At 39.5% G+C, this 144,179-nt stretch overlaps 1 protein-coding gene across 1 annotated transcript; it reads left to right on the forward strand.

Moving 5' to 3' along the window:
• The first annotated feature begins 40,131 nt into the window (after window positions 1-40,131).
• Window positions 40,132-98,472, forward strand: SLC7A11 (solute carrier family 7 member 11). The gene is made up of 12 exons (XM_057432237.1): window positions 40,132-41,311; window positions 42,719-42,845; window positions 46,880-46,995; window positions 54,731-54,856; window positions 57,073-57,172; window positions 60,299-60,343; window positions 85,670-85,793; window positions 86,972-87,075; window positions 87,571-87,667; window positions 90,620-90,769; window positions 92,461-92,638; window positions 97,713-98,472. Exons 1-12 carry the CDS (start codon window positions 41,035-41,037, stop codon window positions 97,778-97,780), a joined length of 1,512 nt encoding a protein of 503 aa, XP_057288220.1. The 5' UTR covers window positions 40,132-41,034; the 3' UTR covers window positions 97,781-98,472.
• Window positions 98,473-144,179: the final 45,707 nt, after the last annotated feature.

Consider the following 144,179-nt stretch of genomic DNA (forward strand, 5'->3'; position numbering starts at 1 on the left):
TGTGTGTGACAGCTAACAATTTAATCTCCTCTGTTTGTTTTGCAGGTTGGATGTACTTCCAGGTTAGTGGATTACAGCAGGAGAGAAAAGTGCCTGTGCTTGCAAAACAATTACACTGATCCTCCAATTGTTTATGTGTTATAAAGAAAGGTAATCTCTCAGATATTATATAGATGCATTTAGAGTTTGAATTACTTGATGCTTAGCAGTGTGCTGGGTGTTCTGATCTCTCAGTTTTAGACCAACATATCATTTAGAGGTCGCCTTAACAGAAGGAGGTGTCATATGACCAATAACTTGTTGTGCCTCTTTTATCAGTTGCTTGTGTAAAGTTACTTTAATTCCCTTTCAAATAAAGTTCTTGATGAAGTACAAGGTATGAGGTTTGCAGGAGTCTTGGCTAATTCAGGGTTGGCTATTGTGTAAAATAATTTTGGCCATGACTACAGTCTCTTCTGACCCTCTTACCTCCTATACCAGTTTGTATAACTTGAGCAGAAATGTGTGAACAGGGAGGAGTTGACTGGAAAGGATCGGAGCTGGATTTTCTTCAGTGCCTGTTTGTCCTAAATGCGACTGCAAAATGAGCAATATCTTCTCCCCTTTGACAAATGGGGAGAAGATAACTCTGTAACAGACATTTGTTTCCTTTGAACTCATCTTGTCAATTTAATTGTCCCCTTCTCATCATGTCCATCATTTTACAACAGTTTTGATTCAGTTTGGTTGTTGGTGGACAGAGAAGAGGAAATGATCTGTCATGCTGGGGAGGGAGGACTGGGCTGGCAGAATTGCAGCACTGCTGGCTGTGCAGGTTGCCCAGGCACCGTCGGCTGATGCTGGCACTGCCAGAAGTTTTAGAGAAGTTGATGCTGATAGCTTTTTACTTTAGTCCACGTGGAGACTTAATTCTCATATAGATGCATGTCACAATGGCAGCTGAAGCTGTTCCTGGCCTGCTCTCCTCCTTCTTGAAGAGCCCTAGTGGCTACTGCCCTCTGAACCAAATCCTTCCCCAATTACTCCCACAACTCCCTAATAAGCCAGTACAGAACAGGTATCACATTGGCTTGCACAGGTGTGTGCTTGTGATGGAGTGCAGGCCTTCTTCATACCCTATCCACTCTCTGTTTGGGTCAGGTTCTTTAAAGGTAGGTGCTTCAGTATTCATTCACTGGCTTGTTCTCTCTGCATCTCCTTTTCTTGCTTTTTGAAGGGTATCAGCTTATATGAGAAGATGAAATAGACATCTGGCCCCATTAGAATTGCCACACAAATTGGCACTGTATCATTTCCTTGTTTATGCCCAGATAAACTTTCTGTCAGACAGGGTGAATAAAATCTGACAGTGTAACAAAACACTTGAGACACGAATAGTACGCTTTAACACTAGGTTGAATTCACTGGTTCATTAAATAAAGGATGAAAAGTGTGTGCCAGTCCAAAATCAGATTGTCATGTTTGCAGTGACTTGGATGCTCTGATGCCTCTGTGTCTCTATGCTTTTCAGGGAGTGTTTAAGTTGCAGGTAAACCACTTTTACTTGAGCACACCTTGGCTTCCGCATTGCTTTGGATGTTTAACCCCGAGTAGCTGGAGCTCATATACTCAAAGTCTAGCAAAACTCTTTGTCTTTGTAGCTTCATTTGTTCTCATTAGTATGTCTCTGATATAGAGATTAGATATCCACATGATTAGAAAAAAGGCTCAGCTCTGTGCAAAACTATTCCTTCCCCTTGAAGGGTGGTGGATTAGTGTTGTCTAGTTCCTTGGCTGGCACTCTCTTTTTCTTCATCTTTTCTCCTTGATATTTCACTGTCAAAAGAGGGAGTTCAGGGGGAAACATCACTGGCTGAGGACACTTAGTCCAGATAATTTTGATTTTGTGGCTTAACATAGTTTTTTAGGGCATGTTTAAAACCAGTGAGGCATATAGATGGTTGGAGGTCCCAAAGGTCTCAGGATATGGTTTAATTTTTCTGAAAATGAATCAGTTGGGATAGGAGTGTGAATATTTCTTCTCATCAATATCTGTAGTCCTTGTGCTTCTGAGGAGAATATTTGACGTTTCAGAGAAGTAACTAGAAATGCAAGAAAGTTTGTTCTTTATGTCAACTGGGACAAGCCAGCAACACAATTAACTGATTTGTGCATGTTGTCAGATTCATGTGAATTTGTTATAATTTTTAGGTGGTGTTATCCTTAAAATAAGTATAGTTGTTTCTAATCAGTTTATTTTTTAAAAGCTGTGATCAGTTCCTCTCTAGCTTTTATACTGACACCACAGACATGCTGCAATGAAAAAACTTGGTTTGTTCTTCCAAATACGATCAGTTATAGACAGGATAGGCTTCTGACCTGTCCGATATATATATATGTACAACATATGTTCTTGATGAAATAGGTAACTCTTAGCTGTTTTTAGTAAGCCTCACTCATAGTCCCATTAAGTCTTTATTTCAACAGCCTGCAATAACGACTGGCTGAAATCACAAGACTGGGATCAGAATTAGAAAGAGTATTAGGAAACTGAAACTTTTGTTACTTCCCTCGCTTGTGCAGAGCTCAGAAGGGAAAGCTACCTTGCTGAGGCTTGTTTTCCTACTACCTCACCAAAAGCAGCTCTGAAATCATTTTTATTGTGTTGTACCTGAAGACAGTGATTAAAAGCCTCTTTGCAAGTACATTGTGTTAAGCAGGCGAAAGACAATGCAAAGACTCTGAAAATAAAGATTACTAAATGTGCAACTCACGCACTGTCTTCGTCTTCTCACTACAATTACATACTCTTACACACATGCCATCTTGTACAGAAGACCAGTTTTCATACTAATAAACTTCAAAACCCCTTCCGAAGCTCCTGTATACAAGGAAAACTGTTAGTGATTTATCTGTAATTCCTTCATATCAATCACTCGCTTGTATCTCACGTTTATTATTCATATGAGGGGTTGTAAGGTGGGCCCACTTTTTTATGCAGGACAGATTCATTTACTGGTCATGGAGTATAAATACGAAGGGCTTTTGCTTATAAACCCATTATGTAGACTCTTCTGCCTGCTTATAGTTTATGGAGCATAGACAGCATGATTCTCTTCCCACTTCGACTGCTGTAACTCACAGGAATTCACTTAAGTTATTCCAGGTTTACAGTACTGTAAGATAAGAGATAGAGAATACTTAACTTTAAGAAAATGGAACAGGTTTGCTGTTCCCTAATACCCAGCATTATGCATTCCTAAAACCTTAAAATTACATGTGTGTTATAAGAAGGTGTTTTTTCCTGTCAGAATGCTGCTAGTGGAATTTTTTTTTTAAATCAAGAATCCACACCATTCAAATAGTAAGCTTCCAAGTCTCCCACCTTTGATTTGAAGTGCAATGATGTCTGAAGAAGAGTATTTATTTTCTCAGCCTGTACTGCTTATGGTTGGAGCTTTTGGATTTCCACTAACAAGGTTTGCATCCTGATGTCCATAGAAAGGAAAAAGATGTGCAGACTTTATCCAAATTAAATGCAAATGTGTTATGTGCTGATATTGCTTTTATGAATGCTGCTATGAAATTGCCTGTGTTTTGTACAGTACTCAGTTCTTCACAGGTCTGGGAATGGTGGGATATGGAGTCTTTTCTCAGCTGCTACTAAGCTGACTTGGTTAATGGACATTAGATTCCTTGAGAAATCCCTCATGAATCTTTTTGGTATTATCAATATCTGTTGGACCAAAGATTGAATTAGTGTGTAGACTGTTAGGGGTGACTGTGTGAGTTTAGTGGCATCATCTGGCTGACCTGCCACCATTTGTGCAGTCGTTGCCATGAGCAAGGAATCTTCTACTCCAGATCTGGCAGAACAGCATCATTCACATTCTCTCCTTCTTTTTCTCTCTTTCTTTTTCTTGAGTTGCCTGTTTTGACTGCACAGATCAGGGGTCCTTCAGGAAAGCCTCCTAGAAAGATCATCAAAACACTGACTTGTGTTAATAATAAAGTGAGAATGTTAGTAGGTCTGTATTTTCTGCAGGAAATGCATAGGGAGCATAAGTTTCTGACCACCTGGAAGGATGTTTAGCTAATAACATTGCATCATTTTCAGACAATCACTTCTCTGACTAGTGTGTAGTCATTTCATGCTTGACCCCTGTATCCTACTGGTCTTCTTGGTATGTTTTTCCACCATTACTTGTGCACACAGTGCTTTTCTGTTGCATTATTAATGGTAACCTTTTCCCTACAGGCTGTCTTGTTAGTCAGCTATTGTTTTGACCTCCTGGCCTGAGTTATCCAGGAGGAAAATGTCAGTGGACAAACTTGTAGCTTTTTTGGTGTCCCTTCAAGAATGCTTTTGTTGTTTTTTGAGGTTTTTTTCCTAGCTGTGGTAATATATAGCAACTGCCATCCTCAAAAGTGCAGAGCACAAAGGTGAGGTAATTATGGCTAAAGGCAGACCTCTGAAATGGTGAGTTTTGCCTGAGTGCTGTGGTTTGCATCACAATTTAAAACAAGGCAAGTCTGTCATGTAGGAGAAACAAAACAGCAGCAGGAGCCCATAACCAACAAAACAACTGACCAATAAAAACCCTCACTTGACCCAACTCGTTTTCAGAGACATGCAAATGCAAAAGCTTTCTTTGGAGAAATGTTTGTGGATGGTAGCTAGCATTTGTCTTGTATCATCGTATATAAGCATAACTGGTTGATTGAGGTTTGCTTTTTTTGTCCACAGGAAGTGTGTGATTGCCTGATGGTCACCTGTGTTTCTTGCAAGGTAGCTGTTCACCTGCTGGGAATTCCAGTTCAGAATAATACTTGCAGGATTATCCCAGCTCTCCTGGACTGCGTTACTTTCCTACACTTCCCTGAGATTTGTTTGAAGTCTTTTGTGAATCTTTTCCCTAGAAATCAAAAAGAAATACTTGTTTTGCTCTTTCAGGAATCCCTTGATAGGAGAAGGGTTACGAACATCAAGTTTTCTACCTGGACATATTTTCAATCATTTACTGTTGCCATTTTCCAATAAACACTTCATTGTAATATTATAAAAGATTTAGGCATATGATCACAAGAAGTGGCAATAAATATCTGGAGCTTAATGTTGAGCTGATCCAGAAAACACTGTTTCATCTTGACTCCAGTAGCTCTGGATCATGACCTAAGTGCTCTCTCAGGCTTTCAACGTCTGCTCATCTTTCCAGTAAAATCTGATGACCTTAGAGTAGCAGAGAGGCTGAGAGTATTTGAAGAGTAAGAATAAAAGGAGGAACTGAATTATTTGACAGTAGATCTGATAGAGAAGGAAAAGAATAATGTTGTAGGAAAGAAGATGTAATCTTAAATATTTACTGCTCTGTTGTCAATGTCTCTGGACTGATTTAATATAGCATTATAAAAAAAAGTAAATTGTGCCAGACACACTTTCATTTTATATGAAAAAATAAACTTAGCTGCAATTTAGGAAAGTAACAGATATTGTCTTGTATAAAGAACCTAAGATCAATATCACTAACTTTTTAAAAGGACCTAAAGTTGCACTTTTATTACATGTTATAAATAATCTTGTCCTTAGTATTGTGTCCCCAAGCAAACAGATCAGGAACTCTTTAAGTAGGAGATTGGAGTTCAATGTGCTCAGGTTTTCAGTACCTCTAAGTTCTGCAAACTTCCATATCCTTATTGTGTTTGGGTTTTTTTCCCTAAAAAAATTAACTTTCTTTTTTCTGGGATGGCTGTTTTTTCCAGGGTTACTACTTTGCCCTTAGTTCAGGTAGGTATAGCTAAAAACAAAACAACGCCTTCAGGATATTCCTTTTAGGGCTAAGCACGGATACAGTGCCTGGGATATTATATGGAAGTCAGGCCTTTTCCTGCTAAGCATGCAGCTGTTGAAATAAATGGGTAGGTTGTGATTTCTGTACTGCTCAGATGGTTTTTGGGCTTCAATTGATATGTAGATACAGATATTAATATATTATTTATATATAATAATATATAATATTATTATATAATTATATAATAATATAATAATAAAATATTAAGTTTATTATTTCTCCTTGTTCTTCTTAAAAACTCACCATAACACTGAATTATAGCATAAAAGGACATGTGTTTTGAGTCAAGTGTGTGCTTAAAGCAAGGGCTCAGCATCACTGTAGAGTTTAAATCTCCCTGCCCCTGTGAATTCTTTCTCAAATCACTGTCCTTTTCGGAGCCTGGAGAGATTTACTGATTAGGCACAAATTGGTTCTTAGGCAGAGAAAGCCAAAATGCCCTCCTCTGCTGAGCTTGCTTCCAGAGGGGACCACTGCCATTCTGGTTCTCTTGCACAGCTGGCCACTCAGTAGGGCCAGCAGCTTTGTTAAGAGCATGGCTGTGAATTAGCATCAGACAGCTAAAGCTGTTACTGCCCATAGCTGTCTGCTCCACCCCGCTGGTGGTAAACCCACTTTGATGTCAGGTTAACTCAGAATGCCGAGCTGAAAAGCGGTGTGAGTTAGGAGTTGATTCATGAGTGGATCAGACATCCCTGCCTTGGGGGCAGCAACATCTGTTAGGCAGGTGGGGAGGAAGGCAGGGAGTGGTATTGGCTTCAGCTGTCCAATTTTCATCTGCTGCTGCATGTCCATCAGAGCCCTGCGGTCACAAGTTGCCCTTGATTAAAATGTCCTTCCCAGCCTGAGCTATGCTGCTCCTTGTTCTCAATGGGATTGAGATTTACAGGATCAAAAGTTCTGGCTTTTCTTGACATATGGCCACAAGCCTATTGCAAAAGCAAACTCTTCTGACCATATGAGCCAGGGCTGTGTGATGCTTTCTCCAGCCCTCAGCATGAGGATAGGGAAGACTGTAGTTTGAAACTCCAGCAGCTGCCTTTTCCTTCTGCTTCTTCAGTTTTTCCGACATCTTCTCTAGCTTACTAGATTTGTCAAAACCTGCACTTAATTTTGCAAATCTCAGTAATTTTCTCTGTTTACGTTGCACTACATTTTGCTAACATGTTTTAGTAAATCTTTTTCTCTATTCAGACCTTAAAGTCAGCTGCAGTGAACAGTTAGCCATGCAAATACCATAGGGTTAGCATGGGCAACCGAGTGCTTTCTTTTAGGATACCCCAGTTGTTCTCAATCTAAGGACTACCTGTTATGGACAAAAAAACATGGTCAGTCCTGGACATTGTAGGCAAAATAGTTAACTTTAAAAATTTGGGTGTAATTTGTTGTTTGTCTTTGTTTGTTTGTTTGTTTTCTGATTTGCTTGGTGGCTTGCTTTTATCTGCAGGAACCTCTATATGGTTTTATTAAAAATGATAATCCCATTTATGAATGATTTCCTGATCTCTTGCAGGCTGAGCTCTGCTGACCATCTGAAAAGTCTTGACAGCCTCTGAGAAATTTCAGTCATAGACAAAGTCTTTATTAGTAAAGCAGAAACTGCTGAAAGTTGTCAATTAGTCTTGTATTTTTTTGACCAGCCTCCCAAATTCAAGTAAGATGGAAGAAGCTGATTTGTTTGATTAAATTAATCTTGTGGTATATTAAAGGACTTTACATGAACTACACCTAGACTGGGGTCAATTATGGGGTATACAGGTGCCCTTAGTAAAGAAGCTATATTTCAGGAGTGGCTTGGGACGCACGGAGATGCAGAACTCATGCTTTGGAGTGCATGCCAAGCTTGGTAGTATAGATGTAGCTCAAATCTCTTCTGTTTCTGCTTATGATGACAAAAATAGTGTTGCTAAATAGTCCTGCTTTTCTTTCTGGCATGAAATCCATGAAAAAGAAATGAAAGACACTTGTTCTTATCTTTTATGCAGAAGAAACTAGTTGCAGTTTCTGGAAGCACTGGAAGCAGTGCTGAAAGAAATAACCTCACTGTAGGATCTTCTGGCAGTACTTAGCAGAGATGAATAAGGAGGGAGAACATCAGAAAGCAGAGGATGTATGGGTGAGTGGGACAAGCCATGTCATGAAAGCTTTCATTAGAAACTGGATTTATTCTCCTGGGTTCTTTTAATATTTTTTGTTTATTGTTTTCTAATAAACAAAGAAATGCCTCTTATATATGTGTATTAGTGGGAAACACAGGAGTAGTACTGCTGGTACTCAGCCTGTGCAAAAGTGCAAAACCTGCAGTGGAGCTGCTTTCAACTCCCATTCACTCTCAGAGCTGGAGAAATAAAAATACAGATGCCCAGAACAGGTAGAAAAAAAATTAAAAAAATTAAAAATCTGTAGTTCTGTAGTCCCAGTAAAACTCACCGTATACTCGCAAAAACTTTGTTCTATCAAAATTCCCATGCTTTTCCTATAGCCAGTTCATAGCCCATTATTTTACAGTTATGAGATTGTTATTCTTCTAAGGTACCAAATCAGATATATACCTTAGAACAGGAAAATATTAGGAATGATGTGTCCCTTCACTCCTTTTTTAGTTTGATGATAATGAGCCAAAATTGACTTGGCTTTGTAGAAGTACAGGTCTGGATTCAGATTAGTTATACGCTACATACGCTTTCGCTGTAGGAAAAAGTCTGTGCAAAACTCCTGAAAGAAGTTGCTAGCTCTCTGAAATAAAATGTTCCTCATCCATATTTTCATTTGTTCTCTTTCTTTTTTTTTTTTCTCCTTTTTCAGACCCCCTAAATGAATGTGGGATTGTTTGTTTTCTGTTAATTAAAACTATTAACTAAATTATTTCATTATCCCAAGTTTATTGACTCACTCTGGTCGGGAGTGAGTAAGAAAGATTTGATCAGGTAAATATATATAGCTGAGGAAAGTATGTGTTTAATGTGGGAGTTGGCATGGGTTTGTGCCAAATACTATTTTAGATTTATTTTCTTTTAATACAAAAGATGGTGAATAAAGATAGTTATTTAGTCTGTTTTCTGTTTCTCTGAAGTGAGTGCTAGTGTTGCATTGATCAGGTACAGGGTTGGGTGTGTTCTTGCCCCTTCTATTGCTTTCCTTACTCCTTTCCTTCCAATCAGTGTGTCTCTCTTGTTCTGCCTCAGATTAGTGGACGAAGAAAACCAAAGCAGATGCTGTCTCCTGTGGGCTTGCGTACAGTTTAGGGTGGAAAGCGGATTACAGCCACAGAAAGACTTGCATTAGATCTTTAGCAGACTCCCTCAGACCTCTTTGCTTTGCTACACAGTATGTCCCAAAGTGTCTACTTGCAGTATAACATGGGATTAAAAACCACAACTATGACCTGCCCCAGAAACAGACTAGGGAAGAGGGAAAGTGTTGCCAGTCCCAAAGTACCCTGTGTTTCTGAATCATATCCTCCTAGGCAGTGTTCTCCAACTCCTGTTTTCTTGCGTTCAGCTCTGTGTATTTTCAGCTTCCACTGTGAAAACTGATATGGAGGGGATGTAAATGAAGTTGTCAACCGTTTTCATTATCATCTTTGAAGTTTTGCTGTTTCTTACCCTCTATAATTTTTCTTTCAAATCTCTTAATCTAAGCACATGCCTCAGGAAACATTAAAATAACATATTGACTTCTGCAGCTCCTGCCTCTCTTCTTTCTCTAACAAACATTTATGCAGGTTTGAGACCAACACAGGGTGCATGGAGCCATCACAGTGATGGTTGTTGAGCTGGGTTCAACTCCTAGACTTTTGTCTGCTAGAGCCTGCTCTCAGACTCTGCCTTGCTCTGACTCTTGCACTCAGAAATGCCCAGGGTGCAGGCAGAGCCTCATGGCTACCTACACACCTCTGCCTTACCTCTGGTCTTGGTAGTCTGTTTCCATCACGCTTTCAGTTCCTTCCTAATAATTCCTGGTTTCAAACATATTCTGTTTGAAACAGAAAATGTTTCACTTTGCTGTCTTCTCTGTTCTCAGATTTCTGATTTATGCAGATTCTTGGGATGCAGAATAGAGTGTAATACAGACCCTGCTGGTAGTCTCCCTCTGCTGCAAAAAATGGCCCTTTCTTTTAAGTGGTTATTAATCTAGGAAGGGGTCTTTGCTCTCTCCCAGGTATTTTTGTATTTTTTTGTTTTGTTTGGAGTTAACTGGAAGTTCAGGTGTAATTGAAGGTAAACCTTCGGGTCCAGAGGAGGAACTTAAAGAGAACTGAGGGCTGAGAGAGTTGGGATTGCTCACTTTGGAAAAGACAACGCTCCGGGGGGACCTTATTGTGACCTTTTAAGGCTTATAGGAAAGATGAGGACAGACTTTTTAGTAGGGCCAATAATGATAGGACAAAGGGCAAGGGTTTAAACCAAAAGAGGGGAGATTTAGACTAGATATTAGGAAGAAGTTTTTTACTGTGAGGGTGGCGAAACACTGGAACAGGTTGCCCAGAGGTGGTGGAAACCCCATCCCTGTGAACCTTCAAGGTCAGGCAGGACAGAGTTCTAAGCAGCCTGATCTAGTTGAAGATGTCCCTGGTCATTGCAGGGGAGTTGGAACTAGATGATCTTTAAAGCTCCCTTCCAACTCTAAAACTATTCTATGATTCTAAATCAGTTATGAAAAAGGAATCTGGATTGTGTTTGTCTTGTCTTCTTCAGGAAAGAAGTTGTGAATGGGGTAGAGCTTTCAAAAATCATGAAGGAACAAGATGATAGCCTGTACAGGCAGAAGAGCATACCTCTTTCAGACGATTCAGTCTTTGTTGTGGTGTCTTGGAAATAGCATGCGTAATTCTGCTAAGTGCACTGAATCATTAAATACTGTAAGCTCTTTCCATTATTAATTGTTCTCACATTCTATAAAGCAGGAAAACAGCCAAAGGTGCATAATCTTAATTCCCAGTCTCCTTATATAATTTAACTAGTGTTCAGTGACCTTTATCTGGAGAATGATTTTTTAAAAGCCTTTTCAAAATCTATTTTTTTACATGACATCCATACTTTCAGCTATGCCTGAGGTTTTTTGCCAAGCTTAGGGGAAGGTCAGGATATTATATGAAACGGATCATCTTGCTTATAGCCACGCTCCAATAAAGAAATAAAAGAGATCAGTAAAGCATGTTGAAGCCATGATAATCCAGATTTTGGAAATTCCTGTTAGCAGAACACTTGCGGGTATTAAGAGAAAATATGTTTTCTTTAAGGATGAGTACCTGCAATAGCTGCTGTCACTCAGCGACTGAGAGCTTTCTGTGCATGCGGATATCACGCCCAGCTCAAAAAAGTGTTGTTCACGTGGCAGTCTTGATATGTGCCTTATTATGGTCAGATCAGTTAAAGGAGAAATATGTCAAAACTGATCACCCTTCAAACTACATTAACCTTTTTTTTTGGAAACTGGGAGATTTGTTTCACTGAGAAGGTTGTAGCTGCTTAGTCCTGATTGGGCAACCACCTTTCCCCCCCGTCTGTTAAGATAAAATGTGAACTTCTTTAAACTTTCTTTGCTTGAAGATACTGGTGGACAAATAACAGATAGCTAAACAAAATCATCAAATTCAGTAATATGTCACCAGTGATCCAAACAGCAGAATTCATTGTTCATTTTAAATAAAAGCAAACCAAAATACTTTGTTATTCCAGGGCAAGGTATTCCCCAGGGAAAAAGAAAATCTAGGGAGTGCTTAATGCTTGATGTGCTGTGGTATATATCCTATTATAATAATGAAAAATTCCACTTGTCACCTGCTGTATTTTCTGACTGTTCACCTTTTAGATACAGAAGTCTTCAAGGGCAAGTTCAGGAAATTAAGATAGAAGAAACAAAACGAGATCAATTTTTGCTATCTTTTTTTAAAAAAAGTAGTTTTACTTGGATTGAAGAGATCATACATAAGGTATGTATAAGGTATGTATAAGGTATGTCCGTATGTTGTACATTTTGAGCTACATCCTAGGCTGATCATACGTATATCAAAGCAATGAAGAAGTGTGTAGAAATATGGGCAAGAGAGATTGATTTATTAATTTTTAGGGGAACTATTCTATCATACATTGTTCGTATGAGAAAGAAAACCCCAACTGTGAACCAGTTGCAATGCAGTGAAATTTCCTACCCAAAAAAAAAAAAAAAAAAAGAAAAAAAAAAGAAAAGTTTAAGTCAGCTTAAGTTTTGCATAGAAAGTATTGTTCAAATTCCTGTCCTGGTGTTGCTCATAGAAATGGAGGCAAAATTGTATTGCTTGGTTGTGAGAAAGCCAGGACTGGGTAGTCATCAAAACAAATTACTGATTTCTGATTAATTCTAAAGTAACAGAGATAAAGCTGCTATAGAACTATGTGTTTATTTGTTTATAATGTTCCTGGCCAAAGTGTTTCACTGAGCACTGACATGTTGGGTAACTAACGTTGTAGGTCATGCGTTACTTTCTGTAGCTCTGGTAATTATAAGTTTAAGAGGTATATAAAGCATTAAAATTAACTCCTCCTGCCAGGTGAGGGTTGTTTTCCAGAGAGACGTTGTACTTTCTTATGGTATTTAATATCTTAAGGGTTCAAGCTTCTCAAGGCCATTCGAGTCTGTAACTGTGAAAGCAGGAGAAACCTGGCAAAACAAAGAAGTCAAGCAGCATCCCTTGAACACATGAGCTGTGGGCAGGAAATATAGTGTATTTTTCTGTTCTCTATTTTATCCTGTTATTCTCAGCCTTGTTTCACGTTACTTCTTGAAATTTAATCCTTACACATACAGGTAGTTAATCCTAGTGGACATCTGAAGGGTAAAGCATTATTTACTAAAATGTGGTGTCAGACCTTGAGGGTATAAAGTGGGAGTATCATTCTGTTCTTCCTCAGGAGAAAATGGGCACAGGCAGTCCTATCTTAGTGTTGTGCTGGGAACAAAGTACATGACTTTCATGTTTCTGTTCTAATGCCAAAGCCTAAATTTATAGGTAGGACTGACAGTTGCTATAGATGTAGTGTTGTTTGTGGAGTGATCAGATTTGCTCTGGAAACTGCTGACATGGATCTCTACCTCAACAGTTTCTGAAGTTAATTTTTTGTGTGAAGTCTCAACATAACTGCTGGAGATTTTAACTTGCAATGGATTTGTCACAGGTTGGAGACATTCCTAAGAGAAATGCCCTCTAGATTTTACATGATGTCACATCCAAAACATATTCCCCAAAAATGGACACACTAACTTAGAGGAAACAAATATAGAGAAGAGACATTTTTTACTATTTATTAATAATTTTAACTTCATTTGAAAGAGAAAAACACATGCTGCTCCAATAAAGATCCTCAAGTAAGTCCGTCTTAATAACTATTGTTCATACTCTCATTAGCACTGAAAGCAGATAGAAATGAATCTTCTAAGTGACAGAGAAAGAAGATTAGGAAAACCTTTACTGTTGAAGTCACCAGTTACAAAACGTTTCCTTTTTAAAGTCCATCCAAGCGTAACAGCAGTTTCTTTCTCAGTAGATTAAGTAATCTTTTTATTTGAAAGACTTTATTTAATTGTATACTGTTGGAGGGTGATTTACTGTTATCCAGTGTTTATAGGGATTTTCATTGCAGGAAAGTTTTTAGTTGTTGGTTTTTTTTGGTAGGATTTTTTTTTTAATTCACTTCCAGAAAACTTTAAATGTGGGGTCTTGTAAACTAACCTGTGTTTTCATGAAGAGATACGTAGACAGATACGTAAACAGACCTGTGTCGTAGAAGTGAGGTATAATGATCTATAACTGTGAAGTTAACACTCTGTCAAGCATTAGGCATTTTAAAAAAAATAAGTTGTTGTTTGCCCTTGAATATCCAGAGGTATTGAAATACAGGTTTTGCACCAGTTTAAAAGTCCAATTCTGCAGTACCAGTGGTGTTTATTTACTTTTCCTTGTCACATATTTTTTAGTATTATGAATAATACCTTTTTTCCAGACATGTAAAATATAAATGAACCTTGAATATATGTCTGAAAGCATTCTGAGAGCAAGCGGTCATTGTAAATAGTGCATTAGTGGGCCTCACTTGAAGCTGAATAGTATCCAACTGTTTATACTCAGCAAATAAAATTAAGATACTATTTCCTGATATAGAGGAGCATTCTTTGTGAATGTGGCATTGCAAGCAGAGCTGTCTGGAAAGCAAACTTAGTGCTCTGAGTGCAGCATCTGCTGCTCCCGGATTCCCGACTAATTTTGCTATGTGGCTCTCTGCTGCTGTCTGTCCATATGCCAGCTCTATACGTCACCACTAGCTCAGGGATCTTCACTCAGCCCACCTCTGCAAAGTGGGAACTTGCCCTTTGCCTCTTTGAGGGGGATTCATTTGCTCAAATGTAGACCTTTATGGTGTGTCTCCATCTGAGGAAACTGCTAAACTCAATTTGCAGGGAATAGAACAAGGATGAATGATCCTGGGGCCCTAAAAATGCCTTTCTTTGTTATTAACAGAGCCTATGGTGCAATCTATAGTTGAATGTTATGAAGCACACCTTACGTGACCCATTAAAGTTTAGTCATCTGAACCTAAATGTTGGCAGTTAAATATATGTTTTGGGGAAATTCAGACTAATCATAAACCCAGGAGTAGTAGTAGCCTGAAGGAGCATAAATCTGTAAATTTTCACCTACTGGAGGTCAAGGCTTGCTTGAAAATGTTGGCCTTTCTCAGTTACCATCTTATAAAGTATAATAATACTGATTTTTAATTACAAATGATTTTATGCTCTCCATAAAGTAAACCATGCCTAAAGCCACTGTCATATAAGAAGTACACCATCAAGGTATGACAAGTCTTACTCTCTTTGCACTGGCCTTTAAAGATAACTTGATACAATACCTGAGGTATTAATCCTGTTTTTGATGTGTGTTACTGTCTATACATCCAAGAAAATAGGATACTAATTACTTCAATAGCTATTTCTGAATGCAGAGTAAGTAAATATAGTACTTGGTACTTCTTTCCCTTCCCTTTCTTTGAAAATGTATGTATGGAATTTGTCCTAAATAGCTCCCCCTAAAGAAAAAGCCTGAGGGGTATTCTGTTTCAGGATGTGTCTATAGAATAAAATTTGCATCTGTGTATTATTCGCATTATAATGCAGCTCTCTTGAATTGACCTTTTGGGTCTGGGCAATGTTAAAAGTGCTGAATTGCCTCTTAGATGCAAAACAGCAGCAGTGTCTCAAAAACAAGCTAAAAACATATCACTAATAAACAATCAACTGTTCTCTGTTAACAGAAGCAGTCTGAAGCCCTTCATCCAATTCAAGTGATACCTGTAATAGAAGTTCTCAGTTTGACCATTGGAATCTAAATCACACAGGATGAAAGCACATTAAAATGGAGAACTAATATAGCTGCTTGAGAGTGCGAGAAGGAAAAATTAATAAGAGACCATGGGATCAAGGTTGGCTAGCTGTGATTGAAAATTAGAAGTGTTGAGCACTGTGTGATTTCTTTGGTGTAAATGGAATGAAAGCAATTTTGAAAGCTTAACAAGTCTGTCTCCCTGTTGCTCTTTGTAATTCAAAGCAAGTGCCTTTGCTGGTAATTTCTGCCAGAGTCCCCTGAAACCCCAATAGTTAAGGAGAATAATTATGTTTGTTTTCTAAATGCTAATCTTTCTTATTCCTTCTGAATATGGGATTCAGGGTTAATTTTAGAGAGGAAATGGACGTTGAATGTTGCAAACAGTGACATCTACATAATTGCAGAGGAGCTCTACAGCATTCCCTGGAGTCATGGATCCCCTTGCAAGATGGCTGGGAGAACTTGCCAAAGCTTCTGTCTAGTCTGGGTGCCTAGATTTCCTTTTTGGTGGAGTTGGGATGCAGTTGGACCATGAACATGGAAGCTGCAATTTGATTCTTAAAAGTATGCCTTGTTCTGAAGCATCTTGCAATGCAATCTGTCCCAGTCTGATACATAAATTTGATAACTAAATATACTTGATCTCAAGGGCAGTCTAACTTCTACCTGTTTAAATCCTGCATGCCTTTTCGGTATCTCGTATTATACCAATGCAAGAAGAAGAAGGAATATGACCTTTTTATAAAATGAAATGTTGAATATCCCAGTGTCAATGGATTGTGTTGGACAATGCTGTATCAGGAGTACTACAAGGAGTAGTACTGCTACAAGGAGTGTTTTTTACAAGCTTACAGTTTGCAGGCAGTGAAAGATAAAAGTGATTCAGGTGCTTAACTGTGATAGACACCTATAACTGCTGATACAACCTCTGTATGGTTGGCTATTGTGATACAGGATCTATGGGATACCCATGCCCAGGTGGAATGTCAGCTGAGGCAGAAAGATACCTGAAGGCATTTCAAATGAATAAGACAGTGTCTATGCATGTGAATTCCTCTTAAAGCTGTGAGAATTCAACAGTGACCTCCTGGTCCTTCTGCTTTATTAAGCTCCTTAGTATGACAGGTTCTGTTCTACTCTTCCCTTACTGGCAGAGTAATATTTTATGTCTTCTAGCACTTGTTTTAGAAAGTCAGCTAGGCCAAATTTGAGGATAACATTTTGGCTATAATCATTATAAGGGAATGATAGTTGGGTTGACACATTTTAACTGTAGCACGATTAATACTTGGAACTCATGATTTCTGTAATAAATAGATTTTCATGTTGCATTGGTTTTCAGTTCACAAAGAGGGGCTATATGATCTTTAAAATTATCCTATTTTTTTTCATAAGATGAATGGAAATAAATAAATAAGAAAACATTTAGATGTTTGAGAAATTTTGATGTTTGAGGGCCTCATGAAAATACAAGCAGAAACTTGCTTCCACACCTAGTGAGGAAAGGCGGAACTCAGGTAGGAGACTACTACTTGGAATACTACCTTGATAATTCCTTTTGCTGATTATGTGTGCATTTATCGGCAATTGTTGTTATGATGCTCCCCCCCACCTTGCCCTGAACCTTCTTTGTCCTTCCCAGTTTTTCTTTTTAATTAGTCCTCTTCTTTGGTCCTAACATGTAGGAGAATTAAACAAGGCTCTCCAGGCTGCTAGTAAGATCAAAATCTGTAAAATGAAATGGAAGATAGAAACAAAACTTTGTTTGAACATTAAACAAAGAAAAATAATTATGATGAAGATCATAATAATGAGTCTTCAATTACCACAGCAGTCTGGCCACGAAACTATAAAAACGAGAAAGAAAAAAATCTATCCTAGCATCTCTCATTTTAATTAAACTGTGTCATTTTTAAGTGCTGCCATAAATTTTACTGCCAGGTTTATAAATCCTGACTTTAGGCCGAATTCTGATTGCAGATCAGGAGGTGCTATGTCCACACAGGTTTCCGTGGATTTATTTCAAAATAACTTTGATGTAGGGAAGGACTTTTGCTTCTTGTGTAGACCAAAACAAATATAATACAAATAAAGCAGTAGTTGAAAGAAAGTCTCTGCAGAACAGCAAAATAACAGTGAGCCTGGATTTTAGGTGCTACAATTAAAGTTTTTCATTTTATGTACCTCTCTTTAGCATGTCCATGGTGACATTTAGTTGCTAGATAGGAGGGGGGTGTATAGACATGGATAATCTGTGAAGCCCACTGGAATTTAAGCTCTTCTGCCTGGAGCCCAAAAAAGGCTATTTGTAAAATAAGATAGGCAATGTTACGGAAAATATACAGTAAAATTTGCTGCAAGTTATCCTATTGGGGATTTTTCTATTTTTATTGAAAAGTTTTGAGTTAAGAAAGAGAAAAGTTGTCCCCAGGGCTGTGTAAAGGTAACAAAGTCATTCCTCCAAGTGTTTATGGTGTCTTCTGAGAGAAAAACTTCATATTGGTGTGCTTATTTTATCTTACTGAGTTTCCACATCACATGTGAAGACTGAGCTATACAAATTTAACTTTGACTACCCCTGAAACGCAGATAGTCTCTTAAGAGTGTGCGATTGTATTGACAAGTTTCACAAGGAAATGGAGAAGGTGGGAAGGGATGGGATCAGGGGCACCACAGGAGCTGCTGGTCATTGACCCAAGCAGAAATTTAATTAGGATGCTCTCACTGACACAATTGATTTTATAAAGTTCCTACCTGACCTTTCTTGACCCTCACTGGGCTCTGAATTTACCATTGCTTTGAAAGACCAGCTATTTTGTGTAATGACTATCATGTGTGTTTTGGAATAATCCTAGGTGGCGGCTTTGGGATGGGGAAATGCTCCTAAAACATATGATCATTCTGGGTCGTTTGTACCGACAATAGATGGCTTCAGTTTTCTCTCTTAATAAGATATCATCCTTTCTTTTATTTTCATGCTAGAAAACTGCCTCTGTGATAGTGCAGAGATGTTGCTGGTAACTCTACAACAGGTTAGAGGAACACTGGAAGGTTATCTTTTGGCTCATCACATCTTTCAGGTATGCAGGTAGTTGTTTTTCAAAAATTGCTCCTGTGTTGCAATCAGCATGTTTGCAACCTTGCAAAATGAAAGAAGGCATATGCACTTGTTCATCTTCAACAGGCTTTCATCTTTGTGGTAAGAACAACAGCCTTGCTGGATCCAAATTACCATCTATGGGCACCATAAAAACTCTAAGGGATTCACTTGTTAAATCAAGCCTTCAATATATGGAGGTCGCTTCTTTTTTTTCTGCAGCTAAGAGACTAGCACATCCATGTAGGGCCAGTGAGATATCTTTGTTTTAGGAAAATTTTTATTCTCCACAGGGCTTTTGTTGTATTTATGCAGGGGTTTTTACTCGCATAAATTCAATTTTATGCTTTTTTACATTTTTGTCATCTCATAAGCCTTCTAATGGAAACTTCAGGCCTGTACAGCCTTCTCTATTTTTGAGCATTTGGGATTAATTGGAATTTTTCCATCTTCCTCTGTTGGAATTTCAAAGTGACATCATGTTTCCCTTTCATCAGTGCTGAAAAAGCATGTTTCAACTGCAGACTTGAGTAATGACTCAGTACCCACCCTCATCTCCTGTTGTATTACCCGAAGAATAATGTAATTGAACAGTAGCATCATTCTGGAAACTTATCAGTGGGATTTAAGAGAGATCAGGCATATTTTGCCTAGCGTGTGACTTTCAGAGATACTTCATACATTGCAGAAAGTTATTAGCAGGTTATAGCAGCTATGGAATGTATTTTAAAGGAAAGCTAACTGTATAACTACTTGGCTTTCATGAAGCTCCTACTGGTGTCAACTAGCACTGATCTCAGTGCTACATTGAAGAAGAACGTAGACGGCTTTGCAGTCTTCTGTAGCCCCGCAGCTAGAAGTGCTGATGCCATTGTAGCCTGATACCACTGTTAACACACAAAAAAATCACTGTATGTCATAGTAAAAATAACAATAATTAAAAAACAAACAAAAAAAGTGCAGCCAAGTGTATTAGAGACTTCATTGCCAAAAGCTGTCCACAGGATACAAGATCAGAAGTACTTACTGCCATGTCCTCATCACAAAGACTGAGTTTTAGCAGTTTCCTCTTCAGCAAAAACTCTAGCATTAACATCCCTTGCCACAGAAGCAAAGCAATTGCACAGCTTAGCTTTTTGCTCTGGTTCATATGTGACTAAATATTCCCTTGCATGATGTTTTTTTCCATCTCTTTTTATGATTTTAGAGTTGCAAAACCTTTTTAGCTCAGTTACAGCCTAAGCTAATCCTCTTTCTTTGCATTCTAGTCTGATTTTAAGTACCAAAAGATAAAGAGCTGGGAACATGACTACGACAATTAAATGTTCTTAAGATCTCCTCCTGCTATGCTATAGATTAGTGAGGACATGTATATGGAAAACTAACGTTAACATGAAGTGGAGGTAAAACAAACAAACAAAAAAGTACAGTATTATTTAACTACCTATAAGGATGATGTAGAATTCTGTAACATCTTCATCTGGATTTGAAATATGCTGAGAGTTTGATGGACAAAGAAGTGCGAACAGCAAAGTTGGAACAGGTAGAAATGCTTCCTCATGGACCTCAAATATTTTTGACTTGACATACAGTGATATGCAATTTCCAGAAAGAAAACCAGAGTATGAGGCAGCTGTCAGGGGAAAGTGAGGAATGTAGACATGTATCGTGTTATGCTCTAACCTTATAAAATGTCCATCTCCCACACTTATTCACACAGAGTTTTCAGCAGAGGAGGAGTACAGAAGCTATGCATTGTAATGTAGGCTTTCAGTGGAAAGCATCTTCTGGCCTATTTTATGTGTTGTTGTTAAAGTAGACCTTAAACACAGAAAGAGACAAGCTTTAAGCAGAAGAGCTAGCCTGCAAAGAAATTCTGTAAAAACCTGAGTAATAAGGTGCTAGAGTTGTCTCAGCTTCTGTTAGGTATTTGGAGTCATATGTCCTTAGAGGAAAAAATCAGTCAGCATTTTTAACATAAAATCCTGCTAGCCCTGAATAAGTGACATGACTCTGGAAGATGTGCTATGTTGTATGGTCAAGTAGTCAACAAGTTTGTTTAACTAAGTGCTGCTGGCTGTCCACCTACCACTGTTGTCTCAGATGCTATGTGCATTCTCTTAAGTCCTCCAAAGTCAGTGATGACTTTGGGGCTCATCATTGACTTCTGATGTAATTGGTGGCTTTCTTTGAGGGCAATGGCTGGGGAGAACAGAACTGCTAAAAGAAACAAAGCCAAGAACTCTTTGCAAAACTGGGAGCTGGCATTGCTGGATTGCATAAACAAGATCAAAATATTAGATGTAAAGTAGAAATGGACCTCCAGTTCTTCCTAAAGCTGGAAATGATAATAAAGAGTGTATTCTGGAGATGTTCAGAAAGGGTATTCTAAAGTTTGTAATTGAGTATTCTTCCTCTGACTTTTTTCATGCATCGACAGTTCTTGACTATTGCTCTTCCTCAGTAACTGCGGTAATTCAGAAGACATCTCTGTTAACAGATGGTCTTTGCCTAGATTCAATTCTATGTTGTTCCATACTTAAATATTACTATGACTTCAGAATTTATTTCTCAGAATTCTTACTACTTCTGTGCCATCATTAATTTTTTCCCCCTTTTTGCTTCATTTCCCATTTCATCAGTAAACACAGCAAAGAGCATTAATGTTATTACAATTCCCTTAAGTATACTGTAACTCAATGATCTTTTGCCTTAAACCCCACTACCCTTAAGTTTTTTAATCTGTAACTGAACTTTATTTTTCTAAGTTACTTAACTTACTTTATTGCACTGAATGCAAAAAATCTGTAAAAGTCTTTTTGAAATGCTAAATCCACCTTCCAGCTTCTGTTTCTCTTTTGGGAATTCCTTGCAGTTGTCTACAGGAGGATGACATCTCGTGCTCAAAAATTTCTATCAAATGTTGTTGTATGTGCATCTTCACACTGTCTACAGGTCAAATGGTTGTCATCCTACTGATATGAAGCAGTGTAGAGTTGTGCGTTTATACTTATATATCCTATATAAAGTACCAAGAATCAAACATTTAGGAATTTTGTGCACATGTTGGGTTTATACTCTAAAACACAGAGAAGACTAACTGCAATGAATCTATTCTCTCAGGATCTACCCACAGTGGTAAAGACCCTACAGTTTTCTTATCCATTACAGTATTTCTCATTGTCACCTCTTGTGTTCTGAATACATTCATGCACTATTGTGAAACTAACTAGAAAGCTGGGCTGTTTTCTGAAGCTAGCTGTTTCCCTGCTTGACTATGGCAGTCAGGCAGCAATAGGTTGTTTCTTCTTGTAATTTTTTTGTGTTCCCAGGGTCTGCTAGTCCCAAGTATGAGAAAATTGTTCCTAGCCATGCTTATTTGGGTCCTGATATTTTAATTTTTATTTATTTTTTTTTTTTCCTTCTTGGGCAACTTCTTGCATTTTTATATCTTAACATTTTCTGCCAAATTTTGTCCATCACTGTGTCATAATAATATATAATGTTGGTTCTGTGTAGCTAGAGAGAAGTTTGCTGTAGATTTGGGTTTAGCATAATATTGTCTCGATGTATTCTAGAGTGCACACAATTACTTCAACTGATAGGTAACATCCATGAGAAAAGCTTCTCTTAGAGAGATGGAGCTTCAAAATAACCAGTGACCTCTGAATCTCTGTCTGGCTGCACCCGAATTATAGCTGGGCTGGGTAATGCTAGATAAGCAGAGGAAGTACACCACCTTTTGTTGTGAGGGCCTTTTGTAGCCCAGAAGGATTATATGGATGTGTCTGAAAAGCAGAGATGCTCAGGGACAGGTCAGAAGGACAAGCACAGTGGTGGGAAATGATGCAATATTTTCAGGTGGTTCTTTTCTTTATAGTAGATAGGTGTGCCCTCCAAACCCTCTTTTTCTCCTAGTGTTGTTTCCTCAGTTATCAACATTTTCTCTGTCCAAAAATATGGCTGTGCCAGTATATTTGGTAGACTACTGGCTTTAATGCTGGGTGTTATGTTGATGGGTGGTCTTACTTCTTGTTGTCGTTATGCTGCCATTATCTGACCCTGGAGAATTGTAAAGAAGAGGTACTCTGTGAGCTTACTTTGCCTAGACGACTCCTTTTACCGTTCTTGAGTGTTATGGGATAGTTCATCTGGTAAAAACCTCATTTTGTCACCTCCTCTTCTGAAGGAACTTGCAATTTATCCCTCTTGTTGATGCACATACACACACGTCTTAAATGGGTTCGTAGGTAGTCATTATCTTGAAGTGGCAAGCTGTAATTTCTGTATTAAAATTCTATGTAGCTTATTTGCCATGCAGGATTGCAGCAGTCGTATGTACCTTGCCAGCAAGTTGATTAGAGCTGCCTTAGGCATCAACTTTCCCAATTTTAAAAAATTAATCACGCATAGTTTTCATATGAACTTAGGGAAGGGAGGAAAATGAGATGGTTCTGGGATTCTTGCAGAAGTCTGCATTTTCTGTGTCTTTTTATGAGCCCAATCTAACCTCTGTCTGCCTCTGATGACCCAAAACTGAAAGAAGACAAGGAGAAGTCTTGCAATGAATCCACGTTCTCCAGGCAGGGTTTCTATTCCTCATAGAAAAGATAGAAAAAAAATGTTGGAGTTGCTGAGCATTTGTCCTGACCTTGCCAGCACTGGAAAGGCTTTAGTAACATGCCACAATGTTAACATGGTGAAGGTGGAGGCACTGTCTAGCAGAGCTGCAGAGTATTTGCATAGTACAAAAAATGACAAATGACATAACCTAAGCCTGCAATAGTACTCAGCAGTTAGTGAATCTGTTTCTACACCAGGGATTTTGCTATTTTTATTTGGGTTGACAAAGTGTTTTATTCTCCTTTCCCCTGCCAGTGGGTGTAGTTGTGATGGCAAACCTTGTATAGACAGTGTCCTCTTAGAAGAACAGGAATCGCTCTCAAAAGTATAGGAATTGCAGCAGACTGAAAGGCTGGTTTTGTACTTCTAAATTGGGGGACAGAGGTTTCTCATGTTATGAGGAAGTCTTTGCTTCATGTCCATCAGTAGAGGTGGGTAAGAAAACATGTTGTGCCATGTGGCTTTATTTTCCATAGCACTGGGTCCAGCTGGGTTTCAAGAACTGACTCGTCTTGATGTGTTTATATTACAGCTGCAAAAGATGCCTTCCATGTCAATGGACTGGTGTGGACAGAGAGTGGCACTGCAGTAAACCACAGCAGCATGAATACCTGGAATGAGAAGATACCTGCAAGTGCCCATGTACAGAGTGATCTGAGGAACTTCTCTTATGCAGTCATTCTGTTCTGTGTTACTTCCAGGTAACCGCCCCCAGTTTATATACTGGGCATGACGTGCTGTGGTATGGAATACCTCTTTGGTTAGTTTGGCTCAGGTGTCCTGTCTCTGCTTCCTCCCGGCTTCCCCTCCTCCCTGGCAGAGCATGAGACTCACAAAGTCCTTGGTCAGAGTAAACATTACTGAGCAGCAACTAAAAACATCGGTGTTATCAGTGCTGTTCTCAGGCTGAAAGTCAAAACCGCAGCACTGCACCAGCTACTAAGAAGGCGAAAAATGACTGCTACTGCTGAACTCAGGACAGTTGGTTCACATTTGTAAATTAAAACCTAATCCCTGCCTTAAAGGGTTTGCAGCCTAAATCCTACTGAAATGTATGGGAGTCACTGGCAGGCAGTGGGACTTGTGATGTTAGTTGTGAATACAAGAAAGTGGAGGTGGCAGGTGGGAAAAGCAGAAGTCACACTATTCTCCCATGGCCCACAGTCACTCGGAGGCTATATATTTTCCTCATTTTAAAAGCAGAGTGAAAAATTCCGTTTTGTTACTCGCATGGGGGAATTTTTGAGAAAATTACCAAAATTTTATGTTAGAAAAACTGATGTACTCTAAAATAAGCTGACTTTGCTGTTTATAATTCACTACTCTGTAAAGATTTTCACAGCAAACAGTGATACCATAAGCATAAGATTTTGATGAAAGTTATGAAAAAAGCAATAAAAGCAAATTACATATTAATAATGAATACTGAAACTAACAGAAAAAGGAGAGTGGACTGCTTTTTATTTAAAACAAAACAAATTGCCTGATAACCATGTAAAAATAAAGTGATCATTACCATCAGGATCTCTGTAGTTACGTGCTGAGATTAGTTGATGATTATTTCATTGGTCATGATTCTGGAATAAGTGTAATCAAATCACATAGATTCAGCCATGTATTTCTTTCTGCACTGCTGTGCTTCCCTTTTCTTTCATGCAGCTTGTGTAGTATGATAAATAAATTTACTGTGTTCTTGACTACTACTGCAGCTGGAAGAGTTACTTTTGCGGTGGAGGGGGTTTATTTTAAGGTTCAGCATTTTCTTGATGGTTCATGACAGGTTTTTGTGCAGCCAATGCACAATTCTTTGAACAACTGCATACAAGAAGTTGCACGTGGACTGTCACCTCCATCTCTTTCCAAGAGAACATGAAGCTAATTTTTTTCTTCCTTTTAATTTGGTTTCTTTGGTTTTCAAGGGTGACATAAGTACCAAGAGTAATAAAGTTACCAGTGTTAGTGTTGGACTGGTCCAACACCAGCTGGCGACTAAGGACTGTGCAGCCACTCGCTCACTCCCAACCCCATGCACCTGGTGGGATGGGGAGGAGAATGGAAAAAAGGTAAGACCTGTGGGTTGAGATAAGAACAATTTAATAATTGACATAAAGTAAAATAATAATAATTATTATAATAATGCTGATAATAATAAAGATGATGAAATAGAGAGAAATAACCCCCCAAACAAAGACAGGCGATGCACAGCACAGTTTTTCACTACCCACTGACCAATGCCCAGCCTGTCCCTGAGTAGTGATCAGTGGTTCCTGGCCAACTACTCCTACAACTTTCCCCAGTTTCTATGCTTATCATGATGTGCTGTGGTACTGAATACCCCTTTGGCTACTTTAGGTCAGGTGTCCTGTCTTGCCTCTCTCCTGGTTTCCTGTGCCCCTCCTCACTTGCAGAGCATGAGAGACTGAAAAGTCCTTGATCAGGGTAAACACTACTGAGCAACAACTAAAAACATCGGTGCGTTATCAGGACTGTTCTCAGACTAAAGCCAAAACACAGCACTGCTCCCAGGCAAAGCCAGGGCAATGTACAAATGTTATTTGCCTCAAAATGAGGATCTGCAAACTTTAAACCATGAAATCTGTCCAAATGCCTGTTTTTGTGGTTTTTTATTTTGTCCAAATGCCTTTTCTTTCTTTTTTTTTTTTTAAAAAATTGCTGTTGGATATACATTGCAAAATTTCATGCTAGAGTGGTGATTTTTATGCTTAGAAAACTATCTCAATAAGGGGTTTAAGATCTCTGTGAGAACTGAATAACATTTAAATAGTTAATGCCTTAAACACAGCAAACAGGTGTATCTTGAAGGGTATTATGTTCTCATTCAGGTCTGAAACATAGATTTACTCTCTGGTGACAGGTAATTGAACCAAGAATATATGAATTATAAGAAATGAAACAATTATGGTGGGAAGAAACCCCACTGATTTTATTTTGACATCTAAATTACCCCATCCTTTGCACCCATATCTGAGAACAGTGTTGGCTCAAATCAAGTTCATTTGCAAAAGGGCACGAGAAGAAGATATTACACTAAAGCAATACTCTGTTGGTTTGTAAGTACAGTGAAATCAGTCTCTCATTGTAGTAATGTGCCATTTCTTATGTGAAGCTCAGCCAACTTGGTACTTCAGGTTTTACTAAAAAAAGTGAAATACTACTTGTTTGAGGTTTTCTAGGGGAATTAGTTTGAAATATTGAGGCACTACAAAGGTTTCTGACCTAAATGAATAGTGTGAGAGACCCAGGGGTCTCTTTTACCTTTGGCTTTTTTTTTTCCACCAGGAGATAGCTTAATGTAATAGATACAATGTGCTATAGTCTATCTCTTGGAGATCCCATGCAGAAATCTACCTTCCTCATCTCTGGCATTTAAATCTGACCACTACTTCCCAAGGAATTTAAAAGAGAAATGTTGAGATGTTTATAGTTGAAGTTCCTACAGATGTCAAATTGCTTTGTGAATGATGTTCAACGATGTAAACTGGGAAAATAAAAAATCCTATGAGAGAAATTAGTGAAGATTAGGATTTGTTGGTTTGGGGATTTTTTTACATGTTTCCTGAAAGTTGCTGAAAAATACATCTTAGAAAACTGCCTTCTAAAGCAAAAAATTTAGAGCACAGTCTGTTGGGGGTTTTATTGGTGTGGTAATTTGTTTGTTTGGGTTTTTTTTATGTTATTTTTTTATTTGTATGAGTCGATGGTCTAAAAGAAAAGAAAAACTTTCAAACAAAATTAAAGAAAATGTTGGGTGTTTGTTTGCTTGCTTGTTTGTTTTTATTGCTTCTCCAGACTTGAATTGTCTGAAAAACTTGTGCAAATTCATGCTGGAGGTGTATCCTGACAATTAAAATAGTTGTAATTCAGGTGCAACTTTTGTGTCAAGAGGTATTGGAACTGCAGCTGCAGTCAACTCTTTGTGGCCTGCAGATGGACGGTGTTTGTTGGGAAACCTGGTTTACCAGGCCTTGAAGAACTGCTGTGGTGGTGGCATTGAGCCAGTATACAGCAGTTACTGAGGTAACCAGAAATTACTTCTTTGTTGTGAAAAGGAATGTTCCTAAAAGAGAAAGGTGAATAACATTGGCTCAGTATCAGCCACAGCCCTCTGGACTCACCTTTTTTCCACTAGAAAAAAAAAACAAAACCAACTAACCTTAGTATCTTTTCTTTCCCTTAAGATTTAGTTGAGAGCACATCAAGGGAACACATCCGTTCATCATGGCAACACTTCAACGTGAAGAAGTATACAGCTAATTGATTAAACTATTCAAACCTAGGAAAATGATGAGATCTGTTAGTTACAATGTTTGTTTCTCCAATTTTCTTTCCATACTCAACCAACCTACTGTGTGTGAATAGTAATTCTAGAACTGGGCCAAACTGTGATATCATGAATGTTTCGGAGGCTTAGATGAAGGTGAAAGCTGGCCAGATGATGGGGTGAGGCTGTGCAGCATCCAAAAGCCGTATTGGATGTGTTCTTAGTGGGATTCACCCAAAGCATTTTTATTTTATTTCTGTCTGCAATGGCTTTAGATGCTAACCCAAAGGTGTTTTTCTGATTGAACAGGTTTTGTTGATATATACACGGGGGACAGGAGAGAAGGCAGAGATAAGCATGCAGTAACTGAATTGTGTAAATGAGCAGTTGTGACCCTCAGTTGTTCCAGGGGTTCTCTGATTTAATACTCTCTGCTTTGAGTGAAATTTACTACACAGTCTGTATCATCAGTCTGTAGCACAGAATTTCATTCTGCTAGATGCATGTGTTAAATGACTTCCTGCTTCCTTTGTGGGTTATTCCAAAAAGGGGAAAATATATAGAATTGGAGGGGGGGAAGGGGGAAGAGAGGGTAGTTTATTGTAGGAGAGAAAGAAAGGCGGATTAAAAATTGGAAAGAAAGAAACTGGCATTTGCTAGTTGGCTGTTCATGTTAATCCTCTTTAACACACACGTGACTTCAGCTGGAAAACCTCTCTCATTTTTCAATCTGTTGTGGTGCAGCGAGCTTAGTGACAGTCATAAGAATCTTTAGAAATCTCTAAGCAGTTTGTAGCCCCTCTCAGTGTCACTCTGTAGGCTGGCAGACTGGCACTGCTTAGAGATGTAAGACCAAATGATAAACACTATTGCTGTTTCTATATATTTAAAATAGTTTGTACCATGAGTAGTGGTTCAAAATGACATGTCAGAAATTGATGTGTGGACTTTAATGCCATTTTTGAAAAAAGAGACTTAAACAGAACTTTTAGTTTCAAAGTGGAATTTAATAATTTGTAGTGTGTGTCATAAAATCATACTCTGGAATTCCCAGATTTCTGTAGTTGAGATAGTTCAGAGCACAAGTCCCAGAAGAACAAAGCATAGCATAAGTATGAAGATTTCCCTCTTGAATGACCATAGAGGCAATAAGAAAAAAAAAGATGTAGTGCAATAGATCATTTTCTCTCTTGTCAAAGTTGAAGTAGCTTTATATGTTTTCATTTGTGGTACTTATCCAGATTAATTTTGGAGGTCTCAAGGAGCTGGATTTTATTGCCATATATGCCCAGAGATGCAGACATGTGATTATTTCAGTTTTTTTTTTCCTTTACTGGGAGGTATCTTAAATAGATGATCAGGAAATATGGGCTAACTGAGAACACTTCCACAAATAATTATGGCTTCCACAAACAATGTATGACCTGACAGTATGGAGAAACTGTATGACAGTGGTTTTAGAGTTAAAAATGAAACTCTTACCTTTGACAATTTGGAAGAAAGGCCAAAAAGCTGGAAGGGATAGCGAGTTATCAGGCTTGATTGTTTGTTGGTTGTCTTTTTTTTCGACACCATATTTTTTTCTGTATTATCATAGAATCATAGAATAGTTAGGGTTGGAAAGGACCTTAAGATGATCTAGTTCCACCCCCCCTGCCATGGGCAGGGACACCTCACACTAAATAATATCACCCAAGGCCTCGTCCAACCTGGTCTTGAACACTGCCAGGGATGGAGCATTCACAACCTCCCTGGGCAACCCATTCCAGTGCCTCACCACCTTAACAGGAAAGAATTTCCTTCTTATATCCAACCTAAACTTCCCTTGTTTAAGTTTTAACCTGTTACCCCTTGTCCTGTCACTACAGTCCCTAATGAAGAGTCCCTCCCCAGCATCCCTATAGCCCCCTTCAGATACTGGAAGGCTGCTATGAGGTCTCCACACAGCCTTCTCTTCTCCAGGCTGAACAGCCCCAACTTCCTCAGCCTGTCTTCATACCGAAGCATAAGAACTGAAAAGAAGAGCTGACTGCCTGAAATGCTACTGTATGCTGAGCTCAAGTGGAGTTTCTCTCTTTGGTGGCATCATACTGTCTTTATTTTGCCTAAATTTTTAACACAGCGATACTGTTGAACTTACTGCTGATTCTTTTCATATTGTAAGAAATGAGATATGTAACTGCCTGGAAACACAAAACAAGTCATTATTTCACTCTTCACAGATTTAATCATTTACAAGAGCTTGGATTTTGCTGTAGGTGCTTCAGTTAGATTGGTTGCACATAAACACTGTAAACTATAGAAACTGAACGAATGGTGAAACATGGAGAATATTTCTGAAAGGTTCTGTTTTGCATTATGATCGTAGGATGAGATGTCATGAATATGTTCAAGGATGTAATTTATCATAGCAAGGCATTATCCTTAAATCAAATTTTGATTAATTGATGCTGACAGACTCTTCTCCTACCTGATTTCCAGGTCCTAGCTGGTATTAATGAGTGCAATGGCAATTTTAGTACTATGTTATATAAATGTAAGTGTGTCAGTTATGATTTCCTGCACAGCTTCTTCATTACCTCATAAAGCCATCTGTAAAAGTCACATGTGCATGTAAATTTAAAAGAAATTAATTTTTTCTTCATAAAATGATGCAGTGAGAGTGATTAAGAAGCATCCGGGAAAGTAAGACGTCATAAACAGAGGGAAAGCCTTCTGGGAATGTGATCCTGAGGAGTCTGGGACCCTGATTCACAAATCCTACTGCCACGAAAATTCCAGTGGCAGGTAGTAAAATTCAGTGTGACTATTGAATTGTATTTAAAATTTTTTTTTTTTTATGAAATAATAGTAAAACAATGTATGCCTGCGCCTAGATAAAATTTCTGCTAGGTGATATTTGAAAAATAAAACTAAAAAGTAACAATATATGAATGGAAACAGCCAGGCAGGCTGGGGGAGTGGCCATCAATTTATGCACACAACTGCATTTTCAACATAATTAACTGTCTAATTGAGCATTATAATTTAACTGACACATTTAAACATGTAATTAATTTGAATGCACACTGCTTATAATCTATTTACTATGTTTTGCTCTTCAAGATGGGTGTCAGATTCTAGAAGATAAAAATATCCTTCTGATGAACACAAAAAGAACCAAAAAGTATATATTGAGGAGCCCTGAATGCAAATAAATTTCTGTACTTTTAAGTCAGAAGAGGAGTATGGAAGCAGAACAGCCATGCAGATGAAGTTAAGTACTGAGCATACCTGTAAACAGAATCTTAAATACCAGAGATGTCGTACTGCACTTCATGCTACCAGGTTATCGTGCAAATCTAACTAGTTTAGCTAACAGCTAGGTAGGAAGGAGATTTTGGTAAAAACCAGAGGTTTAAATTTCACATCTGTTTTGTCTGGAGAAAGGAAGCATCCCTTTCTCGATGCTTATAGATGTTGTCAAAAGGTCAGTGTGTATGCAAGGGCAGATTCTGAACCTGAAGTTGACAAACTACATTACAAGATGACTACATTTCTGCACTGATTATGCTGGAGTGGTCCTGGTGCTCACCTGCCATTTTGGCTGCTGTTTGTTGTCTTGCAGTGTTTACAGCAATGCCTCAGATATGTTTGGCTCTTTTCATACCTAACAGTGACAAGGTCATGTAATCCCTAGGCTCTGTTAAAATACATACAGAGAGTAGCCTGTCAACTGGTTGCAGAGAAAGGAGCCAGAAATCCCTTTGTTCATGCTTGCATACTCCCTGGTGTGCCAAAATGTTCACTTTCTGGGTGATAGCTTAACACCTGGGCATTTATTTGTTCAAGGAAAGAAACAAACTGATGCATGTTTGGGTTTGTTCCCAGAATTTATTTATTTATTTATTTATTTTTACTTTCAGGCTTTATTTGCTGTACAAAATAGTTGCAGGTTTCCTTTTAACCCAGTAAACTTTTGTACCGTTGCACCTCATTACATATTTGGTGGTTCTGAGTTTTGAATCTGCTGCTTCAATTACAGAAACTGCCAACTGATATATGAAAATCCAGAATACAGAGGCTGAAGCATTCCTGCGTTTTAGCTTTGGAATGACTTTTGCATGCTCTGACAGTTTCCCCTTGTAAACTAAGTCAGTGATAGCTACAATTATGGAATGCAAGAAAACTAATGCAAAATTTTACTGCCAAAATAGTGAAGAAAGCAACTTTTTCAAAACAGAGCTTGACACAACCCTTGGCTTTTCTGCCCACCTGTCTCTCTGCTCTCTGCTTTCCCAAGTCACTAATTATCAGAAGTGGAGAAGAAGTAAATGCAAGGCCATGCAAGAGGAAATAAAAATGCACGGGTATTTTACCCTAAGGAGTTGCAGATTGCTTTCCAACAAGACATACTGTGATTTCATGTCATTTGAGTTTATTATGCTCAGCATAGCATGAGAGGTGATGGAAGAAGTTCTGTCCCTGGTGTATGTGAAGTGAGGAGTTCTTGCTTCAGTTTTTTAGCTTAAGAGATCGAAAATTGCTTTTGTATTTTTTGTTTAAATCAAAAGAGAATGTATGAAGCAGATTGTACATTGGACTGTTTGGAGTGGGAAGATTACTTCATTTTCAAATTGAACAAGATGAATTCACTTACTAGTTGATCCTGAAGCTTACAGGGGTGGTTTTTGTGTCTCTGGATAGTTAAGGCTGGCATAGAATAAGCTCACAAGACAAAATTAAAACAGAGCACGTAAAAAGGTCTCCCAACCCTTGGAGAAAATTGCCTGTCACTGTGGCTTGGCTTTGCTGGTGCAAAGGTTCCCCAATACATGTTTGCATGTGCTTGCCATGCAGAAGACAAGAGGAAAGGGAACTCTTCCAGGAAAACTGGACTTCATACCCTTTATGGGATGATGACGGTAAAGTTAGGAAGATGAACTGTGGCTCAGAGCATTTTTTCCTCATTTCCAGTTCTCTGATGGAATAATTGTCAGGAGGTTGAATTTCTGTTTTGTCGCAGAGACAAAATAGCTTCTGTCAGGAGCTCAGAATAGCTTTTGTCAGGAGAAGCGATATTAGAAATATAATATGAAATACATTCTGTAACATAAAATTCTTTACTACTTTGACCTTTCAAGACTTTGCACTGTACTTCATGGTGATATCCTCCATTCTGAAGATTAGCAAGGCTGTCCATATGAAGAGGAGGGCCTATTAAAAAAAAAAATCTCTGCTCTGCCTACAGGATCTGTTGGTATTCTTTAGTATTCTGACTGTTAGCACCTATTCTGTTCTTCCTTGATGATAAAGGAGCAATGAAGCCTTTCCCATTTGGAAGGCGAGGACTAGTGGAATTATTCCCAAATGACCTATAATAGAGTAGTTCCTATTTTAATGATACTGCTTGTTCTTTCTGTGTTGTCTAGAGAAAACCAGACATTCCTGTCTTTGTATGCTGAGTAGAGTTGACTCTGCACTGAATGGAAGCGGATGTGGCAGACCCCAGACTAGCTTAAGAAATTGCAAATGCCAAAAGATAATCTGGTAACTGCTGTTTCCTCACTAAGGTTTCTGCTGGGTTGTGCCCTAGTGTGCACAAGGCTGGCTCAGCTGACTGGTTAAATCCTCCTCTAGTTTGTAAGGTTAGCACAGCCTGAGGGGCAGGCAGGATGGCAAAAACCTCTGGATTAAACTGCTTGGCTTGTTGGGGGCTTACCTGAGACATCTGGGATAATGGTAGGTACCTGGATCAAAGAGTAAATTCTATATTATTCCTGGAGATTCACTGAGACTGGTCACCCATTTCCTTCTGGAAAGGGGCATGGAAAATAAGAAGAAATTCTGAATATCTCCTACTTCGGTGTAGAATTTACAGAGTGTGCTTTAAATTGGAGAAAAAGTGAAAAATAAAGATGGAAAATTAAACCAATAACTAATAGCAACATGTCTCTCATGTACCATTTGAGGAGGTACCTTTAAATTGGCATTGTTTTCAGAGAAAGCCAGTTTGGGATATGTTCCTTAGTTTCTCTGAAAGGTTTTAATAAATTGAGTTAATTAATTGATAATAAAAAGTATACTGAAATGATAAGTATGATCTCTCTTCTTGGAGTATACTCCTGTCCAGATTCCAATTTTTTGTTTAAATTAAGAATAAATAAAAGCATGCATTGTATAACCTGACTAGAAATTGATACAGGCTAAGTTTTCCCTGATTTAAATTTCTGTGTTACTTTTGAGCTATTCTGCTGTAAGTGCTCACAAGTTTTACAGTGCAGCATCTTTCTGTACTCCCTCTTCGAGCCTGCTGCATGAAAAATGGGTACCTTTTACAGGGAGGTGTCGTGCTACTTGAAAATGACCATAGTTACTTTAGGTACTGTTTTCACTCAAGTTCATACTTTCAATAGAGCTGATGGGGTACTCATCAAGTAATGGAGATATCAATAGGGTCCGGGGAAGATTCCTCCTGTGTGGGACATGTTATGCAGTGGGTAGGATTTGCTTTTGCTGTAAAGGTGGCTGACTGTATACATTTTCCACTGTATGTATTGGCTCCAGATTTCAGCAGTGTGCAAGTGAGAGAGGAGTGTGGGAGTCTTTTGTCCTGCTGAACCCGTCTCTGCCACCCTCCCTACAGTGGCCTGGAATCTCTGAAAAAGTGTGAGCACTGACTATATCAATTTATTTTAAGGCTGGAGTCATGAAAGTGTGCTCTTATAGGGTTGTCTCAACTCTCCTCCTTGATGTGCCAGCAAGATACTAACAAAGAAGAATAAAACACTCCAGATGGTGTCCATTTTGTTGTAAAAGAGCCTATGATAAAAGTGGAGGTATTTGGTAAAAAAGCTTTCTCTCTTAACCTTTGGACTAGATGAAACATGGGAGGGATAGAAAAAGGCTAGAACTGGTGCATTATACACAGAAGGGGTTGAGCTGTTAGCTGTAAGCTTATATGTGAAACATGAATTTAAAATGTACTTAGAAATCCATGCCACTACTTTTTGTTGTCTCGGAGACTTGACATTTGATGATCTGGATAACCTCTACCCCCTTGCAAAGGTAGTAAGGGGGAAGAAGGCAGATTTCTGACATGATGGTTTTGTACAGTACAAATTCTAGGGTAGACAAGGCAGAAATGCATCATGCCCACACGCTGCACACGTCTGCTGTATGTTGGCTTCATAATCTTCTTACCAAAAGTCACAAAACCATTATAAAATTACTGTGCCTGAATAAGCAGCGTCTCTGAAGAATCTATTGTAAAAATGGAAAAGAGGGACTTTGCTTTCAAAGAAGAAAGAGAGGCTGACCTCAGCACTAAGATGCTTCTCTCTACTGAAATGTGGGAATAATATATGGAGTTGCATTAGTACAAACTGCTGAAGCACCTTGGCGATGCTCCAAATGAATGCCCTTTCTGATGGAGTTTTTAATACTTCAAGAAGACATACTTTCTGCTTTTAGATGCCAATAAAATGATTCCCTGCGGGACCCATAGGCTGCATTTCAATGCTAAATTACAATGACAGTGTGAAATGATTGACCACCAATCACTACTGAAGCATTTCTGCACACACGTGCTTTTGCTTTTCTGCAATTTAATTCCTTCTTGTGGTAAACTCTGTCACCACTTCAACCCCTAATTGAGATGCTTCTTTCCATCTGTCTCAATGCACATGTTGTGCCATCACCGCTGATGCTAAAGCATCCCTAACCACCGGCAGTTTATTGACTGGAGCCTGACCTAGTTGCATTCGTGACCTGCAAGAGGCCACAGCCAAGAAATGTTTGGTCTCCAGACAAAAAACTACATTAAATGAACCAAAAGAGAAATTCACAGATGAAACTTTTGCTGCATCTGGCAATTGAGAGAGGAATGAGAACTAAATGGGAACTAAAAATCCCATTACAATTATTCTTGGGTACAAGCGTAGTTTTCTGTTTCAGAAAAATCAAATAACTTTGAGTGTGTGCTCCATCTAGTCTGTTATATGCAAGAGGAGGGGAATGAGCTTGCTAAATCTGACAGGAAAGAAGGCTGACCTCTGTTAAGGGTGGCAATAAGGAACTGGAGTTCAGACTAAGACAAGAGATCTGAAAGGTTTCCCCATGAAGTGGCCAGTAAATTAATCCTTTAAGTTCTTGAAATTCTCTTTTCTAAGATTTTGGATAGATTATTTCAGTAAACTTTCAGTAAATGAAGTCAGTGGCTGAATCTGTCTGTCACACAGATTTGGGATAAGTATCAGTAAGCCTCTTTAAAAAAGAAATATTTGATTTCGCATAAAGTACAGTACCTGGACAAATAGAGAAGTAAGGCAAATGCTCCAGGATCCTGTTTCTTGTACACATGATATTGTGTAAATTTTATGAGAAATACAATAAAAGTGAGTAAGGAGTAACTAAATAACAGGACCTAAATTTGATAATCTAGGCTGCTGTTGAATGATTTCTTCACATTACCAGCTTTTTATCTAGTGTGAAGAATTCTCATCAGGAAAATTGAGAAGGGAGCTATGAAAGAAAATATTCTTGGTGCTAATTCTGTCTCTATCTTTTCTTTTTTTAAATTAGAAATCCTAATTTTTTTTCCAATGTGCTGATTAATTCTGTTCACATGCCTAGCCTAGCCTGAGAGAGCTCAAGTAAAATCCTGATTCCCTGAAGCCAACAGCAATCTTGCCATTGTGCCAGGTATCTGGCACATGCAGTTTTGATGGAAATTTACCCTGAGGACTTGATTTCTTGAAAGCTGTGGGGTACCTCAGTGTTTGCATCCAAAAGCTGAGGAAGAATAACATAGTGACTCTGGAATTTGTTGTCTCATTCTGCTGATGAGAAATGCAAACACAGAAAACTCAAGAATAATATTTATGTGCAGCATTGCTTAGATTATAGTTGCATATATTCTCAATAAGAAAAATGAGGTGGTATAAAGAACAGTCATGTTTTCACATACACAGGGCTTCAGTAAGTATTGGCTTCTTACATGTGGAACTTTCTTGCGTGGTACCGATGATTGTTGTCCACTTAAAAGTAATTAAAATGTCACAGCATTCAATAGAAATCCTAGTACCTTTTGGAATAAAGCTCTAATAATAAGAAAAAGAGGAGCTATTTCTGAATTTTTTTTTTTTTTTTCCCAGCTGAAAATTGACTGGCAGCTATCAGCAAATGGAGACAGGGAAACTGTCAGAAATATTTGCCTTCTAAACTGCTGTCATTGCCTGCAGTCTTCTTGGAACCAGATTTCTATTTGCTGACTGCATAGGCATTTTGTAGGAACCTTTTCACTGAAAATACAAAAAACTAATGTTTGAATTGCTTTTGGATTTTCTTATAGGATTTTGTTTTATTTTGAAAGCCTCTGAGCTGGATGTGTATTTCATTCCTTTTTCTTTCTTTTTTCTTTTTCTTTTTTTTTTTTGGTTGTTTTTCTTCTAAATATCTTCTTTGTATCCTGCACAAAGTAGAATGCAAAATAATTAAGCAAGTAAGTTGTGAATCTCTGACTACAAAATAATACTCCCCCCTCAACGTTCTCAGTGATTCCATTTTTAACTAAAGTTTTGGCCTGTCGTAGAGACAATAACAACTTGTTTTAATCTTCTTAAAGTTCTAGGTTTGCATTATAACTTCAAAACCTAGTCTCAATCTAGAGGTTTTTGTAAACTTCATGATGTTACTATTCACACTTAATTCTTGATGACACCTTAATTCTTAAATTGCTTACAGATTTATTTTCCCCCCCTCAATGCTATTTAAACTCTTTCTTAACACTACAAAAGGAGCAGAAAATTCCCAGTCAGAACTTTTCAGTGTTAGATTGTCTACATGAGTCAAATACTTTTAGGTATTTTTGCCCTTCTTTGACATTTGAAACCAGACTACTGGCTTCTTACAGGGCTGCTTTCTGAGTCTCACGAACAGCTCGGCATTATACAGAGAAGACTCAGCTCAGTTTCTCAAACAACATTTTCATGCCATGCTACCCACACAAGAGAGTTTGGGGCTTTCCTCGCCTCTTCAGTGTTGATACACTTCCTTTTTTATTCCCGAGTCTCCAGTCAGTGTGGCAATGTGTGGCCTGGAGGCTTGGCTTGTGACTCTTTGGATTTGCTCGATTCAATAAGCTGATACACAAATGCCTGGAAGGATTGTTAAGGTATGCTCACTACACCTAGAAATTATGGAGTTTTTGTGGGCTTGAGAAGTGGAAACTCAAGTCCAGGCTTGAATTTCAGGTGCTTCACTTTGCTCTGTGTGTGTTGTAGTGTTCCCATAAAGGGGAATGCTGTGTGTGTGTGTTTTGTAGCACTCCCCAGGGGAAATATCAAAACTGTATCTTCTTTGGAATCAGAGGTTCAGCTGTGTCCCAGGTATGTGGCACAATCTCTACTAATATGAAAAACAGGGGTGCCCCCATGTCAAGTATGTTCATCCTGTGAAACACTGTAGTATTGTTGTTTCCCTGTGATGCTTGAGTATTTCATTTGCTGGAGTAGTGCAGTGCAGGTTCCAAAAAATTATACGCACTGTGAAAGGTCCCAGCAATGCAGCCAGTCCTGGTTGACGGGGAGCTGACCCCTTCAGCTAGTGGTTTAGCTGTTTGCTAACAGTATGAGAGTAGGAGGACTTAGAAGCTAATGAGAATTTCAGTTTGAAACAGATAGTGGATGGTTCAGTGGATGGTGAGATTCAAAATGGAACCATTTCACAGTTATGATCTCAGTTATGTTTTAAAATGTTTGGGAGAAAATGTCTATGGATTTGGAAAAGAAAACCCCAGCAGCTAGAGAGAAACAATAAAAAGTTGTGCACAATGCTAGCTGCCATTAAAGGCTGGATGTTTCTCTTCATTGTTTCAAATAATTTCATCAATCTAGAGAAAATTGCTCCTTATATCTTTTTGGTGTGTTTTCAGAGTGGATTTTTATGGAAGAACAGGACTGTGCTGAGTCTTGGACAGGTTAAGCCCTTTGCTTTCAGAGGAGCTCTCTGAAAAGTCACAGAGCATTTTATGTTACTGTTGCATAGTGATAAACAGTCCTTGCTTTGTGATGAATAATTCAAATGAAAGCGGCTGTTGCACTGCAAAAAAACGGAACAGATTTTGTGAGTATTCTGTATAATGGGGGACAGCAAACAGTGGTGGCCCTTTTCCAGTTTTGTGCCCTCCTCAGGAATAGATTCAACTGATAGAGAATTCTATAAATTTCCAGAATAAAACAAATAATCCCCCAACACCAAGAAGTATTCCCTATCCTGGGTGGAAGTAAGGCTGGAACTCAAAGGAAAAAAAGTGCCTTTCTTTCTTTCTTTATTCTTAGGGGTTAGTGTTGAGAAGCAGTGTAACAGTACTCACCAGGAAGGCTGCAAATAGCGTGACCGCTGGCAAGCTGCCAGTATTTAGGAAAAAGAGCTTTCTGCATCCAGCTTTCCTTAGTTCCCAACTTAGAAATTTCACTGGGATTTTCACATGGTCCTAAGCTTTGCATGTGTGTTATCCCTATACCACAGAAGAAGCAAGCACCCTTTTCCTTTCATGGGAGAGCATTAATAGCTATGTCCAATGGCAAACATACATTCTTCTGGTGAGTGATCAAATGAAATTTGAAAACCATTATACTGTCCAGTGTTTGTACTGAATAGCTGAATTACTGGGAGCTGCCTCAGGATCATCTGGGAGGTTACTTAGCTTTTGGTTTGATCTTGGACCCATCTTCCTATGTAAATAGTGTAAGCATTAGATAAGAATGATTAAAGTATTAGATATTGTAAGATGTCATGTGTTTCTTCATTAAACAGCCTTTGAAAATTAAAACAGAAGTCGTCAGCCCAAACAGAGTTCTGTGGTTAATGTTTTTTTCCTGTTGTGATTTCATCTAGTTATTCCCTTCAGGCATTTATAATCTTATTGGGGGGCAGCCTATGAAATGTACTACCAGGGGAAAACAATTCTTCATAGCACACCACCTACTTGTGGGTTTTCATGTAACTGCTGCTGTGAAAACTGGCTTGGTTTGGACTCTGGGGTGACCAGAGGAGGTCCTGCCCATGGTTAGTCACCTGCAGCACCTGCTGGAGGGGCAATTGCTTCCCCAAAAGGTTGGGCACATGGGGCAGCGACAATGGGGGTGTGAGGTATGCAGAGAAGTGAGGGACCAGCAGATAGAGGGAGAAGTAGGATGTACTCAGAAAATAGACAAGCGCTACCTGTATGCAGTCAAAACCTGTAATCACTTTGGTTTCTACTTGTGTGCATTTAAACCAGATAAGCTTTTTTTTTTTTATGCCTTCTTTTATCTCAGTGCAAATTACTAAGGGTGAATTATGACTGCAAATAGGAGGCTTTAAAAACACTGAAGGTTTACAGCTGCAGAGTGTTGATATTCCAGGATCTCTTTCTCACATAAGTTTGAAAGCACTGTAGTGCTCTGAGCTTGGTGCCTGCTTTTGAAATGATAAAATGTTTTAACTGTGATTCCCCCCACCTTAATCCTAGGTCCCAATTAAGCAGTAACAGCAGTAACTGCAGTAATAATTTCTCTTTGCACTGATCTAATCTGAAGTCACGAGCAGCTGCAGTATTTATGCTACGAAGGATTTTTCCCCTTTGGCATATATTGCACAGGCTGTCCCTTGATTCAGTTACAAGTGCTTGAAGGCTATTGATTTTTACTCTGTTTTATGAGAACTCTCCTTTTTAATTTCTCAGGTTTGAATTTGATTGATCAAGTCATGTGATAAAAGTATTTATGCATCTGATTACCTGTTTATCTGGTCAGAGAAGAACTAGGTCTAACACAAAACCCACTTTCTGATTCCTGAGCTGCAGGAGATCCTGAGCTCTGGGGTATTCTCCTCCTCCTCCTGCCAGGTCACACTCAAGAGGTGGCTGTAAACATGAATATTTCTGAAGGGGAAGTGTCATAGAGGCATTGCTTACTGACATCCTAGAAACACACAGCATGCGTGGAAATTACTGTACCACGGAAATAACCCCGGGTGTTCATTAGGCTGATTTGGGTGTGTTGCTAGGCAACTCGGGGCAACAAGGGGGATTTTATGTATTCTTTTGGTAGGTACAGGTCTCTGTAGAGATTTCCAGGTAAGTAACAGAGCCGTGGGAGAAGCTGATCAGCTGCCACACCAGAAGTTAAGCCCTACAAACTTAACTTTCAAGAGGAGTTTTTCCAAGGAAGAAATTGGATTAGACCCAGAGATGACGTACCCTGTTTGATTTCTTTTCTCCTTGCACTCTGACCAGCTTTGTGTTTAGGCAGGCTTTTGTTTCTGGCTCCGAGTTGCTTTAAAAACATTTGGGAGTGTGTCTCGGGGTGTTAAGGGTGATGTGCTTAGCTTGATTGGCGCGGCTTGCTTGGGAGTGCTTTGTTCTTCCCACCACCCTCAGGTCAGTTGTGCAACATGCCCCTGCTGCTCAAAAAGAAAAAAGGAAAAAAAAAAAAAAGAGAAATGCTGAGTAATGCCAGAGGTTTCTCAAATGGCTGATGCAAACCTGGAGAATTTACATCATCATTCAGCTGGAGTAACTTGGTATGACAAGAGCTTAAATACAAGTCCATGCGGAAGCTGAGCTGGTTCCCAATGATAGGGCAGTACCAGCTCGCAGTGTGAAAGTGCAGGTGTTCCTGAGCAGTGCTCTGATTGCAGTAAAAGCTCAAATACACTTCAGGAGCTCTCTACCTGTGTGTAGGAGCAGCTGGAAAGATAAGAGAGGGCAGAGGAAGAGACCAAGTGGTTGGCTACACAGAGGGGAGGGGGGGGAAAAGTCTTGAGTTTCTGCTGAAAACTTTTTTCTCTGTGCTTGCTGTCCGTGTGCTGGTGGCACTGTAGCATGTATAGGAAGGCTGCTGTAACCACGGTCTCTAATGGACGCTACTTTCAGGGGCAAGCTAATGGCAGGTTGCCCTCTATGGACAGCGAACAGCCAGCCCAGGAGGGAAAAGTTGTGCTGAAGAAGAAAGTGACACTTTTGAGAGGGATATCCATCATAATTGGCACTATCATTGGAGCTGGCATCTTCATCTCTCCCAAAGGCATCCTGAAGAACACGGGCAGTGTGGGCATGTCCTTGACTGTCTGGACAGTGTGTGGTATCCTCTCGCTCTTCGGTAAGTTCCTTAAAAGTTTCTAATTAGTCCAGAGGGGAGCTGGTGGATTATTGCTATTATTTGTCTGATTTTGTCATTGGATGTCAAGGTACAGAGTGGAGCTTAAGAACCAATAGGGCTACAGAAGGCTTTTTGCTGTGTGATAGGTTGTGTGGAGGGCGCAGAGGTATGTAACTGCTGTCCCACCAGTGCCTGGTCAGTCAAGTTGGAAGCATAAATACTTGATTAGGGGTCCCTAAAGGAACAGGAAAAGTAAATGTCCAGTTTATGCCATGCATCATGATGTATGTATACTGAGTTTTTTTATGGATGGCCCCCAGCAGCTGGGGATGGGGGTCACTCCACTCCAACACCACGTGAATGTTTTAGCCATCTAAATTTAGCTCCCTGGAGGCTAGAGCAAGGTCTGAGGGGAATAATTCCCTCTGGAACTAAGCTGTATAGGCATACAAAGGAACAAAATAGTAATAACACTAATAACCCCTCTTGCCAGTCTTTACTTCAGTCCTTCCTCGTGATGTTGCTTTGACAATTTGAGCTGCAAAAAACAACATAATGGAAACAAATTTGTAATGCAAGTTTTTTTTGCTGGCCTGCGTACCGTGACAGGCCAGCAGTTATCGTATTTTTACTAATTTTGTGTACTTTTGAAGAGTGTTAAATTCTGAAGAATGCCAGTTTATTTGTTCTGTACACAAAGCCTCCATTCAGAGTGGTAAACCGCACCTTTGACTCAGTGGGACAGAGGGGTTCGCTGACCTACTTAATGAGCTAATCTTAAAGAGGCTGAAGAACTAGCAGGAATATTTGCTTTATTTAAAACGTAAATGACTTGTTTTCTGGCAGGAGGTAAAGAGGGCAAAGACTGGCTAACATGTGTCTGCTCAATAGCTAGAACATGCAAATGCCGCCCTGTGTAAATTGGCTCTGATCTTAAAAGAAACATGGGCTGTTTGCGAGCTAAGCCCACCTGACTGAGTTTAGAACCCGTAGGTCACATGTTAAATGTATTGTACAATGTGCAGTGTAACCTGTTGATCATTATTTGATAACAAGCAAATGTGTTAGAAGGCTTTCACTTAGCGGTGGCTGGGTGGGGAGCTGGGGTAGCTGGCATGACACAGCATTTTATTGTCCCTCTTCATGAGATGTGTGTGAGTAATGAAATGTCTTGATAGCAAACAGTTCCTCCAGTGGCTTTTCACCCAAGTGTAACTAGATACATGTACTGTTTGGTTAACTGCAAGCCTAGCTGAATGAATTAAAACTTACCTAATTGCCTGAAAACAGTTATTAAAATATATTTAAAGTAGTTGTGATACCACAGCAGCTCTGTTGTTTTGTTTATAAAAGTTTTGAAAGGCATTTCTGGATACCTCTTGTGATGCCAAAGTTTAATTCTCACAGGTGCCCTCTGCTATGCTGAATTAGGAACGTGCATTAAGAAATCTGGTGGTCACTATACTTATATCCTGGAGGCCTTTGGCCCCTTACCTGCTTTTGTGAGAGTCTGGGTTGAGTTACTCATCATTCGGTAAGTTTATTGTGTTTTTTCTGTGGTTTTTTTTTTTTTTTTTTTTTTTTTTCTGACAGCAACACACTTTTCAATCATAAAGAAAAAACTCCACTCTGTGGTGGGCAAAACAAGTCAAATATACCTTGATCAGTGAGCTGTGTTCTTTTAGTATGGTTACTTCAGATAACACAACAACACTATTTTGCTTGTCAGGATTGAAACAGTCAAGGAGACGTGCATGTATGGGGGAGAAAAAAATGCCTGCCACACAAATTCAGCTACTTGCATTAATTTTTCTAAGCTTACTGTATCCATTAATGTCAAAAGTAATGCCAATGTCTGTGTCTATATGTCTTATAGTGGAAGAGGGAAGTCACCTTTATGTTTTCTCAGTCTTGCCACTGGCTTTTGGAGCAGTTGCTTTTGTCTGTGGATACAGGAATAACTCCTGGTGAAGCTATTGCCCAGTAGTTTTCAGATTTGGGGCGCCACGTGTTCTTCATATGTCAGTTCAGGTCCCCATTTTTTTGGTTTTGTGGGATGTTGGAAAGCTTAAATCCTGATGACTATGAAAAGCACTAACTGGCCAGATAAAGCAGTGTTAATTCTTTACATATCTAGAATGTTCAAAGTATTGTTTTGGTATGAAGGCCTGTGACTCCTGCAGCTCTTGACACTGTATAGGTGAATTACAATATGAAGATGCCAAATCATGTCAAATATATTTTTGTAATTTAAATGGATCTTTGCAGCAAACTCAAATATGCCCCTTTTTTTTTTTTTTTTTTTATGGTATCACTGAAGCTGGAGGGCTTGTTACAGGTAGAACAGGGGCAACTCACTTATAAAACAACTTTGGGAATGCTCCAGTCCTGCCTCAGGCTAGTTAGCACTCCTTTCCCCTCTCTTCCGCAATCAGCAAATTAGTCACAGAAGTGCACGCCTCATTTCAAATCACGACTATGTTTACATAATATCAACAAGTTCTAGCATAGATTTGAGTTTAAAAGCACTGACAGTGCTGAGTCATTATGAATCCAAGGATCTTTATCTTGTTTCCGGAGGAAGTAATCTTGTATGTCAGATGGTCCCTTACATCCTCACCCCCAAAAGTAAACTTCGCATTAACTCTGTAACTTCCATCAAATGTGATGAAAGAGCAGATGTCTTAACCCTATTAACTTCTTGACAAAAGGAAAACCAGACAGGGAGCAGATCTGTTTTTAAACTGTGAGAATCACAGTGCTGTGATCGTATCTATATCATTACACATCCCAGGATCAAGAAAAGAGTCTGAAATATCCCCCTCTTAACCTGCACCTTGCTAGGCAGGCAGACCTTATGAACGTAGGCACAAACACCAACAAGAAACCAGGTTTCATAAATTCCTCTCCTTGCAAAATTATTGCTTTTTTACATATTACAGTGTCCCAGGAATGTCACAAAAACACTCTTAGTCACCATGATCTGCCCCACACCCAGTAAATAATCATCTTGCATTGGAAGGAATGTCACTGAATTCTTTAATCATCAAATGTGAGAGGTAGCAAGCGAGGTGGACTTGTTAAAACTTGTGATGATCAGAGCAGCGCTGCTGATGCTCTGTGTAGGGTTTAATATCTGACTCCTGCATTGGTAAACTAATTGGCTGCTACTATCAAAGAAGTTAAGGACTAATACGTATCTAGGTTTTTTTTTTCAATAGATGAAGTTGCACAGACACTTCTCAGCTAAGCTGTTTTTTCCTCTGAAAGATCACAGGATTATCACACCCACAGGCTGGCAAAGAAGCCCCAACCAGACTCAGCATATCCTGCTCTCATATATCTTTTCAGCCACTATTTACAGTCTAGGACGCACTTAAACTCTGCTCACACACTGATTAAACTGTGCCAGAATTACCTGCAGTTTAGGTGTACCTTATACTGTGCTCCTCATCCAGTACAAGTAGGAAATTTTTTCTCCCCAAAAGTCAAGTTGCAGGTATATTACGTGCCTAAAAAAAAAACAAATAAAAAATAAAAAAATAAGAGGCTAGCTTTCAAACAAGTGAATAAGACTATGTGAATGCATTGGCTGTAGTGATTAACTATAGTAGTTGCTACATATAGGCTGGGTAGAGGAAGCTGCCAAGCGACTGACTCACCTGTGGTATGTGCTGGGGCACTATGCCTGCTCCTTAGCTGATGTTTTTTGTGCTCCTTGCCTTTCAAAGAAAGCTGCTGTTGTCCTTCCTGTCCACTCCTGAACTCACAGTAATGAGGGGGCTGCTAGTCTGTCCGTAGGATTGTGATCAAAAGGAAAATGTCCCATTCCTTCAACTTCCACCTCCACTGGCTGACTAAGCTGCCAGCAACATCTCCCCTCAAACATGTGAATGCGAGAGACACAGCTATGCGAAGTATAATTTAGGAACTATGTTTTTAAAAACATAGTGGTGTGGATAACAGCGACTGCCTCTTTAAAAAGGCCTGTCTTAAGATGAGAAGGAAAAATCCAATTTCTGGAAAGAAGAGCTGGGACTGAGGGGAAAAAAGCCTGGGAAAGCTCCAAAGATCTGATCTTTCATCTGATCTAGGACTCTTCAAACTACTTTTGGCAGCCTGAAGTGTTGAAAAGCTGGAAGTAAGCCTGGTGATCTTACGTAAATTAAAAATATTGCACCCAGGTAAAGTCATAAAATGTCTGTGTAAATCCAACACAGAGGACATTTGGTCCCTGAGCAAAGGCAAAAATTGCTAAGCCAGCTGCTGGCCAGTGAGAGGAGACGTCCTCATGCGTGGGGGATGCACAAGCCACAGCCCTGATTTGTCCATACAGAAACTTTCAGAGGAAGAAACTTCTGGTTTTTACTGCTCTGCAGTTTGGTTCAATGCAATGTGTGACATTTTGGTTGAGTCATAACACTAAGAAAGTCGGTTCTGTTTCAAGGGCAAAACTCTTCTGTGGAAAATTCCTTTATTGTCTGATGGAGAATAATAACTTCTCTGCAGAATTTTTACACTGTTTCATAGCATATTTAGCAATGGTATTTCTATTCTAATTCTTTAAGGTGAGGCATTACTTTATTAAATGCTCTGGATCTTTTTTTTCCACAATCGATTTGCATGGACTCTTGTTTAACACAAAAATCCTTTAAGGCAGAATCGTATTGCCTTTTGTCCTTATTGTGTGGGTGATGAAGCACAGAAGCCACCAGCTGTTGTGAGAAGGGTGAAAGTGTCCTCCCAAACCAAACGTGAATAGGTCACTGGAACTGTTATATGCAGACAATGCCTGATCTGAGACACAGGATAATTTGTTGTTAATTGTGCCAGTGCTAAGGCTTCTGGCAGACCTTTAGCGCATCTCAAAGAGAAAGGCTGTATGAACATTGTGTATTTCAAATTGGTAAAGGCAACAACTGCATGCCTTCACATTTCTCTCTTTCATGGTAGGTGCCTTCTGTGCTTCAAGGAATTTTGATTTCACTTGCAGTGCTAGGAAGTTGTCAGTCAATAAAAGAAACAAATTCTGTTTGCATTTTAGGAAATACCATTTTCATTCATTTGTTGCATGGTCTCAGATTTTAATAACAGCTTTGAGTAGGTTTGAGATACTTATTTCAATATAGCAGAATTCTCAGCTTGATTGAAATTAATTTGCTTGTGTCTGAGGGGTGGTGAGATATAACTGGCCACTAAAATTCACTCCTCAATGACTTTTACTTGGAGTTTTGCCCATGTAATCTAATTTTGGCCTTGTTCACTTTGAGCAAGTGAATGAAGATTTCTATTGATACCTTTCTTTTCTGTTTATGGCTGCTTTACAGCATGGAATTTGCAAGAATAATCCTGGTAAGAAGTGCTGCTGTCAAGATCAGAACAGCTGAGCAAAACTAAATTGCTTATGGTTCCCTGATACATTCAGAGATCACAGTACATGACAGCAGGTTACTAGCACCCACCAATATTAAGTATGATTCACAGCTCTGTGATAATAAAGCATGATCCCATAAGGATATTATCTATTGTGGATTAACTTTGTGATTTTTTTTGTTGTTGTTACACTAGCCCTGCTGCCACAGCAGTGATATCGTTGGCCTTTGGACGTTACATTTTAGAACCTTTCTTTATGCAGTGTGAAATCCCAGAACTTGCAATTAAACTTATTACAGCTGTTGGCATCAGTAAGTATCTAATTTTAGTTTAAGGGAAGGGTAAAGAAGATATAAACTGGGGGAGAGGGAAGTAATTGAACACTGAACAGTTACTTGTTTTGTATGAATCATTACAGAAGTGTTGTGCGTCCAATGTCAAGGGCATTGGTGTGACTTTTTGCCTGGGTATGTGTGTTTGTGAACATGCACAGTCGTAAAGAGAATAGCAGCCTTTATTAATGGCAGGCAAAATCTATCGCCAAGGCTGGTCCTGTTGCCACTTGAATTAATGGCAGAACTCTCATTACTTTTGTGTAAGCAATTTCAGTCCCTAAGAGATGGTGAGCCAGTGCCAGAGATGTGGAAGAATGACTGCCTGATTTTAAGTGCTTTGCTCTACCTCTGCTTTAGGAGGCAATTGAGTGCCAAGTATAATGCCAATGAAGAAATGTAGTTCTCTGGAGTGGAGCACAGGCAACAGGAGATCATCATCCCTAGTGCCACTCTGTCCTTCACAGCAATAAAACTTATTGGGGCACTTGCAGTTTGGAAAGCAGAAACCCAACTGATGACTTTGGGAGAAGGGTGTGAAGATTGGTGAAAATGCATATCTGTTACAAGCAGCTCATCTTACTCTTGCTGACTTTGAAATTAGTGTGAAAAGGACTCTGTAGGGCTAGAGACAATCAATAATTTCCAGTGGAAGGATGCAGGCTACCCTGAGACCAGGAACTTTACAGTGTACCTGGGCTGGTGTGGGTATGAAACAAGAAAGCACAAATCATGATGCAAATGGGACTCTGCAGCACTTTGTCTTTAGCACTAGAGGCTTTTTTCATGTTCTGTCTGGTCCCTGGTTATGATGCTCCTTGCACAAGTGTGCACACATTTGTATTCAACTGTGTTGGGAGAAGAGTGATGAGTAGACCTGAGTAACTAGTAAGGGATTGTTTCTTTCAATTTGGTCAGTGCACATCTCAGAAACGAAAGGACCGGAAAAAGGAATTAAGACATGCAAAATGATCAAAGGCACACAGGAGACCCCTTCAGTTTTCCACAATAATAGGTTCAGATGCCTTTTTCTTTCTTTGGGGTAGGGAGTTCAATTGACATTGAAATTTCCAGTCTCCAGGTTACGGTGTTTTTTTTTGTAGGCACTCTCTTGACAAGAGTTCCCTTCTGCCCAGAGTGTTAAAAAATCATTATGTGACCACATTTCTTTCTAACTTAATTATGCACACACTATAGGTTTCATAGGAATAATTGAATTAAGAGCTTAAATTTTGAGGTCAATGACTTTTTATAGCTACATCTGTCTAAAATATTTCAGTGCAAGATAAGGGTGAAACAGATGTTCAGTAACTTCAAGATCACTGAGACAGAAGGAATTTTAAGTGAGGACTCCGTCAAAGCATTTTGTTAAGTGCATGTGATTCAAGCACAATAAGTGAACAATTCAAAATAGGTTTTTATTGCTTTTAATTTAATTGAAAATCTGTGTGATGAGCCAGGGCATTGCAAAGTAATTAAACAAAGAAGTAGCACTGGGTGGGGAGGGGGTGGCTGGGCGGCAGTGCCGGGGAGGATGGAGTTATACTGAAATAATTAGAGCATAAAGGGAGAGAGGAGTTTACGGCAGAGTGCTTCTATGGTGAGCGCAGGTCTGCATAGCGCAGGTAGGATGAGGTGTCATGTCACTGAAAGAAGGGATTCTTTATACAAAGTTTGTAGCAATGAATGGGACAGCACTCAGGAAGAAAGTGGCATGTCAGAGGCTTGATCTTTATTTGCAGTATGCTCTACAGTGGACTTTCATTTGTAGTAGTTTTTGATTATATGCTACACTCAAGCTCAGGGATCCCAGAACACATGACTGTTACTCTCATAGGGTAAGAATTAGTTGCTGTGGTGGTAATCATAGAATCATAGAATAGTTAAGGTTGGAAAGGACCTTAAGATCATCTAGTTCCAGCCCCCCTGCCATGGGCAGGGACACCTCACACTAAACCATGGCACCCAAGGCTCTGTCCAACCTGGCCTTGAACACCTCCAGGGGTGGAGCATTCACAGCCTCCCTGGGCACCCCACTCCAGTGCCTCACCACCCTTACAGTAAAGAACTTTCTTTAATTAAGGTGGTGTTGAGCTGAGCAGACACATTGGAGCCCTGAATAATCCAGTTTAATGGTGCCAAAGGTAGTCTTTGCTTCCATTGAGAATTTTAAGTTAATCAGGAAGTGAACTGCCTTTTGTCTTCTTATCATCTCCTGGTCCCTTTTCCCTCTTGTACCTCATGACAGAATGTTCATTGCATATCTGTCTTTATTGCATGAGGGAAAGGTAGCGGGAAGCAACATTAAACTCTGTCCTTGTGTGAGACTTTGTTCTGTAGTTTTTACCTTGTCATTTCTGATCATACTAGAAAGGGCATGAAGAGATTCTGAAAAATCTCCAGGTGATCTCCTGCCCCCCCAACACAATCAGTGTATCTAAAAGATTTCTGAGAGATCTTTGTTTAACCTGGTCTTAAAACCTCCAGCACGGATGTTTCTAAAACCTCATCTAATATTGTGGCTTGATTTTTTTTTTTTTTTTTCTGTCCTTGTCACAAGACATCTTTCCCCCCGCCCCTTCCTTTTCTGCAATTTAATCCTATTACTAAAAGGTTACCCAAGATGGATGCAACCAGAATTGTGATGGAGAATGGCAAATGCTGTTGCTCCTCTGCAAGCTGCAAACAAGTACTTCTCATGGAGGGGCTACAGCCTGTTCTGATCCCCACCACTCCACCTCAGTGTCTCTGTGGTGCAAAAGGAACAATGGTGCTGCAGAGAAGACGTAGCTCAGATGAGACCTAAAATGGAACTTCTGGAGAGGGTAACCTTTAAAAACCCCCTCGTTCTTGGTTTTGTATTTATAGGAAAAAAAGTATGCACTGGGCACAAAGCTCTCCTCAAAATCATCTCTGTTCTGAGGAATTTCAAACAATCTTTGTTCCACAGTATGATGCTTGGGGTTTTGTTTTGTGGTGGTTTTTTTTTAAATATAATTATTAAACCAACCAAGCAAACAGTCCAGGCATTTCAGGGGCTTGGTAGAGAGAAGGATGCTTGTGTGGAGGTTCTCTGCAGATACCCCAGCTTTCTGAATCTCTGAAGCAAAGGCTGCCTGTTTTTTTCAAACTTAGAAATTGCTTTTATTCACTTGGTATTTCTCAAGTGTATCTCTGGAAGGAAAAAAGCCTAGGCAAATGCTGGGTATGAATATCTTGGTCAGTACTGGAGAGAAGAGCAGACAGCTCAGAGATATCTAATTACTACAATTTTTATGAAAATAAGTGGCCAGGTAGAAGAGAGAGAACCTGGATGTCCCCAGTTGTAAGGAAGGACAGCTGAAGAAAATACAAGCGGGAGGAGAGACCTTTTAAATGCCAGCTTTGCTTGAGTTGGACACAACAGCCCCAGAACACAAAGCAGAAGGGATAATGTCCACGTTTGTTCTGATGCTGAAGATGGTCTGTTTAGAAGAAAGAGTTAAAAATTCATTTTTCTGTTTATGTGAAAACTGCTAGATTGCATAGTTATTGTTTCTTACAATGAAGAAACATCCTATCATGATTGCAAAGCATGGTGGTAGACAGTGCAAAACCTCCCTATTCGTATATTGCTTTATCTATATCTTTCAATTCTTCTGCTAATGGCAAACTTAAATATATTGGTAACAGGAAGGGATAAATTATACTGTGCAAAGGTATTGAACTGTACTATCAATATGTAACCTGAATAGATAAGCAATCTTAACTATTCTAATCTTTTCTCTATATCAGAAAGCAGATAAACAGGTTTCAGCTCTTAAAATTTGAGACAACTTGCACGTGTTTTTAAGGTTTTAACATTCATGTGTATTCTGGGCATTTTACACTACAACAATATAAAATACACCCCCCCCCCCCTTTTTTTTTTTTTTTGAGGTCTGCCAAAACCCCTCAAATATAAGGCTGTTAAAAACTATGGCTGTTAGAGGCAGTGTTATGCTTGAAAACAAAGGTCAGCTGTATACATCTATCAGTGCTTGCTGGCAAATACTCCAGCCCAAAGCTTTATTGGCATAAATTTGGTGTGTACGTGAGTCTATAGTTAGTTGCTTTTTTTTGTCCCTGTCATGGCCAATGTTGTTCTCTACTGCTGACAGTTTTCAGACAAGCAGTTCAAATTAAGACATCTCTTGGCTTGCAGGGATAGCAAAACCTGCTCTGGTGGGTGCTCTTGTGCCTCCTGTGACTGTTTTAATTGACACATTAGGATCTGCAAATTGAGGGTATTTTTTTTTTTGCTATGTGTGAATGTCTAGATCCTAAAAGCCTGACAAGTGAGGGGAGGGCAGTTACCTTGGTTTCCTGCTGAGGCAGTGGTACGTATAGTCTTGAAAAGTAGGCCAGAATGTAATGCCTACTGTTAGTTCTCCCATTAGATTTTTTTTTTTATCCAGCTATAGCTGTGGCTGTGTGGAGAAAAGGGATTATGAAAAGCAATACGTTTCTTGTTACTATTGTGTTTGATTGTTCATGAACTCCATTTTATTTTCCCTTTATATTCTGATCGGTCAGGATTCATTTTGCTTTTAGTTAGGTGTTTAGTTTAAGGTAATTGTCTATGCTCCCCATAGTGGAGAAAGAGGGGAAGAGATGCTTCCTGAAGACAACTCGTCTTATCTGAGATGGGCATCTGGAAGAGTTGTTATTCATCCTCTGGAGGTAACTGTATCCTCATTGGGGGTGCAGTCATGCTAGATGCTTGACTTCTAGTTAGCAAAGTTAGACATGAGTCCTCCTTTCACTGTCCTTTTGTCTGGGGAGTTTCTGCTTCCTTCTGATCTTTGATGTGATTCTGTATCACAGTGTCTGCAATCAGTTTCTTGAAGTATCTCCATAAGGCCCTATTCATAGAAGTGATGTGCTCAATAATGACTACAGTCCCAAGATACAGTTTCCTTCTTGAATCCTGGCACAGCTGTCATATTCTTTTCCTGGTCTTTAGCAGCTTTCTTCATGACTCTTCTGTTTCCTTTTGCTATCCAGTTGCTAATACAACCAGTATGGCGCTGATACATGGTAACAATATAAGCCCTATATCCTTGTATGTCTGTTGTGCGCATACAGCTGCTAAGACTAAATAAGTAGGCTGTAAATTCCTGTAGTCTATTAAGTCCAATAAAATGAAATTCCCCAAAATACCAAATCAGTCTTAACTCTTATAAGAACTTGAGTCCCGGCCCTGCAACCTGAACCTGAACAAATATTTGTGTAGTTGTCCAAAGGACTTACTCTGACAGAGGACCATCAAAACTAATGGCATGTGCACTGGACTGTGCAGGTGTAGGGTCCCTTCAGCTTCCCAATTAAATGAAGGTCCTTGCGGTATCCATTTTGCTTTCACTATTTCATTAGAAAGCCTCAGATGAAATATTTGGCTGGCTTGAGCTCACAGTTGGGAATGGAGAAGTTTTAACACTGCTTGTGATCGGAACCAGCCTGCATTTGTTATTTTCAAGCTAGTGTAGCTCTCCAACAGATCTGGGGCTGTGATTGCCAGCAAGGAAGGTTCTGAGTTTCTGTGTGAGTTGACCTTAGTGTTTATACTAGTTTGCTATGCAGTGACATTCTTGTATGTGTATCAGAAAGGTGAAACGGATGCATTAGAAAACCTTGAGGGGGGCTCTCTGCAGGGAGGCTGCTCATGCTACCTATTCTGACCTGTGTAAAGTAACAGACAGCTGCAGTCAGCTTGAACTCTGAATAAGCTGGATGTCAATATCTTGATATTTTCTTACACATTAAACTCTTCCTTGATATTTTCTTGTGGCCTGGTCTCTGACTGGGCTTCGTCTTCTGGGAAAGAGGTATGATATCCTGAACTTTCTAAGAAATTTGAAATAAGCCAGTGCTTGTTTATGGCATTGGATTGTCGTTATAAGTCCTTCATAAAGAAACGCTGTTGGTCTAGTGAATATTTTGAATATGTTTTGCTTAAATGACAATTGTTAACCTACCTGGTAATCAAGCCCTGGGAAAAAAGGAGGAGCCTCAATCAGTGCTAATATTCAGCAGCAACCAAAAGAGATCTTTCAGCATTTAAAAGTGAAGGTACGTCAGGGACAACAGAGTAATGAATCAGGCCCCTGGGATTTTCTGTTTCCTGGCAAGTATAGGTATGCAGGGAAGTAATAAAGCAAAAAATAAGTGTTTCTATCTCAAGTGGAACTTTGCAGAAGTTTAACTGATTACTTCATGACTTAGGTAAGAATGCCTTGGTTCCAAAATATGGTGAAATATGGAACTGGAAAAACATTTTGACCTTTAAGATCTTCTTTTGGTGAAAAATTTGCATTAAGTGATGTTGCAAATATATATGGACTTTTGTAAATTGCACATTTGAGAGTGGGGGCATCTCCTCCCAGATAAAAATTCCAGGAAACACTTTCATATTTTTTTCCTGGAATTTTTATTTGATTAAAAGTATCTAAAAAATACATTGCAATACAGATTACTTGGAATTTTCTTCCTTTTCCATTAAACTTTTGTTTAAACTGAGAATTTTTTCTGATATGTATGTTTTGGCCTTGCTGGCGAACAGAATCTGTACAAAAGACTTGGGATAAATCAGTGTGGTTTGCTGCCAGAAAGTTTGTACCATGCCAGATTTACAATGCCAGCTCGTTCAAACTAGCTCCCAGACTCTGGCAGGAGATAGCAGCTTGAGTTTTTATGTGCCCCAGGATGTGTTGATATGGCTCATGATATAGATGAATCGGTGCTCTTGAAAGAGGTTGAAGTATGGGAGAACTCTGGTGAGGAGCTAATTCATTAGCTCCATATGATGGCAGGAAAGAGGAGATAAGTCACCAGACTTGTTTGACTATGTTCCCCTTTCCCAGCAGCAGAGAGGGAACAGGACTTTTTATCTAGTGAAGTGACTCACATTTTCCATTCTTTAGGTACTTTAAAAAAAACCCATAATGTAAACTCCTTTACTGATTATGTTTTTCCAGGCTAATAGTTTAAATAAGCTAGAATAACTGGCACTCAAATGATAAGACTTACAGTCCTCCTGTCAGTCAGTGCTGTAGTAAAGGCCAGAAGATGCCCTCCCTGACCCGGAAGGAGATGTCAGCCAAGCAGACAGGACGTAAAAGTCCTTCTCACTTATCTCTCTACATGTTGCAGACCTGGGCTTTGTTTTCAAAAGTTAAAACTCTCTATTTCTTCACCAATTCCCAGCAAGGATGGGCGTGCTACTTGCACTCTTGCCTTCCTGTATATCTGATGGTATAGCAGTAAGAGAGGGGAAAGCGTGGAAAAGAGGAGCAGAGGTAAATAAGGTAGTGAGTGAGTGACCGATTTATGTGGGGGCTAAATGTGGGTGTGAGAGTTTAATATGATCATTAATTGTTACTGTTTTCTGAAAATGCAGATCTCCACTCAAAGTGGCACTGGTACAGAAATCTGGAGTGACAAGGGTTGGGCAATTAGTTTCTTTTATTCAAGGCAGGCCCCTGCCAGCCAGCTGTTTGCCAGCAGGTAACAATTCTGGGTAAATGAAGCTGTAATTTTGTGTGGAGGGAGCCAGCTGAAGCTGAAGGTTATCAGGGTGTGTTGCCTTTAATGCATCAGGATCTAGGGGGTGTACGGCCTCGCTGCTGGTGAAGAATTTTGTGACGATTTCAGGAGCATGACTATTTCTTTCTGATTTTGCTTTTTCCCCTTGCAGCGCTGGTGATGGTCCTGAATAGCACAAGTGTCAGCTGGAGTGCCCGCATACAGATATTCCTTACCTTTTGCAAGCTTGTAGCAATTCTGATAATTATAGTCCCTGGAGTTATCCAGCTAATTAGAGGTATGAAATGAAAAGTAAACGCTTTTAAAGTGCTTTTATCTTTACCCTCCTCAGTCTTTCCCCACCTGCCTCCACCAAATAATGCTTATAGCAGCAAAATCTCTTAATTAGTCTGTGCTTGCTTAAACTGAAGCTTTGTACTGTCGTGTAATTGATTTGAAGTGGAACTACACTGGGATGAACTGGTATTTCCTTCAGCATGCCAATGAGTCTATTCAGATCGCAGTCATGTTTTAAATAAGCAACAGGATTGCTCTTCTCTGTAATTTGCCTTTGGTGTAAACTTTGTGGCAGGGGCAGGATGGGTTTTAATGACAGATGGGTATATCCCTCCCCAGAGCACACTCCTATTTGAGCAGAGTATGTCTCCTTTAACTGGTCTAGTGCCTAGTCTGCTTGGTACTTCAGGAGGCTCAGTACTGGGGAATATATGAAAGAAACAGTATCATGGATGAGGTTCTATCACTTTGGTGATGTAAATTGTGAAGTTAAAGGTGCTGTACCGGCAAGAGAAACTGTAGTCAGAGAGTGCTTTCATGGGCTTCCTGCTTACAAATACCGGATGCTCATGCTGCAGGCACACTTTACTTCTTCCAAGTGAAAAAAAAAAAAAAGCATACAGCTAAACGCAATAGTCTGGGGCTAACCCAAGCGTAGGAAAGGAGATCAGAAGTGTTTGGAAGGACAGAATGACTCTACAGACTTTATCAGTGTTGCTGTATAAGCAAGGAGTGTGAAAACACACCTTTGTTCTCCCCAGCAGCACCCAGCACGAACACAGCCGTGGAGGCCTTCCTTTGGCTCTCTGGAAGGTGTTTGGGTAAAGCCATGCCTGCAGAAAAACTCTTCTCAGTGTTTTACGCTCAGCTACCTGAAAAGGCTTTTCCATTAGATCCCTGTCAGCAGCAGCTGTGAAATGGTGAGAGGCCCTAGCTCGCTGTCGTTACAATAACGCTAGAAAGTAACTACAGGGAGCCCAAGAAGCTATTCAGCACAGAAGGCCAGAACGGGGAGCACTTTTTAATTAATTGGTGGCAGATTTCATCTAACAAAAAATTATCATGGCTGTTGGCTGTGTCCCTGGGATGCTCTTCTGTGATGCTGTGCAAACCCTCCTGCCTGAGTCAACAGGGCAGCGCTAGGTTCTGCGGTGAGCTCAGCTGCTCGGGGACAGGCGGCTCTCTGTGGTTAGCAATAGACTCTGAAATAAAACTTTTCCTGTGTAGCACTCTACTGAGTCACTGTTTCTGTTTTCGTGTTTTTCACTTCCTTTCTGGCAGCTGCAATGCCTCTTGCCTTACCTCCTTTCATGTGCAAAATGCCCCTCTGTTCCCATCTGCCCCATTTTTCCTAGACCTTTGAAGTAGGCCAGACCCAGGCTTGGATGAGGTTTGCTACCCTTAAGTAGCTTGGATAGTGTTCCTGACTCCCCACTGGGGTCCTACCTCTGGCTGCAGCTCTTCCCTTACCCAAAAAGCCCCTTCTTTGGTGGGAATTTAGACTGAGGGTTCAGTAAAAACTGAGTAAAGGTTAGAGGATTTGACCTATTGTTAATTTAAGTCTGAATGAATTCTGTTTCTTCCTGCTCCTTTTCACTGGAGGATCATTGCTTCTCATGAAATCTGGGATATTGTAGGGAGGTCTTAGAAACCATACCGGACCTTGTAAATGAGTAAAAGCACAATGTAACTCTTAAATGTTTGCATTTATAGGTCTGTAATTCTTAGCGTAATATTAACACAATACTAATTATAAAGGGAATTGCTAATCTTTCAGCGGTAGAGATACTGGGTTTATTTACCTTAAAAATGCTCTTTTTTGAGTGAAATATTAGCAGCGTTTCCTTCTGATTAAAATGTTAAACAAGCGAGATTTTCCACAGCATAAAAAGACAGAGCTCATTCTGCTCTTCCGTGTTGGTATAAGTCACTGCTGGAGATGACAGTGAAGTGAGTGTCATGAAGCTCAGAATGCTTTGAAAACAGACTAATAGGTCAAATTCTGCTATTGCATGACTTAGTGACACCACAAAACCTTTACAGTCAGTGTCAGCTTACAGCTGCAAGGGTTGGGTCAGAATTAGGGTCAAGGGCAGAGCTGGAAGTTAATGAACTGCTGGGTGATTGAATGTTGCATGGTGTGATATATTTATTTGTTATAAAGTAGGAGATGACAAAAGAGCTTATTTTTCAATATGGTTCTTGTTGATGTTACAGGAGAAACACAGCACTTTAAAAATGCCTTTGCGGGGAATGATGCCAGTGTTATGGGATTGCCACTTGCTTTCTACTCCGGAATGTATGCCTATTCAGGCTGGTAAGTTGTTGAAACTTGTGAGTATTTATCGTGAAAATAAACACTATATATGCTCTAATGAGGAGATTTATTTATATGAAGAAATGAGCAACATATTCGAACTGCATCATGTAGTAAGGGTGGATCTCACCACTGTTCCATATGCTCAGTAGTTATTCTGCAAGCAGCTCTGCGAGGGAAAGATTTTTCTTCTCCAGTGTGCAGTAAGTAAACATGCTCTGAACATTAAAAAAAATGAAAAACAAACCCTCAGACTTTTATTTCTGTTCTTAAGACCAGGAATAAAGGCAACAAGAAAGGGATGTTTCTAAATTTTCATCAAGTAACTGGATAAAAGGATAAAAGAGATAATGAAGCTTTAATTTTTGTTGAGCAAGAATGTAATTACATGAAAAATAATTCTAGGGACTGTTACAAAGTTGTGTGGACCTCAGCCTTTGCTTTGTAAAAGCAGTATTTGAAGAATGAGAACCATGATAACATCAGTATAGACCACAAAACAAGATAAAATGACAGATTCTTATGCCTTTTGCTCTGGGAGAATTGAACCTCACTTTATAAGAAAAGCAACTGGCTTCTGCGGAAGTCAAGTGCTATTGACTGTAAGCAAATATATGAGAATCTGTCTTCAAGTACCCTACTCAGAACTTTATTTCAAGTTCTTTCCCTCTCCCCACCAAAGTACACAGCAGCTGGTTTGAAAGATACTGCTGCTTTGAATCTGCCTTACGATTTATTCATGCTTAGTGAGGGCTCCACACTACACAGCGCCAGCATACTTTTGCAGCAGCAGTGTGTGGGGAAAAAAGACAACTACAGTGAACGGAGTGGGCTTATTCTGAGGCAGCTTTGTCTGCAGGTCTTCCCTTTCCTTTCCATAGCTTCACAGGCAGCCAAGTCCCTTCATCTTGCATAAAAAGGTGAGGGCAGAGAGATAAGGGATTTATATATTTAATTTGGAGGGACAAGGGACTGAGCATTTGAGTTCTCTGTCTGTCGGTAACTCCCAGATTGCAGGAGTATTATAAACATGCATGCTGAAATACTGAACAGAGCTTTTATGTTAAATGGTGATGGTGGGGGAATCCAAGAGAGTCTAAACCCTTTATCTGTGAGATATAAATATATTACCTATATATATATGAAAGCCTGGTATTTTGAAGCCTCAAGGAAATTGAACTCATTATGCAGACAGTCTCTACCTTCTTCCCTCTCTCTCATATAACTGCCTTTGTTTCTCACATCCATACATGTGATGGTTTCTCACTTTTAAAACTTTAACCTAACTGTACATTTTTGTATGAAGGGAATTCTAAAAGCACTTTTATATTGTTCATCGCTGAGTTATAGTTTATTTGCTGTAAGATGCTACATTAAAAATACTGTTATTCTGTTTCTTCTTTCCCATTTCTTTTCATTTTCCACCAAACGTTCCAAATCCGTACAATAAAAATAATCTCTGTTTTTCCTTTGCACCATCTGACTTTTATTTCAAGGTTCTTATTTGCTACTTATAAAAGAAATTAGCAGGAAAAGAGCTAATTTGGCTAGTGGTTCTTCCCAGCTGCCTATTTGTCTTTGTCACCAGCTCAAATTGATTGCCTGAGAGCATAGGAGAGCAGACCATTAAGTGGAGTGTCAATACCCTTGCACTAACAGTTTCATGGGGCTAAATCAATCCAATAAGCTGAATGTGAAGGAGTGTTACAAGTGTTGGGGTTATGTCTGAGGATGTAGGCAAAGTTTTATGCATAGCCTATGAGGCTATTAACTTTTAATGACACAGCTTTAAAGAACAAACCAAAGGTGTTATCTCTTATGTATGTGTGGGCTCATCCATGTGAAGAGTGAGTGTAGACTATCTGATATATAAAATGCTAGGTGAAAAAGGACAAGTAGAGAAAAGAATGCAAGGAAGCATGTCTCTGCATCACTGATGCCAGGCTGTCAGGTTACTTCTGTCTAGAACAGGACTAAGGCTAGAAAAAAAAGTAGCTGAATGTCTTACTCTTTGAAAACCATTTCTCCTTTGAACTACCCTAACCTCTTTTTTTTTTTTTGTGCTCTGTGCAATATCAAGTTTAGAAACAAGTACTGGGGGTGGTTCTATAAATGGCAAATCTAGTTTTTACAGCATTTGGTGCTCAGTCACAAAATCATATTTTATCAAAACCACAAGCCAGCATGAAATTGTTCCGCTAACCCAGATCTGCTCCAAGACCTGTGATGGAGAAAAGATCCACAGACTTTCTGCCAGCTCAGGTACCATCTGTTTATTCACTGTAGCACTCTTGGGTCAGATATCATTTGCCTTCCTGCATAAAAGCAGAAAGCCAGCATAAGCACTGTATTGACTGCTCTGTTTAATTAGCCAGGATGTGACTTTGTGCCCACATCTGAGCCAGGCACATCTGTATGATCCAGTGATGAGCAGACCTAGTGCTAATAAATGCAGAACAGAGGGTTCAGTGACCTCGAGGCTTACAGTTGCTTTGTATGCAAGGCTGTGCCCATTGAATAGCTCCTATGAATTCCCATACATAGCTATCTCTTGTATGCTGCTGGAATATGACCAGAGAGCAACTTGTACAGGAGGCTGTGTGAGAGCACACAGGATTAGCAGCCTGGGTTTGTGATCGCGTATGACACAGTAGTGTCAAAATACTGGTTTTAGGAGGGTTTTTTTGAGGCCTCATTTGTTTTTATTGTAAATAAGTCCTTGCTGAGTACCTTGCTGAGAATTTTTGCCAATACAACCTGAAACTGTACAAGGCTACAACCACAAATGGAATATGATGCTTTAGGGTATGTGTGTGCATTTGTGTATAAGATTAGGGTAAACCGTAATATGCCTAGTATGCCAGGGGAAAAAAATAATTCCACACTGACACTGGAGAGCTTTTGTCTTTTTTTCTACTTTGTTATCTTTTCTAAGAATTCCCTTCCTGGGCATGGGGCTGAGGGAACGTGAAATCTCACACTCCCCTTAACCCAAATCATGGGTCTGCAAAGTCGTCTATAATTGACAGTGGTGTTTAACTAGAGGCATCTTCTTGATTCTTTGGGAAAGAAATACAGAATCAAATCTACCAAGCCCTTCTAATAGCTTTTATAATTCTTTTCTAGGTTTTACCTCAATTTTGTTACTGAAGAAGTGGAAAACCCTGAGAAGTATGTACCTAATGTTTTTCTTGACTTTTGAGAAATGGTTGTAAATTTAAAATGCTTATGAAATCACTGATCTTCAGAAATTCTGCATTCTGGTCAAGTTGCTTGATTTCCAGCAGATCTGCTATCCATTTGAATTGCAACTGCTTGAAGATTTGCTATTTTCGGCCTGTCATGACCTTGTTATGTATTCTGCTTTTATGTGCACAGAAAGCAGAAAACTAAGTAGATCTCCAGGGCTCTGATTCACCCCCTCAGGATACAAGTAACTATCAGTGGCTCCTTTCAGTGGAAGTTACTGGTATCCTGTCAGGGAAATCTTGCTCAAGAAACTTATCTCCTGCAATATTTGGCAGTTTTGCTATGTTTAAATATTAATCAAATACTTAGCTCTACTTGTTTTAAGTGTCTCAGAGTTGCAGGATCTTGAATACATGTAGCACAGCATCTAATCCAATTAAGCGAAGAGGGAATATTGGTGGGAGTTTGTTTCAAAGCAGGGACAAATACACTCCCAGTGTCTGTCTGTAAAATATGGCAAGAAAAGCTGTCCTGTTAGGGAGAGTTAGATTTAGCAGATCTATTTTAGTAGATATGTTTTCATACAGAGAGCCAGTAATAATATTAACCTTCTCTAGAAATTATATAAAATACTCTTTGTCAAGTCAAATTATGTTCTTTGAGGAAATTAACAATGTACTTGATTAAAAATTAATGGGTAGACGACATTTTCTTAGGTGTTTAAAATAAGATGCCTGACTGGGTACCAAAGAACTTACTGTTTAAAAACACCCAAGCACTGTACATGCAGAGAATATGAAGCTACGTATCTGAGACATCTAAAGAAAAATAGGGAGCATGCAGAAGTTTTTTAGCTGGTTTCTTCAAAGTCTGAACCAAGCCCAGTGCTGTTCGGTGTTTTCTTCAGAGACCTGAAAATAATTATAAAGACATTGGTGATTAAACATGTGGATGGCAGAAAGACTGGCAGATTGCTATTGTTTCATTGCCTTTGAGAGGGCTTGGGTGTTAACATGCTCTTTAATGTGATCAGGATATGTATACAAAGGTATTTATGACTGGAAGCTGAAACCAGACAAATGGAGGTAGATACGACATTAATATTTAACACTGTGTTTGGTAATCATTAACACAGATACCTGTGTACAGTTGAGATTTTTGTTGGTAATCTTCAGAAAGAACACCTTTTTAGGAGCTGTGCTTTAGTAAAACACAAGTAATTTGCCTCAGTGGTGAGCAGCTGGCTAATGCTTCCTAGGCCTGGGACTTTTTATTTTATTTTATTTTATTTTATTTTATTTTATTTTATTTTATTTATTTTATTTTATTTTATTTTTTCTTTTAAGAAATCTTTGTATGGTAAATGGACTTAGAAGGAAATATGAAAATAAGTAAAGGAGTTAAGTGATTCTGGTCCAAGTCTTCTACTGCTTCAGGAAATTCTGCAGAGATGGGCTAGGAGCCAAAGACTTGGTGATGTGATCAAAAGTATTTGCTAGAAGCAATATAATTTGTAAATTATCATGTGGTTACCATTAATACTATGTAATATTATTAAATGTGCACATGCCTACCACCCCTTGGGACTTTTCATACACTGATGTGTCTCTGCAGTCCCCTTAACTGTATGACAATTAAGTGAAATTATTGGTAATATTTATTACAGCTATTGTGGTTTATGCTGACTTTTTGTCTTGCGGTTTAAGTTGTATTTTTGAATGTTTTGTGCCCTCTGCTGTGTAGGACAAAGAGGCATAGTTCCTCTTTTTGTATGTTTTTAACTAAGCACCCACTGAAGCATGTTGTATCACAGCTAAGAAAAGTGATATGGATTAGATTTTGGGGTTTTCTTCATTGCATCTGGGATGTGAAGTAGGAAGACACTGTCTTTTCTGCCTACCATCTAGGGAGAGCTTCTCTGCTCTCCCGGTTACCTTAGATTGCTGCTGAAGTTAATTATGTTGCTAGTGAGGATGCAGGACTACAAGCCACATAGCCTGTCGGGTTCAGGGTATTCCAGGATGGCTCTGGAAAAAAACCCTCAATGTTACTTGTGCAGTGTTGTGGCAAAGCTATTATAGCTTCACTTCATCACTCTTTGTCCCGGGGTTGCAATTTGAGATGATAAGGGAAGATGCCCAGGTTTTACAGCAGCGTGCCTGGGATCACAATCCAAGTAAAGGCATAAATATATAGTAGAAGAAGTTGAGATTTCAAACATTGCTAAATAAGTAGCCGCTGATAGCAGGGCAACTGGATTGCTACCAGCTGGGCTGGTGGAGACTTTTGCATCGCCTGTGAATAGGAATTGTGGACTCTATTAACCCAAACCAAGCAATTAAACTGAACAGTTAGAATATTGTTTTTATCCAGTTGCCAGCTGTGAATGGCTCTCTTGGAAAGACTTCCTGCTGAATAGAGACCTGTTCCACCATCATTCCTAAGCATCCAGGGCAAGGGAATATTGTAGACTAATCCCAGGGACAACTGCTTCAGTTCCTGCCAAACAGCGCAGACGTTAGCTGAGCCCCTATTGTTCTGCTATTGTAGGCATTCATTAGAACTCAACTGCTTTTTCATTTTTTAATTTATTTTTTATTCATATTTTTACCAAAGATCATAGAATTTTAGGATTGTTTATGCTGAAAAAGACCTTTAAGATCATTGGCTCTAAATATTAACCCAGCACTGCCAAGACCACCACTAAACCATGTCCCCAAGTGCCAGATCTACATGTCTTTTAAATACCTCTATGGTTGGTGACTCAGCTACTTCACTGGGCAGCCTGCAATACTTCATAACCCTTTTGGTGAAGAAATCTTTCCTAATGGCCAATCTCAACCTCCCCTGGTGCAGCTTGAGGCAATTTCCTGTCTTTCATTCCTGTTGTATGCTTTATGTTAAAGGTTGCATATAGTGCTGCAGAGCTATTATGTAGCTGTTTTTAAAAGGGAAGAAGGAAGTATAAGCTTGAACTACATAGAGTCTGTAACAGCTCCAGGTGTGCAATTTGTAATGTTTGTTAGTGGTTAGAGACACAAATTACAGTGACCGAGGTGAGCACGGTAATGCCTTCTGTACTGAGTGTGCCAATGTAAATGTTTTTCTGAGAATCAGTCACAGTTGTGTATTTCCAGATGTGTGGAAGCTTTTGGAGTAACTGACAGCTGGTACCGAGATGAATGATCAGCATCGTCCCCACATTAACCATCCTGCAGCAAACTGTCCTGGGTTCAGCAGTAGCAGTCATTTTTGTCCTTCTTAGTAGCTGGTGCAGTGCTGTGTTCACAGACTTTCAGCCTGTGAACAACGCTGATAACACCAATGTTTTTAATTGTTGCTCAGTAATGTTTACTCTGACCAAGGACTTTCCGAGTCTCATGCTCTGCCAGGGAGGAGGGGAAGCCGGGAGGAACCAGAGACAGGACACCTGATCCAAACTAGCCAAAGAGGTATTCCATACCACAGCACGTCATGCCCAGTACACAAACTGGGGCGGTTACCCGGAAGGGCTAGATCACTGCTCAGGTTGGGTTGGGTATCGGTTGGCGGGTGGTGAGCGGTTGCATTCTCTTCCCTTGTTATTTCCCTTATCATTATTATTATTGGTGGTAGCAGCAGTGATTTGTGTTATACCTTAGTTACTGGGCTGTTCTTATCTCAACCTGTGGGAGTTAGTTACATTCTTTCGATTCTCCTCCCTATCTCTCCAGGAACATGGGGAGGAAGAAGGGTGGGAGTGAGCAAAAGGCTGTGTGGTTCTGAGTTACCGGCTGGGCTTAAACCATGACACAAACACATAATGCAGTGTATTGCAAGAGTTGTGGGGAGGATAGATTCTTGGAACCATAAAATGGTTGGGTTGGAAGGGACCTGAAATATCATCTAATCTAGTTCTAACCCCTTCCACTAGCCCAGGTTGCTCAAAGCCCCATCCAGCCTGGCCTTGAATAACATGGTTGCAATAGGGGAATGGAGAAATGCTCTAGCAGAGAGAGGAGTTACAGCAGAGCTGCCAAGGACCTGCATTTGTGTAGACCTGGCTTTAAGCCCCTCTTTATGTGGTGAATCCTCGACTCCCTCTCCACTTTTGTGGTACTGTGGAGGGTGAGAGAGAGATGGGTCAGGGCCCTAGGATATATCCTTTAATGCACAGGAAGGTGAAAACATACACTTTTAGATATTAAAGTTTTTCAGATAGGGATTGCTTTGTTTGCTCTTGTGTGTTCAGCACCAAGAGAGCTTGCTAGAGTACGGTGAATGCCATTGGAAACGTAGGAGAGAAGCAGGGGAGGGGTGGAGAGATGCTCACGACCTTGCCCAGCTGAAAGCTGCCTTTGTGTTCCAGCAGAGCTGCTGTTTGTACTGGCAGAAATGGATCCTGAAAGCTGTGGGAGTCTGTGTAGGTGCAGCAGTCTGTCCAGGTGCAACAAATTGCAGATTTAGGTCTATAAATAAGATGAATACTATGGGCCTGAGGCACTGAGATAGCTAGGTGATATGAAATCCTGGAGAGACAGAGCTGAGAGTGAAAATGAGCCAAGTGAAGAGGAAGAGCCCTTTAAATTATAGAAGGGAGAATGGAAAAAGGGGTGGGGGGAGGGCGGAATCTGAAAGAGAATGCCATTATTTTTTTAACAGATTTTTGGGACTAGTGCTGAATTCTCACTTTGGAAACATCACAGTCCCTTCTTTTGTATAAAAAAAAAAAAAGGGACATTATTATGACCTCAATTATCATAAGACGTAAAAGCTGCTTCGGTCTCCTGCTAAACTCCCTTTTGATGTCTCATTTTTAAACCTGGACTCATTCTCTTTATTCCTCTTTGTGAAAGTGCTTCCTTCATACAGCATTATTAGGACCTGAAGCAACACAGTGTTGGTGTTTGTTTTACAAGGAGCTGTGGTTGCAGTGCTCAGGTGCTTTAAAGTACAATCTTTTTGAAAAAGAGTCTGAAATGATTTTAGTATTAAGAATATGTGGAACAAAGTTGAAGTGCAACAAATTTCTTTTACTTTTGAAAATTATGCTTTGTGCATGTATGCTGGGTCATTAGTGATTGCTGTTTGAAATATTTCTTGAGGTCCTTTCCAGACCTAACCATTCTATGATTCCATGAAAAATCCTTGAAGCAAAATTTCACCAAAATAACCTCATACAGCTACATCACATGCAGCTTTGATCTTTTTGATTTTTCTTACATTATAAGGATCAGCCCTACTTAAACTGAGGTTGTATTTTATTGTCTAAATAAGTGAATGAAGGAACTGATGGGTCTCTGAGAGAGAATTTGTCACCTGAAAATTGACAGGAGCTGTGTTGCCTGGAGCAGTAAATTTAGTGGACTGAAAATCAAGCATGTTGAACTTTCAAACTCATTTCTTATACATAGTATTTGAGCTCATCTGTATTCTCAAGCATCCACTCTGTACTCTCAAGACAATGTTTTTTCAATAAAGATGCTAAAAGCAGCTCATGCCCAAACAGTACTTCCCTCCTCCTTTCCCAGGAAAAGCAGAGCAGAGCCTAGGATCAGTGCTCAAGTTTGTCAGGAATTTCAGTGGACTCCATATGAGAAAATAACACAGGAATGTTTTTACATTACAGCAATGTCTTCAGAGCCTTGTCAAAATTAGGGCCAGACTGCCTTGGATGCTGGCCAAAAGGAATCCTACTTTAAAAAAACTATGTTCCTCATCCTCAGGATGAGCAGATGATGAACCCAAACATTTCACCTAAAGATTAGGCTCTTGTTGGAAGAGAAAGAAAATATTATTTCACTTTAAGGGAAAGGAGACTAAGACTTGAACTCAATAATGACATCACGGCAGTCTGTGATCAAGTGGGCAGCTAGGTGTATTGATTCACAGTCCTTTAACTCAGTCATATTATTTCTTTGGCAGTGCAAATTTTTGTTAGTGTTGCTGAACTTAGGAAATATTTTTCCTTTAGTGGTCTTCCATTTCAGTTCTACAAAATGATAGATAGGAGATAATTAAAGGGCATGTTTTCTGAATATATTTTACAGCAAAAAGTTAAGATTCCTTTACAGTTGCATAGCAGTATAACTGTTATTTGGCATAATCCTTTCCTCCTTTTTTTATTTTTCCTTCTTTTTCTTTCCCTTCCCTTATTGGTTCATTTCATTCATATATATTCTGTTTCTGTTTGTAAAATAACTTTGGTTCAGCCCAGGCAATCTATCATTGTTTAAAAAGTTACACAGTGCAAAGAACGTATTATTGAGATGTATAATGTTTATAAGCCTGGTCTCAGATTGATAAATCATGTCTTGTGCTGTTGAAAAGCCACGAAATGAATTGCTTTGCTATGACCTTGGGGTCTGAGATTAGTCAGTTTGTCTATTAAATTTTTCCAGTGTTCTTCTCACTTCATTTATTCCTTCTTTTGTATGGAACTGAGAAACAGTAGATGTATAGCATGTCACCAAAGCTTGATGTCATCGGACTTTTTGTAAAATCAGGATATCAAAATGTTTGACAGAAACTGATTTTATATTGGGCTTAAATAATGTGAGTGTCCTGTCTAATTAATCTAATGTGTACCACCCATTTGTATTAATTAAAGTTTAAAGTCACACTTGGCATCTATGAGGACTGAGAGAAATATGGTATTAGTGACTTTTTTTTTTTTAAGGTTTTTATGCATTATAGTGGTGCAGATAGATGGGAGGGGAATGGTGGCTAAGACACTAAAACTCTTCCAGCTCCCTAGCTGTTTAAGATTATACGATTTTGGCACTTCACATTAGGATGCATCCCTCCACTCCCTTCCAGTATCAATCAGAAAGTTGTATTGCACTGTTTCTCACTTACCAGTCTAGACCCTACTCATTCCCAGTAATCATAACAATGAAAAATATTTTTTATGCTAATTAGGAGAATGGAAGCCTTTGCCTTTTCTGCCTTTTCTGCCTCCTTGTTATTTTTTTGTTATTTTAGAATTTAATAGCAAACTATTCTAAAGAGGAACATTAATGTTGATATTTATTATCTTAGGCATCAGAAAAGGAATAAAGTCAGAAGTTTATCTCCCTGCAGTGATGCTGTCAATCATTTCAAACACACCTCATCACTGCTTTTTATTCAGGAAAGACAGATGATGTAGTTGAAGCAATGAACAGGGACTCGGGAAAACTGGCTCAGGCACAAACTTGCTGTGAAAATGGAGGGCAGATTACTTCATCTTTTCTCCTTGTGTTTCCCTTTCTCTGCTCCCCTTCTTTTGTCTGTTCACTTTATGGAGTGGGAGGTGTCACCTCCTGGCTTCCCTTTTGAGGTATTTATGTCCTTCTAAGGTCAGGGGCAAGCCATGGGCTATGGGGAACCAAAAAGGAGTTTATTTGGATTTAAAAATCTACACAACTATTACTTAAACTGTAGCCTTTAGCAGATTTATCAAACCCTAGGTGTAGGTTCTGTAGGTCCTGTAAAGTCTCGTATGGTATCAGTGGAACAAGGAAGCGTGTGTAGGTGCCTACACAAGTAACTAGCACCTGGGGGTGTTCCCCATGGGATTGTAGTCTAGTTTTTAAATAAACTTTGGACAAGCTTTTCTTACAAAAAAGGTGGGCATAAGTACAGTTTCTTCCTTTCAAGTGTAACACTGGATGCAGGTGTCCCACCTAGATGTAAGCAAAATATGTTTGGTACCTGGAGTTTGAAATCTTTCTTACATTATTCTGTTTCACGTACCTGTAAAAGATACATTTGACTCCATTTTCTTCATGTCAGGCTACGGTGCCAAATATTAAGTGCAGAAGCTACAGGATAATGTAGTGATATTTTATCTGAATACAATATAAAACGACAAATGCTAATCTGTCAAATATTTTGTAAAACCCATTTGCTCATGCAAATTCATCAGATTACCTTAAAGGGAAAGCCAGGACAGTTAGGTGAGCATCTGCTTTTTTTTTCTTCAGGATATTATTTGTGTCTTGGGTTATTATTCTATTTGAGTACTTATTCTCCATGATAGAATAAGGATGTTGTAATTAGCCTCCCTCCAACTATTTTTATGTGTCACTTCAGTCAATCTTATTCTCTCTAAATTTTATTCTATCTAACAGCATAACAGGCTACCTAAATTCCCCTCAGTTATCTGCTAAGCATCCCGGAAGGTAAGGTGTCCAGACACTGGTGAATCCAACATCACTTCCCACAATTTAATTGCACCCTGTGTAAGAGGTAAAGCAATAGATTCACAATCATGTCTTCAGAACTATAAAATCCTTTCATATGGAGATGAATCTGTTAAATAGAGAAAACTAATTAATTTACTAGGCCAAATATATTTAATAAAACCAAACATGGGTTTTGCTGTTTGTAAAGTGTATGAAAAAGCATTTAATTAAGAATGTAATTCAGTAGTATTTGTGTGTGTTTGAGAGGGAGAAACAATTAGTAGCTCATAGGGGAGATGGCTCACCAGAATGAAACTGTTCTTGATAAAATGAACTTGCCTTTACTTTTGCTTTCTCACTAACCTTGTTAACTACTTACTGCTTAAATGCCCCACATGGTCAACACATTCATTATAGTTTTCTATAAATGATAATTTCTGAAACGAAGCATTTCAGTCTTGAATGCATGCTTTTGGTGGGCTCAGATTTCTGAAATCTCAGTATAGAAACTGATATTTTGCTCTTCATGAATTATTTGTTTATTTTAATTAAAGGATGTTGCTTCTTCTCGTGTTGCAAGCTAAACACTCTCTTATGAGTGGGATAAAAATATTCTGAGTTGCTTTGCTCTTATATATATATATATATTTCACTAAAACTCCTAGTTTGGGAGACTTTAATCATCCTATAGTTCGGTATACAGGGGTCTCCCAGACTGTGTCACTTGAAGACCATGAGTACAAAATCAGGGTCAGAATTGCTTGATGGAGTATTATGTGGGAGGCAGCACAGGCATTAGCTGTGACATGATACGCTTCCTAGATATAACTTGTTGGTAGGAAATAATAATTATTACTTTATCTTGCACCTGACCTCAGCTAATTTTTGGTGATAGTTTGAGTCAACTTGGATTCAAAACCAATTACAAAGCTGGGGAGAAGTATTGAAAATAAAAGTATGATCTTATCTTGGACACAATAGTACTGCAGTCAGATTTTCTTGCAATGCCTCTTAATTCCTACTGGAGATGCTGGTCAATCCATAAGGGATAATATGCTTTTATATAAAGCCAACAGACTTCCTCCAGGGCATATTGCTTTTGCTGCTGCACTGTCCTGCATGTCAGTGACTGGACCTTTTAGAGACACAGGTAAAATGATCTTGAAGGAAAAGTCTGTGCTGGAGCAGCAGGCACTGAGGCAAGTCCAGTTCTCTTTCTTTCTCCCCTTTTCATTCCACCCCCCATGAGACATGCTGTAAATGCTATAAATGCTCTAACCTTGACAATCTGTTTAAGATGTGAGACATGCAAATGTTTCAGGGGCTGCAACTTACTTGTGAGCCATACTTGGGGCCTGTCTGTGGTAGGATTTGGTGAGAGTCACTGAATCGACAAAAGATTTGCAACCAGCTGGAGTGAAGAAAAGAAACTGCAATTTTAACAGGGTTAGCAGCTTGAGTTAAAACAGGGAAAATAATAGGGTTGAATTTGAATCAGTAACTTAAATTAAAATCCAGGTAGCTGGATTTGGACCTGCAATTTTTGAGAGTTCCAGCATACTAGCTACCATACATAGTATCTCACAATTACCTGAGGATGCAGATTCATTCCTTGAGTTCTTGTTTTTCCTGTTACAGGCTGTTTATCCTACCAAACCGGGAAGTCCCTTGCCCTGTGGGTGCAGTGTGCCCTCCTCAAAAGCAGTGCTGTGTCATAAGAGGGAGGAAACAGAGAGCACAGCTGTAAAACATGGTGTACCATGTAGTCTGAGTCTGGAATGATCCAGATGTATGCAGAAAGACACTCTGTAAACCTAAATCCCCTGCCTTGCCTTTGACACATGCATTTCATGTCTAAGCAGTGCTTTGAATTCACCAGAGCAATATATGCAGACAGCAGAGGGGCTGGGAAGATGACTTGCTGCATGAATTCACCTGTCATCTGGAATGGGGATCTCAGAGAGCAAAGGCTTCACTGCAGGGATAACTAAAAGGCTGCAGATTTCGTTGGGCACTCCTTGTCTTCCTTACCTCTGCAGTCAGTCAGAGATAGTGGCTGTATTGTTGTGTGTGCGTACTGCTTTCCAGAGCTTGCATGCTTTCCTTAAGCATGTAATTAGGGACTGACCTAACAGATACCTTTACAGTCTATATGTTCAGGAATGTGTACACGGCATGCATTCAACATATGCTATTATTACTTTTTCCTTTTCTCTTGCGCAGTTTCATGTTTAGTTTTTGCTTTATCTACACCCCATGTTTTTTTGGTGTTTATAACAGTGCCGAGTCCTGTGGAGCAATTCCACACCAGGAGAGACAGAGAGATGACCCTCTGGTGCAGCTTTCAGACAGCAGAACCTTGTCATTGGCAGCTGCTTTCTAAACATCAAGTTAGCATTTGAATTGGTTCAGCTGACCTCCAATCTTCCTGTCTCCTACTCCACTTTATAATCCTTCTATTTTAATGTAAAAAAAAAAAAAGAAAAAAGAAAAAACCAGTGATTGTTCTGTTTAGCAATTGATTGAAGTGAAGAGCTACATGTTTAAACTGATATGCCAGTCAATATGTATAAATTAGAAAAGAGGCTGGTGTAATCTATAGAGTCTGTAAAGGTTTCAAAGATGTACCTTGATCATTAATTAAGACAATAAGGATGCCTCATAAAATTACAGTTGAGGAGACTAATAATGAAGAAAGGCAAGGTCACTTGTTTAATTACCTTTTAGAACATTTATATTCATTTATAAAATGCTTCTACTGGCACAAAACTTGAGCTGATGGCCATGGAAACATTTAGGACTAGGAAATGCAGACTTCATACCTAAGCTTTAAGGTAAAAAAAAAAAACACCAAACCCATCAAAAGTGTAGTTGTATTTTTCTGTCTAATCTCTGTTTGATTTTGATATTGTAGTATGATTTACTATTTCATACAGTTAAAGTTAACTTATAGCACATGTGGTTTGGGTGTTCAGGAAGAGTTATCAGAAAAATGGAAGAACAGAAATGAATGCTGTAGATGCAGGGTTAAATCAGTATCACTGTGCTGGGTTTTAGCTATGGATATGTGTATTAAAATAAATACTGCTATTGTTATTCTTTTTCCCCTAATTGTCTGATATAGGATCTGATTTCAATTCCTTTTATTTCTCAAGAATGTAATAAAGATATTGCAGAAACGTTAGTACAGAAATCAGGAAAATACTCACCCACCTGAAAAATCAAAGGTATTCAGCATAGCTGGAGAATGGAAGGAGAAAGAAAGGGAAAAGATAAATTGTAAAGGCAAAGGCCATAATGCCACACTGATATGTCAGGACACAGGGTTAGTAGTGGTTCTGTTCCTGTGTAACAGTGTTCGTATGTGTGCTCTTAGGAGGGTGAGGCAGAATGTGAGATGGTCTCCCTGCTGAGGCAGCACCTACATTAAGGCAATACTTCAGAAGCCATTGCTTTGATATGTTTGTTTCTGTTTATGTAGACCCTGTGGTTTAAGATAAAAAGCCCAACCTGAAATGAAAATGAGTGCACTAAATCTGTCAATTCTGGAGACACTTGAAACTTTTTGAGGATTATTTATAGTTTCGAAAACATCATCTGGGTGGGCTCCCACCAAAGGAGAGGTGTCTGCTGGATGGGAGAGGTTCCTGTGTGCTGCCTGATGGGATGAGTGGACAAGCAAGTGCCTGGGCTGCCATGATGTGTAAGCTTATTTTTTCTGATCCAAGAGTACTGGAGAAAGGAGCCCAGGCTAATCGCTTCTTCAGGGGATGAGCATATTTTAATACTTTGATTTTTACAAGTGACTGCCTTTGTTAATTTGACACAGATGATGTAGGGTGTTGTGACTGGGTGGGGGTAAAGCTGTTGTGTGGAACATACACAGAAGAGGCAAATATCTACACGGAAGTGGACACTTGAGAGTCAAACCCTCAATCAGGTTTTTCATCCTCTGCCAACACTGTGGCACCTCTTTCGAGGAAGCAAAGTTCAGGGAACTCAACTGGAGCTTCCTGCCCTTCCTCCTCCACACTGGCGGAGGTGTCTCCCCAGAGTGCCTCAAGTGCTCCAGGTTTGCAGGAGCTGGCTGGCTGCCTTGCAGTACCTCTGGCTCAGAGTTTCATGGAGCTTTGGTGACTCTGAGGTGTAAGGATGTGATAAGCCACATGCTGGCTCTGGCTGTCGCTGTGGTGGATGTTTAATTTGTGTTGTGCCACCGTCGCTAGAGAGCAGGTCTCTCCTCTCCAGCCTTTGTGACCTGTGTGCTTGCTGATGTGATAACCTGCTGAGTGCAAGGTGTGTTTGCTTTGTTTGCTTCTTTTTCCTTTTCTTTTTTGTTTGTTTATATGAATCATTGTTACTCTGCATCAGCCCTGCTAAAGAAGTAGAACAAACGTTTATTCACAGTGTCCCTGGGGTAGCTGGCAAAATCCTAATCTGTTTTACCAGCAGGCTAATGTAATGTAACGACAAAACTATGTAACCTTCGGAGTTTCCACTGCCCTGTGTTTTCCTTCATCTTCACCTCCATAAATACATGCCAGACTATTTTAACATCCTTTTCTCTCACATAAAGTGACATAGCAGCACCTGTGCAGAAGGATGACAGTATCCTCTTTATAGAGTCACAGAACCACAGAATGGTTAAGGTTGGAAAGACCTTAAGATAATTCAGTTCCAACCCTGCTGCCATGGGCAGGGACACCTCACACTAAACCAGGTTGCTCAAAGCTCTGTCTAACCTGGACTTGAACACTGCCAAGGATGGGGCAGCCACAGCTTCTCTGGGCAACCTGTGCCAGTGCCTCAGCACTCTCACAGTAAAGAACTTCTTATATCTAACCTAAGTCTCCCCTGTTTAAGTTTGATCCCATTGCCTCTTGTCCTATCACTGCAGTCCCTGATGAAGAGTTCTTCTCCAGCATCCTTGTAGGCCCCCTTCAGATATTGGAAGGCTGCTATGAGGTCTGCATGCAGCCTTCTCAAGGCTGAACAGCCCAAATTTTCTTAGCCTTTAAGGGAACCCTGAGCTGCTCAACAGAACATCCACTGCAGGAATAAAAGTCTCTTGCAAGACTGATGTACAGCTAATGCTCCAGAGCTGCAAATCATGCTGCATTTTACTGGAGAGATCATGGGTCTCCCAGGGCTAAGCTAGCTCTTCTCTTGTCTGCAGTGAAGGTCCCAGGCTCTCAGATTTTTTCATTCTTTTTGGTGGTCCGTAAGCAGGTCACTTGACTGAATTTACTGGAAAGGCGGTGAGGCAGCAGAGCATTGGTGGCAGGTAGAAAAGTGACTGAACTTACTAAATCAATTAGAACTAGATGAGGAAAAAAAAAAAAAAATCGAATTGTCCAAATAGGGATCGGATAAAGCTGTATCTATGCACTTAACGTCAGCCACAGCGCTGAGTCCTTTGTGCCAAACATACCTGGCCAAGTCAGCAAACATTTTGTCTACATAAGAATTACTGGATCAAGAAGGGTTTTTTCGTTTAACTATGACATATTGCCTTTTTGTATGCTAACGAAATACCTAAAACCTCTGATTGTGCTGGCTGATAACCACTATCAGAGTGCTTTGGGTTAACAACTGGGTAATGTGGCAAAGTGTATGTCAAAGTGAGGTTGGTCAGAGCTTGGCTTTTGACACAGAGCACAGTCCCTGTGGCTCCTCCATGGCCTCCACATTTATCATCTTGGGCCTTGTGTGAAAGAAAGCAAGTGTGATTTATATGATTTTTGGTGTTGATCTTGGTCTGCAGTGGAGGCAAACCTCTCCTGGGTTTTCCCCTTCCCACTATAAAATGGAAGCCTGGTTTCCTCTGATGCTGTCGTTCTTATTTACCAATTGCGTTGGCCACTGGGGAGACAATCTGAGTACTCGCCTTAATGTTTTTGTCTGAGGTTTAAATCTGCGTTTCAAAGAACTGAAAAATCTCTGACCTGATAACACTGAAATCTCACTGTAAAACCCACCAGTTGCAAATTCCTCATGAAATTGCACAGGTGTAGAGCAGTCTGCTCATGGGTACTTTCAGTGTCAGTTACATCCTCTGCATAGAAAAAAGGGGAGTCTTTCAGCTGTTATTCCTGTTAATTGTAAAAGCAAGCCAACACACTCCCTATGGGTAGCTACCTATGGCAGGGACTGCTAGTTTAATTCACAGCACGATGTTCTGATCTGTACAGTGGTGCATCCTGGTGGCAGAAGAGGATGAGCTTCTTTGTGCCCCTTTTGTTTCATTTCCCATTTAATGATGAGTCTCAAAACTGTTAGGGTGCTAAGCCGGTATTAGGTGAGAGTGGTGTTATACTGGAAACTATAGCAACATCTTGCATGTCATTAGCAGTAACTCTTTTATTAGAGCATCATCTAAATGTACTATAGGCTGATGCTGGCAACTAACTGACAGAGAAAGTAAGATAGCTTCTTTTACTGGTATAAAAAACAGATGTGAGCATAAACCAAAGGAATGAAATACTAAAATTGCAAGGGTGGTATGTTCTTTGTTGTACTTACGTGCATCAGACTGGAGTTTTACAACTGCACAGTTATTGACATGTGCCATGTCATCAAGAGTACTTATCCTTTAGAACAGCATCATCAAAATATCAGTAGCAATGGTATTATCATATGCAATAAAAGGAATATAATCCACCTGGTTCAGGTAGCAGAATAACTTACTTAACTTTGATATGGTCTTGGTGGATGGGACATTCAATGGGGTTGTCATCTTTGATTGTTCCACTTCAATAAGTAGTGAAAAAGCTGGCTTGTATTTAAGATATGTAATAGTTGTATCAAAACAAGACAATTCAGCTTTGTGTATCTTTCCTGTGGATGACATACCCCTTTCTGTGTGATCACAGAATTGCCATCAGAGGAGGCTCTAGGTTGTTTGTAGTCAGTGAGTGCTCAGATTCCTATTCCCCTGCACACTCGTTCCTTACGTGTAGCTGTTTTATGTGTGTGCTTAATGGTGTACTGGTGTTCTGCAAGCAGGTCTCTTACAGTGCTACTTATACTTTGATATTTGGCTGTGAGTATGTTGGAATTTTAAATGCACAGTGACAGTGATACTTTATTTAAGAAAATAATATTTTTAACTAACAACCTATAAGGGTTTTCAATCATTTAAATTACAGTACAGCCTACATTCATAAACTGTAAACTAAGGGGATTTATATATGATTATAATGGCTCCAGAGGAGTTGTGAAGTGAATAATCTGCATTTTACAAGTTGCACTGCTGAGGTCTATTATGTCAATCCTCATTCACATGTAACAGTTGTTTGTGAGCAAGTACTGTTATTTGCATCTTCACCCTGTCATTATGTTTAGTTCATGGTAAAAAAATTGACTATATAATAACACTATTTAATTTTTTTGAAGTATGGTGGAATGAAATTTCCCTTAGAAGTCTAGTTTCGATATCATCATTTTAAGAGTTCTAACAGTGATGGAGAGACCTCCTCCATAGATCATGAGAATGAACAGAGAATAAGAGCAACCTAGTATGACAAGAAGTTTAGCTTCTGTGCGGGTTATTTTAGAGAAAAGAAAAATTAGATTCATCCTACAGTGAAGGAATGACAGGTGCTTCTGATTTTCATATCTTTTTATTACAGCAAAAAACCTGCTGCTAAGAAAAAAACAGAAGAAAATAAATATTCATCCAAAAAGAGCATAGAAGACCATGCAATTCCTTTTAATTGGGCAAAACACCATTAGATGATGAGCTTCTTATGGTTCTAAGGAAAAAATATTTCTATAGATATGAAAAATAAGCAGAATCCCTTTAGGAGTCTTGATTGGTGCTTGTGAAGGTCATGAGGAGAGTTTTTTTCTTAGTTGCAGATTATCCCAGACACAAGTGGGTCCCAGCTCTAGTCCACCTGGGCATGATGTTGACCGTTGTCATAGTCGGGATGCTGTCCTAGAGTAGCTACCCTGGAGTTCAATGAATTCCATATTTTTATTACTCTTAAGAAAGTAATTTTTCCCACAGTGGCCCAAATCCTGCCATCTGCTTTGTGCTTATTCTGGTTACTGAAACAAGCCCTTGCAAGCTTGCTTTTGCTAAACTAACACATAAACTTGTCCTGTTCTACAGAGCTTGTGTTTTCTCTAGGCTTGCTTTCAAATGCAGATGTCAGGGAGGGTGGTACTGGACTGTGTGCTATAGAGTGCCAGAATGTAGGGCTTTTCAATAGCACCAGTATATGGGTTTTAATGTGTTGATTTTGAGTCAGAATAAGAGATGATGCAGTAAATTTTGTGTAAACCATGATTATCACTTTCATTTTATGATTGCAGCATGGAAGAGTAGTGCAACGTGGACAGAGGGTACACTGAGCGGTGTGCCATTGCAAAGATAAGTCATCCTTAAAATCCCAAGTCTCATTGACCATCTTGTCCAAGATTCTTGAAAAAGATGAATAATTCTGGCTATTTCATGTCACTATCCAAACTAGCAGGAGCTTGACTTGCAGAAGGGTTTCAGTACTAGTTCTCTAAGGGTTATATTTAGGATTTTTCAGGTTGGACACAAAACCACCAGCCTTTAAAAAAAAAAAAAATTAAAATTTTGAAGACTTTGTATAGTTCTTTTCATGACTTTACTTCAACACTCCCTAAAAGAAACCAGAAACCAAAAGCACAACCCCCCCTGAAATTGGATATGGTCCTTTATGCATGTGATGGTAGTTCAAGCATTACGAAGTTTTAGCAAGCAGATTTCAGCTCACTGATATTTCCTTTCTCAAAGCACTGAAGGTAATAAAAGGGGAAAAGTTCCCATTTGAGCTCCATTCAAGTGCCTCTGGTTATGACATGCTACAAAGGCATATTTCAGCTCAAACTTGGAGTTTTCTAGATTTCTGTGTCAGAACCTAGTCATTTCTTCCAGAGTTATTTCTGTGTGCTATATGGGTTGTTCCACAGCTGTAGCCAGACTGCTAGGCTGTCCTTAGCAAAAGCCTTATTTCCAAGGTTTCTGCTGAGAACTCTTTTTCTGCCAGACAGCCCTCTTCATGGCAGTGCAGTATTGTTAAGACATCTCCTTTTAATTTCATTTAAAGCCTTTTATATATTTTAAAATACTAATGCTTCGAGGCAACCACCATTACCATTTTTCTCATTCTGAATTCCTTCAGAAGAAGAGTCTTTCTTAGTAAATGATATTTCAGTTTCCATGGAGCTCCTTATTATAAGTAGCTGCTCTTTTCATCACCGAATGGTGCAATTTTCATTCACGCTGAAATATCAGTGATAACATACAGCAACAAATTGTTCCTTTATGATCCTTTGCATTGTGGAAATTCTCTTGTTCAAAATTAAATGTCAAGGAATTTAACAAGTATAAGAAACCCGACTCCTTTCATGCACACACACAGAGACACAGGCTCCTGCCTTCATCCCTTTATGCACCTAAGAATATGTCTTCTCTTGATACCGTAAAGAATCATTAATATGCTACCAGCAGTGCTTCCTAAGAAGTTCAGCTGTGGGGCTGTACCCTCCTGTGCCCTCCACCAGAGCTGAGTGAGGTGTTCTGTATTCACGCTTCTTGTTCCCAGGCTCCAAAGTTGAGCAGCTCGTTTTTGGAATGATAGCAGCCTCTCCAGCCTGATCTCTTGCATTACTCAAAAGTGTCGCTTAGCCATATAGGCAAAAATAGCAAATAAATAAAGGGAGGATGTCAAAAGGCTGATGTTGGGTAAAAGCATGCAAGTTATTCTTCAGACCCAGGAGTGACAATAGATTTGCATTTGAATCCTCTGAATTTAGATTGTGCTGCATTTTAAAAGCAAGCTTTTGTTAAAGAATGTGGCAGACACTTTTTAAGTTACTGGTCCAGCCTAAACCACACCTTTATTGCAATGCCCTACACAAATGAGCATCTTTATCTGAACATCTTTACTGTCAATTCAGGTTCTGAAGTGCTAAACGCAGATCTTTTGCTACAGATCCTGCTCAGCTGCTGCCTATATTTCCAGGCACCTGGCTGTTCCCCAGTTAAACCTCTTAAACTGTCTGATAATAAGCATACTGGAGCTCCCCGGGGCAAGCTCAGCTGCAGGCAGGGGTGGCTAGGCTTGACTATTTCCATGGGAAAGGAAAGCCAGCTTAGGTCCTTGGGACCTTTAGGTCCTGGGGAGGAATGTGGCTTGGGGACAAATTACAGTGCAAAATTAAAGCCAGGTTTGATTATATGTCTTTGGGTAATGGTCATAAACTTTGTACAATTATTTTGAAGTGAGGTAATGTTGAATATTGGCACTTGATGGACATATGGAAGTGGTTTATCAAAGACTTGACTGAGAAGTCACAGGGGATAATTTATATCTTATGATTCAAGTCTGTGTTCTATTTCTTTTTTAAAGAGCTATTTTTAAAAATTAGGCCCCCATTTAATTTGCATTTCATATTTTTCCAGCAGCTATGTGTGTTGCCTCTTGTGCTCGCTCTCTGGTTCCTAACAGTGCTCACATGCTTGCTGTACAAGAAATATGCATGGTCAAGCAGAGACAGAGTGAGTAACACAGTGTTGTGACCTTGAAAATCCTTTGTGGATTTAGCTACCATCTTTAGTGTTTGTTCTGTTGGCTTAGTTTTCCTTGGGAAAGCCAGGAATGCTCTGCACTCCATGTGAAAAGATTCAGGATCCTGCTTGAACATAAGAGATCTCTCTAGCTGGTAGTCCAAGTTTCAGAGGAATCCATCCTGCTCTTTGAAGAAAGGTGTTTCAGAAAAAGCATTGGCTTCACAAGTTGGGGCTTGGGCTATGACGTAAATGATACGGCACTGGGGAGATCTGTCTTGCCAACTTGACTTGGTACACGATGTGAATGCAACCAGGTTTAAATCTCTATTAAATTAAAGAAAATTGCACCTTGTGAGCATAACAATTATTCTCAGTCTCTCAAAGCTGTTGACAGAACTACTTCTGCTTGAGACTTCAGCTGGGAGGATTTGCCTAGAAGGAGAAAGTTTTAGACTAGAGGTAATCAGAAAATGCAAGAAATTTACTCTAAGATTTTTATTCACTGAAGTTAAAACTTCTGATGAAAAGCTTGACCCATTTCAGTGTGGCATTTCTTAGGAAAAAAATTTTAGAATCAAGACGTAAATCTTGTCCAACTGGTAAAGCCTTCAGAATGGCCAATTGCTTAAAATCCATAGCATTATATGTGTTCCAATACATTTTTATTTTTATTTTTTTTGGTATCGGAGATTGCAATATTTTATTTACTTAAATAAGGCCCAGGACTTGAACTTCATTGAAGTGGCCACTGGTTACTGCAGGGCAGTTCTTTCCTTTTGCATTTCTTCTTGGAATGTAATCTCAACAGATTTCAAAATTGAGAAAACTCTTTTCAAATCAGTTGGTTTTGAGTAAATTTTGAGGTGCTGATATTAGACCCAATATTGTACAATGATTTGTGATTGTCTCATGCATTACTGCCAAGATGATATTCAAGCAGGCTGCTCCTTGTGTAGAAGGGGAAGCCACTTCTATGGATGCCTCTTGCAATATTCATCTTTCTCCCAGAACTTTGAAGAAAATCAGAATCAAAATGGAAAAAAAATAACTGAGGTAGCCTGAATCAGGAAAATAGCAATGCAATTTAAAAGTCTTAATAAAATCAGATGAGAGACAGCTAGGGTAGGTTATAAACCTCTGAATGTTGATCATAATTGAATCTCCATGCTTTTTAAGATTTAACTACAATTCGAAACCAAATATTCCCCTTCTGCCCTAATACAAAGCAATTGTAATGAAGAACTGCAACAGCTTACAGAAAGAGCACACCTACCTTCTGCTTCTCTGAAAGAATCACTGAGGTGTCTACCATCACAAAGAAACTCATCATTAGGAACACAGCTAGCACATCCCATGGCTATACAGGGATGAAATGCACTGCCAAGCTCTGCTGTATACAGCTTTAAAGCAAATTTCCTTCTTCTAGAGCCTGCCCCAGAGCTAGGGCACAGGGTTCAGTTAATCAGGATAATCCACTGGGTTTTGGATTTGACCTTTGGTGTTTCAGAATCATAGGTCTTCTGATAATCTGCTCTGAGACTGATCTACCTCCTACAGACATTTTTGAGAGAAAAAACAAAGCAGACCAAGGGATGGGGGAGGGCAGGAAGGAAGAAAGCAAGCAAGCCAGAGTGAGAACCTGGGAATAAGAACAACAATGCCAATAAATCAGCTGAGGAACGTTCCAGATGTCTACAGCTCATATCCCAGCTTAATGACAGCTTTTATAACAACAGTGATCTCTAAGAGCTGTGACCACTGTGGGCTGTTCTTTCTGTGAAACGACAAGCACACAGTCAAATATGCCCCACTGAGTTCACAAGGATGAAACATATTGTCACTGCATCCTTTGTTGTTTAGAGGCTGTGCCAAAATAATTTCCTTGCATCCACTTCAAAGACAGGTTTTACAAATATTTAGTCTGAGTTAACTGTCCTGGAAAAAGCTGTGTCAGTGGGACCCAGATGGGAAACGTAAGTAAGAAGGTCTAAACAAATCAATTAATTACTGGTAACATTAAGTGAGATAAGCCACATCTTTACTGTGATATGGAAATTGTGAAAGATACTTTGTTATAATTAAAATTAAAGAAAAAAAAAAAGGAGAGGGAGAAAAAGTCCTAATTACTTCACATGGTTTCCTGGCAGGGATTTGCTTGCTTTTTTGTGAGCATGGATCTGTATATGCTATATTTCTTTAGCTGAAAATTTACCACCAAAGGAATTTTAAGATTCTTTTCAAAAGTTCCCTTCTGTGATAATTTATTCACCATTTGCAATCTGTTAAACAGTTTTCAAAGGGAACTCCTTCCAGATTTGTCACTCTTAAAAAAATCCATTCATCCACTGCACTGCCCATAGGGCAAATGCTGGGCAGAAGAATTCACAAGTGCAAATTTATCCAAATAACCTGACACTGGAAAAAAAAAAAAACAACAAACAAATACAATACAGAAAGCAGCAAGAGAGACCTGGTAATTTAATATTACTAGGACCTCATTGCGAGGACAGAAGATGTATAGGCTTGGCTTAGTAAGTGCTGCATTCCAGAGCCTGACCTACATCTCTCACCCTTCCTAGCTAGTCACTCTGTGAGCTGTAACAATCCTGAAACCTGGAGAGCAAAGCAATATGTTTTGATATAAATTTACTTATATGGAATGCATGTTTTCCATGTAAAAAGCAGCATACGGCATAGCCCATTATACTGAAGGGATCAAATGGTTCTCACCATGTCAACAGGTGAAAAAATTACAATCTAGCCTATCTGCTAAAAGGAGGATTCAAAACTTGGCCACCTGCCATGACAGAATCAAAGTCAGAAATAGAGGCAAAAAGGGTAGAATTCATTACAGCACCTCTTGATTCCATGTATTTGTAAATGCTAATACAGGTCTCAGCAATGGCTGACTTCAAAAATGAGCAATTATTATTTGTTTATTGCAGCAAAAGTTCTCCTCATTAGATCACTGCTTCCCCCTTCCTCTGCCCCCCAGTATGTTCAAACCTCATGTTCTGGACAGAGCTGCCACTTGTGGGCTTGCAGCTCAGACACTATTAAATTACATGACTTTGCTTCATCTTCTTCTGATGGTGATTTTCCAGGGAAAAATGAAGAAAAAAAAAAAAAAAAAGGAAGGCTAGCTATTAAGCTGCACTGTCATTTATGCCACCACACACTCCATGAATGTTACTGCCGCAGTGAGCATTAAAAAGGGCTCCCTTCTCTGTTTCAATGCATTGGTTCTGTACCTCTGACATCTGCAGACACCCAGCAGCACGGCACTGGGATAATAGAGTGAAGAATCACGCACAGTCTGTATTTAGAAACCTTCTTGCTTTCTGTCACCTAGGAAGAGAAGAAAAGATTCCACAGTGCCTAATTACTTGGTTTCTTCCTGGTGTTTGACTTCACTGGTTTGGAATATAATTGCTTACAGTTCATAAAACGGGTCTTCTATGACCAGCTGACTTTAAAGGGTCAAACTGTGTTAAAAAGCATGTTAGGAAGGGCAGTAGCTTTTATTAACTTCTTGTCCTGGTTTCAGCTGGGATAGAGTTAATTTTCTTCCTAGTAGCTGGTGCAGTGCTGTGTTTTGGCTTTAGTCTGGGAACAGTGCTGGTAACACACCAATGGTTTAGTTGTTGCTCTGTAGCACTTAACCCTGATCAAGGACTTTTAGGTCTCATGCTCTGCCAGTGAGGAGGGGCACAGGAAGCCAGGAGGAAGCAGAGACAGGACACCTGACCCAAACTAGCCAAAAGGGTATTCCACACCACAGCACGTCATGCCCAGGATATAAACTGGGGGGAGTCACACAGAAGGGACTGATCATTGCTCAGGTGGGGCTGGATATGCATCAGTGGGTGTTGAGCAACTGTATTGTGCTTGGGTTTTATTCCTCTTTTCTTATTATTCATTATTATTATTATTAGCAGTAGTACTATTTGTATTATTATTATATTTTACTTTGGCTTATTTTGATTGTTAATCAATTTCAGTCCACAAATTTTACTTTTCTTTTTTTCCAGTTCTCCTACCCATCTCACCAGGAAGGAGTTAGCATGAGCAAGCAGCTACATGGTCCTTAGTTGCTGGCCAGGATTAAACCACACCACCTCTCAAATGCTTTCAATACCCTTTCCAGCAGGCTTTCCTAAAAACCAAATTAGCACAAATACATTCTAGGCTAAAACTTCAGACCTAGAAAGGTACCAGTTGCACAGAGTAATGCTGTTCTCCATAACATCTCCTGTCTAGCTGTGTGGCAGTTGTAAATTTACATTATATCAGAAACATGGCTTATGGGATGGCTTATAGGATACAGAAGTGAAAAGGTTAAATCTGCATCGATAGAGACAGTTTAATGGAGAATAGAAGTTAGGTATGATTTTTCCTGATTTGGAGAAAAGATTTGAAAGTTTAGGAGAATATCTAAAATACAAAAAAATTGGTACAGTGGTTCTCCAAGGAAAGGAGGTAATCTTTATTGGTAATAGCATTACAGGTTTTATTCCAGTACAAGCAGCTGTTAGGTAACAGTCAGAATAGAAAAATTTTGTTAAATTCAACAGTGTGGTTTCAGTCATTAAACAGTATTTGTGAAAATAGTACAAGTTTGATATCTTTGACTGGAAATATTTTTTTAAGGTTTTAGTAAGTGCTGATTTATCCAATAGCTTCATGGCTGAAGCTATGATGCACAAGATATAATTAAAATCTCTGTTCTGAGAGGCTTTAAAACCATGTATCCATACCTTGAATCACATGCCAAGTGGATTGAATTTAATTTACACCCAGGTCAAGTAATGAGCTTAACCAAACTAGTTGCAAAATATCTGGCAACTGACCTACAAAAACTTTTTCTGCAGATATATCAACATGCAGTTCTGCAATGTTGCTTGAGTCAGCAACTCTGTGGTTTTCCTAGAAATACAGCACTTGTGTTCTGGGCTGTTTGCTGTGGTCCTTGCTGTTGTCTTTTTCATCAACGAGCACATCCTACAAGCTGACTGGCTTCCCTCCTTCCAGCTTCTTCATCTAAGACTGTGTGAGGTAGCAATGGGTTAATGCAGAATCATTCTGTCTACCCAGATTTAGTGCTGCAATACGGTATGATCCTCTTACCTACCTGTGGGTCTGGGTTAGTGACAGTATTTGCCATCATGGTTTCATAGGCAAGGTGTGCGACAGCATTACTGTCCCGCTTTATTTATTTTAGTCTCCATTTAGCACTGCTTTTCAGCTCTGTACAGGCATAATTGGAATTTTGCTGAGAAATGACTGATAGCCAAGAGAATCCTTAAATTCAGACCTAGCTGTGTTTCTTTGAGAAAAATACCAGAAAATAACACATCTCTGGTTGGATTTCAAAACACTTTTTCCTTTGAGTTAATTGCAATAGTCCTTTAGGACTGTGCTTGCAGTCTCTTCTGGGACACCAGAATTCCTCATTCTGTCTCTCCTCCCACCTGATGGGGTGACCTTCACAATAAGGTTCTTTACATATGGCAACCTCTCCATCTCTTCAAAAGCTGTCTTAATGTAGATAGCCAGAGGGAACAAGCTGTGAAGCAGGAGCGATCAGCTCTCCTCAGAGGGAGTACACATGCAGTGTCTTTCCAACTGCATCTCTCAGCCTTGGAATTAAAGGACTGAACATTGGTTTCAGCTCTGAGTCTCTTCTTGGTACAATGCAGGTATCAATGATATCAAGCAATGATATCAAGGGAAAACAGACTAGTGTAAGCCTTGAAGCATCTGTTTTTTTTTTCCCCTAACTCAAACGTTTGCTGGCAGTGTGGCTTCGGACGAGTTCACTGTGTCTCTGTTCCTCTTTTTGAAAATAGAAATCTGCTTTTCTGCTTTGCTGACTGGGAGGATGTGCTCTATACAAGTTCAACATTCTTATTTATTATTGTTTTTTAGCTAAAATGTTAGGTTTGTGCTCTTCGGTAATGTTTCTGGTGTACTAACAGTACAAATTTATGCTTTTCCTATTTCTGTGTCATATTCTGCCCTCATGTATCCATAAAAAGTATAGAGATATCTGGGATTATGATAAGGTGTGCAAGGGTGGAATTGCACAGAAGAGGAAAGAGCAGAATTCCAAATGTTAGACGTTTTGGCATCCAGGGCAGGGTGTTGAACCACCTCCAGCTGGGCACTCAGTGGTAGTAGGTTTTTGTAGATGTTATTGTGATTGCTCTCCTGATAGAGAGCTGGATCACCTGTGTCTGTCATCTGCTTTATTGTTGGTTCAAGCACTGATGCCTGATGCCTTCCCATTGGGCTCAGCTTGAAAGTCTATATGGGTAGGCAGTTCAAATCGGCAATACTTCTTGCATGGGAAGTATGGGGACCACAACCTCTTGGTGTCCCCAAAGGACTCCTTCCTCAAATGGTTTCTCACCTCTTCATTATAAACCTATTTGCTCTATATAGATGGTTTTGTTTAGATGTTATGTTTTTACTGGTACTTTTCAATTATGGTATTTCAGGATCACCAAATGTGCATTCACCATCATTAGTGGCTTCTTCTCATGTTATTTGTTTCATGTTCAGGGAATAGCAACAAGATTGCAAAATAATGAGCTACCTTGTGTATTTCAGAAACATACCCCTCGCAATATGCATTTCAATGATTATCGTCACAGTTGGCTATGTGTTAACAAACGTGGCTTATTTCACTACAATCAGTGCTGGGGAATTGCTCCTTTCAAAAGCTGTAGCAGTGGTAAGTTACAGAAGAAAAATACAAAGCTATATCCCTGCTGCAGTTGTGTTTGTTGATGTATTCTTATTTCTTGGGGAAAAAAAAATCGGGGGGACACATACAATCAGGCTTTTCTGTGGCTCCTCTTTTACACCGTATAATAGCATCCTGGTGAAATTACTCTGATTTTTGGTTGAGTGGGATTGCACTTAAGGCCATAGTTAGCATTCATAGTAATGTTAGACCATATTTATTTACCTGATAAAACAAAGTCAATAGGACTTAAATTTTGTCGTCAAGTGAATGCTTGAATAATTCTGTGCTAAACTGTAGGCCAAACTAATGGGAAGCAGGAAACACAGATACCTGTGGAAGTGGGAGTTCTGAACTGTTTTTTGTAGCAAGAAGCTGTCTTGCTTCTTGTAAGTCTCTGCAACTGTGCATCTGGAGTACTTAGGAAGGGGGTTGCTGTGAACACTGAAGTTCATTTGGGAAGGAGTTGCAAAACAACCTGGCTTGGCACTATTGCTTTGATTGTTCTTGCTGAATTGTGGTGATGACACTGATTTTCATATTTACAGTATCTGACTCACAATGAGGAAATAAAAATTTCCATTTACTTTCCAGTAGTGGTACTGTCTGTGGCTATTTCAATCGACGTGGCATTTAAAATGACCAAATTCTGTAGCTCATGAGAGATTTAGAAAGAAAACATTTTGCAAACCTGAAGAAATTTGTGCATGTCTCCTGTGGTGCCTCAAACTCCAATTAAGGCTCTTCTGGTAATCTAGAACAAAAAAAAACCAACCATGAATGGATGGACAGTACCACTTGGTAGTATCACCTGAGTGAAGACTGTAGGACAAAATTATTAGGTAAGCAGATCAGGCCATGATCCATTCAGATTAGGTCTTCGTTTTTTTGAGTCATAATGGTCTAAACTGACAAAAAAAAGGACCACCACAGCATTGTCTCAACTGACTATTTTCTACACACAGTCAGGAGTAAGGGTGGGAGACCTCATCCACAGTAGTGTTCGCAACATAAAATAAGAGGTAACAAAGGCACAGTGCAACTTCCAGTGAGGGATATAGAAAAGGTGTATGACTAGAACTTATCATACTTATTAGTGATTAGCTAATAGATAAAAATTACTCTCATGTTTTAGGAAAAATCACTGTGTTTCTCTCCTCTAACAGACCTTTGCTGAACGACTGATGGGAAACTTTTCTTTAGCTGTACCAGTATTTGTTGCTCTCTCCTGCTTTGGATCTATGAATGGTGGCATTTTTGCAGTCTCCAGGTAAGCATTAGCTAATATTACTGGAGGTAAAGGGCACAGGATATACACTTGAAGCAAGGAAGTAAGAGGATAGGACAGTAGGATTCATTTCTTTAGTAGGAAGTGAAAAATGACTACAGTGGTTACCAGATGTGGGTCTATTTCTCATCTTTGTTCCTGCTGAGTTTGACTCTTATAGTTAAAACCCTTTGAAATGTTTGGAAGTAGATCCCTCTGAGCATAGCACTTAATGGCTGCTTTGTTTCGTGTGAAGGAGGGAAATCGGAGGAAAAATGTTAACTAATTCCAAACACTGATCATAGCGTAAAGTAAGGAGGGGACACCTTCAGAAATGACTTTGATTTCTGCTTATAGGCTTCTCCTGCTAGTCTTTTCATTCAGAATGCCTCAAACAAGCCTAAGAAGTGCTGCTGTGTTCTGTGACTTTCATGAGCTGCTTTGCCTAGTCGCAGTAATGAGCACATTTAAAGTCTGTCCACATTTGTTTCCCACCAGGATGTTCTTCGTTGCATCCCGTGAGGGTCACCTTCCGGAAATTCTCTCCATGATTCATGTCCGCAAGCACACTCCTCTGCCAGCTGTCATTGTTTTGGTAAATCATACAAACAAATGTTCCTGCACAAGAATTCATATTACAGCCTTGCTCTGGAGGATTCAAACAGAATTTGGGCACTGCTTGAGTCTCATTTATTAATGTGTACGTGGGCTTTGGGCAGGGCAGAGGACAGTAAAGAGAGGAATGAGGTTTGGGAGTTGTTCTTATTCTATCATCTCCTTCTTGCAATCTTGTTGGTAGCACTTGTCTGCTTATCTCCACAACCTCATTCATGTCTTATTGTGCTTTGTTTCTAAGGACCTGCTAGTGATGTGCTAGTCCCCTTTCAGAGGAACAAATTCCACTTAAACAAACAAACAAAAAAGGGATTCAATTTAACTGAAAATGCAGCTAAACACCAGCATCTGGGAGCACCCTAAAGGCTCATTACATTACCTTATAGTGAAAAGTGTAAACAATTATGCGCTAAGATAATGGAAGGGGAACCCTCAGCAGTGCAGTGTAGCAGTGATTAAAAAAATGAGAGGAGTGTGCCTGGGCAATAGTCTGTGAATTGTCTAAGGAAAAACACCAGCATTATAGTGGAAATCCTATTACTGAGTTCTAAAATAGCAGCAGAACTAAATGTTGGCCATGTGTTTGCATTGCAGACTAATTTGTATGGTAAAATGTTAGGACAAAATGTCAAAATACTGACCTCAAACCTCAGTTTGCAAAGTGCTTTGAAGATTTTCACTTAACTTGCAGTCTTTGTAACCATGGGTGTTTAGCCCTTCTTTTGGGACTAATGACTGTAATGTATCTGGACAGAAACTCTGCATCTGTGAGGAGATCTAGCCATGGCAGAAGACACATGTGCCCTTGTGAGTCTGTGGTAGTAAGATCAGATGCTTATACTGGAATTTAAATCAGTTTTTGAGCTACATGCTTATAAGCTTGCTTCCGAAGTGCCAGCTAAAGTGTTGAATTTTACATTTGCACGTACAACTGAAGGCTTCCACATTTTGAATATTAGGCAATGTGATTATGGTGAAAAGTTTTATGGAATTCATTTTACATAAGCATTTACTTTGCATCTTATTGCTTTGGGGGAGTAGCAATATCTTTCACGTAAAGGCATTGTTTTCTGGAGAATGAAATACTTAATTTTTTTTTTCTGAAATACATTTTCTGCTATTGCATCTGGTTCTGTTACACCTATGCATTGATTTCCTTTGAAAAAGTCATATTCCCATATTAAGATGTCTTTCCTTCAGAGATAATAATTTTTTTTTCTTGCCTTATTGCAAATAGAGTAGTAGCAGAACATATTCTGCATCAATAGTCTGCATTTTAACATTTTCCTGGTTTATTTCTTCTACCAAGGTCTCCACACTGTAAGAAAAGAAAACTCTTGAGGATAAACAGAAAATGAGCATGTTCAGTGTTTGAGGCTTGCTAAATAAAAAACCCATTCTTAGTAATTAAGAGATCCGTTCATGTATGTATGTTCTGGTATTTGATAGATGTGTGTGAAACAGCTCCAAGAAATCATGCAATCACAGTTATTTTTTATTTCTTGATATCTCTTCTTCATTGTCTGTGGCCTTTTCTAGCTTTATTGTGCCTATAACTGAGGTTTTAAACTTTTGGGGGTTGAGTCTATATAGAAGAAATCTTGCCCGATATAATGCAGTGGTAAAATTTCCTTTGACCTTTACAGAGGAGTTTGCTTAATATCAACATAAAGGACCAAGAACTTTGTAAGTCATTAGAGGCTGGAATCCAGAGACCCACATTTGAAATATTGATCCTTTTGGTCCAAAATCCTTGCTGTCTTCACTGCTTAAAAGGCAGAGAGAGAGAGACAAAGAGACTGTGAATCTAGATAATTAATAAAAGTTAGTTTTCCTTACATTAAGATTTAGCCCAGTGTTTTACTGCATCTGCAGTTGATTTCACCTGTTGCCTCATTACATACCTGGAGAGGCTGTGGCTGCCGGGATCATCCCTCTTGCTGAATAATAAGGGCTGTGTTGGATTTGATTCATTCCTTCATCCCCAAATCCGAGGACTGTGTTGTTGTGGGCATAGGCTGTCTCATGGGAAGTGCAGATTACCCTCCAGAGTTAATCCAAGATACAAAAATTACGCTTTTTTCAAGACATTACCCTAAAATAGATCCCTGTAGCCTATGCTAATAATCTAACCCAAGGCACAGCACTAGTTTATATGTGAGCTTTTACCTGCCTCACAGAGACCTTGTCTCTCAGAACAGCTCTATAATGAGGAAATGCATTTATTCTAGTGTCCCCTCTCTTTCTTGTTCTTCAGTAGTTGCCTGAGTGACAACTTAATGCTTTTCCCTGCTTAGAAATGTTTGCATTTCTGATGTGTAGTCAGTCCACCCTCCAGGCTTGAAAGGCACAGTGAAAGTACAAGCTGGTGGCAAACCAGTGTGCCCAGCTGTCATCCTGTAGTGTGTAGCTATCACTTACCGTGCCCTCTTTGCAGATTTCCCGTTACACCTTGCAGGACTTTAAGACTTTGTCCTTCCACAAGACACCTGGAAACCTCTGCTTTCATTTAATCAGATGTGACCAAGACTCATCTCCTCTTGTCATCTGTGTCAGTGGCGGGCAAGTAAAACAGTGGGCTAATATATTTGTCAGGTCCCACAAGAACAGTGCTTAGGATGCTCAAGCATTTTGGTGATGCAGTGGGCTGTGTGCCTGCATGTGTTTTTCTGGGACACAATGGACAGACATGTATTGGTCACAGATATGTGGCCACATGAGACAGATATATTTATCAGATGTGATCTCAGGGGACAGCTGGATTGATTACACACCTGATTGTATGACAAAGGAAGGCCCCACATCTGTGGCCCTCAGGTGTCTCTGCACAAGGCTGTGCTACTTGTCCCTGTGGAAAAAATTGACGTCGTGGCTGTAAAATAATAGAGAACAATACACTAACCCCCTCTTATGCTCTGAATTTCTTTTGCAGCATCCTCTCACAATGATAATGTTATTCACCGGTGATCTCTACAGCCTCCTGAATTTCCTCAGTTTTGCCAGGTGGCTTTTTATTGGACTGGTAGTTGCTGGGTTGATTTATCTCAGATATAAACGTCCTGATATGCCTCGTCCTTTCAAGGTAACCTCTACTCTCTACTGTTTTACATGAATCCTTCTCCCTCTTATCCATTGTGTGGCCAGACAGTAAAGGAGAATTTTATGATGTAGAAAGCTAAGCTCTTTTTTTGAGAAAAGTAGAGTCAATAGAAAATAGTCTTTTGCACTGAAAGGTCTCTGAGTGTTTTCCTGCAAGCTCCCCAGTGCTTCTTCAGCTATGTTCACTTCTGAAAGATAATTCTTGTCTATTGCGTGGTGCTTCGGTGGCAGCAACTGAAGCTGCTGTTCCAAAGGGAATTGCTTAGTTTTGCCTATCTCCTGCACTGAGTCAGTGTGATTCAGGCTGTTTGAAAATGCCTCTAGTCCTGTGTAGTCCATAGCATTCAAACTGCAAATCTTGGGGTTACATGTGCCACCTTGATTTTCAGCCAGTTCTCTAATCTCTTCTTTGATAAAGGCCTGAATAATTTTGCCACCAGAATTCATGTTAAGCATAAGCATTAATAGTAAACATTTATTTCATTGCCTATCCAATATGCCAATTTGATGCACAAATGAGTTGTTAATGCTATTAATATGATGTCTGGGACTTGCAATGGATTTGCAAACACAGTTATTGTGAACCCTGGAAGTGCTAATAGTCTGGCCCATTGAACAGTAGCTGTTTTAGCTTTGGTTCTGCCATTTTTCTTGCTTATTTGAAGTAACATCTTACAAAGTAAGTTGTCCTGTATGTATTTGGAAAGATAATGTCTATCATGAAAAAAATGGAGGAATCTATCCCTGTTTATGTATTGTCAAGATGCTTGTTTTGTGAAGAACTAGGAATCTGCAGTGTTGCATTCCTGTATGTATATCTGTAAATAAGGTCAAAAGCACTAGCTGTTTTACTTTGATTAAAAATAAAAAAAAAAGGTTTTGACAGTCCACAAAAGAGGAACAGTAATGCTTCAAGGCATGAAATGAGGAGAGTACTCTCCAAGGAATTCTCCAGCTCTCCATTATACCAAACATCTCAGCCATGCCTCCAGGTGTTTCCTTCAGAGAGGTGCTACCATAGTGATTGTAGTGATGTTCTTGAAAATTGAAAGAATTAATCTGATATTTTTATTTTTTTCTACTTTCAACACTGGCAATACTACCAGTCATACAGTCAGAAAGTGCTTTTTTCAGTAGCTACCACTTGCATAATGTTATCAAAAATCTTTATCACTGGTCAAATTAGTGTCTAATTTGCTCTCTTCTTTCTAGATTTTAATTTTTACCTTAGGAAGAAAATCAATATGTTCTTAATAGTTTTAAAAGGTGACTTGAGCTCCTGGTTGTGTTTTAAAGTGTTTTCTAATAGGTAATTATCAAAGAGGATATCTTTACTGAGGTTAGACCTGCTTACTTATCTACTGGGGGATTAGAGAAAGGACTTTTGCAAAGTAACTTATTTACAGCCCTTACATTTTCGAGGGTGTAAAACACTGCAGTGTTTTAGTGTGTAATTAAAAGACTTCTGTGGTACTTACTGCATAACACTCAGCATAGCTTGGTTTCTTCAGTCACTGACATTTTGTGTCCATGTTCTGGATGCCTGTATTTCTCCAGAACTATCCTGTACTGCTGGGTTTTATCCAATTTACATTTAATGGAACATTAAATGCCACAGTCATTCAGTAGCAAGGTCAATGTAAAGTAATGGTTCTTTGTGTGGTTATGTTTCAGGTACCTCTATTTATTCCAGCGTTGTTTTCCTTCACCTGCCTCTTCATGGTTGCACTGTCACTTTACTCTGATCCAGTGAATACAGGGATTGGATTTGCAATAACCCTGACTGGAGTTCCTGCCTACTACTTCTTTATTGTATGGGACAATAAGCCAAAGTGGTTCAAAAACCTCCTAGGTAAGCCCCGGTGGACTCCTCTTCTTCATACTGCCTCCAGGAATTTCTCAGGGCTCCCTGTGTTGTGAAATACTTCCCGATCAACCCTCTCAGCTGCTCTTAGCAGTGGTGAAAATGCAAGTTTCTTTTTGGCGCATGCTGTAGCATTGCACTGCTGGTTACAATCAGTGTTCACTAACTAATGAGATACATCTACAGCAAGACTATTCTTCACCTGGTGATTGACTTTAAAAGACTAGATGCCTCTCCCTCTGTCCTATTCTTCTCTCGCTCTCTTACAAACATCCAATTCTTTTTAAATCACTCATCTCCATCCCCTGGTTGTTGGCCTATGCTAGTAGAGACAGTATTACACTCTCAGGAGAATCAGTTTGGAAACTTAAAAATCACAGTTGGGAGTGACAGGATAGGCTTGGTGTGCGCTACTGAGACGAAGCACCTGTGGAGTATTTGGAATGGGACAGGTGCAGGCGGGCTTGCTATGAGGACACTGTCCTTAGCAGTGGGTCCTGACAAAATAATAACAAAAGATACTACTGGGTTTGATACACCTCTGTGGAAAATTGTTTCTGTGCTTAATGAAAAACAGCTTTTGTGTAGCTTGGCTGTAGTATTTCACATCTGAATCACCCTAAGAATAATCCTTGTACCATTTCTGAATGTTTTTGAAAGCATTTGTAGCAGTTCTGCTGTATTAGAGAAAAGTTATTTGGAGCATTTACATTAGAAAGAAGTCAATATCATTTATTACAGTTCCCTGTTATTCTGGTTTTTGTTGCTCAGTATGATAGGTTTTCAAAGTAGAGGTAATTTTCAAAACATGAAACAAGAATATAGACAAAATATTTCAGAAATGTTGGATAATTTATTAAACCAAACTGAAAGAAAATCTCTTTTGATGCAAAAGAAAAACTCAAGCCATGAAAGTTTTCAACTAAAAATTGTTTCTTGTATAGGTGCCAGATCAGAAATGCATATTGTCTTCTGTGCTTCTGTCTTAAAGGATGATTTAAAATGAGCTGCTCAGAATAAAAGAATGGGTTTTTTATATGTATGTTATCATACTATAACCTTTTGTATGTATTTTCTGTCTATAACTATAGGCTGCATAGTTATGTGCTATCTATCTATTGCAGGATCTATGAATTTTCCTCTGAAGTCATGCTGGGAACTCCATAGACAATAGGGCAGAAAGTATTTACAGAAAAAGATGTTATCTTAAGGCTAGCACAATCTGGTCATCTTAATTTTTTTATCCATAGGGTTATAAAATTCTTCCAATGTCCTGGGAATGGGTGGAAAGCTCCAGTGCAAAGGAAAACAGTTATATGCAAAAGGACATTGCATTAAATAGTTGGGATTTTGTCTGTTTATAATTTCTCAGCCCTGACATTTAGGAAATTTTCCCTTATCAAACCCAGGAGATTTCTGGCATTTTCTGTGAAGTCTGAGAGGTTTTGAATCGTTGCTTGAATCTCTGGCCACAGGATGCCAGTGTTGAACTACATTACATGGGTGATGGAAAAAATATTCTCTTTAAGGTAGACTGGGTAGATGTGAAGCTTTTTCTGCCAGCTGTGACGCAGAAGGTGAATCTTCTAGCTTTTCAGATAACACAAAATTCCCCTCCTAGAAAGAAGGCCTGTTGCCTGTGTAATACGTATGAAGGGACACAGTTTACTGGCTCAGAGGGGAAAGCAGTGGATGCCAGTCAGTGGGTGAAACAGCTTGTTTGCTTTGCAATTATTATTCCCAAAATAACAACAGTAATGACTGAAAACTGATGCTGACAATTTTGAGGTGGTGCAGAACAGATATTTACTTGTTAAATATAAAGATTTTTTTTTATTTCCTCAGAAGAAACAATAAACCTTCTGTGTGGTGTCATTAAACTGGCATTATTTTGTGAGTGTTAAGGGAGCTCCATTGTATAGCCTGAGAGCATTTTTCAAAGGCATTGAGTGAGGATAAATTCACTTAAGGTACTCCTGTGAGATATAGAAAAGCCATTGGGCAGCTGCAAGCTTAATATTCTAACCTTGAAACAATATGCATTAGGTGTATATAAGCATGAAAGAGTAAGGCCAGACATGAGGTAAAGGACAGCAGGAAAGAGTGGGATTGTAATTTAAGAGGTAGATTTTTGTCAGATGAACTGGGTAACTTTCTTTAAGAAGATAACTGATTTTTCTAGACAAAGGAGAATGTGATAGATCCAATCTACTTAGATTTCAACAAAGCATTTTGTGTAGTACCATGAGGAGATTCAAAGCCTGTTTGTCTGAACATGACGCTGTGCTAACAAGACTATTCCCAAATTGCTTCATCTGTGCAGCTCAGTGCATGAACAGAGCACTATGGGGCTCTCTACCCATCTGCAAAGTCGCCTTGTAGGGAACTTGATTAGTTCAGCTACCCAGATATGGGTACAAGAAATGACTGCTGCTCATAAACCTCACGTGGAACATGTGCTATTTAAGTAAAGGACAACGCTGGTGCAAGGACGCATGGGTACAGACCAGCCCCACATAAGATTACATGGGATATTCAGAAGAGGTTTTACTAGGATCAGAGGAAAGGGATGTTGGACAGCCAGAATGAGTAGTGGGATAAAAGACCCAGCCTGAAGATGAGTATATTTGTGAAAGGGGTTTCAGGCTGGTTACAGTAGCCCTCAAATGGATTACCCACAAAATCCTCTCCCAGGCTGAACATCTTTCATTTTGACTGCCCTTAATGGCAGTTATGTTGCCCATTCCCCTTACCAAATTACTGTATTGAACAAAAGGTAACATCACAGTTTGTGGGCTTAATAGGGTTTGGGTGGTATTTTGCAGTGAGAATAACATTTTGTTCTGTCCTCTTCCAAAAAAAAAATCACTGTAGCACCAGATGTGCTGGGACAAATAATTTCCAGCTAGTACAGGCTTCATTTGACCTCCACTTTCTCGCTTTTTGTAGAACTAATGCAAAAATGAAAAGAAAGTCAAGCTTAGCAAATCCTACAAAGCAGATCAGTGTGTAAAAGGATGAAGCACCAGCATGAGAATGATTCTATTTGGTCTTTCTCCTTTGAAAACCCAACCTTAGACTTATATTTAAAACATCTATTTCTTTACAGTGGATTGAATTGCAAGGAGCTTAAAAGTTGAATCCTGCTTTCTTCATAGCTTGAGCCCATACTGGAAAAGAGATCTGTTTATGCAACAAAATGTCTCTTTCAGGGTTATTTACAAACGCCAAGAGATGACACTTGCTCCCTCAGGACATAGTGTTATAAGCTTGGTTTGCTTATATTTGTCAAGTTTATTATGTTGGGTTCTACAGGAAATCATCTCAGGGTTTTGCTGTTGCAGATTTCATGTCTAGCTTATGCAGATGCAGTAAATTACTGCTTTCTTTCCCCACCCAAGTTTTATGGGGTGCTTATGCAGATACCAGGTCTATTTTTTTTCTAGAGGCTGTCCTCTGGGACCCATTTACTGTGAATTCTCTTCTTGAAAGGGAAAATTAAGGTTTACAGGTCGGGGAGATGGGAAGTTGTAGTTACTGTTATGGTATGTTAAGTTGTCTTGTTACAAATGTGAAACTAGTCCCTTAAACCTATGTACTGCTCAAAGCACACGATATAGATACACTGACTGGGTACAGATCAGAACATTTTTTTGGGTGAAATACTCCTTATACTGTCTTATCCTGAGTATGTTGCAACCTAATGAAACACCAAACAAGCACTGCAGCCCCCCACAAGTTGTCTGATTGCTGCTCCATGGCTTAATCCCAGCACAGAGCAAAGCTTCTGTGCATCAGTGGAAGAATGGCAGCCACCTCCCGCTACAGCAAGGGCAAGGTCTTGCTGCAGTTGGCTCTGTCCATTTTGTCAAACAGGATTTTAAAATCCCAGACAGCTCTTGAGATGCCCAGGCTTCTCCTCTGCTGCCGTGCCCTTTTCCAAGAGCTGTTACAGCACAGCTCAGCTTGATGGAAAGTCTGTTTTTCTTCTTCCCTTGCTCAGGCTCAAACCTGGCAGGGGTGGGATGGCTGGGTGGAAGCCCTGCTGGACTCCTGCAGCTGGCTTTCCTCCTGCCCTTCACCCCGGCCATGCTCAGCCCAGCTCCAAAGTCCCCGCTGTAGGTAGGGGAGGGAGATGGGAGGAAAATGCAGTCCCTGTTGACTCTCAGCCTCCCTGACCCCATCAGTTTATAGTTTAAGGGCAACCTGGCTTTGCACTGAACTGGTGACCTTCAGAGAGAAGAGCAAAAGGTGGTAGAGTATGCCTTAGACAGGAGATCAGGAAAGTAGTTTCAGTTCATATGTTCTGTGAGTTGCACTGTGTTATCCTCCTTGCTTTACACTGATGACGAGCTAGACAAGGAATATCAGAACTTTGTCTTACAATAATTCCTGCTTGTTTAAAATGAGTTACTAAGATAAAAGTGGTAAGTGAAAGCAGTGGTAAGACAATGCTGGTTTACTATTCTGTAGATAAATTAACTGTGCCATTTATGAATCAGTGCCCTAAAAACCCTCCACCAAAACCACCAGAAGGAAATAAATGTTCACAGCGACAAAAAGACAGTGTGAAGTGGCTTTGGATGTGTGACATTGTTAGGCCTGGGAAGCTTTGTAATCAGTGTTTTCTGCATTATTTTTCTTTCTTTCTTCCTTTTTTTTTCTGAGGCAGATTTTGGTACACCTGAATTAACTTGTTTGAACTCTTCCAGACTTTTATTTCAACACTGCAACTTTGTTAAAGCTAAGCAGTTGTGCAGACTAGTTAGGCTTTAAGAAAGGTTTTGAATACATGAAGACCTTTTTTGAACAAGTTTATGCATCTATACTCTTCCATTATTATAGTACATGTGTAGGCTTGGACCAGAGGCAAAAAACCCCCATAGTTAAAGAGAAGAAAAAATCAAACCAGACTTTTAAATGATATATGCACTTGGTATATGTAACAACTGTGAACCACATGTGCAAGCAGGCTATAGAGCAGCTAAGATAATTTTCCTGTCTGCTTCTGCCTTCTCCATCCCCACCCCAATTTCCCATGTGTATGCTTTTATCTTTGCAGACAAGCTAACTGTGACATTGCAAATCCTCTTGGAAGTTGTCCCATCAGAGGAAGACCAGAAATCATGATCTTCATGTACAGCTTTTGACTTGGTGTTTCATTTCTACCTGAGGAAGAGGGTAGGGGGATTTATCCCCTCACCTTATCTTCTTCTGCAAACTGGAGGGACAAGACACAGCTGAGATGGATACCTAGCGAGTCAATTACCAGGCCTATATTTTATGATGTTGCAAATTTTTGTTTTAATATGATTGGTTTATGTGTAGAAAGCAAGAACTTGTGCTACGAGGGAGCTAATCTCTTCACTATTTCTTTTGTTACAGTGTCATATTTTAACAAACCTTAGGTTCTTCAGACTAGGATTTTGAGATGCATTGTCACTGAAAATAGGTTTAAGTAATGTGTAAGTAGTAGTCGTGTACTGTGAAGAATGTATCCGGCTTGCTGTCCCTGAAGAGCCTGACTCTCCTCAGAGAAAGGATGAGATAAAGCTGCTGAGTTTCACTTACTAGTGTTCTTCCCATCACTCCACTTGGTAGCCCGATTTGGCAACTTCTGGCTCACTCGGAGCACCAGCACGCTGATGCAGAAGCACAACTGTTTCCACACCTTTGTGGTGACAAGGTTTCTTCATTCCAGGGTTGTTCTGCTATACCTGATAGGAACATCTGAGAATTAGTATTCCTGACAGTGAAGCAGGAAGATTTTAGCCTGGGGACTGATTTTATACATGTTAAAGTTACTACCAGTCTGGAATTGGTGACTGGTTTAGCCAAGGTTTCTCTGTGTACGTATGTATAGGAAATACAGAAAATGAGTAATCACCTCCAAATGAGTGAAAACATTTAGATGCAGCCTCCGTTGCTATATGAGTATTTTCTGTCGGGAAGCTTGTGGACCTTCAGTTATCAGTCAGGCAAAACTGATTTTAAAGTTTTATATCATTGTCAGTGGGCAGAAATAAGTAATAGTTACTACTAAGAATACTGTATAGACAAGGCAATAAATGAAATACCTTTTTATGAATAAGGTATAGGCAAGCTACAACAGATCTGTTGATTTGAGTAGGATATTTGCCTAATCTGTGGGCTTGAGATTCGAGCACACTCCAATTAACTGGGCTCTGAAACACCAAGGAAAAGGTGCTCTGCCAATGTCTTCTTTGCAGTTTTATCTCAGCAGAAACAGAGAAAGGCCATGAAAACTGATAAACTCAAATGAAATTCATCTTCAGAATGATGTTCAAGCTGAAATTTGGCTCAAATGTGAGCTCATTTTACTCTTTTTTAAAAACAGTTGTAGATGAAAAGATTTATAATGCTTAGAAATTCAGTTTTATATTGTTAGTCAGACTACTCAACCTTAAGATTAAGGTTTGTTATCACTCTATCAAGAATATAATGCTTAAATATTTAATGCACTACTTTTTGAGCTGTATGCTGTCAGTAAGTCATATGTTTCAAGGAAAATTTTATGGAACTAAGCAACATTAAACTTCCTAAATTGGGAGAAAAGTACGACTAGTAGCCATACCACTACAGTAGAGGGAGACTGTGTATTGTATATATGTTGTATATATCCAAAATATCAACTGTTTTAAGGGTGTACAGGAAAATGCCTTAAATTTATACATGTTTTTCTTTCTTGTATTTCTATGGTGGAATTTCATAGAAGTAGAGAAATGTGAGTAATTAATTCTGTAGAAAAGTGGTAATTTAAGACACAGAAAACATCTTGCAAACACTTTTTTCTTAAAATGTTTTCTGTTTACAGTAACTTAAAATGTTATTTGAAACTTTTTTAAGCAAACATTTTGAGAGAGATTTTTATATTGGCAGTGCATGTGTTTCATTAGTATTTATGTTTGGGTAAAATACTACTTTTGATGCCACCTTCTGCCATCCAAGTTCTCCAGAGTTTAGCCTGTGTCATCGTGGAGCATCTTCAAAGTATACAGACTGCACTTCTCTCTGATAAAAATAAACTACATGATGCCCTCCAGGACTGCAACTAACACACTCCTCTGCTGATGGATGCTGAGTGCACAGGATCCCACCAGAGCTAGTCCAAAGCGAAAACACCTGAACACTGCTACTGTGGGTGCCAGGTTTTCAGTACCAACTGTATAATTCCAAGTATTCATTCCTGTTGTGCCACATTACTTGAAAACTTAAATGGAGGCAATGTTAACTTATGGAAATAAATGGGCTCTGTAGATATAACTGGGTGTTGCTTTATTTTCCTGTCGTGGACATTAAAGTTTAGAAATGCTTCTGAAACCTGATTCAATGACCACAATTTTACAAGGCTTATTTCATGTAAGGAAAATCCTAAGGCTTGTTGACTTTGATATGCACAGGGATTCTAACTCCAGGTATAGTTTCTTTAGCACACAGAATCACAATACAAAATATTGTAGCTGGGTTTCCACTGTGTTATAAAAGCCAGTATTAAGGACTTTATTATATCTGGAAGTGAAGCATATCATCACAAACGGAGGAAAGACAGATATTTTTTAAAGCATTAGTTAATTTTTTCAGGACTTTCAAGAAAGTATTGTCTTCAGAGTCATGAAGCAAATTCTTCTAGAATAAAAGATAAACTTAATATGTAATTTTTTAATTTGGGTCTAAGGTGGTCAGGCCAATGAGACTGCTTCTGTAGGGATTGAATGATCCCTAATTTTTTCATTATTTGTCCTTGCACTTTGCATGTTTTCATTAACTGGACTCTGTCAAAATATGTCTTTCTTTTTGTTTAGATTTGTGCTGCTGTTTTTCTCCTTTGAATTTGTTGCTCTTTTGGGGTAAGTGCAGAAGTGTCACCAAAGGCAGCAGAAATGTACAGGTTTTTTTTTGTGAGCAGCAAATACTGATGAGGTTTGGTACAGCACCTCTTAGAGAAGCAGTTCAGCATCTGAAGCCTCCAAAGAAGCTAATCTATCTTTGCACCTCCTGATCTCAACTGTGATGTTGCCTAAGGCATAATTTAATCAGAGGGGCATGTTTTGATTTCTGAAGGCTGCTCCCAGCTCTGCATGGGCACAGTGTGGCTGACCTTTTCTATGGTGTCACGTGCTGCAAGTCTGTCTCTGCCATCCCTTCCCAGCCCAGGTGTCCTATGGCTTTTGAGGGGCTATCGGATGGGAGCTAGAGGGTCCTCTCTTCCTCGGCAATACATCCTTTTCTGGACCTAATTTTAATGCTTTGTTGCTGCTACTCCAGGTAATCTCCTTTATACACAGGAATCAAAGCAGGTAAGAGAGAATCTCATTTTTTAAACGAGGTGCCTGTCATCTGATAAAATCTGAACTGTACTTGTTGTGTGAGATGCTTCCAGATCCACTCTATAGAGCTTTTCGTAGTGCCCTTTTTACGTTGTTGTACATGAACATTTTCGGTACAGGACAAAATACATTGAGGTCTTTAATGTGACTGGCAGCTGCAATGTTTTAGGGGTGCTTTTTGTTCTGATGGCATGCTGTTTGTGAAGAAGTAGTGCCAACATGCTGATGACAGGCAACACCTTTCCAGGGACACCAGGGCCTCCAGATGTGGCCAAGGAGCAAAGATGCTTTTAGCTCAATGTTTGTTTCCAGCTCCTCACCCTGTCAATCAGCTCCCAGGCTGCTGCAGTTTGCTGTGTAGTACTTTCAGTCAATCTGCAAGGATTTTGGTCTGCCTTAAAATTACTGCACTATCGATCATGGTGTTTTAGGAGCATGTGTATATGTACATATTTGTATATATTGCCATAACGTGTTCAAGCTATGTTTTTGTGAAAAAACTTCCAAGTACTTTTGGAAAAGCCATTAAAAATGAAACAGTATCATAACTTTCATGCTTTTTTTTTTTTGTGCATTTTTAACTTTATACAGAAATTGTTGCTTATTGTTATTCTCACTTATGCATTTCAAAAATAGTCTTTTAATACTAGTGTACAGTAACAAAGACATTTAATCTGATTTGATATAAATATGTATCAGATTGGTATCATAAACCAACGGCCATGCTGGCCTAGTGAAAGACAAGCCTGAGAAAACTAAGCTGCCTGAGGATGTGATGCATCCCATGCTAAGACAGGTATTCAAGGTAAATTACATGAACTGATCTCTGGAATTGCTCATAGCTCTGTTTTTCTTAGAGGAGGAGGTGGGAAGACTAGTTTAGGCATGCTTATCACGTCAGGTGAGCAGGAGTGAAATGAACCCTAAATTACTGCAGCTGGTGTAATATAATTACTAAAACCCCTTATTTTCTAAAGTGGTACTGAGGATTACAGTTACCCCCTAAGAATTATTTATATTAAGTTCAGATTGCCATAGAGGTTTCTTTGAGTAGAACACACTCCGTTTTCTAGATTTTCCAACACTTGGCTTGTAAGAAGTTCATCTGCCTTTGACTATGTAGATATAATTTTTGGCTGAACGTGTATGCTCCTGCTTTTTGATTTTCAGAGGAAAATCAGCTTTCGATTTAAGAATATTTCTCAAACATTCTTCTACAGAAAAAGATAGATGTTACCTATGTTCACAAGGTAGGTAGCTAATTGTATTGATGGAACAAGATGAGAAGGACTTTTCATAACTTTCAGTACCTCCAGAACTTTTGGTTCAAGCTTTAGACATACATCAGAATCCAGGCAGATTATAATCAGTACAGGTCTTAGAAAAATGGATGTTAATTTTTCTTCAGGAGAAAGTAGACATTTGATTTTTGCAACATACCTATCAAACATTGTGTTTAATGACCATCAGAGCACAGATGGCTCATACAGCAGACCCTGTAGCAGGGAACATGCTGAAATGCAGTGCTGAAAGGGTGTTCATGTCTGGGAAGGATGAGAAGGACAAAAACTGGTATTTTGAGCCCTGTTATAGGGCTGCTTCCAAAGACCAGAGTCTTTTTTGTAGTGGCTGCAATGTCTGTGTGACTGCTGGCACATAAAAGGCCAGTGCCAAATGCCAGTTCAGGAACATCACTGGACCTTCAAGCATTTGAACTTGCACTCTTAAGCCTACTCAGGCTCTATATATAGTCTGTAAAGGTGTTTTCTGTGCAAGCGTTGTAACAGTGGTGAGGACAAGCATCCTAAGAAAGGAGCTCTTGTTTGCAGAAGACGGCAGTTGGATTTCTTTCCCCTTGTACATTTCCCACCCCACCCCCTGCACTCTTTTATCCATTTCTCTGTGGTGGGGAGTCTGGAGTGACTCAGGAAAGTCTCCTTGTGTTAAACACCTACTGGTGACTTGCTGAGACTTGGCAAACTGATGTTTCTGCTTGCCTTCAGAAGTCTCTGTATTTTTCTTGCATGTTAGTCCATGTTTAATTTGATTTCTGTTATTGTGTTTTTTTTTTTGCCAAGGAAATACTGGGAAGCATGTCTACAATTGACACAACAATTCTGTTTACATTTGCTTTCTTGTTTCCTTTTTATTCAAAGAAACATTTCAAATAATTTTTTTTTTTCCTTGAAATGCAAAGACCCAAATGGATAAAACATGTTTTTCAAAAAAGGCTTGACTTTATCAAGAGAGAGTTTGGATGCTCTTTACCTTCCCTGTTACAGGAATGTCTACAGCATTGTGATCTAAACCACAGCTTTGATGTTTTCTAAATATCATATTGATGATGATCCGACATGGTTATAAAAGCACTGTGGTTACAGTCAGGTTTCTGCTTCTGTAGCTCGTGCTCTTCTCACAAGGCAAGCTACAAAACTTTCCCACTGCTAAGCTTTCCTGAAGGCCTCTTTCTGCTCCCTGGAATTTGGCTAGATCCCCTTTGAAAGAGAAATATCCTTTCCTTTGGGGTACGCCTCACCACCTGGCTCACAGCGCTGGCTGTTAACAAGTGAGCTTTAGCTGCAGACAGGTACCTTGCTGAGCCCAAAGCTTGCTCTCTTCAAGAGAAACTAGAGTCCTGGGTTTTATTAAAGTAGCTGGCTTTTCCATCAGCACTCACACATGTACTTACAATGTTTTACAAAGTTGTTATTTTGGTTGGGTTTTTGTTTCTCCTCCCTGTTTGTTATGAGAAGTCTAAATGTTACGGGACAGTTTTCTAATTTTACCCCATACTGTTGGCTCTGCCTCAAGAAAGTCATTTGGTTCAGCTTTAGCTGCCAATATCTCTTTGCCACACAGTCATTACAATGTAATTGGATCTAAAGTATGTGTATAATTTGCTGCTAGCAATGCTGGCTTGTCTTAATTATGACATCCAGCTGATTTCTAAAGGATACTAATCAATGAATATGCATAGCATAGTAGACGGACACAGATGAATGAGTAAATCTGCACAAGAACTTGAGTTTTCACAGTACCTGCTTATCAAGCTGTTTAAAAGCATTGAGGCAGGATCTCTGGTTTGAAGTGGATGAGGGCTTTTAAAAGGGCTTGTGACACAGCCCAGGACAAAGTGTGCGCAAAGCCTGAGGTGTTTTAGATTGCATACACGTGTGCATTCTGCTGCACTTTGTGGAGGCAATGAGGAAAATCTTAGAGGTATAAATAGGAACTCCTCGGCAGATGATGGCTCTTACCATTCCCCTAGTACTTTCTCCTACATGCACCCTGATTGAATGTTACAAATAACTTTTCACTGAAAGCATTTCCTTTCAGTGTCTCCTCTGCAAGCTAGCTTTTTGAAATATCTGTATTTAATTTTAAGCTGGTTGCTATTCTTGCCCATACAGTTTTGATTTTTTTTAAGCCTCATATTTTTCTTCATCTGAAAACTGTCATGTCATAGAAAACCTGTTTTCCAGGCTGTAACAGTACTTTTAAGAAGTAACATGATCACGAGTTATGGTCACATAAGGCTCTAAAGCCTTTCCAAGCAGCTCCTTCCTCACAGCCTCATATAGTTTTGTTTGCAGATTGCAACTGGAGGATCTTAAGGCTTTATCACTTCAAATACTCAGCTCCTCGAGGGTATCTCAGATGTGCTGCAGTGGTTTAATAGAATCCTTGTGTTCCAACACCTTATTAAAGGTCCTGACACAGCCAACTTGCGTTAGAAATTTTGGATACGTGACAAACCCTGCTAGAGGTTATGAAAATTCTGTGGGGATGTTGATAGATTTGGACAAACTGAAAGGCTATGTGAACGACAGTGAGTCTTGTGATTAGCTATCTATATATACTTAATTACTTGCATATTTTCAGTTACCAACATCTTCATTAAAAAAATATCTGCTATCCATTTCTTTTTTTATTTTTTCTTAAATTTGGAGATTTAGAACATTACATTCAGTGCAGCTTGCTCAGGTGTTCTGATTACCAGAAAGCTGGGACATGTAAAGAATCTTTTAAAAGAATTCTTTCTGTACTTTTACATGACATACTGCACAGTGCAATTTGATATTCATAAATTACTTCTGGCTGCTGTTAGTATTCCACAGCTCCGCTAATTCATGTGCCAGATATATTTAAAATGAATCATTAAATGCCAGGAGATTTGATGCTTGTTCCACATGCAACAGCTCACTATTGAACAAAACTCCAGCACTATGTACTGGTGCTAAACCTTGGCAACCTTTGATTTTATAACAAATATGTGAGTCAGAGGCAGGATAAATCAGATTCTGTACTGTCAGCTTGGCAGAGATGATTGATCATACCTTTTTGACAGCACTGCATTTGACTACAAGTTTCATGCAGCCTTACTTCAGATCATACAAACGCATCTGGATGATGAAAAGCACGCTAGCTTAGAAGATAGCATACAGTGCTGAGCCAGTGTCATATTTATCTAGCGGCATGTGTACACTAAAATGCTTCACGCTGTAGCTCATGCTAATAATTATCTCTTATGTTGAATCCACCTTGACCTATTTTTATTCCTTTACCCATATTTTAAATAAAAATTGTTTTCAAAATCCTTTCCAAAATGGAAATGTAAAGATATTATCTAAAGCAGGCACATGTGGGTAATAAAATACCTCGCCTCCAAGCTCACTTAGAGTTGCCTCTTTTAGAAATTAAATCATTGCGTGTTAGTCAGAAGGTTAGGTGGTCACCCAAATATTGCTCTCATTTCTGCTTTAGAAAAAAAGTGGCTAATCGGGTATCAAAAACCATCTACTGCTACAGATCTGGGTTTCATTTGTTGCTGTTTGGCTCTTGCTGATGGATGCCTGCACCGAAACTCTGTGCTTGAAATATGGTCTGAAACCCAATAGCTTCCCTGGGCAGAGGCATGAGGGGAGCAGCATGTGGCTGTCTCCCCTTCCTGGGCTTGCTAGTGAGCGAGCAGCTTGTGTAGCCACTGTAACAGTGTGGCTCATTTGGAAGCGATGCTTATGGAGAAATGGTATTTCATTCATGTTATGAATGTGCCTTCATACAAAGCACAGGCTCATGCAGTACAATTTTGGGGATATTTTCCCTCACAATTTTTCAATATGTTATTTGAGATATACTTATGCTCAATTTATATGGCTTTCATCTGGTTTTCTCTATTATACATGTGGTTTTCTGTGTATGCATATATGTGTATATATATGATTTAGGACTAGTGTTACAGAGGTGCATTCCTGTGTTTCAAGTTTAAGAAAAAAGTAAGAAAAAAAAAAGTACTATTTAATGCATGTCAACTTCATTTTTAATATTATTTCTAAAGTAAATTGCAGAAAGCATATAACCATCCACCATGGAATAATAAATTGATACAGAATGTGTAGGGAAAAGACAATAAGCCAGATTCATTAGAAAGCTCAGTACACCACTCCAGCAACACAAAGCAGTCGTAAACCCAAGGCTGGAATTGCATGCAGCAAATGGTGTACACCAGTAAATCTGGCCCTGGTAATTTTATTGCAAATGACATACAAGCCAGAAAAACATTTAGATATTGAAATTAACACTTTTAACAATGATGTATAAAGCAGTGAATAATAATTAGGAGGTTCTTTCAAGCTCTCTGTAATAATTCTGCAGTACTTCAGAATCTATTTTTCCCCTATATATATGAGATAAAATGAGATGGTCCCTCTTTTCCTTATGCATGTAACATCTTTATTGGTAAGGTATCATATCAGCCCCCAGTTTGCCAAATGCTAAAACTGTGCATGAAGTAAAGGCTTGTTATTTTGAACTTCGAACAAAGCTGGATAGAAATGGAAAATAGAATAAAAGGGAGTTGCTGGATAAACTTAACACAGTTTTTGGTTTTGTGTTTTTTTTTTTTCTTTTGATTGATGCAAATCTGAAACTGTGTTTACTCATATCAAAGTGGCTGTGTTTATCAGGTCATGTGAAGATAACTCTTAGATACAAAGGCTGATGCAACCTTTGATGTTTTTTTGGAGGATGTAGCCACTATTGTAAGGTTTTGGGTAGTCTCTTCTGATGCCCAAAGAAAGAAAAGGTTTTTTATTTCGTATTTCATCTGTACCATATTTTTCAACATTGCTTTTAAAATGCAACCAGTTCCTTTCTTTCTAACTATACTGATGAAAGAGAATATTGAATCTGTCAGGTAATAAATCAGCTTTTTGTTGTTGGATCAGTTGTTTGAATCACTGTTTGACCATATTATTGGTCACTGTCTGTCTTTATGCTGCCTCCCAAAGGCACCAAATGCAGAGCTGGACCTCCAATAGAGCTCCATCCAGGCAAAAAAATCTTTACAATAAGCCTGGGAAGAAGTCTGGGTGTCAGTGGCAACATTGCCTTGCATGACATTGTGCACATGGGGGAAATGTTTTTCTGCAGATTAGAACCAAAAGCCCAGATGAACCTCTCTAAAAACTGAACTTCTTCAAGCAGCTATTGCAGCAGGTCTGAAATAAGTTTTGCTACCTGGCTTCTGCATGGAAATCTGGCCATCACTTTCCAAGCTATCAATCTGAGCTCTTTCATGAATACCAAATTCATTTAAAAAAACTCAGATTCAATAAAACAATTTCTGTAGGGGAAGAAGCAGTGTTAGGAGAGTGACTGAAATATGGGTTTGCATTAAATTCCCTTTTTTGCCAGATGATAGGGATGCTTCAGAAGTACTACTGCAAGCATTTTAAAAATAAACCCCAGTCCTCCAGACTTATATAAAACATTTTTGCTCTAATAAAAGTTGGATAGCTGTGTGTGGGAGATGACGAATAAAACATTACTGGTTGAAGCAGCACGTAAGAGCAGTGCTCTGTGTACCAACACTGAGCTGTCAGGCACCAGCTGCAGGGAAGGAGCAAGTCCAGTAGTGGGAGCATTGTGCTGCTGCATATCTGGGATGCCCCTCTGATATTCCCATCTCTCCTCCCAAGCACTTTCAATGCCAGCTTTTCAGGTGCTGACACCATGGAGAAATTTGGCTGGAGTGTTGTTTTCCTGGAAATGGGAGGCATGAGCTACAGAGCATTAGCAGAAGCAAGCACCTGGGAAAAGCCATTAGCCTTCATGGAGAGGCAACCCATGACCTATGCCACTTGGTTCCTGGTCTCGCCATACCCAGGGGGAATGTTGTATTTAATGAGAGCCTGGGGAAAACAGCTGGCTTTTGAGAGCCCATCCAAAACCTAGTATTTGTGACAAATGCAAGCTATGTGAAGTTTGCAATAAAGTCTTTTATACCAGCATACAATAGACTGTATAAAAGAAATAGACCCCAAACCCAACCATATCAGTGCTGTCAGTGTTGTGTGTATTCCTGTGCTTCTGTGTCCATAGGAGATAATTAACTGAACATGCTGGACAAACAAGCATATCTTACAGAAAAAAAAAAAAAAGCCTAATTTTCTGAGGGCAGTTGCAAAAGCTGGATTATTTCTTATTTTAGGTAGCTGGAGAAAAGAGGGAAGTTAAAGGGAGACAGACCAAATTGAGGATCAGGGCAATACACAGAGTCATCATCAGCAAGAATGAATGGGCAGAGTTTTGTTGCCATGAATTTCAAGTCAAGGTGACTCAAAGAGGTAACTGCAGGCTTAAAAGACTCAAAGAAGAGTGCTAGAGAGGCAGACCTATCTCTCCCAGCCAGAGGAAACTGATGGCTGATGTATGAAACCTGAGGGCAGACAAGAGATTCCTTGGACAAGTTATATTGACTAGGACTGAGCTGAAAAAGATCGAAACTGTTGTGGCCTCCATTCGTATGAATACAGAAGCAACATTTATATAAACCTTTCAAGTTGTCTGAATTGTCTTCCCTATTTTTTTTTCCATATTTACATTCAGGCAACAAATGCATGAGTTTGGGCAACTTCCACAGCAAGCCCTGATTCAGCTGTGTGTGTGTGTGTCCCAAGACCTTCCAGCCACCAGATGGGACTGAAACAAGCAGGAAATTGAGACCAAGGAGTTTCTTTGTATTCTGTACAATCTAACTTTTTTTTTTTTTAAAATAATGTAAATGTTTGAAACAGATCTATGTATATAAAAGTTGCTGAACTGGCTGAGAGCAAAGGTCCATGTAATCTAGTGTCCTGTCCCTGCCAGTGGCTTTTCTTCTGAGAACAAAAACTATCAGAAAGAGGGAGAGACATAGCTTCTCTGGCTTGCTTCCCAGCAACCCAGGGGACAAAGGACTTTCTGTGCCAGTGACTGCATCTGGACTAGGGCATTTAACAGCTGTGAGAAGCACATCATCAAAAAACGTGCTCTCACTCCTTTTGAGCCTATCTGGGAAGGAATATAGGAAGGAGGATAGCTATGTGCAGTTTAAAGAATAGTAGTTTGGGGTTTTGGGTTGGAATTTTTTTCCATTTTGTTTTCTTTAATTTTCTTCCAGGTCAGAACTAATCGTTAGAACAAATCACATATTTCCAAGGTTCATGACAGCAATAACGCTTTTAATGAGTTGTGTAACACATGATATTTTGGTCCTGGTTAAGGGAGAGACACCTAACAGAGAGCTGTGCTGTATACAAAGCTCTGTAAAGAAATAACTGAGCATTAGTGAGTTCCCACTGAAACATTAGCACCAAAATAGTCCTCTTCAGACTCCAAAATGCTGTGCCAAACTTCACGAAATTCTTGTCACATCAGGTCCCCCCTGCCTGCAGCCATGATCAGAGTCACTTCATCTTGTGAAAGGTTCAGCAAGAGATGAAGAAAGAAAAAACACCCAATAAGTGGACTTGAACCTTCAGCAGGTGCTCACACAAATCAGAGGACACATGGCCCAGGATAGGCTGTTTGTCGGTCAGGCACCCCTCCTATTTCTACGCGGGTGCTTCTGAAGTGGTACACAATAACCTCTCTCTTCACTTGTGAATGTGCACTGCCTACCCGGGGGGGTAAGTGTCCCTGCAGCACCGTTTATTTGTCGTTTCTTATGTCCTGCTTTTCTTCACCATGAAAATTTATTCTGGTGAGGTTTGTGGCTCCCCAACAATGTCTGTGCATCTAATAGAAATTTATCTCTTGATTTCGTTTCTTACTAATACACGGACAATGCATTTTTAGGTTTTTGCCAGTTGCATCTCCTTTTTCTGATACTGTTATATCAACTAACAAATTGTGGTTCCCTGAGAGTCACTTGACATTCAAACATATTCGAGAAATAGTTTTGAATTCTTTAGTCTACAATTGAGGAATTATAGCCATAAACCAATTGTGATTGGTTCAGACAGACACACAATATTGTTTCTGTTCATCTAGGGCACCTATTCCAAACATTCAGTTCAAATGATAATGGAAAGGACATGCACAAAGGGCTTCAGTTCCAATTGTCTTTTAAGTAAGAAAAAAATACATTGACATAGAGCAACAGATTTTGGTTTTCTGTGTTTCAGAGCATCTAGTTTGTTATACTTTGAGTTTAATTTTCAGACTTTTAGAACCTTAAATTAGAAGCTGGGGACTCTATTTGGAGCAGTAAATTTATTCTTTTTAATCTCTGAACAGTGTGCATATCGCTTATTGTGTTCCAAAAGTGCTTCAGAATTTTTGCCTGCAAAGCCTGTAATTCAAGTCCATTACCAGAAGATTTTGTTCACTAAAAAAAAAAAAAAATTGTCTGCACTCTGCATACAGTTTACATTCTTGTATTCTTGGCACATCAGGAGCTATCATTCCAGAGACAGCTATCTGAAGCCTAGGCAGAGTTATGGATTTTACATTAACAGCCAATTTTGCAGAAATCCTTTATTTCTCATTAACAAAATTCAGGTCTGATGGGTATCATGATACTGTTGCTCTCTTATTTATGTTTCTGTTGTTTCAAAAATTGATTGTAACTCCACTTTAGTTGGTTTTGTCATCTATTATAATATGCCATATTCAACATGCTTGTTTCAGACAATAATTCATGTTCAGAAGTTCTGGTCCAGGACATATTATCTTTCTTCAGTCCTGTGTGGTTTTCAGTAAGTTTATCTGTAGTAATAGGTAATGCTGAGAGTCCTCTCATTTGGTATCAAATGCATACCTGCAATTGGTATCCTGTTGTTTTGCTGTCAGAAATCTTCAGTATCATTCCGGTTTCCTTCATAGTGTATCGTCTGTATTGCTCTTGTATATTGCTACAGGGTTTCTTTACAAAGCAGTTATTGCCTTTCATAAATGTATTTATCGATGAAGTCCATTTTCTTAATGATATATAGCTGGTCCTACAATTAAAAAGAAAGAATGATCCTGTTAAATATCCCTTTATATTAAAAAAAAAAATCAAACAAATCCCCAAACCAAAAAAAACCCCAACCCCCCAAAAAAACAACAAAACAAAAACTTCAAACCACTAGGAAAGGCATGTTACTATGCTGTGCTATAATTTCGTCCTTATTTTTCCTGTAAATTATTATAAATTTACAGGAAATTTAAACCTTGGGATAAAAATATTTAGCCATCTTTCATCTCTGGCACTGAAAGTCTTCTGGATCCTTTAATCCCAGAGCATACTAAACTCCTTACTGAATATCTCTGCATCAAAACAATTTGTATCACTTCACAGAAGGTATATTAGACTCAGAAAGGGTTACAACAAAACTCTGTATCCTATACCCAATGGGTCAGAAATGCTGCTACAGGGAGTACCTCTTAACATTACCAAAACTTCACATAGTCAAAATTCTTGTTTGTTTTTTATCTATATACTTTATTGTGTCTCTTTCCCTTTTTTTTTTCATGTCCTATAGCACAAGAAAGATTCCTCTTGGCAATTCCTCTAATTTTCATTTTAGGAGTCAGACAGAGAAAGGTAAAGCTGTGCAAGGGCTGTCTCCTTTCTGAACACATTTATTTACATGTATGTAACAAAAAATGGGAAGACAAGTGTTTTCTCTTGTCCCTTTTTTTTTTTCCTCCTTTAAATGGATCGACCTGCAGTAAACAAGTTATATTCCAGCTGCATGAACAGCCTTCCAGAAAAAAATTGAATCAAATTAAGAGGTAACTTCACAGTTGTGGTTGCTGGATCTTCAAAGGTGTATTTGATTCACTTGCCTCTAACCATCTGAAAACTAAGCATTTAGTCAGTGCAAGTGTTGAAGATCTCTAGTCACTGGAAAAAAACTCGTCCTTCCAGGAGGCGATATGAGCCATTCTGCTGTACGCAGGATGATTTCTATCTGCCTGCCTTCTGTTTTTAGTGAAGTTGTACTTTCTCATCTCTCCAGTACTGTTGGACTTTGCTGCCTCTTACACATCTCAGCTCACAGCCATTTGAGTATGGTGGGTTTTCTCATCACTCCCTCTGGGGTAGTCTGGTTTTACCCACTGCCCATGGAACTATATAAGAACAAACACATTGGACTTTTGGGCAGTTGAAAATAGATGACGTAAATCCCACTCTTTGAAGTAGTAGCGATAAACCCAATGGGATTATCCATCCAGCTAGCAGTATGGATGCTTGTGTGAACAGCCAGGATAACGGGCTGAGGGAGGAGAGCAACTCATTAGCTGGGGAGAATGAGGAGAAGGAGGTGCTTCACTGGAAAAGATGGCTTTATGCCTGTTGCTGCAGCAGAAGGAGTGACGTGCCTTTTGCAGATTTCATAATCAAGGAGCTAGGGTAAAAGTAGTGTAGAAAATCTCAAAATTGAAATTTTAAGGCAAAAGGTGCCAAATACCCAGTGGTCAGCACCAGCCATGGGAGCCTCCGTTTCAGCTCTCCCCTCTTCTTCAGTGCTGCTGGGGACTCTCCATCCCTTCTCCTGAGGTTGTTCCACTTTACCCAACCTCACTATTTGGACAATGAAGGCAGGGATAGCAAGGAGGGCTGTGAGAGGAGTGCTCTTACACTCATGACAATAAACGATTTTACTCCAGATTCTTTGTTTCAGGTACCATTCAGTGTAAAAGGGTGCAGGTGATGAACTGATAATTTGTTTTCTGAAACAAATAAGCACTTCAGAGGGAAATCTACTGGTTTGTGCAGAAGGCAGCATTAAAAATATGCAATCAGTAAGGATAAGAGGAAAATCTACTCTTTGCATAGAAAAAGAATGCTTTACAGCCCTAATCCATTACTAAAGGTTCTCATTCATCCTTGGCAATGAGATCAATTTGTGCTTAAAATTTAGTCCTATATGTGTGAATTGGAAGCGATCTTATTAGTGTTTTACTACATCGGGTCTGATAAACTCCCCTATCTATTTCAGTTAAGCTTCTATTGATCCACTTAGGAGATCAATTTGGCTTTCATTATTTTTGGAGGGGTGATTTAATTTGTCTCAGACTGAAGTTATTAAAAAAAATGTAATCTAGCAATTTTGCGTGTGTGTGGGGGGATGAGCATGCACTACCTATCTCACGTGCACACACAGACACACACAAAGATACACATTTATATATCAGGGCTGTCTGTACATTGCTTTGAGTTTGTCCTCTTGCTTCTTCAGTTCCTGTTACTGTAGTTGGATCAGCCTTCAGTGGCTGAGCTGCAATATAGCTATAGAAAGAAAAAGTTAATGGGTAACAGAGACTTTTCTAAGTTCATCTGCAATCAAAGCTCCATCTGCAAGTCAGAAAGGGCAGTACAAGTGAAAGGTTTCATGTTTCAAAAAGAGGGTGGAGTGTGGCTGAAGAAGGCAACAGATAGGTGTGATGCCTAAACCTTGGATAAATATCAACTGCAAATAAAGTCATTGCTTTGGGGAAGGAGGATGCTTTCCTATTTCTATAAAAAAATGATCAGAAGGATGGAATGCTCCTATAAGGAAAGGCTGAGAGAGCTGGAGTTGTTCAGCCTGGAGAAGAGAAAGCTCTGGGGAGACCTTTTAGCAAAACTGGAGCAGGTTGCCCAGAGAGGTGGTGAATGTCTCATCCCTAGAAACAGTCAGGGTCAGGCTGGATGGAGTTCTGAGCAATCTGCTGTAGCTGAAGGTGCCCCTGGTCATTGCAGGGGAGGCTGGAACTAGATGATCTTTAAAGGTGCCCTCCAACTCAAACTGTTCTATGATTCTATGATTTTTATCAGGTACGTTAGGCAATGCCCATAAGTGAATTGGAACAGGGAGGAAAGGGCTGTGAGAAAAGCCCCTTTCTCTAAAGTATCTGCTAGTGGTTTTTGGTCTACTGTACATCAGGGAAAACAGAAAAGGCTCCTTGAGGTGAGCAATAAAGGCAAGACCCAAGACCCTGGCTTACATGAGGATTCATGTCTTGCAATTATACGGGGTAAATACTCCCCTCCCCATTTCCCATCAGCAATTCAGGGATCCAGGACTGTGCCTCTTGTGGCTGCCAATACCAGGCAAATTGTACAAGCAAAAGGCTACACTCACGGTGAATTTGAAAGAGTTTTTCAGTACTGCCATGGTAACTAGGTGTTGCTGCGCTTCATCCCTGAAGTGCATGAAGTTGAAATGGAAAATCAAAAAAGGAAGTGTGAGAAAGGCCATAAGAACTACTCCTGCTGCTTTATTTTTCTCTGTAGAGATGTCATAGACTAGTCCTGTTTATTTATAGCTGTATTAGCATAAATCCAACTTCAATTTTTCAAAAGCTATTTTGCTATAAGACTACTCTGTGTCTTTACCATTGTTCACACTTCACAGTCAGATGAAGTTATTAGCGGAAGGCATATAAATTCAAATTATTAAACTGAGTATCTCCCATTCAACTGAAACAAACTCGGGGTAATAAATTGAAACATAAAAAGTCTTTCCAAATTGAGAGATAGACCTCTTGAACAGAGAACTGAAAACTCTGAGTCATCTAGCAAAGACAACTGGCACTATGCATACACTGTCTCGCTTTGTGAAGTAAAAACTGTGAACATATTTGTCATGGTTTCCTCTGAGGCAAAAGAAGACTGGTGGTGAATCTGATCTGATGTATAAGACTCTCAAAAAATTTCTAAGTGACTTGGGAAGTCAGTGTGCTCCCTGTGGGCAGATCTCCACATTTATGTGGATGCAAGTATCCAGCCTGTGCAATTAGGCTGAGTTAATATCATTGTCCTGTTTCTAAGAGGCAGCAGATGTTACAGTCTTGCAACCTGTCTTCTCATCAGAGGGAAGTTGGGGATATAAAGGCCAGAGTTTCCTTGTGAAACAAACTTGTTTATGTCCGCAGCCTCTGATGCAAAACTTGTACGGAAACCTCCTTTTTCAGAACCTGATGCTGAAGCTACTTATTCACCTCAGCAGCTGTCAAGAGATGAAGATGCTAAGTCAGAGCATGCAACATCTTGCTTTTCCAACACCCTCAGTCCACTTGGAGAGACCCTTGGTAGCAGACCCGAGCACAGTCAGTACTGCTGCAAGGAACAGATACTGATTCACAGGGAGCAGAAGATCCTCTTGTGTGGCACCTAGCAATGCCTGCTTGTAAGGCCCTGCAAAACAATGCTTGAATGAGCCTCTGTTGTTGAAACATCCTGATATTCAGAGCTCTTTAAAACATGGCATTAAGCTTGCATTGCTTTGTGAAATATTGCCCTTTATAGTGCAAACTTTTGTGAAACTCCTAATCTCAGAAAAAAACTTTCAAATCTAAACACTGGGATACATCATTACCGGTTACTCATCATTTCTATACAATACTAGTAATAGTAATTATCATTACCACTCCATATATTTTCTTTCTGGGAGTATGGTAATTTCTGCACCATGTGTGTGCTATTCAGGCAGTTCCTTTTACAATACTTAGATTGCTGATAAGTGTGCAATTTGCAAATGTGGTCCCCAGCTGAGTAGTCCATTCCTGGTTTGCAAAATACTTCTGCCACCTGTAAATAGGTATGTGCTTAAGTGCTTTTTCAGGTGTGACTTTAACACAGTATTGGGCAGTGTGAGCCTAGTAGAAGGCAAAACATTTTAACATGCTTTAGAGTAAGCCACCATTTATCTCTCTTGCATGTAAATTTTTTTCTGAGGGCTGAATTTTTGTTTAGCATAAGAGACAAACCATGCTAAGCAAAAGAATAATGTTTCCATCTTGCACTCCTGCTCCATTTAAACTTTGCAAAATTGGCTTTTTGGTTATCAAAACCTGCACAGATCAGGAAAAGGAAAGGGAAGAAAGAACTGTTGTAGAACTATGAAAAGATAAGTCCCACAGCTGCTGTGAAAGAAGAGCTCTCTTGCTGGAATGTCAAATAAAAAAAAAAAAAAAAAAAATCAATGGAATCAATTCTAAAAACCATCTGGTCCCTCCATGGGAGGAATTAGTGTGTAAATGCAACTATGTCCGTCAACCTTTCATCCCTGGGAAAGGTGAAATTTTAAGCCATAATATCCTCCATTACTCATCTCATTAGTCATCTTACTACTATAATTAGTATTGCTAGGCTAGATGCCTGCATTTCAGCTTTTAAACTACCCCCAGTGAACAGGGAGTGGAATTAATCCGCTCTCTCACGGCTGGCTGTCCCTCTGTGAAATGTCATCAAAAAACACATTTTGTGAGAGGGGGAAAGATGTTGCTCTGGAAGACTTGTTTCAATGTCAACGCATTTTATAAATGTGCCTCAGGAACTGGACATTTCCCTAGTTATGTTTATGAAATAATTTACAGTCTCAAAGGACAGAGAAATTCAGGTCAGGATTAAAATTGTTCTGATTTCCTGCATTTCTCTGCACCTCTGCCTATTGATTTACACATTGCTCAATTTCATTATAGGGGTTTTAAATTTGCAGAGAGGAAAAAATGGGTTGGAAGGGACCTCTACAGCTTGTTTGGTCCAGCCTCCTTATCTAAGATGAGCAACTTCTACACTGGACTAGGCTGTTCAGGGCCAGGCGCAGTGGAGTTTTGCATGCCTCTAAGGATGCAGATGGCACAGCCTTCCTGGGCAATCTCCTCCAGTGTTGGACCACCCTTGTGGGAAACTCTGCTCCTTGGCATATCTGGTGTCCTTTGCCTCATGTCCTTTCACTGTTACTCCTCCAGGAAGCATCTGGCTCTTCCATAAAACCTGTTACTGGACAGCTGAGGACTTACTTTTTTACACTGAGTGTCTCCCTTGGCATCTTCTCACAGATCCCCAGCCAGTTTCATGGCCTTTTGCTGGACTTGCTTCAGTATGTCCGTGTCCTGATGGTATCAGGGAGCCCAAAACTGGGAATGCTACTCCAAACGTGGTCTCAGAAGTGCTAAAAAGAGGAGCATAATAATTTTATTGAGTTGCTGCCTCCAGTCTTACCAGTACAGCCCAGCTTGTGGTCAACCTTCAACACTATAAGATCATAGTGAAGAGAAGTGAATATTTAAGAGATAAATTAAGTTGGAACTACTAGTGAGGAATAAATAAAATGCTGAACAAAGGAATGGTTTGCAGTACAGCATCCCCGTTTCAGTTGTCTGCAATTGTTTGAAGCTTCTGCTTTAGGCAGAAACCTTGGAATAGTCATAAAGATTTACTTTAGACACTAATTATAGACTTCTATGCTTAATGTGTAGAAGTGGGGCTCAGAACAAGCAAGCAACCCCGCCTACAGAGCCTGAGATATGATGCAGAAGGGACATTTGCAACCTGGGAGCTGAATCAGTGCCCTTGGGCTCAGTTCTTCATTATATTTACAGATAAAACAAAGATAACCTCTCACTGTGAAGTTAAATGTAAGATTCAGCATACCAACCCACGCCTTCAGATATTATACGTGAAACTGGGTATCTGTTTTCTTCAAAATGTGCGTTTTGATTCTCAGTCTTTCCTCCAAGGCACTGCAGTGTTTCCTTCAAGGTGCTATAGTCCTTTCTTCTTCAGGGCAGATATTCATGAACCAAGGGAAATTTAGCCTTAAATCAGGTATCTTCAGATATTTTTCTGTCTTACAAGTCTAACTTTACAAATGACATTTTAAGAGGAAAAACAGAGAGAAGGAAGGGACAGGATGCATTTAACATTTGCTCAAATATGTTAGAAATATGGGATCATCTGACTATCACAGACAACTGTACTATTGATGTCTGGGTTAGAAGGGTCTACAAAACATCTACTCTACTTGTCACCAGCCTGCAGCGGTTGCAAATCACTCTGATACCCAATAATCAACATAAGATTTGTAGTAAGTGATTCAAAGGCAAAAAAAAAATAATGAACCACAGGAAGCAGCACTGGAGAGAGGCCAGAAAAAAAAGCAGAGAAAAACTGAGATTAAGTCTTTTGCATGCATATGTACGTAAAGACCAGTGTCTCGTGCCCCTATGGCACAGCATTTTGTAGGGTAGAATGCCCATCTAAGCCTAGGGATCCCTTTGCACTCCACACAATGGAGAGCTAAAGCTGCCATATTTTTGTCCTTGCCAAGCCAATAGGATATAAAATCCGTCTAGACGTTAAATCTGGCTTACAGGCTGATACTGAGTGTGTGAGTAGAACAGGGAATTGGGGACATTAGACATTATTACCACTAAGAGTCTGTAAACCTTTAGACAGTGTTTGCAACACTCCAGGGGAAAGCAAACCTCTCCCGCTGCATGACATAGAACCACACATGCCAGGTAAATGAGGCCAGAAAATAAGAGGATTAAAATCACAGAAATAGCAATCCAGGTCCCTATCAGACTCAAGATAATAGTGAAATAAAATCTTTCTTCTAGGATTTGGCATGTATAAGTATCCTCTTATAAAATACCCAGGTGCTACTGCTGATGGAATAGTTAAGGCAAGTTTGGATCTTAAAACCAAAAGAGAGCATAATTTCATTTGTAAATATAATTTACAGCATCACTACCCCTGCCCCAACTATAAGGCAAATTTTCACATCTCTTGAATTTTTAGCTTTTTTCAAGAGCTTTTTTTCCTAACACAGACACATATGTCTGTTCATACAAATGATGACTTGTTTTTGAGGAAGAGTATTGGTCAGGAACAATTAATTACTTTTACCCACAGGCACCACTGCAATGACCAAACCCAGCTCCATGGTTAAAGAAATGTAGACCTCAAACTTCTGGTTCTCCTAACGAAGAAAAAGTATATATTTTATTACCAGTTGTTGAAATTTATGGCATTGAAATAAAGAGCTAGCTAGAGGCTGACTCAGCACAATGTACTTGCTGGCAGAAGAATGCCTAAGTTATTTTTGAAGGGGAGAGCATGTCATCTAAATTAATGTAGAGGAATTGCCTCATAAGTCATCTCTACAGTTGTGCTGCACTACACTAGTGGGAAGACCAGAGTTCAATGCTATTCTCATTTTGCAGATGTAATACCGATTCATCTGGTTTGGATCTTCATGTCATTTTACACAGGCTAGTTGTAATGATACTCAGATGAGGCAGAGGAGCACACTATCTGGACCATTAAACCTACTATTAAATCCAAGCTTCAAGGAGTATACTTCCTGTACTATAAGGCTGCATAGTGCTGATGGTTCCACTGAAAAATTCGAAATATACTGTATTTCACCAAAAAAAGGAAAGAAATACAAGAAACACTTAAGAGCGGGCAACACTGCATCATTATTACTGCGTTTTTCCTCTACCTGTAGGGAAACCAAAGCAATTACATGTTAAAGCATATACTTACCCCAAGTGTTGCATTGTGTAGACCTGCGTATCAAATTTACTATGAGCTCTCTGAAGAAGTCAATATTTGAAAACAGAGGTAGTGGAAAGCAGAGATTTCTTTTCAGTTTTGAGATACCCAGAAGCCCTGGGGCTTTGGGTACTTTTACTTAAAAAAAAAAGGGGGGGGGGGGGGGGTTTGAAAAAGTATGTATGTGAAACTTCCAGTGAAAAGCTGGGGAAAACTTTGGGGAAATATCCCTCCATAGTAGTTCACAGAGCCCTTTACCTGTGCCAGCCTGCAAGTGGGATCTGCTCCTGGGCCATGAGTCATGGAATAACTGCTGGGCTCTCGACAGAAAAGATGCTTCCAGTACAGACCTGGACAGTTTCTGAGGATTGCTTCACCTGGCTGGAAACTAGTCATACTTCTCATGGCCCCTATCACCATAATCAGCATGTTTGTATTTAATATTTTGTGCTTGAGAAACCTGATGCATTTCAACAAAAACTTATTTTGATGGAAATTTTTTGGCTTGCTTTATATGAGGTATTCTCTTGGACAAGCTTTGGCATTTATTAAGACAATTCTCTAGTCTGGCTTTGCTCCAGCAAGGCATGGCCTCTTTCCAGAATGCTGCTAATGACAGTGCAAGAGCGACACGTACCAGTCTGCTCATTATTGTGCAGAAGAAGCGAACTCCACAAAATAGTCTATTTAACATTAGGGAAAATGTAAACCTGACAGGGTTTAGAAGTGGACTAAATACACTTAGGCAGTGGCAACTGTAAGAAGCGTTATGTAATCATGCATTCATGCTTTTATTGAGTACAAAATTCATTTGGGAAGAAAAGTGGAGAATACTTCACTCATAAGTGGCATTGCTAGTAAGGAGATAGCTGATTTCTCTAGAGGGCTGCTTGATAAGGGATTGATACTTTGTTCCCTTAGCTTTATTTTAGCTTTTTAGAATAGAAACTCTTCCTGTTACAAATTATAACCTTCCTTTCCTAAGCAAACGTTTCATTCTGTCTGATAGCTATTCAAGGTTTTAGAGTTTTGTGACAACACTTTGAAAACTAAGGAAATGCCCTTTAGCTCCCAGCAGATCTATTTTGAAATTCATCCCTTGCACTGTTTGTATGCTGACTGTAACACTACCAAAACAGAATCTAGGTGCTGATGACACGCTTCAGCAAAAGGAAATTGTATAACCCAGGACACTCAGTAAAGCCCTGAAAATGACTGAAGTGTACCAGAGAAAGCAAAAAGCTGTAGCTCTCTTTTCAAAATAACTTGCTTCTGAGGCTCCTTTTCTCAAAGGATTGAGCTGCCAGAAGACCAGCAAGAGCTTTTTTATGAGTCAAAGAAAACATCTTTACAGTGTCTCCAGAAATTGGACTAATTTCTGTGTGCTGTTTCGTTGGATGGTCTCATAACAAGAGTTTGAAAATGGTACTTAAATACTGCAGAAAGTGCAGAGAAGGGCAAAAAGTGTACTGTGGGGAATTAAATGAGTATGTTATGTATGAAAAGAGGCTTGAAAAGTACAGTATCTCTAGGCCTAGAAAGAAGGTGACAGAAGGGGATCTAATTGCATTATATAGTCCCTAAGGAGGTTCATGTAATAATGTATGACAGAATGTGTTCACACTTGAAGGGAGCAGATAAGAAATCCATAGACCTTGTTTGAAAGGAAGGAATGAAAAGTTCAGAATAACCATGAAATCCTGATTATTTTTCCCAGAAGGCTTTTGACAGCATGACACTAAGCTAACAAATGAACTAATTATACCAGAGGGAAAAAAAAAAGACATATATCCACACATACAGGTATATTTCAAGGATTGGATGTATTATATAACCAGAGATGAAAAACATCTGTTAATCACTCATAAATAACACACAAACATAGGTATTTCTGCCTACTTTTTGTCTACATTTTTTCACTTTATTGTGCATCAGAGTGTCTTTCCTTCTTTTCTTTCTTTAATTTTCTTAAGCAAGGAAAAGGGCATAGGAGATGACCCTTTCCACATGACATAAGGTTTCATGAACTGATGCTATGTAAGCCCCTTTTCTATTCTGGTGCCTTGGAAATGCTGCTGGACTGCAAGAGAGAGATGGCCCTTTCTGCTTCTGGGGAGAGGAACTATGTAGTTTGGCCTCAAAAAGTCTTCAGCGGAGGGTTCTCCATTGCTTTGAGCAGGAAGAGAGACCTTCTGGTCAGTGGTGAAAGTCTTTACAACAAAAGACCGTACCTGTACTGTTCTTCCAGCACTACCAGGTAAAGGCCAGTGCCCAGGGCCAGGGCTTGTCTGGATGGGGAAGTTTACAAGGAGAAACCAGACCTGCCCTTTTGGAGCCAGTCCCTCTGAATGGAGACAGCTATCAGCTTGACTTTAATAGCATGTTTGCCTTAGAGTAAAGATTAAGGGCCTCGGGACTGGTGGAGGTTTTTGTTATGTGGGTTTTTTTTTGTTTATTGTGACCAAGAGGGGAAAAAAAAACAGAAAAACAAAGCAAATTTGGCAAACATGCTATGTGAAAGAGAGCAGCAGAGTCAAGACAGTTTGTGACAGTGGCTCACACCATTGCAAACTACACATTTTTTTCAAAGCATAGACAAATTACTAATGTAATTATGTTCAGCTGCAACAATAACAGCTATGCTTACAGAAGAGATAACAGTGATTGCTGCAGGCAAAGCAGTAATACAGTGGAGATTTTTGCACTGTGAGATTACCCTGACTTTGTACATTTGTACCCCAATGACCAGCTGAGACCTTGTGACCCACCAGTGCAGTGTGCTTCAGGCAAACCAATTGCTGTAGCCAGAGGCACATAAGGGGTGACTGCACTTTCTGTGGCTTTTGCCTGCATTTGCTTTCCATCTTAAATCACCTTGTAAACATAAACCATGCGAACCTGCAGACTACAGCTACGACACCTGCCCTTCCACAAAGCAGGGCAAAGCTCCTCAGAAGACTCCAGCCACCCCAGCTCTGCTATGAGGCTGCACTCGCTCAGCTGCTCTGGTGGCCAGCTGCCAGCATCTCAGACCTCTCACTGCTTATGAGACTTGTACCTCAGCAATGTTTTTCATCAAGAATCTCAACATACTCAGCTGGTGTGAGTAAGGTAGTTCTCACCAGCCTTCTCTGAGGGCTTGTCAGTATAGGAAAGTTAGCATAACGATACAACCGGAGAACACTGCTATTCTTCCCTGAATATTTTCCTAGGTTATTTTAAGACAACATCTGTGGCACAGTGACTCAGCTCACACAGCCCTCCAGCCTCCCAAAGTGATAGGAATCCATCAGTCCACACTCCTCAGATTTTTCTCCTGGGCTGCCAATAAGGACATGCAAATGTGGACAGTAAGGAGATACGTGGGAAGAAGAATATGGAAAGATTGCTCATCTGGTTATTTGGATATCTCATGTTGGGGTCACACACCCATTATGAGAACTCTGTATATTGATCACATTTAACAAAATCAAGCTGTTTGTGCAGAGGTGTCTGTGTTAGAGAATTTGTTCCAATGTTATAAGGTTATATTTTCTGAACTATGAAGGCACTTTGAAATACCTTGAATCTACAGCTGAATTTCCTGTGCTAACAGGCAATGTATTTTTTTTCTCTTCAAGAGTTTTAACTGATCCAAGCAGTAGAAATGACCTTGTCAGAACAATTATTTGTTCCCAAATATCTTGAGAAATGCACAGAGTATGCTGTTAACTGTTAAATCTGGAAAGCTCAGAATCTGTTGACTGTGAATCATGGAGGATCACTTCTTGTGCTTCCAGGTTGTATCATACCAGCAGGCAGGAAATTAACTTTCCGTCACAAAGCTTTAAACGTCACTTTGAACTATATATCAAAAGAAACCATATATCATCTGTCACTGGTGTTCCTTTTCCATGGAGTAGACTCCCATTGACTCAGAACTGTCACTGCTGAATGTTCCTGCACTAAATGAAGATGAACTCAGTGCCTGGCCAGCAGTCCACTGATGGAGCTTGAAGGGTGGCACAGGAGCCACATGTTAGATGGGTAGCTGCCAGGTTACACATTTGGCAGAACTGGAAGCTTTCTAGGGGACTTTTAATATTCTTTTGGTATTAAATCTGAGCTGATGCACTGATTGATGGTGGTTGGAAATGCAGTGATTACTGACTAACAAAAAGGAGGAACTCATTCATACTCTGAGAACACAATTCCCACATGCATAGCTGTGTTTTATCTCTAATTACATGTCCCTGGAGGTGAAAACCATCCCTGTTTAGATGCTGCAATCTTCAGATATTGCCTTGTTGAAAAAGTGCGAGATGATAACTGAATTGTCTGAGCATGTGCAGAGTAGAAGCACAACAAAAACAAGGGTGTTTTTCACATTGAGGGGGGGGGGAAGTTTTATTCGTGGCACCAATCTTATGCCTTTATGTTTGTCCTTTGCACAATAGAGATCTCCACTTGTCAAGCAGAAACTTGGCATGGGAAAGGTCAGCAAGATGCCTAGAAATGAAGATAAGAGTGCCTGCTCATCATGGCAATACCCAGGTCCCTGCATGGGCCTGCTGTGACAGGACTCTATTGCAGTGCCCCTAGTTGCATTGCGAGAGCACAAAGTAGACGATGACTTCCAGATGTTCTGGTGGATGGAGTCACCGCTGGGGAGCATTTGTGTGGTGCGTTGGATGGCTAATGTCACTCCCAGCATGGCAACAGGCTGTCTTCAGTACTGGGATGTTACTGGGACCTGTGATGGCCATGAGAATGAGCAGAAAGAAACCTGGAAAGGCCATAGCCTCCATCCTACAGGCAGCTACATCCTCCTGCCTGCCCTCTGCCCTTAATTTCCCCTTGGGTCCCTGAGCCAGAATGCACTAGCTCCTTCATGTATTTTTATATGACAGCATAGCTGGAAAACACACTAGAATGTATGTTTGAAACCCAGATAACAGAAAGCCAGATCGTGCTGGGAGAAAAATCCCATTCAATATATTTTCAAACGAGTCATGCAGCTGTAAGGTTCTATTACTCAAAGTCATGTGATATAAAAAAATGTCCAGAATATTTAATTCTAATTTAGTAGAAACAGTTTTGATTTGAGGTAGGCTGCAACTGTCTACTGAAAAAATAATTTATAGACCTTAATTGTAAAAAGGAGAGGAGCCTTTTGCTTCAAAGACCCCATCAGCAAGCTGTCTTTCCTGTTTTGTCAGTAAGCAAAGCTGAGAGCAAATAACAGATGGGTATGTCCCTTAGTGCCAGCAATGAACGTTCATGAAATATAACACAATCTCCCTTCAGTGTGTTATGTTTTTTAACAGTAGTAGTAGGTGTGGGGCAGGATGAATAATGAGCTCAGATCGAAGAACCTTTTTTTTTTGTACTGAGAAGATGGCAGCATCTGGCATTTGGGTAACGACTATTATTTTGCTGTGATTGTTGAAGCAGAGACAAAAAGCTTCTGCAGACATGTGGAATGGATTTTAGGGAGTGATAGGAGTATGAGGAAAGGTTTTAGAGCTGGATTCAGATCCCCAAAAGAGAACAAATATTCCAGGTTTTTTATATATTGCCATGTCAATAGGCAAATAAGCCTATTCTAGTCATGGAAAAAACGAAGATTAGATTCCCAAGTGGGTTTAGTGCTGCAATATGAAAATTGCAGGCCCAGGGCAGGGGCAGAGGGACAGGTGGTTTGCGTTGCTCAGATAGCTGGATGGAGCACTGAAGGGAGCATGGCCATGTTAGATCAACAACCCTCCTGGGCATACAGCCCAGCCTGGTTATCGATGGAAGCTGTGCTAACATAGCTGGGGCCTTTCTGATATTCCTGCTCACTTAAATACAACTGCCCAACTTTGTAGATATATATATCTTAAAGGCTAAGACCTGGGTTTGTAAAAGCCTGCACATTGAGTGGGGAGCTGCTTAGCCTGACTAGAGGAAAGGAAAAGAAGGGTTTAGATGCCTTTCTCAGCAATGAGGTATGGAAAGGTCTCTCTATTTTCAGGGTGCACAGCTATGAAGGCTGGCTAGGAGGTGAGTGAAGGCTGGCCAATGTCTCCCACTCCAAACAAGCAACTGAACAGAAAATTCAAATGAATGGTGGGCTTGGAGCCCAGTCACTCCAAGCTGTCTGAGGGCTTGGGGGGATTTTGGTTTCTACCACTACCTTCAGAAAGAGAGATGCTAACTGCCTCTCAGCATAGGGCTGGGTTCCTCATTGATTTAATATTGAATCAGTTTTCACAAGAGGAGACACTTCAGCAGGGGGAATTCAGCATGTCCCTAGATGGTGAGGGAAATGTCTGCTGGTGAATGCCCCAGGGCATTTGCTATGGCACAGATGCTGAGTAAGTGTGTGTGCTCCCAGCCTGCCATAGTTCTGTGTGCTAAAGCAGATTATAGCTCAGTATTTGCAGCATCTAAATTCCAGGTGAAGGCACTTTCAGTACCAGATGGAGAGCTAAGTCTCATCTGGAACATCTATTTCTTACTTTCCAGTTACAAAATGTACCACTGTTTTGCATACGTTCGCTATCTGTTAGTTTATGCTTAGCTACTCAGCTGTTATTCTGGCTGTATTTTATAGAAAATGTCGGAGGGCCAGATGGTTAAACGGTGGAAATCAACCAATTCTACTAACATCAACTGATTTTCATAAGCAGGGATTCTGGGTCCTTTGAGTTAACATGTCTGTGCTCACACACCTGGTTTGGTTTAATAGAAAAGTAATGTGATATATTTGCAAACAAATGGAAACATGCAAATTGTAGCAGTGCTTCAATTGTGGTAGTTTAGACCTGGACAATTAAATAAGTTTTAGAGCCATTCAACTTAGTCTGGCCTGCTATTCATGTTATCATACGGTTTATAAGTGAAGTTGTGCTAGTTTCACCATTATCAGAGCTTCCCAAATATTTCATGACTGTGCACTGATGGTAGTTTGGATGTGAGCTGAGTTGAACTTCGTTTAAAACTTAGAGTACTATATCTGAAAAAAAAAAAAAAAGAGGAGTTTGGATGAGGTGATGTGAATTCAGATTAAAATCAAGTTCAGATAGAATTTCATTTGGGTCAAAGCCCTTATGTGCTAAGGAACAGTAAAGTTAAAGGATGTCACACTCATTCAGATTAGAGTTGAAGGAATATTTTACATAAAACTATATGAAATAAAACCAAAACTCTGTGAAATCAAAACCACAGTCTTTTTAGCACTCATGTAATAAAAAAAAAGAATAATATTTGATGGAGCTCATGCACTCATAAAATGTAAACAAGATGATGTATTTCTAAAATTGAGATGGCGTCAGGTTTTGAAGCATAACACTGTAAAGAAGCCATTGTGGAAGTAGCAAAATAAACCCCAAAACCCCAAAGTAAGTATCAGTACCATAAGATCTAAAAATAAGTTGCATATATTATTCTAGACATAAAATACTGCTCTGGGAAATAAACATGGGATGCTTCAATGACAATATCCAAATACAGAAATGACAACTGCAACAACAGAAACAAACCCAAAACAAGCAAACAAACAAACAAACAAACAAAAAGCAGCCAGAAAAAGATGGGACAACAGCACAAAAGATGCAAAAAGATTTTTGGGAATTTCATAAGCAGATAGGCACAGATATGGCATTTTTTTTTTGCAGTGGTTTTTACCACAGTTAAATGCATATCGGAACAGTTGTAAAATACCTGCACACATGTAGAACTGGGTTCCTTGGAATATTTATCATGCTGTTAGGGAGAAATCTTTCCAATGTTATTTAGTAGCTATTTGATTTTTTTTTTTTTGTTCATTCAAAGGCGTATTAATTTCTTGTGCACATGTACCAAAGAGTAACATGGATTGAAGAAACAGTTTACGTGAAGAAGAAATAAAATCTAAGTGTTTAGTTACCAGTACTACATAACTGAATACTACACCACTACCTATAAGAGTTATTTGTATCCATTACATATAAAGAACCAACTGAGGAAAAACTAGTGATAAAACACTATGTAGACATTATAGGTTTCTGATAGTAAAAAGAGAAAAGCATGAGTGTTTTATGATATATTCAGACTCCCAGGACACTTATATACCTGTATGATATTTTTCTAGTTTCAACACTTTCATTACCCTATACCACTGTGAGGAGCAATATAATTTTTCTGCAATTATGGCTTCTACTGGTCAGTTCAGACACAGGTTTCTCATGAAGAACATCCCCATAAGTGCAATATTTTGTATAATTTGCACAGAAAAATGATAGAATTATTGAATGATTTGGGTTGGAAAGGACCTTAAGATCATCTAGTTCCAACCCCCCTGCCATGGGCAGGGACACCTCACACTAAACCATGTCACCCAAGGCTCTGTTGAACATAGCCTTGAACACTGCCAGGAATGGAGCATTCACCACTTCTTTGGGCAGGCACTTCCAGAGCCTCACCACCTTCACAATAAAGAACTTCTTCCTAATATCTAATCTGAACTTCCCCTGTTTAAGTTTAAACCCATTACCCCTTGTCCTATCACTACAGTCCCTAATGAAGAGTCTCTCCCCAGCATCCTTATAGCCCCCTTCAGATACTGGAAGGCTGCTATGAGGTCTCCACGCAGCCTTCTCTTCTCCAGCCTGAACAGCCCCAACTTTCTCAGCCTCTCTTCATACAGGAGATGCTCCAGTCCCCTGATCATCCTCGTGGCCCTTCCCTGCACTTGTTCCAACAGTTCCACGTCCTTTTTATGTTGAGGACACCAGAACTGCACACAATACTCCAAGTGAGGTCTCACAAGAGCAGAGGAGAGGGGCAGGATCACCTCCTTCGACCTGCTGGTCATGCTCCTTTTGACGCAGTCCAGGATACGGTTGGCTTTCTGAGCTGAGAGCGCACACTGAAGCCGGCTCATGTTCATTTTCCCATCAACCAACACCCCCAAGTCCTTCTCTGCAGGGCTGCTCTGAATCTCTTCTCTGCCCAGCCTTTAGATGGGCCTGGGATTGCTCCTACCCAGGTGTAGGACCTTGCATTTGTTATGGTTAAACCTCATCAGGTTGGCATCAGCCCACCTCACAAGCATGTCAAGGTCCCTCTGGATGGCATTCCTTCCCTCCAGGGTATCAACCAAACCACACAGCTTGGTGTCATCGGCAAACTTGCTGAGGGCGCACTCAATCCCACTGTCCCTGTCAGCGACAGAGATGTTAAACAAGACCGGTCCCAACACCGATCCCTGAGGGACGCCACTCGTTACTGGTCTCCAGCTGGACACTGAGCCAAAATGTCTTCTTGTGTGCTAAATTCTAGTGTTGTGGGGGATCGAGGAGCTTGAAGGTATTTCTTGCAGAACAGGAACCCTCCTAAAATTTACCAGAACTTAGGGGGGGGGGGGGGGGAGGAAGAAGAGAAACATTCTTTTTCTTTATTTACTTATTTAAAAGAATCAGAATTTATGTCATTAATGTGAGTTTGTATTGTTTTTGTTTGCAATAGTAGTGATAGTTTTTCAGAATTTCAGTGGGAGCTTCAATACTAAGAAATGCTGAGTTTTCAGTTTGCACACTCAGGGCTGTTTCTCATAGTTCAAAGGCACAGAGCTCATCCTTTACTACCAGCCGATGACATAAAACTGACTGCCTTTAAGTGTCTTGATTTGCTGTTTGCTCAAAGTAAACCTTTTCCAGCAAGCCTCACTGCTGGCTTGGAGACCTTCCTGAGAACAAGCAAACACCAGGAGACTGCTAATCTGTAGCCAGTTTATTTTTTTTACATTTCTCACTGTACTTTCAGTCAAATTGAAGGCTTATTAGACGGTTTTGATGGCTTCCTGATGAGCTGGACTCGAGCTGCTGTGGTTGCCTTCTCTCAGCAATACCCACTAGGTGGTAGCATCAACTCAGCCGAAAACCCCAGCTAATACAGGCATCGGGGGGTGTGCCTTCAACATGTCGCCGCGATGGTGATTTGCCTTTTTGTACAAGAAAACGGTGCTCTCTCTGTTCTGCCGTACTTCGTGCTGCTTTTGGAGAGGGGGGCTCTCCCAATGAAAGGTGATAGTAGCTTTTATTAAGAGGTGAACTGACTGCCAGGAGTAGGGATGCACCCGCAAGTGACTTCATGAAGATTAGCCTGAATGAAGACTGTTGAGAGAAGGAGATAAAAATGATCTAACAGATTATTTTGGTTTTTACCCTCAGCTTACAGATTCACTACGTTGTATCTTTTGCATACCCTACTTGTGCACTGCAATCTTTAAGATAGATTACAGATAAGAGGAGGGTCATTAATTATGTCTCAGAAGGAGCTATATTTTAGCTGTTGCAGCTTACAACATGCTATCCTTACTAGTGTTCAAATTTACTGCCTGCTTAGATGCATTATTTGGGACAGAAAAACCTGGCCCTTGTTCTGCATTTGTTTTATATTTTTATCACTCTAAGTACTCAAACTCAGTATTCTTTCAGAAGGTACAGTTTTAAAATGGAGCCAGGAGTGCAAGCTCCTGTTTCGTATTTTTGGGGCTGGATTCAGAGAATACCTAGAGCAACAGAAAAATGGGATTTCATTTCCCAAGCCAAATGTTATCTGCTGTGTTTTAAAAGACATCTTTCCTTAAAAACTCTTCTGTTTTTGCTGTCCTCTTAATCCTTTCAGGTCATTTAGAGTGGCAGGTAAAGCAAATCAATATGATGAGAAGAGGGTTGAAGATATTTAGTAAGTTGAGTAGCAACTGTGAAATGTTCGGAGGGGAAAGCAGGTGTTTTTTGTCCATAAATAAATGAGAAAAGGCAATAATTTACTGAAGATTAGTGAGGAATAAGGAAGGATTCTTGTATGTGCACTCTGTGTATTTCACAGAGCATAGTGAATGAGACATGGGTCAATGTGCATTTTTCCAGTCATGTCTTGCTGAAGTGTTTCAAATTATGGGATCTTGTTTTCCATCATACTCTTCTTAAGTTAGCATGGAAATTACATAAAGACTAACACCGAGAGTATGTTAAAACCCCAGATATTTTGCTCAGAAAACAGGTAGTGACAAAATTAAAGCGTTACCTCAGCCATACTAATGAGATGCAATCACACTGCAGTCTTTAATTACATGATCACTTGGACCAGATCTTCAATGCATATAAATTGCTGTAATTTTATTAAAGGCAATGCCAGGATACACTAGCAGAGAATGTGACTCACTTTCTCGAACAGATCAATTTTCTGGAGAAGTACATTCATTTGCTTGAATTAAAAGAAGTACTATGTATAAAGTATTTTTAATGGCTACTTACCCACCGGTGTATGGGGTTACACAAATTAACTGAGAGAGTGCACCAGGAAATGTGTTGTTATTATATTTCACCATTAAACACTGATCATGTACTTAAAGACTGTATCATCATCCATATGCATAAGGGGCAGAGCCCTGGAACCCATTTTTGGCTGGTGGCTGCCTATCTGTGCAGTTTCCCCATTCCCTTAATGTGTAATTTTATAGGGCTGCCCTGGAGCCCTCTTTGAATATTACTGCAGCATTTCTTTCATAAACCTCTAAACATGCCAGGATGCAAATAAAGCACTACTAATGCCTCAGCCTATTTTTGTTTTGCATCAGCAGTTAAGGGGAAAGAAGCTAAATCTAATATTTTTAGCCCTCCCCATACAATTACCTTGATTATAAATACATAATAGGTTTAGATTCCCTGTGCTAATTTGATGCAGGTTCCCTGTGAGCATTAAAGGTTGCTATTAAATTCTGACCAGCTTTCAGTAGCCCAGGGGGTGGTAGGCTGGCACAAAGCTACTGGCTCAGTCCCATCTTTTGGACAGTGAGGCAGCAGGGCTGGATTTAAGTGTCAGCCGCTCCAGGTAAACCCTGCACTTGCTGCCATATGCATGCTCCTCCTGTGTGTCTTGGTTTTTCATGAAAACTTTTGAGTTTTTAAACTTCCTGGAGCTTAATTAATAAACATGACAACTAAGTGAGAGTTGGCACGAAGCCCCTTTCCCATCCAGCACATGGGCATAGTAGGGTAATTGTAGTTATTTACATTTGGCATCCAGCTGACTGAACTAACTGCTCAGTGTCTTTTTTCGTCTCTCTCTTGGAGTAGAGAGGCTATTAAATTAAACAGGTTAATGTGGCTGCAGCATTTCACCCCCTGCTATTCCCGCAGCCATAGTAAATCTGCCACCTGTTTATTTCCATAAAATTTCAATTACAGCGCCACCAGTTTATTCTTCTTACGTGAGCTGTTAACTTCAGGCAGTTTCAGACTCAAAGAAGTGCAGGGCCTGCTCCCTTCCAAAACTGCTCTTTCTGATGCTCCTCCTCAACTGGTAGCTCTTTGGGGTTTGTTGTGTTTTTTTTTTTTTGCTAAGCATCCCAGCCCCACACCACTTGAAAATGCAAAACAGACTCCTGCCATGATGGTGCAAAGGATGAAGCTATGTGCATACACACACATGCACAAAAACATGCATACACAACTTGAACACACATGTACCGCTTCCCAAGCAGTGGGAGCGTGCTAGAGGGCATGAGCAGAAATGAACTGCCTGTAAGACCACAGCAGCAGCAGTCAAATGAGGTTAGCAAAACAGGCTAATGACTACTACAGTAAACCAGCAATCTTTTAAAATCACTCTTTAATTCTCTCCTCCCTTGATTTTTCCTGACATTTTTCCTCTGAGATACAAACTCATTAGACTATAACAAGAAGATGCTGACTGATATCCCCCTTTGTATTTGGGCCATGATAAGTAAAACACAATCTTTACAAGGTCATCCTTGAGTCTCCTGTCATTGAATCAGATGCAGGCAGAAAATGACAAGGGTGGAATTAGGCATTACCTGGAGCTACGTATTTTAGTTGCAGACAAGGACCTCCTGCTGGGGGAAACCTGGTGACTAGGGATCTGGGTTGGCTCTTTGCTGTTGCACCTAGTTGCAGCCAGAACAGGAGGTGGGTGGCAGGATGAAGAGGGGAAGGGGAAGGCATAAAGGAAAGTTGCCTTGCAGACTTGTTTCATGATATCACTTCATCCATTCAGTATCCCCAAAGGAATGATAACACTTCTCCTTTTTGTACAAAGTTTAGAGAGCATTGTATGAAATATGAGTACCACTGTTTTAATTATTTTTTGCCCCGAATTCCACCATTCCATCCACAGTTTCAAAAACTATCATAATCTTTCTTTCCCTTATTTCTGATGGGAATAATTACTTGGAAATGTTATTCTTCCAACAGTCTGGATTCTAGTCAGATGCTTAATTTTTTTCCATTTCATCACTGCTCCCTCCTCTCCGTCCTCCTCGTCCTTAGTTTGTGGTCAAAACTTCTGCTTCTGCCAAAAGCAATAATTTTAATGCAGAGCTTGAAGGTCAAAACTCAGAGAAAGAAATAGCATGTGACTCAGAAACAAAGTACATATGCTATCATCTTTGGTTCTGGTATTGCTGCTATTACAGGCACCGTGGAAATCAAGGACCCTTTGGTATATGCTGGTTTCTGGGGAAGCATTTAAGGCAGTAAGGTGAGAAGAAGCAGGGATGTTCTGACTGCAGAGAAGGGAAAACCACTGGATTAGGTCTCAAGGCCAGAAGATGGGATAACCTCATTTTAAAAGTTGCAGTAGTTGGAAGTGCCTCTTTTGGGACTTAACCAGGGATTCAGAGGCTGAGTTTCTTCTGCCTCATATCTTGCAGTACCCTGGGACACTGCAAGTAGTCACCGAGCCTGTGATTCCACTGTGGCATCCCCTGTGGCAGCATTTGGCATAGGTATGGGCTTTTCTGCTCTGAGCAAGGCAAGAAAGACTTGGGCTTGTGGGGCTTTTGAGAGAAACTAGACTTATTAAGCATGCTGAGTGGCAAAAAGGTGAGTGTTTTCCTAGAAAAAATAAAAATAATTATGCCATTGAAATACCATTGGCTTATAAAAAGATTAACTATTGTTGCCTGTTGTGATATCCTTTCTGTTTTTTACAAATGCAGACCCACACACCTTGAAAATGTTTTCAGACTGGCTCCTTCAGCCTGAGGTCAGTCAGGAGACTATGTGTCAAGGCTACCTGCTCATTCTGCAGTGGCCTGAAGGTTGCTGTGTTGGGGGTACCCCTCTACTGCCCCTGTCTGAAAGGGAGGATGCACTTGCTTCATTCCGTTCTCCATAAATATACTAGTTATAAACTGTGCTACATTTGTAAGGAAATCTGGAGCACAGGGAAATAGTGCTAATACCAAATTATATGGTTTTTAGTTTGCATGTTCAATAGCCTTTGAGACAAAGACTGTGTATACTTTCATGTACTTTTCCTGAGTTTTGTGTAATTATATATCATGAACAAAGCATTGCTCACATTGTGTTACTTACACTAAGAGTCTTTGGAAATCACCATAACTTTTTATTTTACAGTTTTCCCCTCCAGAATTATATCCTTATGAGAAGAATTATTGCAGAAGTTGCAGAACTTTGTGAAACTATTTAAACTTGAAACCACAGTGATATTTTTGAAAGATATAGTTAAGAGAGATTCATATCTATATTATAGCATTTTGCCATAACCAGACACAGGTGCATTGTCTTTGGATACCAAATTATTCATTTTAAACACAGTTATATAATAGGATTTGTTTCCTTCTGGCTGGTTAGTCTTCAAAATAAAATTCTAATAAATTTCTTCAGACCTGACTATGATCTGAAGCAAAATTAAATAAGCAATTTATTCCTACGCTTATCTTAAAGAATGGCAATTGACTTGAGGGGGGTTTCTTTACATGCCACAGTTCAAGTTTGCCTGTTGATTCAAGGATTTGCATAGTCACATTTAAGTCAGAGTAAATGTTTGTGCAGGAGCGAGTTCTTGGCAGAAGTCAGAGCACCAACATCTAGTCTTTCCCCCAAATATGGGATAACAAGCTTTTTGCTGGTTTTGTTGTTGAAGAATAAGGGCTTATTTTAAAAAGAAAATTGTGATGATTTATTTGCTCTTTCTGCAGGTGATCTGGCACGACATGGTCAGTTATGAAACTACTGGAGTCCTAAGGCTATGTTAGTTGTATTAATTTACCACAAGCTGTATTACAATAGGGATTTTTGAGGAAATTATTTAAAAAAAACAAAGAACACTGGACAGTTTCCAAATCTTTCCCATCTGAGGGATTTTAGGGTTTATTTGCCAGCTTTAATATTAGCCCTTCATAGGAATGAATAACTAACTTGTTATTTTACCATTATATAGCAATGGCCATCATGGTGGAGAGAACATTTTACGGAATCATAGAATAAGAATTATTTAGAATGAAAAAGACCTTTAAGATCATTGAGTCCAACCATAAACCTAACACTGCCAAGTTAACCTGAAATTTAACTGTATAAGAAATCCATGTTAGTGGAAAAGTTGAATCTTAAGGGACATAGAATCATAGAAACATAGAATGGTTCGCATTGGAAGAGAACTTAAAGATCATCTAGGAATATGTTTCCTAATTTGAGTTTCCATAAAACTGTGAAACCAATGAACTTTAAAGCAGTGGAAGAAAGGAGAGAAAAGAGGGAATTTCCAAACTGGTTCCGTGCCCACAATTCTAAGCTATTCTTGTTCCCCTTATCTTTAAATTATCTTTGAAAACAAAACTTTTTAGCAACTGGTGAAGAAAAAATTGCTGAGCATTTATACCATTCCTCAGTCTACCCTTTCTTTCTGTGAGAAGCAGATGCCACTGTTCTTAAGAAGTAATTGTGAATGTACTGGTGAGAGGTTACTTAGAAGAGCATCAAAACAGAGCACCCCATCCAAACAACTGCAGGATGACTGCCAGCTCTAACAAATAAGCACTGACAGCCGGAACCTGGGGTGTTTGTGGGCAACATCAAGGTGTCAACAGCCTGACAGAGCTTGTCTGTCGCTCCAGAAGGAGCTAATATGTTCTGAAACCTGTGAGCTTTAGGGGGTAATGACTGTAAGGGCAGTCTAGGAGGTCCATTCCTCTGTATGTCCCTTCCTAGGACAAGCTGCAGGCTAAACACTGTTTTTCTCTAAGGTTTTGATTAGAACTTTATGGAGGTGTAAGGATAAACAGTGACATAGAAGACTGGAATTAGGGATTTTGAGTTTTAACACTTTGGTTGAATTTTGCTGTTTGAAAAGCAGGAACACAGCTGACTTCAGAAGTTCAGACAGAGTGTGGAAATCTCTCTTTTCCCTTTATTTTTTCTTTTTAATTTAAGTTTCATTAAAAGCTCTCCATCAGGGGTAAGACTCTTGCATAATCAAACCAAATGAATGACTCCTGTGTGCACTCTAGCAGCAGTGATGGACTCTCCTGATCAGCTGCAGACTAATTTCCCCCCTCCCCATGGCTGAAGTGAGGACTGAATCCACTGGCCTGGTGCACCTCTACAGCTTTAAGTAATTAAAAGGGTAGATGTTCTCTGCTTTTGAATTGGCTAGATGAAATGGTCAGTAAATTGGGCTGGTGGTTCCTGGCTGTGGATGTAAACGTAAGAGTTAACAAAGTTTCAGGGGTAGCTTATCCACTTGGGTAGTGTGTGCCTCTTCTAGATAGAAGCAATAACATCAGAGAGCTGTAGCTTCTCATTTCCCGGTCATGTGGCAAGGCAATGGTGAGAGGAGGATAATGTTATGGGGTATATTTCACCGCTGTTGTATGCAGGAAGGGGATTAGAGGATCACTGGGCTGTTTATTAGGTTGTACCATTGGCTTAGCTAAGAAAAAACTTCAGGGAGGGTGTTCCCAAGTTCTGGAAAGGTAACGAGGTAAGGTGTTGAACTTGGGCCATGTAAAGTAACAGCTGCTGGTGCTCAGAGTGATTACAGCTAAAAAGCCCTTACAGCCTGACAGTTAGAAATGTAGCCACTGGTTTTGCATTAAGTCTGGACTTTTTATCAAGCTTGGGCAAGATTTTAAAGTTTGTGTCCTCACTGAATTCAATTGCTTAATATGCTATGTAACATAGGATTTATCTATTTCTGTTGTGTGAATTTTAGATGTGAATATGACTTCATTTGATCTAGTCAACTTATTCTACAGTGTCCAGAGTCAAAGCTGATTCTGGATGGCAGGCTTTGAGGTTTATAGTATTCCACATGTGGCAGAATTGTCTGGTCTGAGGGAAGGACTTTTAAGAGCTGTCAGTGCACAGACAGCTAGAAAGCTGACCTCTAAGTATGCTTGGCTTTCTTAGGTCAAGTCTTATGCATGGTGCTGCTTGTGCTTCATGGACATACTCTGTATTGATGCAGTGTGACTGCTGTCCCTTGTAGAACCCTCCAGAAAGCTACTGGAGGTTTTTGTCTGTAATGAGTTTATCTCGGTGAGTAGCATGTTGTATAAATTGATGCCATAGGAACACACTGTGGCTTTTGAAATTGGAGTGACAACTGATCTCTTTGAAGAGATAATTGGTCTAATGGCTACTGTCCTGGGTTCAGCAGTAGCAGTCATGTTTCTCCTTCTTGGTAGCTGGTGCAGTGCAGTGTTTTGACTTTCGGCTTGGGAACAGAGCTAATAACAATGATGTTTTGGTTTGGCCAAGGACTTTGTGAGCCTCATGCTCTGCCAGGGAGGAGGGGAAGCCAGGAGGAAGCAGAGACAGGACACCTGACCCAAACTGACCAAAGAGGTATTCCATACCACAGCACGTCATGCCCAGGATGTAACTGAGAGTTAGCCGGAAGGGCTGGGAGACTGCGGGGTTGGAGGAGGTATCAGTCAGTGCTTGGTCGGGCCTGGGGGGTGAGTTATCGGTCGGCTGGTGGTGAGGTGTTGTATTCTCTTCCCTTGTTATTTCCTTTATCATTATTATCATTGGTGGTAGCAGTAGTGATTTGTGTTATACCTTAGTTACTAAACTGTTCTTATCTCAACCCGTGGGAGTTGCATTCTTTTTGACTCTCCTTTCCGTCCCTCCGGGAGCAGGGGGAGGGAAAGAAGTGGGGGGAAGTGAGTGAACGAGTTACCTGACTGGGTTTAAACCACGACAGTTACTTAGGTGGAAATCCTTACCTTATGTGTAAGCATTGCTGATTTTTAAACCTTCAACTCTAGTTTCGTCATAGGAAGATTTTATGCTCTTTCTTCTTACCTTGGTGTTGATTCCAAATCTGTCCTATTTTTTTCTTACTGTTTCTCTGTCATAAAAGATGTGGACACAGCAAAGGACTGCCTGTGACTATACGTTAAGCCCTTCATTGTGAGGGTGATGAGGCCCTGGCACAGGTTGTCCAGAGAAGCTGTGGCTGCCCCATCCCTGACAGTGTTCAAGACCAGGTTGAATAGAGCTTTGAGCAGCCTGGTCTAGTGGAAGGTGTCCCTGCCTGTGGCAGGGGGGTGGAACTGGATGAGCTTTAAAGTCCCTCCAACCAAAACCATTCTGTGAATCTATGAAAAACAGATTTTTCCATTCTCTGAAACGGCTCAAGAGATTCTAGAAAACTTCTGTTCTGTGTAGGTGTTTTTAGAGCTACCTGAAGCTAGGAGTTATGAGGAGTTACCTGTATTTTGCAGTTCTGATTGTAAAAAGAGAATGCTTGTGTATGGCCTTGAAAAGTGTGAGAAAGTCTGAGGTTCCAATTAAAATTTGAATTCTAATTTCTCCTGTTACTGAAAGTGTTTTGTTTTCCCAACAAGTGTGTTTTGCTTTGAAATTTTCCTTTCTCATCTTTAATGTAATTGGGGTTGAGGCAGAGCACAGTGCTGAAGTAGGTAACAGCAAAAAAATTGGTTTAAGCAAATTAAAATGTGTCAGTCTGGGAAAAGTTATGTTAGCTCAGCCCACTGGGATCAGTCTTGGTGACATCTCATTAGATGTTTGTGTGGAAAAAATTACTTGGTGGTTACTAACAGAATAATATTTTGGAAATATGTGGAACTTGTATTTTTAAGACTGCCAGTTGTGGGGAAACCTTACAACATCCTAATTAGGAGTGCTTGGAGACAAGGGTTTCACATGTGCTGCAGCTTGCCCTTGCAACAGTGTGACAAATTTTTAATTGATAAAATAGAATAAGCTGTGTTTTCAGAGTTCTCAGTCTTCATTGGGACTCACTGGTAATATCAGTCACAGTTTACCTGTTGAAGTCCTCGTCTTGAGCATTAGATTTGTTGCATGAGTTATTTTCACTGTTTATCATTGTTTTTAATAAAAATTAAAAAATAAAAGTTATTTAAAAAGCATACTGTACCCTGTATTATCAGGGTTAGTTACCTTTTGCTATTTAGAATCGTGCCATCACTTCTAATCATTTATCTCCTGTAACATTTTACGGGCTACATAAGATAAGGAGCAGCAGCAATGTGTAGTTTGCAACTCTATTATTGATGTAATTAAGTGTTGAGGAGAGTCTATTATAGATAAAGGCTGCAGGAAGCCATGAATGCAGATTTTCTGAGAGGCATGGGGTGAGGTAGGTAAAGGATCCAAGCTACAGAAGCCTGGTGCAATTCAGGCTTTGCAACCTGTGAGCAAACTAATCTCAACAAACAAGGGGGCAATGGCGCTGTTTGAAGGTGGGAGGTGCTGTAGCCTTTCAGCCTGTGTGTTTCTGAAGCCTGAGCAGCATGCTGGAATAAGAGAAAGTGATAGAGGAGGGTATTTCACTGCTCTGGGAAGGAGGAAATTAAAGCATGCACATGAGGTTTTTCTGCAGAAATGAAGTAGTAGCAGGGGTTTGTACTGGTGATGTTATGACACAGGGAAGGCATGAAGTTTCTAAATTAAAAATGAGTCCTTTCATTTTAAGCAGAGCAGATGTTTTAATCCTTTTCATATGTTGTGAATGAAGTCCAGCATTGTTTTTTGACTTTTCCTGTTCTGTGAGCTGCAGGATTAATGACAACAAGCAACTTCTCTCCTGATTTGGGCATTGGAAAAGTTGGATACATAATATTTACTTTCTGGTTTATGATAGATGTTTGTTACTCCCTCTTTTTAATATTTGGAAATTAATATTACTGATATCATCTTAGTGTAATTACAAAGTATATAAAAAGAAGCTTAAATATTCTAAAAAAGTCTTCTGGTTATGAAAACTGGGTAACATTCTAAATTCGAAAAGGAGTTTGGGATGCTTTCACAGGTAAAGAACAAAAAACCATTAGAGACTGTTAGTGGGTTTTGATCAGAGTTAGCATGTCCTCGCTATTATTTATCCCAATATTTCTACTTTTTTTTTTTTTTTTTTGTGGCCAAAAGATGCATTTTTTGCCTCTGTATGTACATTATCATATCATCCCTTCACTCTTGGAATGTGTTTGGACAGGAGCAAGGAAGAAATGGATTCTTTACCAGCCTACAGGCAGTAAAATGTTATTTGTTCTACCGTGAAGCAATTAATGGTTAAGACTGTGGGAAATATTTAATTGAGCATTGATTTAAAACAAAACTGGTGTTCACTTAGGTAGCTGTGTTCTGTTGAACTACCCTTATCTCAGATTTAGTATAGACATTCACAAAACAGTGTTAATTAATCTGTAGATAACCTTTGCCTTTTTTCAACCTTAGGAGGATTGTGACAGAAATCTTTTGGAGGATAAAAACTGGCAGTGTTTGGAAGATGTTAGTATAAGGCTATAGGTGTGAATCACAATAATTCTGAATGTAGAATTGTAATACTGTTTTATCTTAAAAGTGCTACATAGGATCTATATTATCTTCAACTGAAATTTTAAGTATGTATTTAATTGTTAAGATGCTTGGGGATGTTCTCGAATATGTACTCTGTCTAGATGAATTACGACGTTGCCTAGTAACAAGTAGATGACACTATTGAGACACATGTTTGTATTCCTTTAGATTCTGTTTTTCTCATCTCTTATTTGAGGTTGTTTTTTCATATGGATGTGATGGCCATTATTATAAGGCAAACAGCAGAATGAGGGGCCACTGACATATTCCATAACAACATCCTTATTTTCTGAATCAAGAGAAATATATGATTATCTCTGATTTTTCTTGTATAATGCCTATTCTCAGACCTGTAGGTGGTGAAATTGGGGAAGCTTTCTACAGGTGGAACAGTTTAAAACAATGATTAGCAGATGACTGCTAGATCAGGGAAGGGCATCCTCTGTTTTCTTATCTCTTAACAAACTTTTTTTTTTTTTTCCAGCCTCAGATACAAAGGTGTAAGGGAGAGGGAATCTGAAATGGGAATCCCAGTGGAGAAGTTTTGTTGGAGATGTTTTCCGTGTTTTCAGTCCTAGGGAAGCATCTGCCTGAGACACTTCTATGCCTCTGGGGCACAGAGTCTTGGTTCCTCACAAACCCCTAATTACCTCCTCCCTTGTGCTGCTATTTCTCTGAACTTTACGCTTGTCTGTAACAGTGTCAGCATAGATGAATGTGAAGTATGCTCCTAGGGAGATCTCTCCAAATTCTGACTTTCTACCGTGCACAGTAGGCTAGTACAGGAGACATCGCCTGTCCTAAGATTGGTAACTTTATAACAATAAAATGTATGAATTGCGATCTTATAATACTGCCTTAGCAATTCACTTGGTGTATGCACATGACTGGTTACTACTTGAACAAAATGTCTAATGATATTTAATTACATTTACTATGTTTACCATTTTACAGATGTGAAACTCAAGCAGAATGGCTGAAATCTCTGTGCTTAGTGTTGCATCTTCTTCTGAACAATTTAAAAAAGGAGCAGGGGAATAATTGACCCATATGAGTTCTTGCAATGAGTTGTCACAGAACTGAGGGGGGAATAGTGAAATTCTGTCTCTAGGACTTCTGCTGTAACTGTTTTTATTTATTTTGTTAATAACAAGGTGAATAATACAATGACCCCTCAAATTATTTTGCCTCTAACAACCCTGGGAAACTAAATTTGACCTAGACTCAATTCACTTAAAGTTGAATATATGTTTTGGTCTTCAACAGCTAGATATCTCCCTGACTGGAGCACCTGTCAGGCTTGATATTCCTATGGTGAGGGGGGCTGAATAATGACTTAACTAAAATGAAGAGAACTAATATGGCTATTTTGTAATCCTGAATACTCTGCAATTCCCTATGCCTTTTACAAATGCAATTTATGAGTAGAAAAACTTTCTCTGCTTTAGAGTACATCTGAAATTTAATGGAAAAAGACTAGCATTTCATTCTTCTCATATATTTTCAATACTTTGAGTCTTTTGATTTTGGGAAAAAAATGCTGCTGGTCCCCACTCTGTTTCTGTTCCAAAAGCAAGAAATTCAGTATATGTTATATTTGTCCAGGAAGACAGTACCTGTGCTTCTTCTGCCCACACATCCATGTGTTCTTTCTAGCCAACTTTTGAAAACAGCAGCACCATCACATACTGAGTGACAGGAAAGGACAAGGCCATAGAGAAGAGCATGTCTGATGTCTTCAGATCACCCAGGACTACTTTGCAAGTTAATGTCGGAGAACATAACAGTGACCTGATGCTTCAGAAATGGCAATCCATAATTTATGCTGGATAATACATGCCTGACAACAAGCTTCAATAATGCAAAGATCACTTTGCTTTTAATACATCTGACCTATTCTCTGGTTATTCTTCAGCCACCCACTTGACATGGGTAAGCACAAATATGTGTCCACATAAACACAAATAGAATATGTTTTCCACTGGAATGCAGGTTTCAGTAGAAAGTTTAATCAAAACACCGGTGTTTTCTTGAAAACACACATGGGGGAGGAAGAATTGTTTTGTTTTGTTTGTTTTTTTTTTTTTATCCTTAATGTACTTTGTAGAAGGGCAGAACAGATTTTGGATTGATTATTCATGAGACAAAAAGATTCTACACTGCATTGTACCAGTGACCCTTTATGAAAGAAAAAGAACAAGCAATATTTAGTGTTAATTATTGAGTATGAAATGATGCAAAAGTGTACCTCAGTGCTGCCCATGGGTAAATGAAAATCCCAGACACAGATCATGTTGACAAGGCATTGACTATAAGAAATACTTGTGATGTGAAGTATTGGGTTCTTTACTTTGTGGTTGAGTATACTCCACTTTAAAAGAACAGAATACCTTGAGCAAAGTTTTGATCTGAAGGTAGCCCTAATGCAAGTGCTTGACCATGGAACTGAGCAGCAGAGTGGTTCTAGTCCTTGCTTCTCTGTTCATTGTTGCTCATTCTAGGCCAAAGGTACCGCTTGAGTGGAAGAACTAACTGTGGTTCCTTGTGCCTCTTTGTGTTGGTCACTGGGACCTTGTGCTTTTTGCTTGTGGATGATGCTGTTGTAAAGCCCAGCCTGTCCTTGGAAAGGGGGAACTGGGTTAGTGACAGCACTTTGGAAACCACCAGCTTGTCACAGTAAAAAAATGACTCTTGAAGCTTAAAGGAAACTTAAAAAAAGGGATGTTTAGAAACCCATGGGAAGATTAGGTCCACAGGGTGGTGATAAGCAAAACTCATTATTCTGTGTATGACAGCTTCTTGACACTGGAGGTACCGGACTTAAAAGTAATTTTGTCTTGTAAACATATAAAAAGATTTTGCTGGAGTGCTCATACAGTGCAGTGAAAGAAAGTGTATATGTGAACTAATTGTATTATAATACTCTAGCCACCTCACATGTAATAGAAATATGCAACTCATGTTCGTTTGATTCCAAAGCAGCTCTGTTATAACTTTATAGGTGCAATTTGGCTGGGAAGGCATTGTGTAAGTAACAGATTGTTAAATGCTTTTCTTGAAATGTTGCTTGCTGCTTAACAAGCTGCTTTGAGTGCAATTTCTCTAATCTGCTGAGAAAGAAGAACAAATTGAGCTTAGTTTTTGTCTAAATCATTTAATTATATTTTGGTATACTGAGATTATAGTGGTGAGGAAACCTTGCATCTTTGTCTTCACCTGATTTTTTCCAGTTCTTCAGCTGGCGTATGAGTACAGCTGAATTTTACTGCAAGCATGTAATTAGAGCTGGATTTGTTTTAGGCGTGTGGGGTGATTCTTTTTTTGATCAGGTTTGTATTTTTCTATTAGGCTTACCTAACTGTCAGAAGATGCGGAGCTATAGCCTCTATGTAGATTCTCTTTGTACTTGTTGGGAGTTCTTAGGAATCCCGAACTGTCCTTTAATGCCCTCAATGTCAGGAAAATCTGCAGCCTTCCTTCCCACCTTGTTCTGTGATCTGACAGATTTCACAAGCTATTGTAATCATGGCTTGCCTACATCTGTGCTTGGGTGGGAGACTTCAAAGATGGTGTGGAGGATAAGAACAAATGTTGCTAGATGGCTTGGAAGTCCCTGATTTACAGTTCTGAACAAGTCTCCTTCAGCATTAGGGATTTTTTTTTTCTTTTTTGCTCTAGGGGATATGCAATTTTAGGCAAAAGGCAAAATAAATGTTCTTTATTTGTTGCAGTCATTACTGGCTATCTTCTAGCTTTAGAGGATTATGTAACTCTAGACTGAAGACTGGACTGGTTGTTTTTGAGAAAAGATATTCTAAACCCAAAATTCTCCTCTTATTTTTTTTTTTTTATTGCTATGGAGTGCAAAACCAACTGTGGTGTTCATGAAGAAGCCTGCACAAAGCAGCTTTTCAGGTGCTTTGGGATAAAGGATGCTATTATGAGTGCAGTATTTCACAGTTTTAGTGTATTTT

This window comes from Pezoporus wallicus, unplaced genomic scaffold (assembly GCF_028554395.1).
Source record: "Pezoporus wallicus isolate ANWC-B61680 ecotype Strahan unplaced genomic scaffold, APGP_CSIRO_Pwel_v1 contig_6872, whole genome shotgun sequence".
NCBI classification, from domain to species: domain Eukaryota; kingdom Metazoa; phylum Chordata; class Aves; order Psittaciformes; family Psittacidae; genus Pezoporus; species Pezoporus wallicus.

Bases quoted from the DNA above. Each gene is read 5' to 3' on its own strand.
- SLC7A11 (XM_057432237.1), top strand. From the start codon at position 41,035: ATGTATAGGAAGGCTGCTGTAACCACGGTCTCTAATGGACGCTACTTT. The intron at 85,794-86,971 runs GTAAGTTACAGA...CTCCTCTAACAG, and splicing joins TTTCAAAAGCTGTAGCAGTG to ACCTTTGCTGAACGACTGAT. The intron at 92,639-97,712 runs GTAAGCCCCGGT...TTATCTTTGCAG, and splicing joins GTGGTTCAAAAACCTCCTAG to ACAAGCTAACTGTGACATTG.